Genomic DNA, 117416 nt, shown 5'->3' with positions numbered 1-117416 from the left:
TTTACTATCTAAACTATATCGTTATGGAATACGTGGTGTAGCTCTTAAATTTTTCACAAGTTATCTTAACAATCGATTACAATGTACCAAATATCAATCTTCTATTTCGGAGTTTAGAACAATAACATGCGGAATTCCACAGGGTAGCCTGCTTGGGCCATTGTTATTTATATTATATGTGAATGATATTTATAAATCTGCTAATGAATTGTCTTTTATACTGTATGCAGACGACACAAACATATTTCACAGAGATTCAAACTTGAAGTCTCTTATGGATGCAGTAAATGCAGGTCTTACATATATATGTGAATGGTTCAAATCTAATAAATTATCTATAAATGTAAAGAAATGTAATTATATGATTTTTCACAATGGAAAGAATGTAGATTTAAATGATTTCAATATTGTTCTTGATAATGTCATATTGCCAAGGGTAGATAAAGTCAAATTTCTTGGTGTTTATTTAGATAGTTCCTTGTCTTGGAAATACCATATTCACGAAGTTGAAAGTAAGGTGTCCAAAAACATTGGCATTATATCCAGACTCAAACATCTCTTGCCCAATCACATTCTACGTATGCTATATTGTGCTCTTATACTTCCATATTTTTCTTACTGTAATCTTGTTTGGGCGAATTCCTGCAAGTACAAAATACAAAAGCTTATACTATTGCAGAAGAAGATTATTCGTATAATATCCGGAATGCACTATCGTTCCCATACTGGTCCCATCTTTAAACAAATTATTTTCTTGAGATTCAGTGATATTAACTTGCACCAACAGGGTATTTTCATGTATAAAAGCATGAATAACATCTTCCCATCACAATTTAGTGATTTTATCAATTTTAAATGCAACTCGGAAACCCATACGTATAATACGAGAAGCGCTGCCAACATTCGTCTCCCTAAACATAGAACCCGAAGATTTCAATTTGACATTCGATACTCTGGGCCAAAATTTTGGAACACCTTACCATCTATTCTACACAAATCGCTCTCCTTGCAGACTTTTTCCCGTAAGGCAAAAATGTATTTAATTGCTCGATATTGATACCCTCTCTTGTATTTATGTGTGAAATGATCTTTTGTGGAATTTAATGACATGTTTGTATTAACGATTATTTATTTACTTTGATAACTTGTTGCTAGAACCATCTGTATATTCCCAGGACAATGCTGTCGGATAAAGCTGTTGTCTGTTTGATGATTTTGCTTGTTTGTAATGATATGTACCCGCTGTCTATTTTACAATTGTACTTCGTTATCTTTATGATGTAATCGCAGACACATGTACAGCCCAATTGATGTAACTTTCTCTTAATAAGTGAACATGCCTTCCTATACTTAATTCTCTCCTCTCTTCCTTTCACTATTTTTTTTCTTTCCTATCAACGTTCTATTATATACAATGTAATTTTCATAATAATATCTATAATGTTCTTTCGGTAACTGTGTTAATTTATTATGGGCGTTCCCAACTCAAGCTACGCTTTCCGGGTTTTCGCCTCCTTCCGTATCTGAATTAATTACTGTATACTCTATGTTGAAATAATTGTTACATATATCATGTATATATACATTGTGTTTTATATTGTGCTGTTGAGAAGGAAATAAATGTTAATAAATACAAAATACAATACAATACAAAATATATTTGATTATATTGCTTCTTTGTCAGTCACATTTGACCTAATTTTGAAACATTTCGGAATAAGCTGAATAAAGATATAAGATATGTACAAAGGAATATTATTTAAATAAGTTTCAGTCCGTGAGAGGCAATATCCAAAAGACTTGGGAAGTGTATTAATTAAATAATAAGGAGGAAACCCCATTGTGTCATTCCTGAATATATATTAAATTAAGATGACAACATTTATGACGATATAAGAATTACAGAGTTGTGCGATGACTATTTTGTTTCTATTGGAGCCTCACTAGGCAATCAATGTTCTTCTATAAATGTCTTCACTTGTGTTTTACTAGGTAATTATTGTAAATAATTTTTTGTCTCGCCTGCGTAGCAAAAAGCGAGACATAGGCGCCGCTTTATTTCCGGTGACGGCGGCGCGGCGGCGACGGCATCAACATCAAAGGTTAAGTTTTGGATTTTTGAAATAATTTTTATAGTGTAAGTTCTTATTCAACGGAACTTGGACTACAGGGTTATCAAGTGTCCCCAATCATGTGAGTATAATTTTAGGTCATAAAGTCAAGGTCAAAGGTCATTTCAGGTCAACAGACTTGGACTATGTTGTAGCATCATCATCGAAACTTAACCTAAGGTTGAATTTTTGATTTTTTGATATAAATTTTAAAGTGTAAGTTCTTCGTCAATGAAACTTGAACTATAGAGTTATCAAGTATCCCCAATCATGTGAGTAGAATTTCAGGTCACTAAGTTAAAGTCAAAGGTCATTTTAGGTCAACAAACCTTAGACTTTGTTGTGGCATTCACATCAAGATTTTGAAGTTTTAGCATATTTTCAAAATTGTTCAAATTCCATGAAACTTGTACCCAAGGGTTATCAAGTATCACAAATCATATGACACAAATTCCAGGTCACAAGGTCAAAGGTCAGGGTTGGGCGGTAAATACCGGTGGCGGTAATTACCGGCGGTAAATACCGTCTGGTAATCAGATGGGTGTCCGGTAAATATGTAAAAACGGGAAATTTTAATTCTCTCTTTATTAATAATTTTACTTGTTTTTAGCCTCAACGACTGAAAATATTAAACATGGTTTTTGCAGCACATGACATTTTGTTCATTTAATAATTGTTAGGTATTAATGAATATGTTAATTAGCAACTGACTTAATGAAGAACATCATATCTAGATTAGATGTATATTTGGGATCTTTTTCCTGTATTATTTTCCAGCATTTCATAATAACAGACATAGACAAACACACGCGCAAACACGCACACACACGCACACACACAAATAGTACACACCAGAGCAACCATACTCACCACCATTGTTATGTTAAAAATTGGACAATCCGTATGAACAAGTGAGTGGACAAATATATTTTCCGGTAAATACCGGTAACAAGCGGTAAATACCGTTAAATACCGCTTATTTCCCGGCGTCCGGGATATAAGCCGCCGAAGTGGGAAATATACCAACCCTGTCAAAGGTCATTTTAGGTCAGTAGACTTGGATTACGTTTTCACAACTTAATATGAGAATTAATAAATCATTTTTTAAAATTGATTTGTTCACATTTCATTCAAGTTATCGATCGTGGTACAATTAATAGTAAACAATTCTTCTGATGATTCTTAGTCAATATTCACTTCAAAATGCTGATTTATGGGATACTTGCTTGGGGCAACACGTAGCAAACTCTACTAAATAGATTATTATTACAAAAAGAAGTCTCTCCGTATCATTTACAATTCTGCTATACTCTCACACACAGACCCGTTATTTGTTAATAGGAGACTATTAAAAACAAATGACCTGTATCTATTTCACTGAGGAAAATGTATGTATAAGTACAGTAGATTACCCAACTAGACGGTCAAACGAGTTTCACCTACCACTCTTCAGAACTTTATTAGCGAAGAGGTCTTTTATGTATGGTGGTCCTAGATTTTGAAATTTTCTAAGTGATGGTATTTAAAATAGTCCATACCTTAATTAATTCAAGAAAAAACTTTAAAACAATTTGCTGAAATCTTATAGTAATATACAAGAATAATCTGACAACAGTTGGTTATCATCTTAATTTTTTATTTATGTCTGCTCGATTAATTTAATATTTATTTGGTCGTATGATCTTACCTTCCAAGAATCAGTAAATACCTTTTCTTCGATCATGATTCGTCCTGCTTTTTCCTTCTTCCCCCTTTTCCCCCGTTCCTTCTTCTTTTATCTGTTTTACTTCTCCTTGTTGTTTCGTGGTTGTTTGTTGTTTTGTAATATTGTCTTGTGGTTTCCAAGTCTTCGTAGGCAAAATTTGAAACAATTTTTTTTTTTTTTTTGGGGGGGGGGGGGATCCACAAACTACAAGCACTGCTTTTTTTTGGATCCCCCGATTTCCTCAGAAATTAGGAATTTGTTGTAATAACTTTTATTATGTGCAAAGTGTATTTGTATAGTTTCCAAGAAAAAATGAATTATGTATGAAAAAATGTAATACCTCTGTTTATCTTTCTGTTGGAAATGAAATAAATATGAATTGCATTGAATTGAATTATGAATAGCGACCCTTTTCTCTTATTATGATGATAGTGACCCTCTTCGCCTATTATGAATAGCGACCATTTTCTATTATTATGAATAGGGACCCTTATCAATAACGACCCCGATTGTATATTATGAATAGCGACCCTCTTCTCATATTATGAATACCGACCCTCTTCTCTGATTATGAATAGCGATCCTTATGATTAATGACCCTTTTTCAAATTATGAAAAGCGGACCTTAAGAATAGTGGTTCTTAAAAATAGCAGACCTTATGACTAGCGGTTTTTATAAATAGCGGTCCTTATGAATAGCGACATTGACCCATCCTTATCACCTGAAGACACGGTACACGGTAGAACTGCTATCATTTTGAAAATCAAATCGATCATGATTTATTTTCCACTTAAAAAACATGTTAAAATTATTATTTTTCCACAAATCAATGTAGTGCACGTAATAATAGTGATGGAATAATGCATGCATCAATCTCAAATTGAGATTTGCTAAAAATTACTCCTTTGCAGTGAATGCTACATGTATTATGAACAATGATATAGTTGAATTCAATTCAATTTCATTAAATTCCAGAGATTCACAAAAAGACAATATAGATTACAATCAAATATAAAAACATTAAAACAACAGATGAACCTGCAGAGGGGGTGATCAAAAACCACAGAGGTTTATCGGGGATCATCCCCTGCCACAAACTACAATATCAAAGTGCAATATATATTTTTCAAATGATACAATAAACACATACAATATATATATATATATATATATATTGCAAGCAAATATATGTATGGTACCAATAAATACAATATAGGGGGAATGAATGATAATTGAAAAGAAAATAGTGAGAAACATGATACATACTATATCTTAAAGAGTTGGATACATAATAAAATATTGTTTCAACTTTGACTTCAAAGAATGAAGTGATGAGCAAATGACATTATCTTTAGGAAGCAGATTCCATAGTGATGGTCTACTAAAATAAATGTTCCTTTGGAGAAAAGTTGTTTTAACAGAGGGCAAATGAAACTAATTTGCACTTCTTGTTTCATAAGAATGAATTTCAGCATTAACAAAGAACATCTAATTAAAAATACATGGCAGCCTTTTCTTCTTGAAAAGAAACATAAATTGTGCAAGTTGCATATAATATAGAGACTTCACATTTTTAGTATTCACGCGTTTATACAAAGGTGCAGTATGGGCAAGATCTGGTGAATTTGTTTTTTTGCACGAACTGTCTTTTTCTGTAAAACCTGCAAACGGTTTGTTAAAGTAATTGAACATCCACCCCAAGCTAAGATGGCATATGAAAAGTGTGGCAAGATTAGGGTACTGTATAAATTCCTTTTTTTGTTTTTTAGGGGGAGTGGGAGCAGTTAGTTTACATTATAAATAACTCCAGTACACTGGCAATTTATAAAGATATGGAACTGACATGACTTCTCCAAGAAAGGGACTCATCTATATTTAGTCCTAGACATTTAGTTAAGCAACACATCACATTTTACATTCAATTCATTAAAGTCATCTCCAAGATTTCTTCTCCTGAATACCACTATGATTAGTTTTTTCTTCATATTAACAACAAGTAGTTAGCTGTGAACCATTTTGCAAACTCGGTTCTTGGTTTAAAACCTCATTTAAATATTGCACAGTTTGCCCTAATAATATATTTGTGACATCAAATAAAACAAATTTAGCTGACCGGAAACAAAGTGTAGATCTCTTATAAACAACAAAAGCAATACCGGAGCAAGCACACTGCCTTGGGGGTACTTCAGTTGAGAGGATCTGTGATTGAGAATGAACACTATTACATTTAACTATTTCCCATTCAAATGGTAATTTTTTAACCATTTAAGAGATTTACCCCATATGACATAAAAAGATAGCTTTTGTAACAGTATAGAATGGTTTAATACAGTCAAACGATTTAGATAAATCAAGGAATATACCAACGGGAATTAGCTTATTTTCCAAAGCCCGAGTTACAAGATTTAAAAATTCAATTAGAGCCATAGATGTTGAGTGTTTTTTACGGTTTCCTCCTAATCATTTAATCAATACACTTCCCAGTGTCTTGGATATTGCCTCTTACAGACTGAAACTTATTTAAATAATATTCCTCTTCACATATCTTATATCTTTATTCAGCTAATTCCGAAATATTTTAAAATTACGTCAAATGTGACTGACAGAGAAGATATATAATCAAATGTATTTCGAAATTCTTCCTTAATAAGCTACGACAATTAAAATGTATAAATGATAACATACAACATAAAACATGATTTACACATAACAACATGTCATTAAAGACAAGAGATATAGATAGATAGAGAGACAGACAGACAGACGGAGAGAGAAAGAGAGAGAGAGAGAGAGAATTCGATGAAATATCAACAAGAATGTAATCTCTCAATTTGAACTTCATTTTCCGAAAGAGCATCAAAAATAATGTCCAAATGACGAAAACCAATTGAATATGTTAGGTATTGGCTGATATATGACCATCTGAATAAATATATTTTCTATAGGAACTCTGTTATTTTGCTCTGGTTTACAATTTAGTTTGCGACATTTGGACATTGTTTTTTTTTTCTTCCAAAAACTGAAGTTTAAATTGAGAAATTTAAAAAAAAATATTTAAAAAAAATTGATGACGTCACACTTCACTAGTCAATAGGGTAATGAAATTGCCCTTGAGTTGATTTACAGGTTATTCTTGAAAATTGGAGTATATTATGATAGATACATCTAAATACAAGAATAATAATTTGACACTTTTGATGTGCGCCATTTGAAGGGAAATTGTTTGATGACATAGGCCTACTATAATGCACCAGTGCCAATACTAATTTAACCTTGCTTATATAGGTCTCATTGTCAACTAACTGCTGAAGCTACATGTAAATAGCCCAGGAGGATTTCATAAATAATAGGCACCATTAACTTTTGAATGAAATTCATTGGCTTTAAGCCAATATCTAATTCCAAGGGAAAGCGTGATTAATTTCATATAAACTCTGAATCTTTAATGAATTTCATTCAACTAAATCCTTACAACTATTTTGTTATAAATTTTTTCTTCAATTTTCAATTCAGTTTATTTCACATCTCTTCAAAAATAAAGAATACCAATCAAATGTAAAGCAATATGAATTTGAAGTAAATATACAAAGTGACATTTAAAAAAAAGATTTATACATACATACATAGATGATATGACAAATATGATAAAGTGCAGTGGAGGTGAGGTACTAGCGAAGGCAATCGACCTGTCAAGGGCTAATCCCATTTTCTTACACTTAAAATGAAATTAAAATAACAAACAGTGAGTAAATTATATATTACAATTGAAGGTGAGAGTAGAAAATATGACATGAGAGAAAAAAGACACATTACTAACATTAAACAAAATGTCTTAAATGAATCAAAACATCTGTGGAATTGTAAATAATTGTTATAACACACTCACCCACACACGCATTATAACAAACTCACCCACACACGCACTATAACACACTCACCCTCACACGCACGTACATTCCAACACACATAATGCAGCATGTAGCCTCATTTCAGGGTATTTAGCCAAATTCTTGTCTTTCATGATAAAGGTATTCAAGTCTGTGATAATGTACAAAAAAGGGTTTACTACAAATTCCCCATGATGTGTTGATAATCAAACTATGAGGCCTACATTTGGCTTCATCTCATACATCATGATGGCGTTAAAATTCTTTCTTGTTCGCGAGATTTAGAAAGTCGAAAGTATTCAAACAATAAACGTTTAATGGCTCATTAAAACATTCCGCCCATAATTACACCTATACCGATGTTTTCAAATACGATTAAAACGTACTCTAAGCTAAGTTCCCATGATACTGTTGAGGAGGAAAAAGAAGACAAAAAATAAGCATAATTATTACTATGCTTTCTCTCTTTTACGAACTCTGCCCAATATATAAAAACCACCATTTTGTATTGACGCAAACTTGAATATGATTTAAGTTTGCGCTCCAATGGCTTGGATTCTCATCAAATATAATTTGAGACCGAAACCAATTAGAGAATATAAAGTATATTTACATTATTTCATATTATTTCAGGGTAAACACAAGGCATCAAAATGGCGAGTGGCAATTACGTGTTTATTCTTTCAATCTTTTCCACTTTTACATGCACCTTTTTCTTCTTTAATTGATTTTCATGATATTATATCATTTCCACACCATCTGGTTGTACTTCGTCACGAACAGGAACGATAGCGGGTTGGATAACCCTTTTCAGCCTCTGAAATGGAGAAAAACAAAATGTACAAATGTTAAACATGTTGAAAGTTGAACAAATTTCACAATTTTAAATTTTGAAACGCAGCAATGTAAGGAATGAAAAGGAATTATACACTTGGGTATTATTCGTTAGAAAAAGAAGAAAAACGATTACCACGACAATTTTCCTTTGTTTCAGAGGCAGCTGGTTTGGGGGACACACTTGGTCAGAACTAGTTGGAGAAGGAGCAAGTTTTTACTTGCACAAGGGGCACTTTTTACTACATGTACTCAGTTACGTAACCTTTTAGAACCTTTGTTGAGGCTTACACAATATGCATCATGTCACACTAGTTCATAGCACTGCACAAAAGTACAAAAATACTCTACTCAGAGGACTGGACTGTCAGTAGAAGATGAAGAGTGTTTTACAGGTGCACCCCGCCCCCAACCCATTTTTCCTTCCGAAAAATAAATAGGAAAAAAGCTAAAAGATATTCACATAAACGTTCAGTTTACGCATTCAGAAATGCCTCAGAATGTATCATAGAGCATCTTAAGGATCACATAAGTAAGGTTTCGCGTTCGCAATTTCGTACATTTTACGCCTCCCTTCTTCTTCTTCCAGTTAAGTGCCGCTTCATGGTGATGAAGATAATCGCACTGGTTTTGTGTGTATATGTGGAGACTTTCACATGTCCTGTTATTCCACAGCAGGTGCATATATACATGTGTAAGTAAAAACATTCCCGGTCTTGTAGACATTACATCTGCATCCCACTCAAGAAGACCTTGAAGGCATCAAGAGAGGGGTATTGGACTGGGTCCTGTGGAAGGTTGTTCCAGTCCTTGCAGGTTCTTGGGAAGAAGGAAGAAGCATGGGTCTGGCTACTGCAGTTTTCCCTTTTGGAAAATCCTTAATCCGCTTCTACTCTTTTGGGAGTGAATTGCACTATTCATATTTCGGCATTGAGTGCATTTCCTTTCCGAATGGAGTGATTTCTTATATGACCCCCCTCCCCCCAAAAAAATTCAATTGGAAGATTTAAAATTACAGGCCTATAATCTGTATTTACTAAGCATTTAGAAATCCCTTTTTTAGGGGGAGGGGGTGCATTTATTTACACCTTTGTTTTAGGGGGCGGCAGGAGCGTCCCCATGGCTCTCTGTTTCCATCCCTGTAGGCACAAGGATGTCAAACAAACAACAATAACAACAACAAAAAAGAAGAAAAAAAGAAGATGCATTACTTTTGTCCTACTCGGCGCCCGGCCCCTCCACTTTTGAAAACACCCCCTAAGTCCGCTGTGTAAAGTCTTTTTTGTGTATGTACAAGCCGGATTTTGGTGCGTGAAAAGTACCCCTTTACCGGACATTTTGGTATCCCTGGGGGGGGGGGGGGGGAGGGACCCGGCGCACCCGTTACTCAAAGGGAAGCCGTATTCCCTTTGAGGATCAGCAATTATAAGCCCTAAAATCCTGTTCATAATCTTACCGTCATAGTAGGCCCTTCACCTTTGATCAACTGGTAGACGACGGCGTAGACCATTCCTGCGGGAATGCACACCATGGATGAGAGGGTCATACAGACGCCAAGGGGCTCCCCTGAGAAAAAGGTAGGCCATTTCCACATGTGGCCAATCCAAACGAGCTGAGAATAGAATGTATTTTACACGATTATTTGACTCGTAAATCAGGAACACGTCCTAGGGCAAAACAATGGTGTTTGATTCGTTCCATGTGTCTTAATTATATATTTACATTATTTGCTTGTTGGTTATTCATTATTTTGTACAATAAATTAATGGACACGATTGCGAAGACTTTCAAGAAATCAGCTGTATAGGCCAGTTCCAATACCCAAGTAATGTATTGCCTATAGAAATCATGCTCAGAATATGTATCATAGCGTTGCCATCTTCTTTCATGTGCTGATATGCTATTGAAATTCTTGCGATCACCAATATTTTTAAAATACCTGTATGTTAAGTTCAGGCCCAATTTTAAATGCACTCTGGGATAGTTTGATGACCAAGTCGTGAGCAGTCTAGTTTGCGCACCTGCGCTATGCATGTCGGCGTTGATTGTGTGGGTATGCGTACTTTCAGACAGTAATCACATTGAGATATCACGATTTTCAAGAGTGGATCATTGCGGAGGATAATTTTCTAAAGGACTTTGGGATCGTGTTATAGATTTTATAGAATAAGAATTTCTGTAACAATGACAGCTTAATAATCAATAAATTCAATTCAGCTCAATTCAAATTAAATCAATTTCATCACATTCAATTGTGAATACTGATGTTTACAGGGTAAGTTCATAGTAAGTATGGGTTTATAAAAAAAGTAAGATCGAAATTTAGGGGCGGAAACAGCAATCTTTAACTACAGGCGGGGCATTTTGAAGGAAAAAAGGAAGAAGATTCTGACAAGCAAGCAAGCAAAAGAAAATAGAAGTCGTCCCATTTTGAAATGCCTTTCAGTTCTAAAACTAATTACTTCTAAAACTTGAAAGTGATTGGGGCACAAGAATGGAAGAAAAAATGATGGGGCACGTTTGTTTGGGCGCAGGAGCCGGGAGGGGGGGGGGCATGGACCCGTTGTGCCCCCTAAATCAGCCACTAATGGAAATGACCCAAAGCATTGTAGCTTATAATGATCGACACTGGCATTGTTCTTAACAAAGTGGCCTATTTTAATGTAGGCTTGTTTGCGATCTCTAATGCGGGCATAATTTTGATCATGACTGTCAACTGAACCTGTAATAAATTGTCTGATTTTAAAGAAGAGAGAAGAGAAAGTTGAGTTCTGCTTAAGTCGATGTTTAAAAATTTCTTGTGAGGTCTCTCATTTTCTATCAGTTTAAAAGAATAGCAAATGATGTAATGTCCCCTGAATAGGATTGCTCCTCAGATGACCCCATGTCTGAAATAATCTAAAACGGTTCACAAGGGTGTTATTTTCTTCTTCACACCTCCCCCACCCCTCCATATACGGAACCCAAATCAGACTTGGGTTCCGTGCGCACCTTATTCTACTGCAAGCACACACAACGTGCCGACTAGCTAGTTTACTCACTCGGATTGCCGCTTTTGTGTCTAGTGAGAGAGTATTTGAACTCGCAATATCTCTTTATAATATTATTTGAAGCTTGAATATTGATTGCAGTATAGCGACTTGGAATCCTTAGCACACAAAGCAAAATATTTCCTGTTGATTTCTACACGTAAAACAAATGTCATTAGAATACGGGCCACCTATATCTTCAGAAAGATAATTACCAGAGCAATAATAGGAACAGTGGCTGGCCAGCATTTCATGTACCATTCAATCCTTCGCCATCTTACCATCTCGGCAATGTTGAGGGAGAACTTTCTAACTCCTTTACAAAAAGAGGTAAGAATGGAAGATGAAAAAGTTACACGTTTCTTTCAATGTTTTGATAATCTTTGATGATCTTATTATTGCCCTGAGAAGTCTAAAGTTTAGACTTAAAGGTAAAGACCAGTATTGGAAACGCCCCAATTTTAAAAAATGAAATGGAAGCTCTCATTACCAATCATGTGAAAGAATATGTTTTGACTAATACATGATGATAAAAAATTTGCCGGGAAACCGCCTACTAATTCATATATTTGGTAAATTTGTTTCTCTCATGGTCTGTGAGAGATATAGGGTAGTCCCATATACATCTTTCTGTGTATAGTGCTTGTAACTTTACGAAGAATGGGCCAAATTTCTTATCATTTTGATGATTCCAGAACCTTGCAGATGCTAGATGCTAGATGATCAACCTTTTCTGATCGATTCCACAACGTTTCTTTCACAATGCAATCGCATGACCATAACTGGTCTTTACCTTTAAAACAAGTTTTTCTACGTTGTGACAGTGACTGGCCAGCATAATGATGTACCATAAACTGTCTCCATCTGAGCATCTCGACAATGTTGAATGAAAATCGTCTCACTACTTTAGATACACACAAAAAATGTAAATACATATATACAAATTGAAGAATGGCCAAAGAGATACATGCAACATTTGTCTCTCTATTGCTATGCTACGCAGGTTTTAAATATAAAAACCACTCCACCATTGTCTGTCTTGAGCAATTCCTTCATCTTTCAGTATGTATCATGAGCTTCGATACTATCCAACATCATAATTATTTTCCTTCCCTCGGTCTTCTTCCTCCCAACCCTCCCTCAATGATATATCTTGATCAGGAGTCTGTAATACCGTAGAATATGCCCAATCCATTTCTTCTGTCTCTACTTCCAATTCGTTACAGGCTTTTGCTCCTCCCCCACTCTTTTGTGAGACTTGATTCATTTTGTTATCGACCCAACCCATTTTTGCCGTGCCATGCATTTCCCCCCGCAGCCACATTTCAGAACTCTCCAACAAAACCAGCTTACACTTGTTTTAATATTTTGATAGTCCTAATATTGAACTAAATGTATGTACATAAAAGTAGTTGGTTTAATCTTTACTTAATATGATGGGAAAAAAAGGTAAGTGAATATTTGTTAGGTAATATTTAATGCATGTACCAAAGTTGATGACAATTTACCCAATGTTGGGTAAAATTATACCAAACAAACATATACATGTATGTTCCCTTTTTACCCAACACAGGTAAAATTTCAGCCAACTCTTTTCAGAATGTTCTCTTCAATTTCAACAGTTGATGGAAAATGTCCTATAATGGTTTTTTTTCTCCCTAGAATAGAAATAACGAAACATGCAACTATTTTTCATCATTATTTTCAAACTTCCCAACAACCGCCCCTGGTCTGACGGTGCCCTAGAAATGTTAATGATTCATCGTAGAGGGATCCAGACTAACTCGGTATCAGGAACGGTTAGACCGACCCGATGGAAGAGAAAGTTTTACCATAAAACCATCCGATGGCGATGCTCTCGAAGAAACATATCCAAATGAGAGGAAAGATACCAGACCCATAGCCCTCAAAGAGCCCCCAGACGTAGTCATCATTATCCTGAAAGTTAATCAATAATAGTAATAAAAGATATTGATCATCATAATCATAGTTATAATGATGATAATAATGATAATAGTAACAATAATTATATAATTATGATAATAATAAAAATAATAAAAACAACAATAATGATAATAATATTGATAACATTACTTCTACTACTTCTACTATACTAATAATGATAATAATATTAGTGACTATAGTAACAATCAAAATAAAAATATTGATAATAATTATAATACTCGTTTCATTCATAGCACTATATCGAATCGATGATCATAACATCAAAACTCTTTAAAACTAGATGGATCTTCGACTGTGCGCAGTCGAAAATGATGCCTCCGCCATAGAGAGACTTTACAAACCAAAACAGAAGCAATTTTAAAAATTCAAGTCTAATTGAGTGTAATCCATTAACAGGTTCTCAGAATATCGTGATTACCAGCCATTTTTCATATACATGGCTCTGCAAAATACATACATGTCCTGAGTTTGATAGTAATCCATCTGTCGGTTCTATAATGATAATGCATTCACGAGCTATTTTGCACACATGAGCCCCATGACATTTGACCTTTGACCTTATGACCCTAAAATCTTATCAGTTCATTGGCTCTGCGAGATACATACATGGCTTAAGTTTGGCGGGAATTCATCAATTGGTTCACGAGAACGGGACGGGCAGACGTACGGACGGACGGACAACCCGAAAGCATAATGCCTCCGGCTACTTTGTTGCGGAGGCATACAAATACAATGTAAACATTAAACAGTCAACTACAATAATATTTATAGTCATGTAAATATGTTTCAAGATACTTCTTGAACGATTTAACAGAGGAACGGGAACTGTGTCAAATCCGATTTCAAGTTGGAAATGAGAGAGACAGATTAATGAACGTCTGACGAAAATCTGACACCCACCCCCCCCCCCCCCAAGAAGGAAGTTATATATTTTATACGTTGTCATCAATTGAAAGCAAATTGGCAAATCCGTAACATACCTTTTGAGGACCTTTCCCATTTGCTCTGTACTACTAACAGATACTAATGTAACGTCTGCTCAGAGCCAGATTGCCGTTTAATCTGTTTTAAAGTTCACGAATTAACTTCTTCAGTCTGTGGATCCCATGGTGCGCAGTCCTAGTGCTCCAGCGGTACTAAAGTCCTTTACAAGACATTAATCTATTACCTGGTATGCCACTTTCCATCTAGGTGCTAAATAGTAACTGGTCGGAATTAGGAGCTCCTTGACCTTAAATACTGTGCGCATCAAAATCGGTAGCCCTCCCACAACTGTTTTTTTTACACAACTGTTTAGCCATTTTCGCGAAAAAAATCCAAGAAGTGCTCTGGTGAAAGAGTCTAAGTCGTCAGCGCACTATGTGCAAGCACATACACCCAGTGAAGGGAAAATGATAGCAAGGGGAAAACAAGGATAGTGGAGAGGATATGGAGAAGGAAAAACAAGGAAATACATAAGGAAAGAGAAGAGGATAAGTCAAAGGAAGAGCATAGAAATACATAATTGAAGAGCCAAGAGGATCACCATCTAGACTAAGGCAAAACAGGGAAATACATAATGAAGGATTAATTAGGGATCATCTATCAAATTAAAACAAATAAATAGATGAAGAAGGGGAAAAGGATAGATTGAGGGAGAAACAAAGAATACATAAAACAAAAGAGAAGAGGTTACAATGAAGAAGAACAAAAGAATGACATAACGAAGGAGAACTGGGGGATAGATTGTGGAAAAACAAAGAAATGTATAACGAAGGAGAAAAAGGATAGATTGAAGGGGAAAAAAAGAAATACATGACAAAAGAGAAGAGGATAGATTGAAGGAGAACGCAGAAATACATAATGAAAGAGAAGAGAGGATAGATTTAACCCGAAACAGAGTATGTACACATGTACATGTGCAGCTCCAGCAACACTGCTAAGGGTAATGCTAGACTCTGTCTCTAGTCGTTTGCACAGTATATTTGACTGAAGTGGCTAAACAGTTGTGTAAAAAAAATATGCGCAGTCGGGGTAATGTTAAGGCGCCTTGAGCGCCGTGCATGGTGGATATGTGCCCTATGAAATTATCCAATAAAGTTTATCATTGGTAGTATTATGTTTCCATTAACTCATTTACTAGACCCCGAAATGTTTCATTTAATTTAATTTCAACTACACATGACGACAGTCTTACCTTAGTTACCATACTAAGGCCAATCAGGAAGTTGACCACGCAGACTCCAAATAAGAATATCTCTTTATGATACCCTATCCGCAGCCAGGGAGGGAAAAGATCCAAGACAGACGTGATGAACGCCTTCACCATGACGAGCTAACGTAGAAAACGGAGGATAACAATACAAACAAATTAGTGCATGAAATGGGGAGTTGTTGGTTGTGTGTTTAGGGAGAAATGATAAGCTAAGCTTTATCATCCACCGTCTTTTGCCGACATTATCAAAGTATCAAAATATTACTTGATTTGAGCGCAAGTTGTAATGTTTTTTTTTTCTCCAAACAAGTTTTAAAGTTTTCAAACGTTGAAAGGAATGACAAGGCTGATAGGTTTGAAAAATGGTTGAAAAGGTTGTGAAGGTGGAAAAGCAGATGGAAAGTTTAAAAACGGTTTAAAGGTTCAAAGAGTTGAGAAAAGGTGAACAGATTAAAAGGGTTGAAAAAGGTCTAACAGAATTGAAAATGTTGTAGAAGTGTAAAGAAGCTGAGAAAAGAGTTGACCTTTCTAGCCAGTACAGACTTTACAAGGTTTACACTGTTGTAAAGGTTGAAAAACGTTATAAAAGAAGTTATAAAGTTCTAAAAGGCGGAATGGGAAATTAATCTAGGTCTAACTACTAAGATTAAGATTGCATGTAAATCAATTGCAATCTACATATACAGATTTTGGATCATGTCAGTTAACACTAATTAAGACATAGAATTCCATTTTGGTTCAACTCAATAATGCTAAAAGCTGCTAATGGTGCAAATGATTTATTTAAAAAAAAAAAATTAAAAACATCGAACAATTAAGGAATGGGTATGATAATCCACTATGTCAGTAATGTAACCCTTTCGTAGATACTTACTGATCCAAAGGGGTCAATGCGGTCCAGACCCCTCATTCTTTTTCTTGTCAGAGATTTTAAACTTAAAGGGATCGTTTAACAATGTTAAATCTGAGATACACGGCCCTACGTGTTATCAGTGTCTGTGATATGGTGTAATATTGAAGCCCTAAAAAAATTGCGCTTCAAAATGATCAAGAAGTGCCTCAAAAAAGTAAAAATCTTTGAGTGACCGGTTTTACCATACTCGTTTTCCCCAATAGACTGTAGTGTTATGAAAACCGTCAGGCGAACGGTTTTCAAAATTTGTAATTTCAATCATAAATATGTTGATAATCAGACAGGCGATCGGCTTGTAGAAGTCATGGGGTTCCTGACTGACCTAAAGGTTTATAATTATCATTGCATCATGAGCTAAATCCAGAATTTTATTTCAGAATCTGAGACAAAGTTACCGGATCCCTTTACCGTTTGTTACACATCCTTATAGACAATTATGTCATGATTTTTATTCATTGCTTGTCTCTTGACACTCTTGGTAAGAATAAAAAGGGCACTTAAGACAATCTGCTGATTTTGATGCCTCTATCCCACTTTCTCAAAGTCCTTTATCCTTCCCCGATTACCTGGAAGTTTAGTCCAATCTGTAGGACCGCTAGGAAAAAGAAAATAGACCAGACCCTTGGTACAGGCAATGCAGCAAAAGCACGCGTAAAGATGTCGAAAAATAGACCAGGACCTAAAGTAATCAAACAAAATGAGATGGAAGAAAATGAATGATTTGACTAAATAAGTTTTAACAAGGGTGGCGATACGAAATGTTAAGTACGCAGGTTCTTGTATGGTTTGTTTCATTGAAACGCTCTTATTAAAAAGTAGAACAATTATGAACATTTCCTTGTGTTATAAGAAACCTCCTCATGAGCAAATATAAATTTGATGTTTTTTGGGGTACCCCAAGAGTGAATGGTGGCTGGTTGAATTAAGGCCTTCGTTAAATACTTTTTGATGTAAGATTTAATATATCACATTCTCAATAAACGTAAATCAAGACAAATCTATTTTTCACATACTTATACAATTCAAAAACTTGGTAACAGTATGAATAATTTAGTTATTAACTGCATACACCCAATAAGCCGGTAGCTGATTTATACAACCTTTCTGATAAACACTGATGGATGGGGGTTGGAAGGGGGGGGGAGTAAATCAAAGTAAGTACCCAAAAGTCGAGGAATGATAGTGTTAGGGGTAAGGGTAGAGGATAGGAGGAGGTGTAGCCTGCAACCCCAATTTCCCCACCAGTAGTCCAGTGGTGATAGGGTAAGGGGTTAAGGTTAGAGGACGGGAGGGGTGTATAGCCCTCAACCCCTCGAGCAACCGCACCAGTAGGACAGCGATAGGGTTCTGTTTAAGGTCAGAGGGTGGGAAGAGTGTAGCCCTTAAGGGTGGTGCTGGGGAAGGAGTTAAGGTTAGAGGGTGAGAATTGTGTAGCCATCAACCCCTCCCACCAACCAGTAGGCCATTGGTGGAAGGTTTAAGGTTATGGTTAGAGGATGGGAGGGGTGTAGCTTTCAACCCCTTCTTCCCACCAGTAGTCCAGTGGTGCTAGGGTAAGGGTTAGGGTTACAGGATTGGAGGGGTGTATAGCCCTCAACCCTCCATCAACCCCACCAGTAGGACAGTGGTCCTCGGGTTAGGGGTAAGGGGTGGGAGGAATGTAGCCTGCAATCCCTTTTGCCCTCTAGAAGGCCATTGGGGATAGTGTTAGGGTTAAGGTTAGAGGATGGGAGGGGTGTAGCCTGAAACCCCTTCTTCCCACCAGTAGTCCAGTGGTGCTAGGGTAATGCTAGAGGATGGAAGGGTGTAGCTCTCAACCCTTCTCTCCACCAGAAGGCCCTTGGTGCTAAGGAAGGGGTTTGGTCAGAGGGTGGAGGGGTGAAGGCAGCCCTTAACCCCTATTCCTCACCAGTGGTACTAGGGTTAGGGTTAGTGTCAAAGAGTGCGTGTAGCCCCCCCCCCCCCCATGACCTAGTACTAGTGGTTCTAATACTACTCTTAGTCTTACCGAAACCTTCTCTCATTATCTCATTAATGGAAATTCTCTCAGTGTACGCTACGTAGCCGACGAATGAAAAGACGATGATGCCACTGTAGATACTCGTAACCACATTTAAAAAGGCTATGATCATGCTATCCCTAGAGACAATCAAAACAAAAAGGAAAAAAATAGCCTTAAACATAAGATGAGTAATGGTCATACAAGTTCATTGTGAAAGAAACAATCTACATGTAGAAGCATCTGGGAAAGGGTGATTATGGAGTATATGAGAATAGATGTTTATAATAAACATACTTAGATGCTTCGTTATAAACACAATCTGTAGCAGATCTAGGGTTGGACGGAGGTGGGGGGGGGGGGGGTTGAGTCCCCATTTCTTCATGGCTCCCCCCCCCCCCAAAAAAAAAAAAAAAAAAAAAAAATCGAAATTAATTAGGTGTAAAAATAAACACATGCTGAATAAATAGTCCGGAGAGGCGAAGACTCATACAATTCAGTTTAAAATTATATATACATATCAGAATATAAGAAATCAGTACTTTTAGCAATCTTCATATCAATTACTTATTATAATTAACTAAACAACTAATATCAAATAAGCGTAAAATAAAACATGTTGTAATTATTCAGTTATCACATTTAGTTAACTATGCTGTCACCATTTTCTAAATGTCATATTCATACACTTTCAAATTAATAAGTAATCATTTTGTAACCTGGTTCACATTTTGTGTAGGAACATATTTCTATATGGGTGATTATTTCAAGAAATATAATACAAAATAATAAAAGTATGATAAATTAAAGAGTAGTCCGATCAGTATACTATGAGATCTGGTTAAATCTAGTTAATACACCAGTTTACGGTTACAACGTTACAATTACAGTGCGCACGCGCGGACATGGGCGTCATTTTGATTTACGAGTAAACAAACCATTGACCTCTAGAGGTCAGTGGTTTACGCGTAATTAAGATAGCGCCGATGCAAATATGAAGTGAGCGCATAATCGGTATTTTCACGATGACTGGTAATTCCGGGTAAAAATAGTGAAGTTTAAGTGAAGAATAACATGTTTAAAACTAATGGTCGTTTAAAGAGGTAAAGTGCTTGCCATTCAATTAAACTCTTGAAAACGTATCGTTGATCGAGTGTTTCCAAGTTTGCCATAGTGCCCGTTTTTCTTTTCTTACGACGAGAAGAGAATATTACACGCAAGTGTTTATGTACCAACCTATAGGAATTGTAGTGGAATTTGTTGTAGCTTCCAAGGGCTGTGAAAGCACCTAGTCCAATCGAGAAGGAATAGAAAACTTCTGTTCCAGCGGCTATCCACACCTTTACGGACCAATCAAAGAAAACAAAAGTTTATACAACGTGAAATGCCTGTCCAAAGTGGACGGAAACCAAAACACAAGAACGAAGACTAAAAACAACAAGAACAACAAAACAAACAAAAAACAATAACAAAACAATAAAAACAGACAAAATAAGCAACAACACAAATATCATATCCTTCAATTAAATGATATAATTATTTTGCCTTGTAAATTCAGACATTTCACAGTGTTACTTGTGTTAAACTTAACAAATATTGGACTGACTAGTTTGACGACCAAGAAAAATATACAGTTTACAAGATTATATCCACACAAAAAGAAAAAGCAATGTGTATGCGAAATGTTGTGGCTTTTATGCACATTAACCATTTCCCAGAGGGTTTAGTAGATTCATAATTGCTCAAGAATCACCTTATATAATTTAAAGAGCATGATCTCTCGCATTTATCCCGATGTAAACAATTCATCTATCTATGTGTGTGTGAGTGTGTGCGTGTTTGCGTGTGAGTGATATTCATGTATATAAGTAAAAAAAACAAACAAGATATATGCCTCCGCCCTAAATTCAGTATAGGAATGGATGACATTATATTATTCATATAGTAATACTGTCACCATGTTTAGATACTGCGATATCAAGGCTAAAAACCTTTAAGTTAAGAAAGTGACCTCTGTGGCCTTTGACCTACCTACCTTAAATCTAATGAGATTGTCTTCCTATATGATGATACATACTATCACTCAGTTCGAACTCCATATCTCTAGTGGTTCTTGAAATATCGCAATAGCAAGGCTAAATCTGTATTTTCAGAAATTAACCTGTGACTTTTGACCTTTGACCTATGTTTCCGATATCTAATCAGACCATCGTCCTATGTTGATACATGCTATCATCAAGTTTGAGCCTCATTATCTCTAGTGGTTCTTGAGATATCTCGATAATGAAAAAGCGGGACGTACGGACCACCATCGGTGGGCGGAGGCATTAAAAATGAAACCTAGATAAGACAACTTAAAAGATGACAATTTTAACCCTTGTTAAATAATTACATGACATAGAGGGGGGGGGGGGGGGTGTTTCACAAAGCCTAAGATCGACTTTAAGTTGGACCTAACTATGGCAGGCCGTTCATACCATTGGTTACTCTCACCATTGGTCTCTCAATTATGAACTTTGGATAATATTTTTTCAAAAAAGGTAAATTCTGTAGATTTGTGACCATGATTTGTAAGGCCCTTGAGAGACTAATGCCAGTAAATGGTGAGAGCAAACAGTAGAATGAACGGCCTGCCATAGTTAAGTCCAACTTAAAGTCGATCTTAGTCTTTGAGTCTTAAGGAATACGGGGACCCATTTCACAAAGCCTTTTTGCAATGACAAATTACAAAAATCAGTGACATATCTGCTGATAACCAATCAGAAGCAAGGATTTCATTAGCTTATACAAAAAACAAAAAACCGTCATGTGTCACTGATGACAAGTTTTGTGAAACGGGGCCCGGGTCCTTGTATTATTATAGAGACAACACGATAGGAAATACTTTCGCGAAATCAACAGATGCAATGTATTATACAATATTTGTAGACCGTATACCTCTGCACTTTTAATTTCAGATAAGTCGGGTTTGAGATAAAAAATCAAACCATCATATGCTCCTGGTAAAGTAATCCCACGTATCATAAGCACGGTGAATACAAGGTGTATGAAGGGAACAGTGAAATAAGCCAACTGCAAAGTAAATTTATATAATGAGAATAATTAAACAGTTTAAATTAGTTTAGTTGGGTTTATTACAAAAATAGACAATGTAGCAAAGATTAACTGTTCACTGTTTCAATGTAAATGGTGTCATAAAGTGGGAACATCTATTAACAAAATTTAAAAAAGATAAGATGGAGGAAAATTTAATTTCGAATCTAAATCACACGTTAAAGAATGATCATCGGAAATAAAATTAGAAAAACAGAACAAATAGAAATCATATACAAAATATTCCTCGGATTTATTGGTTGAATTATGAATCGAGTGCACCTTGTAAAATTAATGTAGTGTTTTTAATCTATTTACAGTAGTTTAATCACAATTAGCCTAGCTTAAATGTTTATGATCACAGCCGAAAACAAAACGGAAATGCTAAATCATGATAAGTGAATGAAGCAAATGGATGCGTAGAGCGGGGTGTCTACTGTCTAGCTCATAGTTTGACAGACATATTCGCTGTATAAGAACTCACTGTGATTGTTGTAGAAGTTGTTGTTATTATTATTGTTGTTTTTATTATCATTACTAATAAATTTATTGTCATCTTCATCATCATTCTCACTATTTTTATTATGATTATTATTATTGCTATTATTATTATGTTTATCATTATTGCTATAATCATTATTAGCACATTCACAATCAACATCATCATCATTATTACAATTACAAGGACTGGATTTCCTAAGGCTGTATACAAATCATTGCAATTTCATAATTTTGGGAGGTGGCTGTGTCGTCATAAAAAATATAAACCAATAAACAAACAAACAAAAAGATTTGAATTACCTTGCCGCTCCATTTAACTCCCTTCCATAGGCCAAAGTATACGAGCGTCCATGTGAGAAACAGGGTTAGGGCAAGATGCCCGACAATACCTCTTTCGCCCGTCCCTGTTTGGCCTAACACCTTGATTCTAGGAAATGAAAATGACAACTGATAAAACTAGAGTCCATTTTTCATTTCATTTCTTCTTCATCCACCATAAAAAAAAGGCACATCTAGAAGACACAAAATTGACTGGCCGGAATGCTCCTCAGGGAGTGGAGAATGTGCATACATTGTGTGCGTTAAGCTCGAAGCCGATGACTGGGGTAATAATATATATGTAAAGCGCTTAGAGACATCATCGATCTATCAAGCGCTATATACGTGCGGAATATTATTTGTATTATTATTATTATTATATACAAGAAACAAAAATGATAAATAAAGAATATACAGAAACAAATGTGGTTTAAAAAGCACACATACGAATACTCAGAGCAATGATCAACAAATATTATAGTATTATACTAATTATTATACATACAAGAAAGGCAAAGTGTAAAAAGTAGTGGGTTAAAATCAGAGTGAAAATCATAATATTCACTTATTTCCTGACACTCCTATATTTACTATAAGAACTACGGTTTTGTCCTCAGAGCACACTAATTGACAGAACACGGAACATAATAAAGAATTATCCTGTAAGTGAGAGAGAGAGAGAGAGAGAGAGACAAAGAGAGATAGACAAAGAGACACAAATATAAATAGAGACAGCAAGATAGATATAGGGGTATATAGAGATATATATACACATGTATGGTAAACAAAAAGAGAGTGTCGAGATGGGAAAAGTTAACAATTACTACATTAGTTTGTGGTACCAATGAGGCTGTATGGTGACATATAGTTCAATTTCCCATATTTTTCTGCTACAGCCTGCAACAGACTACCCAGCCATAGAACCGCATGTGGCTTTAGAAAAATAAGTTGACTTGATTCATTTTTAAATTTAGTTTTAACTTTCTGTATTTAATTTCAAATGAGGGACAGTAGCGGTTCAAGAGAGGGGCTAAGGGGACCCGTCTTTCCTCCAAGCCCCCCCCCCCTCCCCCCAAAAAAATAATTATCGATTATAAATGAATTTAAGCAAGGCACATGTAAAAATTGAATGCAAAAACTCCAAGCTCCCTCCCTCTTATTCTTCTAGAGCCTCGCCTGATGAGGGATATACAGTGCGACCCAGAAAAAATGAAACCGAGAATTATCGATGTTTTATCATAACTTAATCACGATTATAATTGATAAATGACACATATTTGTAAGGCTTAGATCCTCCTCTTTCATTCGATGCCATTCATATGATGCATATTTCACGCATGAGTGATTGAAAGCAATTTGAAGGAAGGAAACCAAAAATCATTGGCGGGCGGTTTCTGAATTTCGAAGAAAAATTCAGATTTCTAAAAGGTTGAGTTTCTGCCCTTTCATATGACACCTCAGTCAGGAAAAATGAGCTAGGAATAACAAAGTTCTGTTCGTTTAAAGTAGTGCTTGCATTTCCATAATTTTATTAAACGAATTCGTTTTCACTGGCTGCCTGCCGTAGCAACAAACGGAATCAACAAAAATCTTAACTCCGTTTCGTTGACAATCAACCGTAGACGAAAGACTTCATGCATGGCTGATTGTCAACGAAATGGAGTTAAGTCTTTTGTCAATTCCGTTTGTTGCTACGGCAGGCAACCAGTGAAAACGAATTCGTTTGATAAAATTATGGAAATACAAGCACTACTTTAAACAAACAGAACTTTGTCATTCTTTGCTCATTTTTCCTGATTGAGGTGTCATATGAAATATGAATATAATTATTGATGGCTCTATTGATTCGTACTATGAGTTTTAAAATCATCATTATTATCATCATCATCATCATCATCATTATCATTATCATCATCATCATCATCATTATTATCATCATCATTATCATCATCATTATTAACATTATCATGAAACTTACTTCCAGAACTCCTTCGCCGGCTTGGTTGTTAATGGGTAATTACCACATTGGTCAGAGTCATCTAAGGGCACTGCTTCATTCCAACTGTTCCAAAATGTGGCTGGTGATTCCTCCGGTGGAGTAGGCCTATCCCACTTATCGAAGGGAATATAGGTTCCGTTAATGCACACCCATTCAGACTGGAATTAAAAGTTGATGATACTATTATTATTATTATCAGTATTATTACTATTAACATTATTATCAATTTATCATCATTATCGTGATCGCAACTAATTTAGAGAAAACAACCTAGGACAATTTCAATGGCCTTGTACATCGTCTTTTAAAGGGATAGTTGAGTTCTGTTGCAGAGGGCGACGCACAAGGTGAGATAATGAAAAACTAAGTGTCGAGTTTGGAAGAATGATACAATTTAAATGACAAAATCATCCCTGTTTGATCAAAATCGGTTCAGAGACGGCTGAAATATCCATAAATATAACGATTTCAAATACTTGTGTACTACCACAAATATTCGATAATTTGACAAAACCGTTCAGGAGAAAACAAAGTAGCGCCTTTTACGTCATATTTCAGCCAATGCCGATGTTGGCTTTTTTGTTGGCTTTTCGTATTGCTTATATTACGTACAACCAGCTGACCCACATTGTTATTTTTTAATTAATTTATTAATTAACGGTCACCGTATTTTGTTGGAAGTGGGGCTGAGTTGGTATGATCGTATTGGCTAAATTTTACACATTTTGGGGTCTAAAATTACCTTCATAGCAATTTTAGGTTCTAAAAGGCACTAGACATATCATAGATAAGAATATAAGCAATAAGCGTGATATACCACAGGGTACTGAAATAGACAATTTTCATTATGTAATTGTATTTGATGCACAAAATCTTTGTTAAGTGCCTCGTTACGAATTGTTTCATTAATCTGCTACAAATAATTCTTTTTCAATAGTCAGAATGCAAATTGCATACATTAATTGTTGATAAGTAGGACAAACATTATGACTTGTCCTACCTAAAAAAAGAAAAAAAAACACGTCATCGACCCCCCCCCCCCGATCATGCACCACTGAGAAAGATTGATATAGGGGGAGGGGGAGGTAAACAGAGTCCAGACTTACGTAGCTATCAAGGCATGTCGCTGTGTTCCATCCATGATTGCATCTCACCCAGGGGAGCTCATTACCAATGCACGAACTGTACAGGTAGTACAGGGTCCAGGCCAAGATGACATGTTGGTACATGTAACGCCACCAAACAACGACAGTGGTGGCGACACCAATACCTACGATGATCAAATTAAAGATGTGTTCAGAATTGGCGCGGTAAACGGCCACAAAAGGAGCAGCCCCAGGTTTTGTTACGTGTAAAATGAATGGCAATATACGCGCAACAAAGGGCTTGCGCGTATTCACTGAGCTCTAAGATAGAGAAATGTGAAGTGCACGTACACTTAAAAATAAACTTGAGTTCAGGGCCCCGTCTTACAAAGAGTTACGATTGATCCGTATCAATCGCAAGTCCTCCAATCAATCGCAAGTTTGCAGTCTCCTATCTCTTATGTACATAGTTACGATCGATATCAATCGCAAATAAGTTGCGATTGATATCGACTCTTTGCAAGACGGGGCCCTGCCATGTGATTGCATAGTGAAACGTTGTGGAATAGATCAGAAAAGGTTGATCATCTAGCATATAATTATTGGTGTGTACTGCAAGGTTCTGGAATCATCAAAATGATGAGAAATTTGGCCCAGTCTTGGTTAAGATACAAGCACTGTACACAGAAAGATGTATATGGGACTACACTAACATGTGGCATAAAAATCTGTCCCGATTTTTATGATGGTACATGCCATATTCAGAATATTAAGGCTTTTGAAGAGCCATGCTTTTCAGGGAACAGTTCTTCCACACTTGCATAATACAATCATAACGCTCACAAATTATTTGTAATCTCTTCCCAGAACTCAACCTTTTCTTTAACGTCATCACTGAACGAAAAAAAACAAAACACACACACACACACACAAAAACCCTGCAGTTTTGCCGCGTCATATGTAAACAAGCCTTTAAAGAATGAGCATTTAATGAAAGCGTTCAACATTTATATTTTAAAACACACTGTGTACAGTATACGTAGTGTTAACATACATCGCATGTATTTTGACGCATCGGGAAACCACGTTTTTGCCATCTCGGCTTTTCGTGGTCTCCCATTACTATATTATTTGTTATAACATGTAGATATATGTTTTGCTAGTTGTTTCAGAAGTGGAAATAAAATTCATTACTATATGTTTACCTTGGAAAAGTGGGCATATTTTCCAGGCTCTGATGGGACCCGAGGAGGTGTATTGACCGAGTGCCGTCTCCAAGAACATGAGCGGAATCGCAAGAAACACGAAACATAGTAAATATGGGATGAGGAAGACAACTGTGGAATAAGAATACAAATAAAAGTGTCACGAAACTATACTACTACTCAGGGGCGGCGATCCCGGGGGATACGGGGGAGGGGGGGGGGGGGGACGTCCCCCAGAAAATTTGAAAAGGTGCACACAAAAAATGTATAATTAATACTGACTAAAGACTGCAACACACTTTTAGGCCTTGGGGGCCCAAGAGTGCCGCGTTTAGACTAATACAAATACACAAATCTTCTTATTCGGTCGCTATGCTCCCTCCCTCAAAATGAACAAGTAGTGGAGAAAATCTGTATTCCGTAGGTGTCACGTAAGCACAGTTTACACTGTATGTTTACAAGATTAAGAGTTATAAAAATAGATCAGTGCTACAAACATGAATATTCCGCTTGCTCCTTTAAGAATTCAGTTTCTGCCTACTTACTAAAATGAACCAACTAAATATTAAACAAAAAGTACTCTTCGGACTGCACACTTAATACCGGCAAAGTAAAGCGTTGGTCACAACCCACCCTGAGTGTTTTTAGTCCGTCCCCCCAGAAAATTTGAAAAGGTGCACACAAAAAATGTATAATTAATACTGACTAAAGACTGCAACACACTTTTAGGCCTTGGGGGCCCAAGAGTGCCGCGTTTAGACTAATACAAATACACAAATCTTCTTATTCGGTCGCTATGCTCCCTCCCTCAAAATGAACAAGTAGTGGAGAAAATCTGTATTCCGTAGGTGTCACGTAAGCACAGTTTACACTGTATGTTTACAAGATTAAGAGTTATAAAAATAGATCAGTGCTACAAACATGAATATTCCGCTTGCTCCTTTAAGAATTCAGTTTCTGCCTACTTACTAAAATGAACCAACTAAATATTAAACAAAAAGTACTCTTCGGACTGCACACTTAATACCGGCAAAGTAAAGCGTTGGTCACAACCCACCCTGAGTGTTTTTAGTCCGTACGGTTTTTGGGGAGGACACGGCCGCCACGGTTTCTGAAAACGTAGGGAGGGAGTGGCAAAGGCAGGGAGGGCGTACTGGCAACGCACGTGGCCCGCACGCCACGCCTAGCCGTGAGCGGTTGAGTACATAGTACGTTGCGCACGTGGTAAGTGGGTATGTACGTGCTTACAACGTGCTTACAACGTACGGTCTCCATGCGGTTGCCACGTTATCGTACGGAGGCCGTACTTACACGTGCTGCTCACGTACAGTGTCCTTACTCACTCACACGTTGTAAGTGCGTGCACATGCGATAAACTCGGTGAGTTTTTCCGCCCGATGACGGGGTATATATATTGGACGACATTCCGATGTTCTCCAGAAGTCCCAGCTTTTGCTGCCTCAAGATGCCGCCCATTCCACCGTAGAGACTATCATATAACTCCTTTTAGTCTCATTTCACAACGCCCCCTATTCGCCAGAGTCCAGCGGCATAACATGTACGTTAGCCTATGGACTTTTACACACAAAAATCGTTAAAAATTCATTTTTTGTTTAAACGAAAAGCACATCCATCCCGACGTACGTTATACTAGCTCTTTCATTGGAACCCTCATGTCCCATTGACTATTGAAAGTTTACCCACCGTAATTTGATCAAAATAGGTCGCAAGCTTGCCATTGCCAATATAACACATGTACAACAAGTCGAACTTTGGACTCAATTTACCACGCGATTATAAGGTTATAAGTCAAGCACACGAAGGATAAGAAGCATGCATTATCATTGATCAGTTCTGATTTGTTCATTATGTCCATTTCGTCCAACCCCCTACCGTAATTTTTCCATTTAGTATAGGCAAGCATTTTGCCGAGGTAAGCAAAAACACTTATATTCATGACCACCATGGACTATTCGATTATTAACGGAGGGGTGCAATTGTACACCACATCAAACTCCCGTACTTTCAGTCAAGTATTTCATTGTATTATGTAGTTTGGTAGCTTTATCTTACTAACTGTTTAATTATCAGATATCAATGATAGTTTAAAGATATGGAAAAGATTCTTGTATTTTATATTTAGCAAAGCAATCTCACATACAAAATCACTATCAAATGTCGTCTAATCCGCCGAATGCAGTCTGCTATATACGCGAACTAGCCTACGATTGTGCTGGCGAAAATGAGACAACCGTAGCAATATGTATGATTTTGTTCATTATTTCATCATCCAAGCTGATTTATTCTTGTTAAAATCTGTAGTAGATATGGACTCACTTGGCTTATCCATGTCAGCCGTTTATTAAATTGTATTATGCCTGTTAAAATTCTAATAATGTCAGCTACCATTCTATAGAATAAGTTGCCGTAAAGTACATTGATGATGAGTGGTATATTGCATCAAGGTTACTACCAGGATAAATTTGATTTTACTATTTGAATCTTAGGGGAGAAAATTGGCAAAAAAACTAGCAAGGTAGATATAATTTTATGAGAAGGTCTTTTCCTGGTTACCAGGTCGGTTTCTTCTACCAGCATAACAAAGATCAAGAGAATAGAGAGATATCTGAGAGTATCGATTGCAAGGTTGCTTAAAGCCCCAGTCCCATATAAAGCCGGACCAGCACGGACGAGCACGGACCACTCCGGACCATCCCGGACCATGGTCTGGGGTGATCCGGGATGGTCCGGGATGTTTTGTTCAAAAAAGTGTGATGCTTTAAAAGCTACAGTCCCATATACGTCCCGGACCGTTCCGGACCATCCCGGACCCCATCCGGGGTGATCCGGGATTCGGTCCGTGTTGACACCGTGTTGGCACCGGGGTGGTCCTGGATGGTCCTGGATGGTCCTGGATGGTCCTGGATGGTCCTGGGCGGTCAATAACTCACTCCCGGACTGCCACGGATCAACACGGACCGCCCCGGCGCCACTACGGATGACCCCGGACCCAGCACGGTGGCTACACGGATCACCCCGGATCAAACTATTGTCCCGGACCGTCCCGGACCACCCCGGCAGTTTTTGACCGTCAAAAACATCCGGGGTCGACTCCCGGACCGCCCAGGACCATCCAGGACCATCCAGGACCATCCAGGACCACCCCGGTGCCAACACGGTGTCAACACGGACCGAATCCCGGATCACCCCGGATGGGGTCCGGGATGGTCCGGGACGGTCCGGGACGTATATGGGACTGTAGCTTTACCCTCAAGTAGGTATTATTTCATGATGTTCGACAACTTGACTTGTAATTCTAAACGCGTGTGTATCGTGAAATTATCACTAGAACATAATGGAAACATGTCAACGCAAAGCGTAGCGTCCCTTCGGCGGGTGCAAATGGCCTATATACGTCAGAACAAGTTACCTCCATTATTTAGACTCGTGATTGTCCCTACTTACGCGTATATCCGCGTACATCTATGTGAATTAGTAACATGATCGTTTAACTTATGAAAAAACATCATTGTAATTTACATTGGTCGCTAAACATGCACCAATAATTACCGGGGCGCCGCGGTTTTAATTGTTGGCGCGCCGGAGCCAGGGTATTCGCTAAGGGGAGGGGGGGGGGGGGGGGAGGGGCGAAACAGTTGACAGGGGGGGGGGGGGTCCTCAGCTAAAATCATGGGACAAGGGCGAACTTGTGAATAATAAATAAATAAATAAATCCTCCCATTCATTTTTTTTGGGGGGGGGGGGGAGCAAGAGGGCGATTGCGTTTTTCTATTGTCTTTTATTGTTTGTTTGGGGGCCTGATCCATGCATAGTCTGATAATCATTTAATGGTAAAAAATAATAACCATGAAATGATTATTAGGCTTAATCAGTACACGGACTCCTTGAACAACAGCCGTTTACGGTTGAGGTTTTAGCTTTAGCCTAGGCTGTAAAGCGAGATTACCGTGATTAAATAAATAAATGAAAATTTTGAAATGAAGAAAAAATATGAAATCGATCCACACCCTTGGAGGGGCCTAATCAAATGTTAGTTTTATTTATGGGAACCTTTAAGCTACAAGCTGAGCTTTTTATTAGGTTCCTCGAATTTCACCCTGTTTAACCTTCTATTCAATACAGTTCATTTCGACGTATCTTCAAAGAATTAATTATATAATGTGACACTTAATTATATAATGTGACACTTTTAGTATATTTCATATTATGTTGTAATTGTGTCAATTGTCTGAATTCTTTTTTTGTCAAATGTGAAACAAACAAACTTGAAACTTGAATCTAGAGCGACTCTCCTGATGTACATTCCAGATGAAAACAGTGAGGAAATAATCTAAATGAAATTTCATCTACTCAATTACTTACCCCCACCGTGAAAGTAGCAGAGAAAAGCGAAGCGCCATAAATTATCAAACAGGCTACGAAGCCGATGTTCGTCGCTAAAAAATCGAATCGCCAGCTCCACCGTTCCTTATCCATCGCTGCCTGGTTCGACAGTTTATAAGTTGTAGTTGTATAGTTCAGTACGATAGATCTAGCTGGCACACATGAGGTCTATATCCTACCCCTAGTCAAGATCTATTTCAAGCTATGAATCATGATCGCCGATTTTTTTTTTTTTTGTCATTGTTTCTAGTTATGTATTATAGCCACTTCCGCGCTCAACAACAACGCTGAAGTTAATAAATTAAGCTTCCAAACTGTGAAGTTAAACCGCCTCTTTCTCGTGCAGCCCAGTGTTGTTCAACCGGGATGCCGCCTGCACATAATTTATGAGATGTCTTGCCGCACCCCATGCGCGCGCATCAGTAAGACATCTGTAGGCTAGGGGTGCCGCGAGAGAAATTAAAGGTCGGGTGACATCCAAATTTAAGTTGATTCCTGTTGATGTGTAGGGCTACATAGTGCATACAACTCACATTTTGCTATGCAAACATCTAAATATATTTCATAGATGTTTTAATATTTTGTCAATCATTTTCTGAGACCTGATAAGAACCACCCTAAAAAAATGTCCCAGATCTCATTCATATTGTGACAATTTTCATCTGTCAATCATTAGTGAGCTAACAAAAGACAGTGGGATGTAACTTCCCCAAGCTCAGCACATGCTCACTAAAGAATTGCATTCTTTTTATGTTGGTATCGTATGGTCTATTGTAAATGAGTGGTCAGCTCTAGTGAAGCTACATTCCACTGTCTCTCGTTAGCTCACTAATGATTGACAGATGATGTCACAAGATAAATGAGATCTGGAGCTTTTTTTTTTAGGGTGGAGCTTATAGCAGGTCTGAGAAAATTATTTCAAAAAATGTTTAAAAATCTATGAAATATATTTAGATGTTGGAATAACAAAATTTGAGTTGTATGCAGCCCTGCACATCAACAGGAATCAACCTATATTTGGATGTCACCCAACCTTAAGTTGCATCAAAAAATTGTTTTGGAATGACGTGGATTTCGTGACCTGACCTGACCTGCCAGTGTCACAAATAAGGTATAGAATTATGCTCATCTGACGATAATTTAATGTAGACAACCCCTGAGCTTCTTGGGACTCCGCCCCCTGGACCCAACACCAATTTGTGTCCTGCCAGTGTCACAAATAGATATAAAATTATGCTCATCTGACGATAATTTAATGTAGACAACCCTGAGCTTCTTGGGACTCCGCCCCCCCGGACCCAACACCAATTTGTGTCCTGCCAGTGTCACAAATAGATATAAAACTATGCTCATCTGACCGTTATTTATTGCCAAAAACCCCTGAGCTTCCGGGGGCTCCGCCCCCTGGACCCCACGCCGATTCGTGACCTGCCAGTGTCACAAATAAGGTATAAAGTATGCTCATTTGACGATAATTTAACGTATAAAACCATGAGCTTCTTGGGGCTCAGCCCCCTGGACGGCTGGACCCAACACCAAATTGTGTCCTGCCAGTGTCACAAATAAGGTATAAAAATATGCTCATCTGACCGTTATTTATTGCCCAAGACCCATGAGCTTCCGGGGTCTCCGGCCCCTGGACCCCATGCCATAAATTACCGTCAGATGATCATATTTTTATACCTTATTTGTGATACAGGCAGGACACAATTTGGCGTGGGGTCCTGGGGCGGAGCGCCGGAGCCCCCGAAAGCTCAGAGGTTCTGAGCATATTTTGATACCTTATTTGTGACACTGGCAGGACACTAATTGGCGTGGGATCCAAGGGCGATACCCCCAGAAGCTCAGGGTTTTGAGGCATTAAATTACCGTCGATTGAGAATCTAGGGGGCCGCCTGAGGGACGTAGGTGGGGTCCAGAGCCCCGCGAAGCTCAGGGGTTTTAGGCATTTGATTACGGTCAGATGAGCATATATACCTTATTTGTGACACTCGCAGGTCACTAATTGGAGTGGGGTACAGTGGGCGGAGCCCCAGGAAGTTCAGGGGTTTTAGGTAATAAATTACGGTCAGATGGGCATCTAGGGGACCACCCTAGAGCCTTTTGTTGTCTCCAGGGCGCAGAGCCCCCGGAAGCTCAGGGGTCTTAGGCGTTTAATTACGGTCAGATGAGCCAGCATATTTGTATACGTTTTTTATGACACTGGCAGGACACCAATATTGATGTGGGGTCTAGGGGACGGAGCCCTCAGAAGTTCAGCGATTTTAAATCATTTTATAACGGTCAGATAAGCATTCAGGGGCCCGCCTTAGAGCCCCCGGAAGCTCAGGGGTTTTAGGCATTTGATTACGGTCAGATTAGCATCAAGGGTTCTGCCTTAGGGCCCTATAGGTGGGGTCCAGAGCCACTGGAAGTTTAGGGCTTTCAGGCATTTAATTACGTTCAGATAAGCATATTTTGATACCTTATTTGTTTGTTTTCACCTTGTATTTTCCATTTTTATAAATTCCTAAGCAAGTTTAGCAAAATTCTATACATAAATCATAAAAAAAAAATCATTGTGGTAATATTTACCTCTCAGCCAGCGCGTGACCTTGTCTGTCCATTTCTAGGAATTCGTATAGCAAACTGAAATTATTACAGGGCAAGTCCACTCCAAAAAATAAGTTACTTTCAATAGAAGCAGAAAAATCAGACAAACCAATCAAAAAAAGTTTGAGCAAAATTCGTTCACCAATAAGAAAGGTATGAATTTTTAATGTCACGAAAAACTTTGAAAATCCCAAGACAAATTGGCATCTCACTCATGAGTCTGTGACGTCATGACCTCACTATCCACTAATTATTTGTTAATCAATCAATTCAATTTTATTTTATTCAGTTAAAAAGACAACATTTCATATAATAACCAGCTATATAACATAAAATACACATTAAGAACATATTTGACAATGGAATAAAATAAACTGAATTGGTTGCAACTTGAAAGGAAAAACATAATCCTTATATAACGGTTGACCCTTTTTTATAATAAAAAAATGAAATATATCGCTTACTAAACTATATCCTATACACAAATCAATACAACAAACAAACATACAAACAAACAAATAAAATATGTCTTGAATTTAAATGATTATTGCAATTTATCTAAAAGAAATTTCTTATACCTACGTTTAAAAACATTTACACTAACAGAATTATGAATAATATTTATATATATATATATATATAAATATAAATATATAATATAAATTTCCTATTTCCCCCCTTAGATTCTTATTTCTTCACACCAGCATCCGAGTTAGATTGATAGTAATATGTTTTATGTGTGGATGCACAAAATAATATAGAGTAATTTTTCCCAGTTAAATCATGAAAAATGTGAATTTTGATAAACTATTTAAATACAAATCAATAATTATGAATATACAATATTCAGAAATAGTATCAATTCTTCAAAGTTCATAAAAGGTTTTGCGAAATGTCATGCACGCAAAATGATACAAATCATATAACCTGGACAAAGGCATGGGAAATCGATTTTTTTTTTGGGGGGGGGGGATAAAAAGGGAAATTAATGGGATCAAACTATATAAAGCAATTGACAAATAGTGAGGACATGGAATTTACTTGTAATTCAATATTTTTAACATGTTTCTTTAGTATTTCTCACTTTTCCTTTCTTTTTCTTCCTTTTCCTTTCTTCTTTCTCTTGCGCTTAGAAACATTGCATTAAGGGCATTATAAATGTAATGTATCATTAGTTTTTATTAAGGCATGAGAGTGACTAGAGCAAATCCTTCACCTGTGTCGTATAGGCGAGAAGCCTACATACAGCAAGTTCATATATATTTCCATTTCCATCAAATAAACGTTATTCAACTTTTGTTTATATTCATATCTGTTTTTAATAATAATAATATAATAATATTTAATTTTTATATAGCGCTATAGCGCTATAGCTCTAAGCGCTTTACAAATATATTATTACCCCGGTCATTGGATTCAGTGCTTACCCGCACACGATGTGTGCACAATCTCCACTCCCTGGGGAGCATTCCAGCCTGGCGTTACATGACGCTCAAAAACTGTTTGACCAACAATGACGGTCGCATCCTACCGGGTAACCATTTAACACCTGGGTGGAGAGTAGCAAGTGCAGGTTAATATCTTGCCAAAGGTTATTAGGGCCGTGTCGGGATTCGAACCCTCGACCTTCGCATCTCCAAGTCAAGCGCCTTAAACCACTCGAACACGACACTCCCACTTTTTATTGTAAGTGAACAGCATATAATACAAATACAAAAATAAGAGCATTCTTTGATTTTGAAGCAAATGAAGCCGGCTTTTGAAACCAATAGGGCATGAAATATATCATTTTAACAAGTCACTAAAAGTTTATTAATAAAAACAACTACGCACATCGTATGAATTCATCCACAATCCATCATATCAACTTGATGTTGATGTGACATTTTCGTCAAGTTTGTTTTTCATAAACCAAAGTTTCAAGCAACACATAATTACTTTCATTTGTTTTAATACATTGATTTATTCTGTCAAGAAGACGTTAAATTGATTTTGAGTTGGCGTGATCCTTTTTACATTCACATGTTAATGTGATTTAAACAATTAGCAAGCAATTCACCAATCACAGAATCTAATAAAATGTGTTTACACGACAACCTAACAAAAAATCCAGAACAAAAAATAGTACTAGATGTATATACAATTAGTCCATGGGCCAAGACCAGAAATTTGGGTTATTGGTACCACTCAAGGTGGCAAGATCTACTTATGCATTTTGAAATGCCCTATATCTATACATAATATTTTGATATGATAGCATTTCCAGACTGGCTGCTTAGTCATATAATCAGCAGTTTCCATGGCAACACTACATTAAAACCGGTATTATTCAAAGAATCACCTAAAGTCATTTAAAAATTATAAAAACACTGTTGAATATGTAAAAATGTACATTTTAGAATACCTCACCATGAAGGAAAGTAATGAAATGCAATTTACATCACCATTTGTAACGGTTGCCATGGTAACGACCCCAGAATAGCCTAAAATCAAGGATTTTGGAGTAATTTCAGTAATATATTACACAATATACTCATTCAAGACAAGTTAAAGTCCCCTTTCCAAAATAATGACACAACTATATGACTAATACATCATATAAGCCAAGAATATGTTATATAGTACCTTGTCATTGTAACCATGGCAACATGAATTAGAGTTAGCAAGATGCCATGTACGGTACTATATGCCATATTTTGGCTATATCTTGGGATTGGAGGGCTGTTGAAAGTTCATTTTGGTGTCTATACCCAGGTTTTCAGGCCTACAGAGTAAATGTTTAGAATACCTTACCATGAAGAAAAGTAATGAAATGCAAATTATATTACCATTTATAACGGTTGCCATAGCAACGACACCAGAATAGCCTAAAATCAAGGATATTGGCGTATTTTCAGTTAACATATTAGACAATTTGCTCATTCAAGACAAGTTAAAGTCCCCTTTCCAAATTATTGAAAAACTATATGACTAATCTATCATATAAGCCAAGAATACCTCACCATGAAGAAAAGTAATGAAATGCAAATTATATTACCATTTATAACGGTTGCCATAGCAACGACACCAGAATAACCTAAAATCAAGGATATTGGCGTATTTTCAGTAACATATTAGACAATTTGCTCATTCAAGACAAGTTAAAGTCCCCTTTCCAAAGTATTAAAAAACTATATGACTAATCTATCATATAAGCCAAGAATATAGTACATTCCCATTATTACCATGGCAACATGAATTAGAGTTTACAAGATGCCCTGTACGGTACTATATGCCATATTTTAGCTAATCTTGGGATTGGAGAGGTGTTGAAAGTTCATTTTGGTGTCTATACCCAGGTTTTCAGGCACAGGGAACACAGCTAAAGCATTATTTTGGACAATAACACATCACTGCTATTTTTCATACATGTACATTTGCATAAAATCAGAGCAAAATGACCATAAAAGTATTCTGCCACTGCATATTACAAGCTGTTTAGGGTTTAGAAAGATATAACATTGTCATGACTACATTAGATGCTAGAAAACTTTATTTGAGTGTATGCAATGTTGGAACCAGCACAGGTTCATCACAATAATGACCATTTGCTTGCTCAAAACTGTCCCGAAGAATACTACGAGCAAAATGAGAATAAATGAGTCAAAGGTAAATTTGAATGCCAGAAAATTTGTGTCTGTTTGGGCAGAAATATTACAGGCGGTTTGCACGAAGTCTCAGAAACTGTTTTGTCACACCCTCTCTTTCCTACTTTTTGTTTATTGTCTTTGAAAGAAAGGTGTGATTGAATTTAAGTAGTTCATTTGGACACAAATTAATTCACATTCTCAACGCCAGAAAAAAACATGTATATGCCTTTGAAACTTAACATTGATTATTCGGAATGATGTAACTGATAAAATATATCTAGTACATCTTCGAGTTTAACCTACAAATGTCCTCTCCATGTGATCTGGAATTTTAAGCCTACCCTAAGTTGTCACCATGACTTTGATAATGGCAGCTCACTTGTCAATTAGATACTGGTGACTTGTGGTAAATAGATCACACACAATCACAGGTCACCGACTCTTCTTTTGTCTGCAACACCTCTCTTTGTTTTCATCCTGAATTGACAAGAGAGAAGAAAGCAACATCTACTACATGTATTTTCATCCTCACTTCGGCAAACTTTCTCAAAGTTACTCCTGCAGTCAACATGTTAATTAGGGAACGCCGTCATCTTACTATTTAAAATTTGTTTCCTACATTTCTCTTGAAACAAAATACATTCATCTCACTTTAATTTATCGTGAGTCTGTGTCTGAATCGTCTACCTTGACTTTTGCCACTTCTTTATCTTCATCGTCATGGTTTGTGAAGGTCTTTAATTTGCACATGTTAGTGCATTTCAGTTGGTTCACGAGGCAGGAAGTTTGCAGGCACGGGCACAGTACACTTGCAGGACATCAATTGCAACGTACACAGATTCCGGTGCTGTGCTATCTATTCTATGGACAGATTGCCGTTGCCATCTGTGTTCCACCCACAGGTCGTTGGATCTTTGACTACGGGTTAACTCACAAGGCAGCGTCGCCATATTGCAGCCTGGTACATGTAGTTCACCCGAAGAACATGCATGCGCAAAGAGTCTTTGCATGGAGGTAGCTGGCTGGATTCTACCTCTCCTCCTTTTGCAAAGAAGAGGTGGTAGCGGAGTTCATTGATCCGGTCTCATCAGATTGTGGATGTGAATGCATACATTTCGACACACAAACTCTTGTATCTTGTCTATTAGGGTTGTTGAAACATCCCATTCTTCCCAAAGATGCTTAAAGGGGCATGTTCCCCGTGTTCCAGAGGGTGTTCAAAATACGTACCCGCTGGCGGATGGTGCTAGCTACCTATTGACACCAACATAATACGGCCCTTACGCAGATGGCATTTTCCGAATGCCCGCACAATGCTGATTATCGCATACATGTGCCGAAGTCATACCAATCGCAGTTCGGCTCTAAGATTCGGCTGCTGTTTCCACCCACTTTCATGACGTCACTATCGGCAGCGATCAGCTGGCTTGGCGAAGGCAAGCAGGGCCGCGCGTACTTTGATTGACAGCTGTATGCAAATTAGAAGTCGATCTTCGGAACCAAGATGGCGATGACTAGAGCAGCGATAACTATACTGGCGGGAACGTGCCCGTTTAAAGTCAGGAGCTTAAGTGCACCCAGCTTTCCACGTCCTGCAAACGCACGTCGCAGCCAGTAAAGGCAGGCGTTAGAGCTTGGCAGACATCTTTACCCAAAAAGCTTGCAAGTTTGCAAACATAAATGTATCCGATGCGGTTCTTTATCCAGCCAGACTTCTCAGAAAGCAGGTCAGCTTCTTGCTAAAGTAGCTGTCCCATTGCGCCAGCTAAGCCTACCGTGTGCCACCGTGTGGTAAATTTTGTGTGGTCGGTGGAAAACGATGAGGGCACACGGCGGGGCGTTGAGTGATCGATGAACATGCACGGTAAGGGCCTGCAGTGGCCAAATAGACCAGCCGAGACCCGGCAAAAGTTGTGGGCATGCCCAGAACTTTCGCCGTGTGGGCACAAGCGGAGGCACACAGTGAGAACCCTGTATGAGGACTATCGGAATACGGTGTAAGGACGGTGGGCTGGTACGAGGCCATCATGGACCCGTTCGTGGGGCAATGAAAACGGTGACGTGACGATGTGTCATATTTTGTCCAACGGGCTGTTACTGTATACCAGGCTCATTACGGGTTTTCGCCGGGCTCTCCCCGTTCCCTCATTGTTGACCCACCACCTCATACCGCCCCCCTCCCACCGATCATTATCGGTCAACCGCTCTCTTAAAGTGACTCTCACACTCTGCCGTGTAGGCCTACCGTGTGCCACCGTGCGCGAAAATGTCTGCGGACGGTGGAGAACGGCGAGGGCACACGGTAGTTCGTTATCAAAGCGGGCAAAACGTTAATAGGGCGTTGGCGCTTATTTACACCGGTGGGACCCGCCGAAAGTTTTGGGCATGTTCAAAACTTTGGCCGGCTGGCACCGGCCGCAAGTAAGCGGCAAGAGGACGGTGTTTAACGGTATAAGGAAGGTATGAATACGTTATGAAAACGGTCACACTGTATGAACACGTTCACAACACGTTCATAACCCGTTACAGAACGGTGATGAAAAATGGAGAGCGGACTGACCGTTGCCGTTCAAATCGGGGTATTTATGGCAGTCGTGTCATGACGTCAGCAGTCCGGGGACTCGCTCACAGGACGCTCCGAGCGGTGAGGGGACGCTAAGTGACTGGTAGGTGACTGCACACGTTCGAGACCCGGTATGGGCCCGGTATGGAAACGGCCAAAATTTTCAACAAAAGTCAATCTGGGCGGTGAAGACGGTAGAAGCACGTTCAACACCCGGTATGCGCCCAGTGAGAACGGCCAGAAGATGGCTACGAAACGGTGAAAAAATTAATTATATGAATTTTTTTTTGCGGCCGGGGACAAGTTCGCTCAAAACCCAACATTCTGGACTCTGTTGTTTTTTTAATAGCCCGGCAGGTAGACGGTAGGCCTACACGGCAGAGTGTGAGAGCTCCAAAACGACCTAATAACGTCATCTTACCATTCCAGCGTCCTCGTAACGTCTCCATACCGGCCTAGCTGTTGCCGTGTTTTACATTGTGCCCGTTCAGAAACCGTGCCAGACACCGCCCTTACAAAAAAAAATCCATGGTGTTCCTATGGTGCGGCTCTATGGTGAATGGCATTTCTATAATAAATTATATGGTAGAATATATTTCTATGGTATACCACACAATTGCTGAATGGTGGAGTTCTATGGTCAATGGTATATCATTAAAGCCGTCCTGTGGTGTATGGTATTTCTATGATATATTATATGGTAGACTATATTTCTATGGTATTTCTGTTGAATGGTATCCCTATGGTGGAGGATATTTCAGTGGTAGCTCTATGGTGGGTGATGAGTTTATGATATATTAATGGTGGTTAGTGACTCCATATTTTACTGTATAAAAAATGCTTCCTCTGTTGTTTCCTGCGGATCGAGCTTCCTATAGCTTGACCCCTCCCCCTGCTTTCCCTCCATGTAGAGGCGCCGCTCTGGTGTGTGTGTGTGTGTGTGTGGGGGGGGGGGGGTGCTGGTGTGCACACCCCCTCCCCAGTGTAGAAGTACCCCAGAAGTGCCCCTTCGTACATAGGAAAATTGCCCCTTTTACGTTGACAAGTGCACCTATTACTTTATTAAAGTGCCTCTTTGTAGGTGCCCTTTTTGTTGCCCCCCTATAATTTGTTAGTCGCCCTACCACCCCTGCTACCATGTGTAGGCATTATGAAGAATTATGAAGATTTATGATTAATTGTTGAGAAGAACAATGAGGACGTACATCCGTGAACTCGCGAACTGAAGTGTGACCGGTAGCTAAGGTGAGTGTCTTTCATATACCGTGTGTTACGTCTTCAAGGCCAAGCGAATGTTCTGCGAATGACCCTTTTATGGTTGCGTTCCGGGTGGTAAGCAGCAGGTACCCACCCGGTAGGGCTCTGGTGAGACCCGGCGAGGGAAAGGCCAACACGGTGACACTAGCTAGCAACACCATGAGACAGCACGATAATACAGACAAAGATTACCAGCACATCTGTGTCTTCGGCTGTGGTTACTATGGATCTGTATCCATCCTCCGCAGCATTCCATGCATGAAGAAGCATTCGTGTGTCAGCTTCCTCTTGTGTTGTCTTTAGAGTTATGATTTCTTCATAGTGCTTCTCCACTTGCCACATAAAGTGACTTATCATGAAGCTTCTCCCTCTCTGCAGGCTGCTTCCACTGATCGACCAAAAATTGAATCTAGGCTTATTTTGTTTTCAGGGTTTCTTCAGAATATTTTCCACTGCAAAATGTTGTGACAAGGTGCAATGTTCTTCCACTGTGTTTCAGCAGTGGAACCTCTGTTGTATTTCTCAGCATTCTTGATGGACTCTGTAGACATCGAAAACGACACCAGTCCTGGCACTATCAGTGCCTTCGTGCAGAGCTAGCGTCAGTGCAGCATCTGCTAGATGTGCAAATGACTTGTCACCCCCTTTTAGTCTATGGACAAGGCTCATTCCCTCCAGATCAGCTGGTGACACAATTTTCTCCAGCTCTGTTTGTCTTGCGCAGAGAGCAATGCTGTTGCCAGTGACCACGGTATTGGTCCGAGTGGGCGTGCTAGAACATCTCTAATAGATAGCGCTCTGCTGTGAGCAATGATGATCATGCAAGCGCCCGAAGAGGTTTCGGTCTGCCTTCACGATTACCTGATTCCCTTTAGCTTTGTAACCAGCCTGCTTTTTATTGATGTTGAGGAAGGTCTTCAGGCTATATTTTAAAATCTTGTTATGAAAGCTTACCATGGGTTGCTCTTTTCCAAACGATCTTCTCGGTATTTGTCAATATCTGGTGGGGCCAGGATACAGTAGACAAGTTGACCAACTCTGTTTCATCATGGCTCAGCTGTTCTCGATTAGTTCCACAAATGAACAAACATCGGTGTCATCTTTTCTTATCCGACTTAGTTGCAGGTCCGGATGATTGAAGTGCTGTAACTGTTTCTGCTGACCATGTCTCTCAACTCCCTCAAAATAATATGAGCTTCTGACCTTCTGTACTCAGATGTCAGCTCCTGGTTTTAGGTTGAACCTTTTGTCCCCCACCCCAGTGGTCTGTGTGTCCTTGTTGATGGTTTCTTCAATGTTCTGGTCGACTGGGATTCTGCCAAAGAGGTCCTACCAAGCTGTACAGAAAATCTCTGGCCCTGCATAAATTGTTCATGCACATCTGGGTGATCAATTGGCCATCCGAGACATTTGTACATAATAACTATAGTAGGGAAGAAAGCGTGCTTAGTTCAGTTTGTCGTCGGCGAAGCACCAGGGAATCATTGCATGAATGAAAGCGAGGTGCAGCACCCATGCAGACACTCTCTCTAGATGCCCGAATCAGACCTAGCATAACCTCGACGATGTCCACATCCAGAAGGCCCCAGAGGGTCCCATTCTCCTGTATCAGGTAATCAAGGTAGACATCAAACAGCTTGAAGATGGGCTCAAGGGACTGATTCTCAATCATCTCACAACCAGCAGCTTGAGAAACATCTTCACTTAGGCTGTTCATGACTCTAAGGCTTTCTTCCAGGTGAACCTGGTCATCAGTGTGGTTAGTTTCTAGACAGGGTAGGAAGCCTTTCCACGCCTGTCGCATAAATTATGCCTCGTACAGCAACTTGACTGCACGGTTGTACTTGCAGCAATCCATCACTCCAGCTACAGAGTCAATATCAGTGACATCTGACTCTACACATATGTCCCTCAGTCCAGCATCTTGAAACATCTTCTCAATGGGTGACCACAGTGTGCATATGCCAAGAGATATACATCCCAGGGACTTCACAGTTTTTATACAACAACAAACAAATGGTCATTAATGTGATGAATCTGTGCTGGTTCCAACATTCCATACAATCAAATGAAGTTTTCTAGCATCTAATGCAGTCATCACAATGTTATATTTTTCTAAACCCTAAGAAACAGCTCGTAATATGCAGTGGCAGAATACTTTTATGGTCATTTTGCTCTGATTTTATGCAAATGTATGAAAGATAGCAGTGATGTCCTATGTTAATGTCCAAAATAATGCATTAGCTCTGTTCCCTGTGCCTGAAAACCCGGGTATAGACACCAAAATGAACTTTCAACACCTCTCCAATCCCAAGATATAGCCAAAATATGGCATATAGTACCGTACAGGGCATCTTGTAAACTCTAATTCATGTTGCCATGGTAATAATGGGAATGTACTATATAACATATTCTTGGCTGATATGATAGATTAGTCATATAGTTTTTCAATAATTTGGAAAGGGGACTTTAACTTGTTTTGAATGAGAATATTGTCTAATACACCTGTATGTTACTGAAATTACTCCAAAATCCTTGATTTTAGGCTATTCTGGGGTCGTTACTATGGCAACCGTTATAAATGGTTATATAATTTGCATTTCATTACTTTTCTTCATGGTGAGGTATTCTTAACTTTTATTCTGTGGGCCTTGAAACCTGGGTATAGACATCAAAATGAACTTTCAACAGCACTCCAATGCCAAAATATAGCCAAAATATGGCATATAGTACCATATAGGGCATATTGTTAACTCTAATTCATGTTGCCATGGTAACAATGGGAAGGTACTAAATAGCATATTCTTGGCTTATGTGATTTATTAGTCATAAAGTTGTTTCATTAAATTAGAAAGGGGACTTTAACTTGTCTTGAAAGGGCATACTGTATTGTCTAATATGCTACTAAAAATACGCCAAAATCCTTGATTTTAGGCCATTCTGAGGTCGTTACTATGGCAACTGTTATAAATGGTAATGTAAATTGCATTTCATTACTTTTCTTTATGGTGAGGTATTCTAAACTTTTATTCTGTGGGCCTGAAAACCTGGGTATAGACCAGGGCTCAAATTATTTTTTTGTCCACGGGGGCTCTTTCAAAATAAAAAGCGCCCCCGTAAGCCTTCTCACGGGGGCTCTTTTAGTACAGACGGGGGCTCTTTTTCCATTGAATTGGTGGTATCCATGAAACTCCTAAATTATTTTGCTATTTCATCATTATCATTAATAGTCGGCATTATTTCTCTTACAACTTTACAAGTTATAACATGAAGCTAATGGTCAGATCTCTTCCCTTTGTACGAAGTTTCTGGTCCAAGCCCGTATACATACGTATTACTCAATCTGTATAGTGGATATGATCGTCGCAATGTAGTATAGTCAAATTGAAGTTTCCTTTGTTCGTTAGGACTAGTTATCTTAAACATATACAAGTATTATATCATTTTATGAACACTTGTGAATGCCAGAGGGAAAGACCGTTGCAATCGACTGAACTTTAGCCTATTTTGTTATTTTTTTTGTCGCGCCCATATCGCCTTTGTAGTTGATTAAAAGCTGAAATAAGGAAGTACTTGAGCTCGAAAATATATATCTTCACTGTTCTCACGCGGGGGTGATGTCGAAATAGAAACTTGGCCACAAAACACAACTACACTTCAGAAAAGTAGAGACCTAGACCAGACCCCCTGATTTCGCGGAAGAAGAAAAAAATGGTTTTAATGGTAATGGTCGACATAAAAACTCTGAGCTCATCCTGTTTTCTATTTAATTATGAATCGAAAGAGAAAATTAGCGCCACCCTCGTAGTTAGTTTCGAAAGATGGATGATGTATATACTGGGCTGTTATCTTATTCTTATTTTGTCCTCGTTGCACGTGCGTGCTTCTATTATTTTTTCAAGTCATGTCGTTTAGTGGAAGCACCCGTAGACATGTCGATTGTACCTTACTATATTTAATTTTGACTACATATTATTTATTGGGATTTAAATATGAATCTGAAAGTTTATTCCTCGAATAACCTTATCTGGATTAACATGACTTTGACATAATATAGTTGTCCTCGCGGTGCACTAAAAGTATAGCACGTAAACAGATTTCGACCTTCCCCTCTTTCCATATTTTTTTTTCTCGCTTCCGGAAACGCATTTGTTTTGCTTGATCCAAACACAGAGATATATTAATTTATGGAACTATTTTTTATAGACTGTAAATGCTTAACATAGTTATTTATAGATGATTCTGCGAACTGTATTTAATAACATAATATTAATGAACAATCTCAGATTTACATGTGTGTGCACTGCAAATTCGTTGTGTAACGACTTTACACAACATTGAATCAATGGTTCACTCCTTAAACACGGGTTGTGTTAAGTCGTGTAATAAAACATTTCACAACTTTACACCCTGCAACATCTTTGGTGATCTTCTTCTCAATATTGATTTACTGGTCGAGTTACATTATTTGTTGGCCTTTTAGAATAACCAGATTTCAGAGGATTCACACTTTTCACAACAAAAAACTTCCCCATGTTTCAGTCCTTGCGCCATCTAAGTTCCCTTTCATTGGTTTAAGGTTTGAAAATTGATACTTAATATTGTGTTAAAGTTATATCAGAAAAGATCATCTTTATTTTATAATTCCACGGGGGCAATTTTTAATTTTTCAATCGCCCCCGTGAGCAACCTGACGGGGGCGATTATGGAGCTCACGGGGGCGAATCGCCCATCGCCCCCGTGTATTTTGAGCGCTAGTATAGACACCAAAATGAACTTTCAACAGCCTCCAATGCCAAAATATAGTCAAAATATGGCATATAGTATCATACAGGGCATCTTGTTAACTCTAATTTATGTTGCCATGGTAACAAAAGGAAGGTACTAAATAGCATATTCTTGGCTTATATGATGTATTAGTTATATAGTTGTTTCATTAAATCGGATAGGGGACTTTAACTTGTCTTGACAGGGCATATTGTCTAATATGTTACTGAAAATACGCCAAAATCCTTAATTTTAGGCCATTCTGGGGTCGTTACTATGGCAACCGTTATAAATGGTAATGTAATTTGCATTTCATTACTTTCCTTTATGGTGAGGTATTCTAAAATGTACATTTTTACGCATTCAAAAGTGTTTTTATAATTTTTAAATGACTTTAACTGATTCTTTGAATAATACCGGTTTTAGTGTAGTGTTGCCATGGAAACTGCTGATTATATGACTAAGCTGTACATTCGGAAATGCTATCACAACTTTTTACACGTATATATGCCCAACAAACAAAAAAAGTATAAAGGTTTTGCCACCTCTGATGGTACCAATATCTGGTCTGGCCCATGGACTAAATGTACAGAAGAGTCAGAAAGTATCAGGTGACATCATAATTGTATAACATACCTGTAATATTACCTAATTAACTAATATCACTCTTTTTGAGAGAAAAGTATCACAAGGTGTTGGCTTTTATTGGTTAGGCGCATATCACAAACGGACAACACTTTATTACTAGATGTATATACAATGTATAGAAGAGTCAGAAAGTATCACGTGACATCATAATTGAATAACATACCTGTAATATTATCTAATTAACTAATATCACTTTTTTTTAGAGAGAGAAATGTATCACCAGGTGTTGGCTTTTATTAGTTAGGCCCATACCACAAACAGAATCCTGAATAACATACCTGTAATGTTACCAAACAATTCATTATCAGAACGTCAGTCTTTATTTAGACCACTTCATTCCACAACCACAATGTCTCACAGAAATGACTGATTACCTTCTTGATGATACGAATTCGGGTCAGATTACTGGAACATTATTTTACGATCTTAGGAAAGCGTTTGACGTTATTCCACATAAAATAATACATGATAAATTTATTTTCTATAGCATGAGTAATGAGGTCTATAAATGGTTTAAATCTTACTTAATTGGTAGACAACATTGTGTTACTATAAATAATAATTGTAGCGAATATTTAACTGTTAAATCTGGGGTGCCGCAAGGGTCAATTCTGGGCCCCTTGATTTTTTGTTTGTATATTTAATGATATTAATAATTCAAAATATAATAATAATTCCAAAATATCACTTTATGCTGACGATACTGTCTTTTTCGTGGAAACTGCTCAAAGAAAAATTTATCGTGGCTGCAAAAGTTACAAATTATATTGCGAGATTGATTTTAACTAGGATAACGACGCACCACAATGTACGCCGTTCTTACAAATTGAAATTGGTAAACGGTCAAACAAAGATGAAAATAATTATCACTACTGTGAGTTAGTTTTTAAAATTATAAATGTCATGGCCCAACTTATTTAAAATTATTTATCAATTATCGCACCTTAACTACTGTACCTGCTATTCATCGGATTCTCTTCTTGACATCCCATATCCCAAAACCAAATTAAAAAATACCATTCTCGTATAAAGCAAGCATCCTGGTTAACAAACGTCCTTTCTCAATGCAATCAACCAAATCAATTAAAACATTTAAGCGCGGATGCCAAGTGGCCAGATATCTATCATAGTAGATTCTCCGTTTTCCCTTTACTGGTATGATTAATTATTTTTCTTATGATTTATATGTTTGTACTCTATATTATGTCAAATATGTCAATGTTTAATTTTTTACTTGACTTACTTGACTTAAGCCGTCCACATCATCACTGGGATGGGATGTATGATGGATTTTGTTTCACAACGGCTTGCCACATCTTCCTGTCTTCTGTTAGCCTAGTGGCTTTAGTCAGGGAGTCAACTTGTCTGTTTTTGCAGTCCGCCTTGATGCAGTCTGTTCATCTCTTAGCTGGTCTTCCCCTTGGGCGTTTGTCATGTACATTTCCATTGAGAAGGAGTGTTATCTTTTCATGTGTTCATTGTACTGTTGTATATCACATGTTTGTTATGTCGTCCTAGAGGGCGTACTTGTAGAGCAGTGTCTTTACTGAATGTACCTATTCTCTATTTAGATACAACTTGACATTATATAGTAAATAAATAATTAAATAAATAAAACATGCATGATAACCTTTCGTTCATAGCTGACTTTTTAAAAAGATGACAATTTTCTGAGTGTAAACTTTTTGGGGGGATTTAGTCACGGTATAGGCTATTTAACATGAAAATGGCAAACGGACTGTCTCATAATGTTACATAATTAGGCTATATAAAGTGAAATTGGCAATTGGGGGGGGGGGGGGGGGGTGAGAGGACATTATTTTGTTGTGTGTGTCCCAAAATTTGAAAAAAAATTGAAGGGGGGGGGGGGTCCTCAAAAACACACATATACACAAAGTTTTAGGGGGTTGAACCCCCACCCCCCCCCCCCCCCCCCGTACGCGTCTGCCTATGTAACATTATAAGTCAGCCGTGTTGCCATTTTCATTACATAGCAATATGGGACAGTCGTGTTGCGATTTTCATGTTATTTTGCTAGCCAATAAAACAGTATGACATAGGCTGCGTTCATGCTTAAATTTTGAAGGCAGAATGAGCGATCTGAAACGCTCATCGTAAACGCTCATCGTGATCGCAGTTCCACGATGTAGTGTTCATGCTTACTTCTCTGGCTCCCCCAGGCAATTCTCAGTGTGTGGCCTTAATTGGTCTTCCAGCTGGATTCGCAAACCTTCACTGTGCATGCTACGTAGACCCACTAGAGGTCAGTGCGTTGACCCCATTTAAAGTTTTAAACGCGTTTACAAATTGTAAACGCATCTTTTTGTGAGTTTACGATCGGCGATCGTGATCGCCGTTTTTCGGTGATTCTACAAAAGTGAGCTAAGACGCAACCGTGTTTTAAACTAAACGCGTAACAGATGCCTGATTCTGGCCGTCAAAATCAAGCATGAACGCGCCCTTAGTCGTGTTGCCATTTTACGACTTATAGCCCCGCATACAGCCTAAGTTTGTAACATTATATGAGAGAGCCGTGTTGCCATTTTCATTATACATGTATGGCACTATGAGACGGTCGTGTTTCCATTTTCATGTTTTATACATTTACCCAATAGAACGTTATGGGACAGCCGTGTTGCCATTTTCATGACAATGGCCAATATAACGTTTATGATCGAGACAGCCTAAATTGTTGCCAATTTCATGACATAATATAGCCTTTATAACAGTACGAGGCAGCCGTGTTGTCAACATATTTATATCCCATATAAATCCCATATAACCATATCAGATAGTTGATTGCCAATTTGTAATTACATAACAGTATAAAACAGCTGTGTTGCTATTGTCAAGACATAATACAGTTAATAATTCATTGGTAGACGTTACCTTAATAATAATAATAGGAGTGTAAACTTATAAAGCGCACACACCGTCCAAGGACGCTCTAACCCAACAGTTCTCTTTAATACAAGTACAAATAAAGTAAATGTTATCAATATCAGTTGCAAGTAGAAAGTTTTCATTGATATGAAGGTCTAAGCTAAATATATACACCCCAAATCTCACTATACGTTGGCTATCTTGTGTAAATCGTACATTTAAACTTACGTGAATCTTAATTTACTCAAAGAGACTGGCTCGTGGGTCGATAGCTGCATATTATACACACACACACACAAACCTTTTTTTTATAGGAAAATTGCCCCCTTTACAAGTGCCACTATTAATTTATAAAATTGGCCCTTCTCCTTATCACCTCTGATGAGTCCCCCTTTTATTTTGACAAGTGCCCCTTTTCCTTCGACAAGTTCCGATTTTCCTTTGCAATAAGTGTCCATTTTCCATTCTCTGATAATTTGCCCCATTCAAATCTGAGAGGTGCTTCTTTTACTCTGTGAGTGCCCATTTTCCTGTGTAACAAGTGCCCCTTTCTCTTTTTAACGCAGATAAGCGCACCTTATATTTTCGCATGTGCCCCTTTTCCTTTATAATAAGTGCCCCTTTCCCTAATGATAAGTGCCCCCATTACAAAAAAGCCTCTTCCCCTTCTCATAAATGCCCGTTTTTATCTCTGTAAATGTCCATTTTCAGGTACGAGAAGATACCCCTTTTCACTTCAGATAAGTGCCTCCTTCATTTCCATAAGTGGCCGTTTTCATATTTGGTCATTGCCCCTTTTCGGGTGTCATACGTGCCCCTTGTCCTGTCTAATAAGGGACATATCCCCTTTTCATAAATGCCCCTTTTCACCTCTTATAAATACCCCTATCAACATCTGATGGGGCCCTTTTCCGTCAACAAATGCCCATTTCCTATTTTCATAAGTGCCTTATCTCATCCCTGGTAAGTGCCTTTTTTGAAGGTGTAAGAAGTGCCCAATTTTCACCTCTGATAATTACTCTTTGTACTTTTGACAGGTGCTCCTTTTCTTTCTGACAAGTGTTCCCTTTTCCTCTCATCATTAAAGCGATATTTGTACACCGCAAATTCCAATTTGCTTCTAAGCGGTTTAGAAGAAAATAGTTGATAAGTGCTCATAACCCCCCCCCCCCCCCCCCCCCACCACCAGCGGCCGGCGCGATTTTCGAATTTTCGGGACCAAAACAAAACAAATATAAACCTTTTACCCCCCCCCCCCTTATTCAGCGGCCCGTTGAGTCGTTGCGAAATGCAAAAGCTCTTTTTGGGGGAAGGGGTACATTTTTTGAGGGGGGGGGGGGGGGTTAGGGCAGGGGGGGGGGTGGTGGTTAGAACACTTTTTTTTGCCCCGGAAATTGGAAAATGACGTCGTCAGATATTGGCACTTGCCAATGTCTAACCAGGGATATGTGAGTTTAAACTCACATATCCCTGGTCTAACAAAATATATATTTTTAGCTTTGACATTTCCCTTTGAAGGTGCCCTTTTTTCTTGGTGCCCCCCCCCCCCACTTTGCCTTTGGAAATCGCTCGGCCGCCCGCCCCTGAATAAGTTAACCATTGCCATGCAATCCCAACAGTTTTTAATCATTCGTGTAACATTAAATTTTATGAATTGTGGAGCGAGCTAGCTGATGGGCTGAAGTTTAGATGGCGATGTATTTGTAAAGGCTTCGGGACGACTTCAAATGCTAGGTTTCGCAATCTAACGACGACGATTTTGATACGAAGGAACTCGAGCTCGAGGTTTGATGTAAGTTTCATTTTGAAAGCTGTCTATTAATTTGTATGTAACCGTGTAAGGTGTGAGTTTCATTACTATTTACTATTTACTCAGACTTATTTTCTGAAGTTTAAATTAATGCTACAAGTAAGAGTGAATGTGTTGTTGCTAGTTGCTACAAATTACACAGTGCTAGTTGTGTGTTGTGACAAGCGAGATCTGAGCCGAGCTGAGCGTGAGCGCAATACCAATGCAGTGCAAATAAGGCGGCGCTACTCGCTAGTCTACTTTCGTCTCCATATTTCTGACCATTAAATCCTGCGTGGAGCTAGCTAGACAGAAATAACCGTCTGGTATCGGTCATTCTTTAATAAAATTGACATTTGTCAACATTCCCCATACACAGATGGTAACCCGTACGTCTCACACAACGGAGAGATTGAGCCAATTTTGTACCACTTTTGGTCAAAAAAAATTCTCCCCCGATTTTCTTTAGATTTAGAGTAAAGGAGCCCGTTTTCGGCCACTTAAGACAAAATCCTATTTTTAGGACCCTTTACTTCCTATTTATTATCATTTTTTGTTCAAATCATGAAGCAAATATTATTATTATTTAAACAAAAAAAGAATCCCAGAAAAAAATCACGAATTGCCATGACAATATTCATTTCAATTTTCACTGTTTTGGAGCCAGTTATCGGCTGAGCGTTTCAGTTTATGGCCGCATGTACAAAGTCAATAGGAAGCGCTCGCGCGCGCCGTGCGTTTCCGCGCTGATGTACAGCACAAGCGGGCGGAGCAGGTATCCCACGCCGGAGCTCCCTGGTGCTCGCCTGGCCGAAGACAGGCACAGCGGTGATCAGAAGTTGGAATCTGAATTAGACAGACATATCGTGTGTGCGTGGCAGGGTCCGGCTGCATTGATTTAATACATGCGATGAGATACTTTTGAGCTTGCGACTAACACAAAATCGGGCTCTAAATCTGAAAAATACTTGAAATAAAGCTGATTTTATGGTACCCATACTTCTTACATACACGCGTAAGAATAAGACACTCGATTTTTCAGATTCAGGTAGCGGGACCGCCGATTACATCGCTAAAATGTGATATTTTAGGATATATTTTTCATTGCAAATGTGGTTCTTCAGTGACACTGGCATGGTATGGTATGAGTGGGATATGTGTTATGCTATTATGCGATGTATTTTAGAGTGATTTTACCTTGCATCCAACCAATCGGCCGAAAACTGGAGCTGGCCGATTACCGGCTCCTTTACTCTAGATCTAGATCTTCGCGTGCAAGCGTACGCGGTACCCTAGTTGTTTAGCTGCATGCGCTACTAGAGCGCGATCGCAACCAATACTAGGGTGTCTGATCGCGCACTAACTCCAGGAAGCTCCGACGCCGATCCAGAAAGCGTCGGGAGCTTAAGCCTGGTACATCGAAAAACATTCAAACAGCGGTTGGGCGACATTACCTCAAAATATGCAAAGGGAGTAATTACAATTTTGACTTACCAGGTTGCTTGACTCCTCTGGGCATGTATCTGGCAACTTGAAATTATGATTTGAAGAAGTCTTCGATGGGAAAAAGGGGGTGATTTTTCGTCCTACCCGATGATTCTTCCATGTTGTATCGTCGATTCAACCGGCGAAGAGAAAGTACGCACTACCGTGCATGCGTACTTTCTCTTTGCCGTGTTGAGTCGACGATACAACATGGAAAATGCCTCCGTAATAGGCCTGTTTACTAATGTATTCACGGACCTTTAAATTTGCACACGGTTGTAAGCTCTGGCAAACAAACCGAGCGCAGTGTCTGCTACGGCCCTGCTACACACACTTTGTATACGGCGATGTGGGGAATGCGAGGAAAAAAAGGCTGATCATCGTCCTAATAAACTTCGTTTAAAACTGTTTGTTTTCCAACCTTAGGGTATATAATTAAAATAAATATAGTTTTTCTCAGTTGTACATGACAAATCTTCGATTTTATTTTCCGAAATCCGACGAAATATCGCAAAAATGGGAGGTAAGCATTGCTGTTACGGCACGTGTAACAGCGATTCACGGTACGCAGACAGACCCCATATGAATGGTGTGTTTTTCATCCCGTTCCCCAAACCAAAGACGAACCTGGAGAAGTGTAAAATATGGATTAAGAATAGACGATAGTCCTCAAACGATTTATATGCTTTGAGTTTCTTTCTGTCGTAGTCAGTTCTATTTACTATCAGGTAGTTGAAAATGTCGTATAATCCGAAATCTGGTATACTTTCAAAGTTCTCGGTGTAGCCGGTGATTTTCATTGGGTCGTCGAACGAGCACCCCGCACGCTCCAACTTCTCCCGCAGCGACCGTGCGGAGTCGAAGCTCGCAAGGTCCGGGTCTTGGGGCAAAGCGATATCGGCCACAGCAGTCGCAAGTTGAACTAGTTTCTGTTTGTTGTACCCTGATGTCGTAACTCCTCTCTTTCTTAAATAATCGGTGAGCTCCTTCACTGTCCACTGCGAAAACGGCTTGCTGGAACTACAACTCGATGTCGAAGGCGATGCCATTGTAGAAATTAGGGTGAAAAAACGTCGCGGTCGCTAGCAATGGCTTTGTATGTGTATAGCGTAGCGGGCATGGAAAAACAATGTGGCGACCGTGCCGCACCACGCAAAGCTTGCCCTACGTAGTAACAATCGCTAGGGTGCGAGGGATTATGACGTCACTCGCATATCATTAGTAAACAGGCCTATTAGCTGATCCAACAAATAGGTGGAAGGGTATTTTTAAACTGTTGGGAGTGTAGGGGAGAGTGATCTCTTGGGGCTAGCAAAAAAATAAGTGCATACATGTAGATATTGTCCTTACTGTACATCTAGCTGGACATAAGCCCGGGGGGTGCGCTTCAGGAAAGTGGCAAATTTTGAGCTAGGATGCAAACAACATTTCAATCACTGTTTTGACCAAGATATTTTTGGAATTTTGAGGTGCGCCCCCTTGGGGAATATGGAGAAAAACCTACTGTTTCATATGACACTTCATTTATTGAGTTTCACCTTCAGGATCACAAGAAATAAAGGTTTGAATTTCAATTTATTCATAAAATCATTGACCAATTTTGCATGGTCGCAAATATTGAAATAGTGTACATTGAAATTGAAACATATTTTGGGGGTAAAATTCACACTTTTGCAACACCAACCTGAACGGCTTAAACCTTACTCTAACTCTAACTTACATGTAGCTTACCTGATTGGCATTAAGCAATGTGATTGGTGCAGCAGGTCCATGATTCATACAGCATGCAAAATGCAGCGCTATGCCGAAAGATCAAGCCAGAAAGGCTGTACGTAATCTGGCTTACCAATTTATTTTCATTTTTTTATATCATTATTGTTGTTTTTTAGATTTGTATTAATTACTTTTGTTATGGCTGTATGTTCTTTATTGTATAACTAAATTGAAATTTTCTCTTCTGAATCTGATGTTTTACAGCCGCATATATACACATCAAAATCGTTGATCAAAATGGACGAGCTAGAACGTCTAGAACACCTGTCCCTTGTATCTAAAGTGTGTACAGAACTGGACAACCATCTTGGACTAAATGACAAAGATCTCGGTAAGTTAATCTACATTTGCCACACTCTAGCCAGGTGAGATAAATGTAAACAGGTACATGTACCTGGTAGGATTATTCCTTGAAATGCACTGCGCTGATAAAAGCTGTTGGAGCTTAAAGGTAATACAAAGTTTTGGTATGGGGTCATGAATTTGATTCAAATTAATATATTGGAAGCATATGCGATCCTACAATGTTCAGTGATCGTTGTCGCAGTCGAAATCGAGTCTAAAGTTTTGAAATTGTAAATAATAAACTTTTTATGTTGTATAGCTCCCTCTCAAGGTCAAAATATTAAATAAGCTATAAAACAATGTTTCTCGACTAAAATTGACCGTTTAGCTATTCCCGTTCGGAAATTATATATCACAACTACATATTCTGAGATTTTCATGGCCGCAGCTAGCATTGCATGGCCGTAGGCGCTATTTGAAATTTATCAAAATTTACCGGGAGCACCGGTAAATCTTTATATTCAATTTTTCTCGAAAACAGAAGTGTTTTAGGGGCTAAATTTTCTAGTGCTTTGAATACTTCCACATGGGCATCCAAATATATCGAAATCGTAAAGAATCGCTATCCACCCATTTTTCAAAATTTCCCAAAACTTTGTATTACCTTTAAGCTAGGATGATAATTTGCAAAGCTCTTTGGAAGTGCATAGGGACATTATATCATGAAAATATGAGAATCAGTTTTTGTAACAAGAATTAAGGAATGTCAGGAAGGCATATGGGCATGACCGTTGGTAATAAAACAAAATGACACTTTTATTGTGAATTATTTGATAGATAATACTTGCTAGGCACAGATGGGCCTGTAGATACATGTATACCTGTGAATTCTCATTCTTTTAGTGTTTTTCAATTAATTAGGAGACTTTACATGAAATTACTTATGGGCCTGATAAGAAAGTGCACAAACTTCAATTTTTGTTAGTTTTTCTTATTATACCGCTTACTCTTTATTAACCATTTCAAAATCAGAAAACTATTTTTGAGGGAAACAAAAAATGTGCTTGTTGTAGGCAGGTGGTCACTAAAGCAGGTTTGACAGTATATTATTTCATGTATAATGTGCAAATAAAAAATGTCATCCTTGCAGCTGAATTCATCATCAGTCTTGCTGACAAGCATGACACCCTGGAAGACTTCAAGTCCGTTCTGGTGGAAAACGGGGCCGACTTCCCGGAGTCATTCACCGGCAACCTGCTGCGTCTCATCCAGCACATGAAGCCCAAGAAGGTGCGGAGAGACGGGGAGGATGAAGCAAGGCCAAACGACAAGAAGGACGAGAAGAGGCAGGCCTTCCCCGGGCTATGTATTCCTGATAAACCAGCAGTCAGGGTAGGTAACCTGCTATAAACCAATAGCAATTGATCGGTTTTACCATCCTCAAATTGGCCAAGAATAATCTTATTTTCAACCCCTGTTAGAGTTTGAAGAATAAAAAATGTTTATTAAATGAACAAATGTTATAGAAAATTCAAAATATCACTGAAACATTGCCCATTCGTACCCCAAAATATTGATTTTATATTTTTACACCGTGGTGCCAATTTAGAGACTTTAATGATTAGTTACAATTATATCGCTCTTATTTAAGAACGGCACAACGTACTGCATTGGAAATAGAATCAAAGTTTCTGTGATTTTTGCCAATTTAGAGACTTTAATGATTAGTTACAATTAAATCGCTTTTATTTATGGAAGTGAACCGACCCGTGCCATGATTTCATGATTAGTTATAATTAAATCGCTCTTATTCAAGAACGGAGCAACGTACTGGATTGGAAATAGACTCAAAGTTTCTGTGATTTATGCCAATTTAGAGACTTTAGTGATTAGTTACAATTAAATTGCTTTTATTTAAGAATGGCACAACGTACTACATTGGAAATAGACTCAAAGTTTCTGTGATTTTTGCCAATTTCGAGACTTTAATGATTAGTTACAATTAAATCACTTTTATGATTAGTTACAATTATATCGCTCTTATTTAAGAACGGCACAACGTACTGCATTGGAAAAAAACTCAAGGTTTCTGTGATTTTTGCCAATGATTAGTTACAATTAAATCACTTTTATTTATGGAAGCGAACCGTACCGACCCGTGCCACTACGTACCGTGCCAAGTCGTTCATAATAGTTCAGTCGTTTATGAAAATGTGGAGTGCATTCAGATATCAAAAGATCATACTGATTAAAAGTGCGGAGTATGCATGCAGTGTAGATAAATGGATATGATACACCTCTGGTTACTTTTTTGATCTGTACAGGAAATGTTGGAGGGAGACAAGCAAGTTGCAATGGATGCAATGGACGAGTTAGAAGCTCTCATGCCTAGAAATTTAGCAGCACAAATGTGAGTACCGGTATTATTATTATTATTATTATTTTATTTGGCAAATCAAGTCACATAATACAACAATATAACAAACATGAATTGAGATTAAAAAATCAATAGAAAGCATATATAAATATTGCAATAGCAGGTGCATCCGGTCGAGCTGCCCGGGTATGGAAAAAGTTAACCAAATAACTGTGATCCGCAGACCTTCCTCCCCACACCCGACTAGATGCACCTGATATTGGTTAAAATAAAGCTTTAAAAAGAAAAGATAGATGAGAAGAAAAATGGAGGAAAAAGGGAGAAAAACGAAGGAAAAAGAAAAAGAAAAAAAAGAAAAGAAAGAGAAAAAAAAGAAAAAAAAGAAAGAAAGAAAAAAAAAAAAAAAAAAAAAAACATTGCATGACAATTTTTTTTTAAATTGTGAATTCATGACAGGTATAGTAACATATTGTTACTGTTAATCATTAACACCATCATCACGTTGTAAAAAAAATATACAATATCATTATCATTATCGTTATTAACATTATTACTACTACCGTTACTATCATTATTATTATGATTATTATAATTTATATCATTGACATCAATATTTATATTAAAACATCAACAAAAAAATTAATTTTCATTGAAAATACAATTTCAACAACAACCAGTCTCGAAGCTATTGCACGATCATAATATGTACAGATGAATGTAAGCCCTATATCATGATTATGAAAATATTAAAATTCAGTAATACAATTTTGGAATGGTTTGGAATGGTAAAAATGGACTGTGTATTATTTCAAGTACATATCATTATTGTTTCATATTATATAATGAGAAATGGAACAAAAATTATACGGTATACATCTCAGGTGGTTATTATGTGAAGTCTTATTTATAGAATTGAAGAATTATTTATATTCTATAAATGACTATAAACAGCAGCAATTAAACAACTAGCAATAAGAAAGCATAAACAGCATTAAAAAATCACACTGTTACAAATATGTATAAGCATATTCGTCATTATTATCAACATCATTTATATTATTGTTATTGCAATCATTATTATTGCTACGATTATAACATAATAGTTACAATCATTATTAATATTATTAAGAAATATAATGTATAATACAACATGAATAAATACGGAATCATATATACAGATTTACAAGCCAGAGTTCAGCACCTTCAAGTGGGAGCACCAAGTGCCAATTTGAGTCAATAGTACATCGTTACGAATATGTTGAGGAAGTGTGTCCCACAATCTGGGAAATGAGTTAATGGCTGACGAACGCAGTCTTTCAGTTCGAGCGAACAAATGTTTGAACTTCAGGTCGGTACTATACCTTGGGTTTACATTTATGGCGCTGTTTACACTATCGCAGGATACATACATACATGTAAACAAACATTTGATAATGAATGTGATCAAAGTATACTTCCGACGAGACTCAAGAGATGACCAGCGGAGGCGTCGCAACCTTTCCTCGTATGACATTTCCATTCTTCTTTGTTTAAGGATAATTCGGGTTGCTCTACGTTGAATACCTTCAACCTTACCGATTAAATTTTTCGTATACGGGGTCCAAACCGGTAGACCATACTCGAGTATGGGTAGAATAAGAGCTTTGTACAGACAAAGTGTAGCGTGGGAAGAGAGACCAGATGAAACATTAGAAAGCAGCCCAAGGAGCCGGTTGGCTCGTGAGACAATGTAGTTGACGTGACTATCCCAAGATAAGCGGTTATTTATCATGACACCTAAATATTTGGTCTCAGTTACTACATCAAGAAGAACGCTATTGATGCTGTACTCGGGAATACCTGGATTCTTAGCGCATGATATCCTCATGACTTTAGATTTTGAAGCGTTGAGACACATCTTGTTGTCTTGGCACCACTGATGAATGCTATCGATGTCATTTTGGAGGTATTGGTGATCGACGGGAGCATACATGGGGCGAGAGATGACAGTGTCATCCGCGAATAATGCACATGAGGAGTCAATGTAGCGGGGCAGGTCATTGATGAACAAGTTAAATAGACAAGGACCTAATACGCTGCCCTGTGGGATACCGGATGTTGGTGAACTCCGTGGAGAGAAATATCCTTTATACTGAACACGCTGTTGACGTCCAGACAGGAAAGACCGAATCCAGTACCATACGTCACCAGTAACATTATATAATGAAGACAATTTGTGCAATAGAACATCGTGAGGCATGCGGTCGAAGGCTTTTGAAAAGTCGAAAAAGACTGCGTCAATACGGGGCGGGCGACGTTGATCTAAGATAGACATCCACTGGTGAGTAATGGTCAGAAGTTGGGTCACACATGATTTTTTAGATACAAAACCATGCTGGACTTGTGATGAAAGGCAATTCGATTCCATGTGATTGCAGATTGCCCTAGAAATGAACGATTCCATCAATTTACTAACAATGGACGTTAGTGCTACTGGACGATAATTTGTTACAAGCGACCGATTACCAGCTTTGAAAACAGGTGAGATATTAGCCTGTTTCCACGAAGATGGTAGAGATTGATGTCGAAGAAATAAGGCGAATAGGCGCTGAAGAATTGGTGAGATAACTTTTACAGATTTCTTAAGCATCGTTGGCGTGATAGAATCAGGACCTGGACTTTTCTTATCTTGTAGAAGCATTATAGCCTTTGCTATATCACTAGTAGATATCTCTACGGAACAAAGTGGAGGAATCGGATGAACACACGCGTCAGGAACATTTGGTAAGTTACTAGGAGGAGGGTAAATAGACTGGAAGTAAGTTGCAAACCTTTCTGCAATGTCGTTTGGTTTATTGATGACGTTGTTGTTATCAACGAGGACCGGAGGGGCCAAGCTAGTCTTTCTTGACCTAACATAGGCAAAGAAACGTTTTCGGTTATCATTCAATGTAAACAGGTGGTTGACATACAACCAGTATGAACTGTTAATCATGCTCTTCGTTTTATTCCGGACTTCTTTGAACTTCATCCAGTCACCTGAACTATTAGAGCATTTAGCAATTGTGAAGAGCCTATGTTTCTTCCTAATGAGGCCCTTGATTTCTCGAGTGATCCACGCTTTTGTCTTCTTGGATCCGGATAACTTATGTGGTATGGCATCACGGGAAGCTGCCAACAACAAATCAAGGAATCCTTCCCAAGTGGCATCAACATCATTAAGGTCAAAATACAGGTCCCAGGGAGCTAACTCCAACAATTGATTGAAATGGTCAAAGTCGGCTTTTTTGTAGAGGAGAAATTCGCGTAATGTACCCTTTCCAACGAATGGCTTGAGCAGTCTGAATCTAAAATAGATGGCGAGATGATCACTCGAAACCGGGTTAGGCTGAACATTAATAGAATCAAATAGATCTGGACGGTTAGTGTAGAAGTGGTCAATCGTCGAACCAATTGTGGGGTTACGTGTTGACTGGCGTGTGACAGACTTCACTTCCTGAGACAGATCAGCTGCTTCCAACATGGACAACAGCCTAACAGCATCAGGTGCATCAGAATCCTTCACATCGATGTTAAAATCACCAGTCAGTATGATACCTCTGTGATTCAATGAGGACACCTGGATCTGGTCGATGTGGTCTTGAAGTCGATCCCAGAAGTCCGATAGGTTGCTTGGAGGTCTGTATAGTGCAGATACAATCCATTTTGAACCGTTTATGGATATCTCCGCTGATATATTTTCTAACTGTTGGTGGTCGAGATTTTCCAACCGTCTAGGGTTTAGACATGCTTTCAAGCACAAAAGAACACCACCACCGTGACGTACATCATTAACAGTTTCACGATCTCGTCGAAATATGACATAGTCATCAGGGATCGAAAGTTCACTATCAGTACATGATGAATCCAGCCAGGTTTCCGTAATACAGATAATGTCAGGTCGAGTGCATTCTATGAAAGTTAACAAATCTATGCACTTGTGCCGTATACTTCGGGCATTGAATGATATTCCAGACAAGCAACGGTGCGTTGACAATCTGGTTTCCGTGGTAGAGGGTCCTGGATTGACTTCTATATCTCCACTACATATTATCGAGAGTTGAAATGTGATATATGAATTAGCGTAGTAGGGAATACGGGCTCCGTGGTACCCTCTGTGTAGACTACTTTGACACCGTACAGGTTCAAAGCGATGAGCATATTCAGTTACAGGCGCTTGCCTGGGGCAAGTACTTAAGAGAAGGATTAGTAGTACGCTTAACTTGTGTATCTCCATCGGAGCGTATTGGCCAGTACCCCTTGCTTTTGAATGATGTTACCCTTCTATTGTCTGAGGGGGACACTTCTATTGTTCTCTTGTCCCCTTCTCAACATACACGGCAAAGTGACTACACGAACATGGCTTCAGTACATACCCAGTACAGCATAAATCAAGAAGTGTTTTCCAGGAAATATCACAACTGGAAGCGTAAAATTCAATTCCAAACTTGTCCTGGTGCTTCCCAGATATACACTTTCTCTAGTAGTTAACAGTAAAAACACGACGTTTGACGAAACAACGATCACAAAGTTAAAAATCCGGGAGCTAAAACTGAGCTGACTGCCTGTTAGGCTGTACTTTCTGAGTGAGCACTCTGAACATGACGGACAAAGAAAGCGGACAAAATATACAGTTCCTCAATCTACCCTCAACAATTGCTATGGTAGACAAAGGAACATTCCTTCACTGCTATTATGTAAAAATCTGTAGAACAGGTGAATATGCATGTGACACCTGTTCTACAGATTTTTAAATAATAGCAGTGAAGGGATGTTCCTTTGTCTACCATAGCAATTGTTGAGGGTAGAATGAGGCACTGTATATTTTGTCCGCTTTCTTCGTCCGTCATGTTCATAGTGATACATGTAGGTAGCTTGGTAAAGTGTAGCAGCACAGAAAGATGCGTCCGGAAGGGAAAATGTATAGTTTGTGGTTTTGATGTCCTTTTTTGGGCACTCTGAATGAAAGTTTTGCTAACTCTAAGCCTCATCAAGATGGTATATGCATTTACCAGTTTGATATGCTAGCGATGTGGGTCTACCTCTGTGTGATAAAATTATGATTTTCAAGAATTGTGCAGTTTGCATTACGGACACGTCTTTCCTTGCCACTACATTTCACTAAACTACCGTAGAAAATATTAAATCAATACTTATTATTTTCAATTACTTAAAGCCCCACTGTCCTATTTGTAGCTACTTACTCCCTCTATATAGAAAACTTCCCCAATCAGTGCCTGTTGGTCCCCCATGATCCTCTTTTTCTTATGTTAGTTGAGAGCTGAGTTGATGAGATAGCCACCTGTCAGTGACCTGGCTGGGTGGTCTAATCCCTTCTGGCCCAGTAGTATTGACAGTCATTCAAAGAAACTTTCTGGGCATCATATTAAAGCTCAAATCCATTTTTAATTTCAGAAAACAAGAAGCTGGAGATGAACCAGAGTCGAGGAAGTCTGGCAAGGATGACAGCAGAGCTAGGAGTAGGAGCAGAAGCCCTGACCATGACAAACCCCGCAAGCACAAAACTAAGCACAAAGATAGAGATAGGGACAGAGAAAGAGACAGAGATATGGACAGAGATAGAGATAGAGATAGAGACAGAGACAGAGACAGAGATAGAAAGAAGAGACGCTCTCGATCCCGTAGCCGTGATCGCGACAGGAGGCGTAGCAGGAGCCGCGATCGCAGTCGCAGGCATAGGAGCAGGAGCAGGAGCAGAGAGCGCAGCGACAAGCGGAAATACCGTGATCGGGACGATGGTGGTAAAGAAGCGGAAGGCGGCGACTCCAGGAAGGAGAAGTACAATGATAAATTTGTGGACAGACCGCCCTCGCTTGAGCCGGAGGTGGGGGAGGTTTACGAAGGGAAGGTTACGAGTGTGATGCAGTATGGTTGCTTTGTACAGCTCTCTCTCAGGAGAAGGTGTGAGGGCTTGGTGCATATATCCGAGGTAAATCTTTATTTTGGAACTTCTCCTATAGATTTTTTAAAGGTAATACAAAGTTTTGGGAAATTTTGAAAATTGGGTGGATAGTGATTCTTTATAATTTTGATATATTTGGATGCCCCTGTAGATTTATTATAAGCACTAGAAAATGAAGCCCCTAAAACACTTCTACTTTCGAGAAAAATGGAATATAAATATTTACCGGTGCTTACAGTAAATTTTAATTCATTTCAAATAGCGCCTACAGCCGTACGCTGGTAGCTGCGACCATGTAAATTTCAGAATATGTAGTTGTGATATATAGTTTTCAAACGGAAATAGCTAATCGGTCGATTTTAGTTAAGCAACATTGTTTTAAAGAGTTTATTATTTACAATTTCGATTTCAACCGCGACAATGATTACCGACTATTGTAGGATCGCATATGCTTCCAATATGTTCATTGCAGTGCAGTTTAGAACTCAATTAAGTGTTATAATGATATAAACGATGTATTTTTTTTTTATTGAATTATAAAAAAAATGGGATGGTATGGGGTTATATTGCACTTTATTTATGAAACATTCCCTTCTCTGAAATCAAGTCTATATCTGTTATACCAATGGACATTAATGATGTTAACTTGCTGAACATATAATTGTTTACAAATTTAATAACTAATGAGAAGTATCTCTATATGTAATGCTCCCTTGGTTGCCTCGCAGACAATAATCTTTTGCCCCAATAAGCCAGTTCACGGTTGCAGTCTGAGCATGAGCAGACAAAGGTCATTGCAGAACAAATTTTGAAATACATGGAGATGAAATACTGGATACATGCTCATGCAAGTTATGTAATCATTATTCATTCATGCACAAGCAGTGCACTCAATGATACACAGGTGGAAGTATTCTTTGAAATAGGGGAAAACAAAGGCTATTTATATAGCACCTCCATCAACGAAGAGTGATTATTTCAAAATGTACAAAGTGGGACCTCTTCATGTTTTGAAGAATTGTGGATATTCAGGGTCATTTGCTAACCGTGAACTGGTCTAGTACTGACTGATTTTGATAGTACCACTTGAAATTATACATATTACATTTAATGATGTTTATTTTGAATTCTCTCTTCAATTTTTCAACTTTTGTGTTATATAGCTGAGGAAAGAAGGAAGGGTCGCTGAAGTCACTGATGTCGTGTCAAAAGGTCAACAGGTCAAGGTCAAGGTACTCTCCATCGCAGGAACCAAGATTAGACTTTCCATGAAAGATGTTGATCAGAATTCAGGAGAGGACTTGAACCCAGCCAAAGCAAAGGTTTGTATAATAATAATAATAATATTTAATTTTTATATAGTGCTTAATACAAATATCTCTATTAAAGCGCTTTACAAATATATTATTACCCCAGTCATTGGATTCAGTGCTGGCCCGCACACACTGTGGGCACAATCTCTACTCCCTGGGGAGCATTCCAGCCAGGCTAGTGGTTTTTGGTCGAGACCCAGGTCCTGGAAAATCTTTGGGGACTCTAAAAGCAGTCTGCCATGATATATATCAGCTTGTCATGCTTTTTGAAATGGAAATATTTTTGAATCGTGACTCTGTGTATCATTTTAAGAGACGACTATCTGAGGAATATAAGATTATTTACATCTTTAGGCTGACCTATATGGCTTTTTACCCTTCACTTTCTGTAAGAAAAGAACAGGGTTCAAACCTGCGTCACTTTCTTAGGCATTTCAGAGAGAGACATTTTCGAAATCAACCCACTTAAATTGGCCTGATAATTACCCGAATTAAATCAGTTTCCCGATTTTTTCCTGATCTTTATTGTTCCCAACGTTTTTTCTTCTTCTCGATGTTATCCCTATTTTCCAGATTTTTCTTGATTTTTCCTGATTTTTTCCAAATTTTCTTACTCAAAAGGTGGAATGTTGTTAGATGCCATTTTTTCCCCTCGAATCCTCTTTTTTTTTTTTTAGTGCTCACTATCATCCCTGTAAAATTAAATTTGCCTCTATTTTTGCAGAATGCCCCCGAGACGAACGAGGAAGAGGGCATGAACCCGTGCCGACCTGCCGACCTGCCGCTGATCAACCCTCCGGACTCTGATGATGTGGCCATCAGGAAGAGGGTCCAGAGGGTCACTTCTCCTGAGAAGTGGGAACTCAAACAGGTATGCTTGCAATTAACGGGTGACCCATCACCAAAGTGTATTTTGCTCTCAATGTTGTAGGTTTCTTAATTGCCAGGCGTACTGTATTAAATATATCGGCTTAAAATCGGTCATGTCGCACCAGTTCAGTGATAATTATATTGTGAGATCTTTATTGTTCACAGTGTGCTTGGAAAATTACAAGCCATTCCGCCCTGTTGTACTTTAGTCATTAATCTACTATTGTGCATTCTTTCAAACTCTGTTGACTTTTGACAGTTATTCCTGGCTTGTAACTTTCAGTTCAGTGTAAATTGATACAGATATTGCTAAATCTTTATTGTTGACAGTATGGTTGGAAAATTACTGGCCATTCTGCCTGTTGTACTTTACTCACTAATCTGCTATTGGGCATTCCTTTAAACTCTGTTGACTTTTGACATTTATTCCTGGCTTGTAACTTGCACTTCAGTGTAAAATAAAGCAGAATTTGTGAAATTTTATATTTCTGTCAGTCAGTCACACAAATTGTAATAAATCTTCACTAATAAGTTCACTGACATCCCATAAAAAAAAAATGTGTGTGCTTAGATTTATAACACATTTTTGTCATCAGGGTATCGGTGAACTGCATGACATTGTATGATTTATTATGGTTTGTGAGATGCTGCCCGGAACTCGAAATTCCTAATGACCTTGCATTCCACCTGTTGTACTTTGCTTTAGATGATGGCGGCAAGTTGCATAGACAAGGCCGACTTCCCCGACTTTGATGAGACAACCGGTATCCTTCCAAAGGATGAGGATAACTCAGATGAGGAGATTGAGATTGAGCTGAGGGAGGAGGACCCGCCCTTCCTGAGAGGTCATGGCAGACAGAGTGTTGACCTCAGTCCAGTCAGGATTGTTAAGGTAGGTTAATATTTAAAGGCCGTCTACACTAGTTTAGCCTGGAGGGATTACACCTCCCTGCAAGGTCACTGACATGTGGTTATCTCATCAAATCAGCTCTCAATTAAAATAAGAAAAAGGGAATCATGGGGGACCAATGGTCACCGATTAGATATCGTTTGCTATATAGAGGGCGCAAGTAGCTAGAAGTAGTGCAGTGAGGCTGTAAAAAACTGTTTTACTGGCATGATAGAAATAGTGCTGTGAAATTGTCTGATGAGCAATATTTGACATGAGATAAATGATATTTTCTGACAGATGAGGAACCCTCAGTATTGAGGGGTCGTTGAAGACAGATCATTGACCTCACTCCCGTCATGATCGTGAAGGTATTACCCAGCCCCTGAAGCTCTACCATTGTTTGGTTTTTTGTTTGGGGAGGGGGGGGGGGTGTATTTAAACTGTTGAAATTTGATTTTGTTACATGCTCTTGGATGTCAAACTTGAGGGAACTGGAACAAAAATGAGACTACACATTCATAGTATTTCATAGTGAAATGTTAAAAAATTACCCACAGACTTTTTCAGGCATAAAGATATTACCAATATCTGTCATAATTTGTCTTCAATTTAAAATCAAGTGGACTTTTTCAGATGCTCAATGGCTAATTGGTTGTCTTAATGTCTATTAATCTCTTTAGATTTCAGATTTGGCCATATATTTATTTAGTTATTTGTTGCTTGTTAGCAATTTGTCCCTTCCTGTCATTAAGCATGACATCCACTTCCTCTCAACCCAAGGCCTTAAATTTCAATATTTTTAGGGCAAGGCCACTTTTCTGTAGGGCACACTCCGATATTACAGCACAAATAGGAAGAATTGGAAAGGGCACCAAAAATCTCCAAGGCCAATGAGAGGGGCATTGAGGCCAATCAAAGAGGCATCCAAGGCCATGGCCTTGGTGGCCTTGGTGGCCTTGGATTAATTTAAGCCTTGCAACCCCCCCCCCCTCCCCCACACACACCATTCAAAACACTTTCTATGCCCTGGATTTCATTTATGCTTCTTGATGAAAATGATAATTCTGTAAATGCCCCAAAACTGTATTTTCCCTATTATTAGAATCCTGATGGAACCCTGTCCAAGGCTGCCATGATGCAGAGCGCCTTGGCCAAGGAGAGACGGGAGATGAAACAAGCGACGGAGAGAGCAGAGGCTGAGAACATCCCCACCGGAATGAACAAGAACTGGATTGATCCCATGCCTGAGAGTAAGTCCATACACTTATATTTAAAGGCATCGTTTAACAATGTTAAATCTGAGATGCACGGCTCTACGTGTTATCAGTGTCTGTGATATGGTGTAATATTGAAGCCCTAAACAAATTGCGCTTCAAAATGATCAAGAAGTGCCTAAAAAAAGTAGAAATCTTTGAGTGACTGGTTTTACCATACTTGTTTTCCCCAATATACAGTAGTTTTGTGAAAACAGTTTGGCAATCGCAAAATTTAGATTTGATGTCCAATCATAAATATCTTTATAATCAGACAGGCGATCGGCTTGTAACAGTCATTGGGTTCCTGACTGACCTAAATATTGCAGCTTGAGCTATATCCAGGATTTCGTTTCAGAATCTAGTACAAAGTTACCGGATCCACTTAACCCTATCTACCCCTTCACATTTTTCTCGATAATTTCTTAATGCAAAAAAATCTTGCGCTGAAATTTTGTGACTTTTTTTCTTTTGAGTCTTGCGCATCTTCTGAAAGAAATTTTCCGAAAATCAGACCTACCGGTACAAAGTCACCCAACTTTTGTCTTTGCATGTCAGCCCGAAAATCGCTAATTTTCGGGATTTGAAACAGACCCTTATTTCTTCTTCTTAACTTGTATCCTTAGGTGAACGAACTCTCGTTGCCAACATCCGTAAGACCGGTATGACCAGTCAGGAGTTGCCGGAGTGGAAGAAATCGGCCTTTGGTGGAAACAAGGCTTCCTACGGAAAGAAAACCAAGCTCTCCATCGTGGAGCAGAGGCAGAGTCTGCCTATTTATAGACTCAAGAAGGAACTGGTGCAGGTGAGAAGAGAGAAAAGTTTTTTCTTTTTTTACCCGCCCTTCTGATCGCTACTTTAAAAATGTAATTTCTTCATTTCTTGCCGCGGCACTAATGTCCTTTGGCAAGACATTGATCTACATTTGCCACTCTCCACCCAGGTGTTAAATGGGTACCGGTAGGAAGGAATTCCTTAAAATGCTGTGAGCGTCGAAATCGGCAGCCTAGCATAGCCGGGTAATGTTGGAGCGCCTTGAGGACCTTGCAAGGTCAATACGTGCGCTATTATTATTATTTGCTGCAGAAAAATGTTATTCAATGTCTTTTACAAATATGTTGCCTTCAAGATGCTATGTCCCTTTTGCAGCCAACATCAAATTCCATAGAACTTTGCAGGAATTATGGATATGTCATGTATGTCCTATCAGTGAAATTTAAACGTTAGCAGTGTCCTAGTATTCAAATTATGCAAGGAAACCCGTTTACCTTCTAGACTTCACTGTCAGACACTATTGAGTGACTGACTGACATCTTCTTTTTTCTTCGGTAATTACATACATAAAATGAGCTGTAACAGGTACATGATTATTTGTCGACATAAATAGCCCAATACTTTAAATGGTCAAAATTGAACTGATTAAATCTTTGTGCAGCAACATAAAACATGTTCCCTGAAAAGCATGGCTCTTCAAATGCTTTAATATTCTAAATATGTCATATAACATCATAAGGAACCTTGCAATACACATAAATACTTATATTCTAGATGATCAAGCTTTTCTGATTGATTCCACAACGTTTCTTTCACAATGCAATCGCTTGACCAGAACTCAACCTTCTCTTTAAGTATCCAGGATTGGGGGCCAAATTAAAGCCACTGTGCCCCATATCTTGATTCTACTTAATTTCATTCATTCATTTATTCATTTATTCATTCATTCATTCATTTCTAGGCTGTGGATGAGAATCAAATCCTCATCGTCATTGGAGAGACCGGCAGTGGAAAGACCACCCAGATTACCCAGTACATCGCAGAGGCTGGCTACACTATCCGGGGCAAGATCGGATGCACGCAGCCTCGTCGGGTGGCCGCCATGTCCGTTGCCAAGAGGGTGTCTGAAGAGTTTGGGTGCAGACTTGGACAAGAGGTGAGTGTGCCTTGGTACTTTGTGATCATTGAAAATTGTGTATTCGTCACAGGGAACAAGTGGAAAGAGAGCCGTTATATGCCAGTATTTAATTCATTTTGGAGACGATTAGAATACAGGTACAGTCAAACCTGCTTTAGTGATCACCTGTCTACAAAGACCACATTTATTTGTTTCCCTTGAAAGTGGTTTCTCATTGAAACATGTACTAAAAGAACCTGTCTACAAAGACCACCTGTCTACAAAGACCACATTTTTTGTTTCCCTTGTAAATGGTTTCTCATTGAAACATGTACTAAATGGACCTGTCTACAAAGACTACTTTTTGTGTCTTTTTGTGTTTCCCTTGGGCGGTCGCTATAGACAGGTTTGACTGTACATGTTAAGTCCAATGATGCACATATTCTACTAGAGGAAAAGGGTAATCGACACAATGCAGTTGACCTTCCTTTGGAGGTGGCATTGGTGCTATTTTTAACCATTTCTAACTACAATTCAACTATTTTGACCCCCAAAACCAACACCTAAACTTTTAACAAGACCAAATAACCAATGTTTTATCTCTTTTCAGGAAAAATGATATTTCCTTATGTTTTGTACACGAAATCACAAAAATGAGGGATTTTCGGGCTGACATGCAAAGACAAAAGGTCACGTGACTTTGTAACTGTACATCCGATTTTCAAAAAATATGGTTTTAAAAGATGCGTAAGACTCGAAAGAAAAAAGTCATGAAAGGAAAACTTTATATCTGCCGTAGTTCCAGAGGAGTCGCTAAATTACTACAGGGGGGAGGGGGTGGTCAAATTGACCCCCCCCCCCCCCCGTTAACATTTGTTTAAGTCCTTGAGAACTTGGAAGAATTATCAGAGGGATAACATGTCATAATATCTGCATGTTAAAGGTAAAGACCAGTAATGGTCATGCAATTGCATTGTGAAAGAAACGTTGTGGAATCGATCAGAAAAGGTCGATCATCTAGCATCTAGCATCTGCAAGGTTCTGGAATCATCAAAATGATAAGAAATTTGGCTCATTCTTCGTAAAGTTACAAGCACTATACACAGAAAGATGTATATGGGACTACCCTATCTCTCTCACCAGACCATGAGAGAAATAAATTTACCAAATATATGAATTAGTAGGCGGTTTCCTGGCAAATTTTTTATCATCATGTATTATTCAAAACATATTCTTTCACATGATTGGTAATGAGAGCTGCCATTTCATTTTTTGAAATTGGGGCGTTGCCAATACTGGTCTTTACCTTTAATGCTTTATCGTGTGTCACCACACAGGTTGGTTACACCATGCGTTTTGAAGACTGCACGTCACCGGAGACCAAAGTCAAGTACATGACGGACGGTATGCTGCTGAGGGAGTGTCTGATAGACCCAGACCTGACCCAGTACTCGGTCCTGATGTTGGACGAGGCCCACGAGAGGACCATCCATACCGACGTTCTCTTTGGACTACTGAAGAAGGCCGTCAAGAAGAGACCCGACGTCAAGCTAATCGTGACCTCGGCCACGCTCGATGCCGTCAAGTTCTCAGCGTATTTCTTCGAAGCTGTGAGTGCTCCAAACATGTTTTGTAACGATTATTATTTCTCTTCATTGAGCGCTCAACTTGGCAATTGATTTAATATTCTTGACATATTTCGATACTCTGCGTAGACTTTTTATTGATATTAACAACGTAATGAAACAATTTTGTAGGATATTGCAAAGGTTTTGGCATCGCAGAAATAAATATATCATGTTTTTAGTTTGTGTCACAGATATGTATATTCATGTACACATTTTGTACTGCAATGGTATGCATATCATGAAATGAAGTTCTAGATTTTCCTCTTTGATTGATATGTTTCAGTATATTTAAATGGTGTTATATCTATCACTTGCTGAATAATCTGATGATTAACATGTTCACAAATTAATATCCTTGTATCCAGCCCATTTTCACTATTCCTGGCCGCACATTCCCTGTGGAGATTCTCTACACCAAGGACCCTGAGACTGACTATCTGGATGCTTCCCTCATTACCGTCATGCAAATACATCTTACAGAACCTCCAGGTATGATGATCATGAGGATACTGATTGTGGTAGTGGTGGTGGTAGTGGTGGTGGTGGAAGTGTTAGGGGTGGTGGTGATTGAGGTGGTGGAAGTGTTAGGGGTGGTGGAGGTGGTGGTGGTGATGAGACTGACTATCTGGATGCTTCCCTCATCACCGTCATGCAAATACATCTTACAGAACCTCCAGGTATGATGATGAGGAGGATACTGATTGTGGTAGTGGTGATGGTGGAAGTGTTAGGGGTGGTGATGAGACTGACTATCTGGATGCTTCCCTCATCACCGTCATGCAAATACATCTTACAGAACCTCCAGGTATGATGATACTGATTGTGGTAGTGGTGGTGATGGTGATGGTGGTGGTGGTGGTGGATGTGTTAGGGGTGGTGATGTTGGTGGTGGTGATGAGACTGACTGTCTGGATGCTTCCCTCATCACCGTCATGCAAATACATCTTACAGAACCTCCAGGTATGATGATACTGATTGTGGTAGTGGTGGTGATGGTGATGGTGGTGGTGGTGGTGGATGTGTTAGGGGTGGTGATGTTGGTGGTGGTGATGAGACTGACTGTCTGGATGCTTCCCTCATCACCGTCATGCAAATACATCTTACAGAACCTCCAGGTATGATGATACTGATTGTGGTAGTGGTGGTGGTGGTGGTGGAGGTGGTGGTGGTGATGAGACTGACTATCTGGATGCTTCCCTTATCACCGTCATGCAAATACATCTTACAGAACCTCCAAGTGTGATGATGAGGATACTGATTGTGGTAGTGGTGGTGGTGGAGGTGGTGGTGGAGGTGGTGGAAGTATTAGGGGTGGTGGGGTTGGTGGTGGGGTTGGTAATAGTGGTGATTTTAAGAGTGGAGATGGCGATGGTGGTGTCGGTGGTGGTGATAGTATTGGTAGTGGCTGTGGTGATGATGGTGGTGGAGGTGTGAGGGGTGGTGGTGTTGGTGGTGGTGATGGTAGTGGTGATGGTAATAGTGGTGATTTTAATAGTGGAGATGGTGGTGTTGATGTTATTGGTGGTGGTGATGGTGATGGTATTGGCTGTGGTGATGATGGTGATGATGATGAGGAGGATGATGATGCTGATGATGATGATGAGGATGATGGTGGTGGTAATGATGATGGTAATGATAATGATGATGGTAATGATAATGAAGATGATGATTAAGATTGAATTGTCAATGCTAGTTATTTTAGTAGTCATGATGAAGTGGCTTTTGATATTAAAGAGGATAATTATGATAATGCAATAGAATCAATGGTGCTGATGACAACAAATCATGGTTACGTTTGTACCAAAGTCGCACTAAATATCTTTACTGTCACAACACCATTTTGTGTAAATTCTCTACCTATTTAAGTACAGTTCTTACCTGGACAAAAGCCTTCTAGTATTGCAAATTAAATAGCAAGCCAAGTTCTATGTATACAATGAGTGATTTCAAGTTCGGTGTTGAAAGCTGGTGTTGGTGTTGTGAGAACACCAACACCAACTACAACACTGAACTTGAAGTCATGCTGGTGTTGAGGTTGACCTCGGAAAATGTATCGACCTTCTAAACTGACCGTCGGTGTTAGAGCTCGGTTCAGTAGCCTTTCCGTGCTCTCCACACCAACACCAAAACTAACACCGTACTTGAAATCACTCAATACCTAACATTAAAATGTTTTGTCTTCATCACCAGGTGACATTCTTCTCTTCTTGACCGGTCAGGAGGAGATCGACACGGCCTGTGAGATCCTTTTTGAGAGGATGAAATCACTTGGTCCAGAGGTACCTGATCTACTTATTCTACCCGTCTACTCCGCCCTTCCCAGCGAGATGCAGACAAGGATCTTTGATCCAGCCCCTCCTGGTAGTAGGAAGGTAAGAATAAAAGAAAGAAGAAAGTGAAAATATGAAGAGAAAGAATGATAGATGAATAGATAGATACCGTAGATAGACAGATAGATAGATAAAAGATGAAATCCCTTGGTCCGGGGGTACCAGAATTCTACCTTTCTAATGCGCCCTTCCCCGCGAGATGCGACCAGGATCTTTGAACTTAAAATTTTGCCAGTCTATTTCACTCTGTAAGAGAGAAATCAGGATGTACATTAGAGAGAGATTGATTGATTAAAGCCACACTGTCTTACTTGTAGCTACTTGCTCCCTCTATATAGAAAACAATGACTAATCAGTGACCATTGGCCTCACATGATCCTCTTTTTCTTATGTTAATTGAGAGCTGAGTTGATGAGATAACCACCTGTCAAGTGACCTTGCAGGGTGGTTTAATCCCTCCTATAAACTAATACAGATAAGCTTTAATGAATCTTAATGATTTTCTCAACATCTACACCTAGGTCGTGATTGCCACTAACATTGCTGAAACCTCCCTGACCATCGACGGTATCTACTACGTGGTGGACCCTGGTTTTGTCAAGCAGAAGGTGTACAACTCCAAGACGGGCATGGACCAGCTGGTCGTAACCCCCATCTCCCAGGCTCAGGCCAAGCAGAGGGCAGGGAGGGCCGGCAGGACCGGTCCTGGCAAGACCTACCGCCTCTACACCGAGCGTGCCTATCGAGACGAGATGCTCCCCACGGCGGTGCCGGAGATCCAGCGCACCAACCTGGCTAGTACCCTTCTGTCACTGAAAGCCATGGGCATCAACGACCTTCTGGCGTTTGACTTCATGGATGCCCCGCCCACGGAGACGTTGATCACTGCCATGGAGCAGCTCCATTCGCTGAGTGCGTTGGACGATGAAGGACTGCTCACCAAACTGGGAAGAAGGGTAAGGAACTAAGGAGGAGGAGGATGGTGGTGGTGGTGGTGGTGGTTATGGTGGTGGTGGTGGTGGTGGTGGTGGTGGTGGTGATGATGATGGTGATGAAGATGATGATGATGATGATGATGATGATGATGATGATGATGATGATGATGATGATGATGATGATGATAATGAGGATGATGATGATTATATTGAGGGTGATGATGATGATGATGATTATGGATGATGATGATATTGCAGGCGGTGAAGAGGAAGAAGGTGATGATACTGATAGTGATGCTGATGATGTTGATGATGGTGGTGGTGGTGGGGGTGGTGGTGGGGGTGGTGATGATGATGATGATGATGATGATGATCATGATGATAGTGATGATGATGATGGTGATGATGATGATGGTGGTGGTGGTGATGGTGGTGATGATAGTGATGATGATGATGATGATGATGATGATGATGATAATAATATTGCGGGTGGTGAAGAAGAAGAAGGTGAAGATGCTGATAGTGATGAGGATGAGGATTATATGAGTGTAAGTGGTGATACGATAATGATTACGGTGATGGTGATGGCAGCTTGGAACAAATACTACACATCCTATTTCAATGAGTTTGCTGAATCTTGCTGTCTCTCTCTCTCTCTCTCAATCTAATTGCGATGAGATTCAAGTTTTTGAGACGGACAACACTTCTGCAGCAACACTGCCCAGCAAAATGGGGTTTGGGTCATCTTGACATTTCATCAAGTAGCCTGCAGATGTTTGCAATGTCGAGAAGGCACTGAAACAAATCACAGTGCATGAAATGAAAGGCACAAACTCTTGAGACTGGCCCACAAAATAACCTTCCATGATGCACATCTCTTTCATCTCCTAGATGGCCGAGTTTCCTCTAGAGCCCATGCTGTCCAAGGTTCTCATCATGTCCGTTCATCTGGGTTGCAGCGAAGAGACCCTCACTGTGGTATCCATGCTCTCTGTGCAGAACGTCTTCTATAGACCAAAGGTGAGTGAGACCTTGTTACCTTCACTAGTTAATGTGTTTTCTTCCTTTTGATCTTACATGAAATTGAATGTGTGGGACTTCATTTTTTGTTCATATTTGAGGTATAGCTCTTCTTCTCAACTTGTATGGAATAGATTTAAGCCTCGGGTCTGTTAATTATAATAAAATGCATATATCCCGCAGTTGATGTGTGAAAAGAACAATTATACATAGTATGATAAAAGCCAGATACAGTCAAACCTGCTAATAAGTGACCACCTGTGTAGAAAGACCGCCTGTCTACAAAGACCACATTTTTTGTTTCCAGAACCTTGCAGTACACACCAATACTTATATGCTAGATGATCAACCATTTCTAAATTGATTCCACAACGTTTCTTTCACAATGCAATCGCATGACCAGAACTGGTCTATACTTTTAAAGACAGGTTTCACTGTATAACCTTCTGAGCTCTTGTAAAATTGTTCTTAAGATGACTTCTTCCACTCCTCACTTTCCTCTTCAGGACAAGCAAGGTCTAGCAGACCAACGCAAGGCCAAGTTCCACCAGCCAGAGGGAGATCATCTGACCCTGCTGGCCGTCTATAACTCCTGGAAGAACAACAAGTTCTCCAACCCTTGGTGCTTTGAGAACTTTGTCCAGGCTCGTACCCTGCGCAGGGCTCAGGATGTCCGCAAACAGCTCCTGGGAATTATGGACAGGTACGGGGAGATTTGTCATGAAATAAAAGAATTGTGATTTTAAAGAGGAGCTTCATATATAGCTTTAGGGCTTGAAGATAATGTGTCCATCCCTTTTGAAATTCAAGATTTGTTTAAATATGTTAAGTTGGTGCTTTGAGAACTTTGTCCCAAGCGCGTACCCTACGCATGGCTCAGGATGTCCGCATACAGCTTCTGGGAATTATGGACAGGTATGAATAGATTGTCTGGGCATTACCTGTTGCATACACGTTGCATACACTATGACTATCGAAGAATTTTACCTTTTCTCCATTTCTTAAAAGTTGTTTATGTTCTAAATTCTACTTTTCCTGTAATATTACCCCCAACATTTCTGTGAATTAAACGGCATGTTTTCACAAAAAGTCAGGTAACGCGACCACCCGACACGACCCGATGAATCAAAGTAAGCCGTATTTGTGTGTGTGATGATACTTATGTTTTTATTTTAATATTTTAATTTTTAAATGACAGGCACAAGTTAGATGTGGTGACTTGTGGAAAGAACACAGCTAGGGTTCAGAAGGCTATCTGCAGCGGTTTCTTCAGGAATGCTGCTAAGAAGGTAAGGCTCAGAATATATACATAAGTGAGTAAAACAATAACTAAAGTTGAATAATCGAATGCTACTTTTTTTTCTTTCTTTTAAAGAGATTTACAGTGATTCATAAATGTTTCAATAAAGTGATGATAATGTTAATTATACCAACAATAGTATTGATAATGATAAATGGTAATGATATTAAAGGTATTACAAAGTTTTGGTATGGGGTCATGAATTTGGTTCAAATGAACATATTAGAATCCTATGCGATTTTACAATATTCAATGATTGTTGTCGCGATTGAAATCGAGTCTAAAGTAATGAAATTATAAATAATAAACTCTTTATGTTGTATAGTGCCCTCTCAAGACTGATATTACTCTAGCTCTAAAACAATGTTTCTTGACTATAATCGACCAATTTGCTATTCCTGTTTAAAAATTATATATCAGAACTGCATATTCTGAGATTTTCATGTTGCAGCTACCATTGAATGGTCTTAGGCGCTATTTGAAATATTTAAAATTAACTGGGAGCACCGGTAATTTTTTTATTATTCAATTTCTCGAAAGCAGAAGTGTTTTCATATCCCAGCCCGGCACTAACGACCAATGGTCACCGATTAGGCATTGTTTGTTATATAGAGGGTGCAAGCATCTACAAGTAGTGCAGTGTGGCTTTAAGCGCTATAGAAAAGTGAAAAATCATATTATTTTGAATGACAAATGATTAATTGATTGATATCAATGCTTGTTTTGTTTTGTAGGATCCTCAAGAGGGATATAGGACTCTTGTTGACGGTCAGGTCGTCTATGTCCATCCTTCAAGTGCTCTCTTCAACAGACAACCAGATTGGTAAGTCTTTCCTATACGTGCAGTCAAGGTGAACGGCACCGTTAATGATCTTTTTCATTTTCCAGGGGGGTTGGGGGGGGGGGGGGGTGTTTCACAAAGACAGACCTCATAATTACCTGATTTAATTTTTTTTTTTGCTTCCCGATTTAACCTCTATTATCCTGATTTTTCCCAGATTTTCCAGATTTTCCCCCAATTTCTTACTCAAAGGGGTGGGGGGGGGGGGGGGGGGGGGGGAGGGGAATGTAAGATATGTTTTTCCTTTTTCCTAAATCCATTATTTTTTTTGTATTTTGTATTTTTAAAATTTTTTTTTGGGGGGGGGGTTTCTCACTTTTTAGTGCTCACTTCTTTATCAGCCGTTGTCAATCCACTGCAGGATGAAGGCCTCAGCATGATGTTTCCAAATGCTTCTGTTTAGCGCCTGTTGGTGCCAATTTGTCTGTCCCCAGAACTGTTGCAGCTCGTCTCGCCATCTTTTTCTTTGACGTCCTCTGTTTCGCTTTCCCCCATATGGTGTCCAGTGAGTGATTGCTGAGCTCCAGCGATTGTCATTCCTACGGCTGATGTGGCCCTCCCAATTCCATTTCCTTCTTTTCACTGTTTCAAGGATGTCCTGGACTTTTGTCTGTTCCCTGATCCATTTGTTCGTTTTTCTGTCTTTGTATGTGATGCTTAGAATACTTCTTTCCATGTTGTGTTGCGAGGCTGCTAGCTTTCTTTCCATTTTGAAGTTAGCGTCCATGTTTCTGCAGCGTATGAGATTGCTGGTATGATGCACTGGTTATATACTTTCTTTTTCAGGCATAATGGAAGTTTACCTTTCATGATGGTGCTGTATCTGCCAAAGGCCCGCCATCCAGCTTTGATTCTTCTTCTTATTTCGTTGTCTTGATTTTTGTCTTGGAGGGAGAAACGTTGCCCTAAGTAGATATACTCCTCTACTTGCTCCATTTTGGTACCGTTCACTTGGATTTGTTTTGGATCTTTGGCTGATCCTGCCATGACTTTAGTCTTCTTCATGTTCATTTTGAGGCCTGTTAGTTGGCTTGCATCGTCCAGTTCTTGCAGCATTGTTTCAAGGTCGTTTAAATTGTGAGATATGATGACAATATCGTCTGCAAATCTTAGGTGATTCATGTTTTCCCCGTTTATGTTGATTCCCTTTGATGACCAGTCTAATGTTTTGAAGATGCTCTCTAGGCAAGCAGTGAAGAATTTTGGTCACTATCACCCCTGCAAAGATCCTAAAAGTTGAACTTATCTCTAAGTTGGACTTGGAAAGCCGTTGGCATCTTTATTTATTTATTTATTTATTCATTCATACATAGATGTATTTATACAAGTACACAAGATCAGAAGTAAATCTGTTTTGCATCTTGGACCTGGCATTAAAAACATCATATAAAAAGTAGTAAAATAAAATCTATGAAAATATTTTTTAAAAGTTATTTTGAAAGCATAAAATGTTGATTCAAATTTTCTATATTTTCTATTACCAATGGGGATTTCATGACTTGATGTGGAATTTGTAAAAAGTCTAAAATGCTTCAATTTTCACTTTTTAATATATTTCATTTTAAGGCTACATATGGCTCTCCATAATATTTAAGTCTAACTTAGAGTCAAGTTCAACTTAGGATCTTTGTGAATCACCCCCCGGGAGTCCCAATTGCTACAATTGCATGCTTTTCATGCTTGCAGATTGGCAGAATCAATGATAGGAACCAGGTAAATTATTTAAAAAAAGAAGAACAAATTTGCACTCTGCATTACTAATGCCATGCATAGTTAACCACTTTTGTATCTTGGTAGGCCCCATGATATCCTCTTTATCACTTGTATGTTTATTCATCGGTGTCTCCTTAGATCAAGATTAATTTAAAGTTCCTAAATTATGTTTTTCCATGTGGTAAATCTATATTGGAAGTTGTTAATTGAAATTGAAAGACAGTAAAAAACAGTATCCTATGAGGAAGTTAATGTGGCACAAAGACATTATTTGAGGGGTACATAAAGAAAATATGTATGGACTCATGCAGTGAAGTCTCCTAACGGTAGAAAACGTAGTCCATCAAAATTATAGTTAAATCAAACAAATTACCTGAAGGACCCCAGTTTTAAATTTTCTGAATACAAGCAAACATGGACAAAAGATTTTGGTTTTCAATCAACTTGAAATTGAATTTTGATACCTAATATTTATACAATGCGTCCCAGAAGAAAAAATCTGTTTCGTTGACGATCAGCCATGCCCAAAGAAGACGAAAGACTTGATGCATGGCTGATCGTCAACAAAACGGAGTTGAGTCTTTTATCAACTCTGGTTGTTGCCACAGCAGGCAACCAGTGAAAACGAATTTGTTTAATCAAATTATGGAAATACAAGCTTAACTTTAAACAAATATAACTTTGTTATTCCTGGCTCATTTTTCCTGATTGAGGTGTCATATGAAAGGGCAGAAAACGAATTTACTAGAAATGGGATTTTCTCTTTGAAGTTCAGATACCGCCCACCAAATATGCATCATATGAGTTGCATCAAATGAAAGAGGAGGATCTAAGCTTTCCAAATATGTGTCATTTATCAATTATAATTATGGTGATTAAGTTATGATAAAACATCGATAATTCTTGGTTTTCTTTTTTTTTCTGGGATGCACTGTATAGAAATATTTTCTTGAAATTGCATGTTCCTCCAAGAATACTTCCAGACAATAAACACTCAAATAATTTTTCTGTTTTTGTTTAATTCAGGGTGATATATCATGAGCTTGTGCTGACAACCAAGGAATACATGAGGGAATGCACCACGGTCGATCCGAAGTGGTTTGTGGAACTCGCCGCTTCCTTCTTCCGCTTCTCCGACCCGACCCGTCTGAGCAAGGCCAAGAAGCAGCAGCGTCTTGAGCCCCTCTACAACAAGTACGAGGAGCCCAACGCATGGAGAATCTCCAGGCAGAGATTGCGCAGAAACTGAGCAGGGTAGTGTGTTACCTGCCTTGGGGGTCTGGCCATTGTCGGTCAAGAACTTGCATGAAAATGTACAGGTGGGACTGAGGTAATCTGCCATCCGTTATTGGACTATAAAGAACCACATCTAAAACCTCTAAATAACAGATATGAGGTGCATTAGGGCCTCAGTGTCTGGGCCTCTCTACAACAATCTTAGAAACTGCACATGGTAGTTTGTCTGTGAATAAGAGTGTGGTTTGCCTTCGGGATATGGCAGATATTCATCATGGACTCTCTTAAAAATGAATACCGGTAGGTGGAATTGAAGTTATCCACAAGCAGTCCTTAAAGGACACAGAACGTGTCTTGGAGTCCATGCAGGGAGAGTATCCGGGCAAAGAAACAGAGCAGGGTAGTGTGTTGCTCGCCTTAGGGATATGGCTTCTATTGGTCATGAACTTTCATGAAAATGAACAGATGGGACTGAGCAATCTTGAAGCATTCTTCAAACTGCCGACCCCCCCCAAAAAAAAAAAAAAAAAAAAAAAAACAACAAACAAACAAACAGTATTGTAACTTTAAAACTAGGAAAGCAACTTGTCATTATTACTCAACTTTAATACAAAATATGTGGTTTAAATTTACTGGAAAAGAGAACATTTACATTAAAATTAAAAAAAATTAAAAAATTCTCTTTGCTGGCGTATCAGGGAAGACATTTCCTCAGGTTTAGAAAGTTAAATTAAATTAATTGTTTTTGATTAAACATGGGACCTCATGCCATCTGCTTATTAAAGGAAGATGGTAGTCAGTTTTCATGTGCAGAAGGTCATAATTCGCCGACACAAATCCCCCTAGTCTCTTTTAGAGAGTTTCAGGCGAGGGAAATGTAGAATAACGACTTTACCATATGGGGGTCGGGGGGGGGGGGGATGGGTGGAATTGCAGAGCATTACATTAAGTGCCTGTTGGTCATAAAACTGAAGGCTAATTCTGGTGATTGGCAACTCCTGTCATTGAATGAAGGATGTCCAATTCCCTATCAGGGCCCACAACTATGCGTCTTTCAGCCTTTTCACACACAGCTAAAATTCATTGTATCTAGAGATGATCAGTTTAAACGTGTTTAACTCAACGTTTATACAATGTTTGGATAGATATGAATTCGCGATTCATACGCCCTTTAAAGCAGGCTGCAGGACAAAGTTTGTATCTAGAGAGCTTGACATTTTGTGTGTGAACGGTTAAACGTATTTAAACTGGATAGAGCGTGTGCTTTGTCTGATATGACATGACCTTTAATGCGCAATGGCACTACTGCGCATTTTAGGAGCAGTAGTTAATCACGAAACGATCAATGATCGCACCGAAATTTCTGTGTGTGAATGATTTTGTATGTACAGCTGATTAGTTTAAAGCCCTTTAAACTAATCATGTTTATAGAATTTTAGCTGTGTGTGAAAAGGCTATTTAAATCCAGAGACACCTACTGGTATGTCTTTAAGAAAGTCAAGTGACTCTTCTTAATCACTCCTCTTTTCACTTGATCTCTCGTAGTGTAGCACACTTGAGGAACTTATTGTAAAACAGGGATGCCAGGTTCTAGGCAAAAGACTGAATTCAAGCTCTGGCGATTTATTTTCAGACCATATAGTTTAGGCTTTTTTTGTGTACAAAATCGTCCCTATTTTCACGAAGTGACGGTAGTGAGGAGAATCGCATACAATTTGTGTCACTTCGTGAAAATAGGGACAGAATAGCTCATTCTCTGTGATTGTTAGGCCCTCTGATCGATCCTAACTGGCATCCCTGTGTAAAAGAAGAGTAACTGGAAGTGCCGGTACTGCACCAGTTTTTAAACATATATTTTGTTTATAACTTTTTAATATTTCAGTTTTAATTTCACATTCAAATGCTGTGTGTATTAGAGTGGATGAAAACGACAAAACATTCAAGAGGGATTTGTATGTGGTGTAGGCCTTTGCTCTCCTCATTTCTCACCATGCCTGACCCCATTTCACAAAACTTGTCATCACTGACAAATGACAGTTTTTGTTATAAGCTACTGAAATCCTTGCTTCTGATTGGTTATCAGCTGATTTGTCACTGATTTTTGTCATTGAAAAAGGGTTTTGTGAAACGGGTCCCAGGGGGGTGTTTCACAAAACTTGTCATCACTGACAAATGACAGTTTTTGTTATAAGCTACTGAAATCCTTGCTTCTGATTGGTTATCAGCTGATTTGTCACTGATTTTTGTCATTGAAAAAGGGCTTTGTGAAATGGGTCCCAGGGGGGTGTTTCACAAAACTTGTCATCACTGACAAATGACAGTTTTTGTTACAAGCTAGTGAAATCCTTGGTTATCAGCCGATATGTCACTGATTTTTGTCATTTGTCATTGAAAAAGGGCTACATGAAACAGGTCCTTTGTCTTCCTTTTCTCACTTTCTCTTACCTAGTATTTTCTCCTCACTTTCTCACCCTCCTCTGTATCTTTACTTTCCCAATTTTCATTCTTGCACCCATATGACAATAGGCCTACTTTGAAGCATACAGAACAGATAATTTATTTTAGCACTGATCATAATTTATTCAATAATATATTCTTCCTTTGAATTTGCTTAAGTCATATCACAAAACCTTTATTTTTTCCACATCCATTACCCACTTCCATTATCCCACCATCAATATTCTTTGATCTAAGGTGTACCTACTGTTTTGTAATGAATGTACTACTTTTAATGACTTTTTAATACTATTGTATTTTGTGCAGTATCCTTGTGTTATTACTTATGAAAATTGCACTCAATTCAGCCGCTAGGCTGCCATGTACAAAGTTTTTTAATACCGCAATGAATGAATAAATATATTGCTGTTTGTTAGGGGTTGGGTTCAGGTCGGGAAGGTTTCAAAATCTATTTTTTGTATATGACAAGAACATAAACTATGAAATCTTGGGAGTCATCAACAAAGAAAGTCCCATATGTAAATTTGTAAAATAGCATTTAGTATGACAAATAATATGTGAAGATGTAATTAAAACTGATATGAAAACTCTGAAAGCTAATATTCTTGCATAGTTTGTTTTGTCCTGTTGCACACATTATGATTGATTTGAAGTCATTGTAATAATCACACTATGAACATGACGGACAAAGAAAGAGGACAAAATATACAGTTCCTCATTCTACCCTCAACAAATTGCTATGGTAGACAAAGTAACATCCCTTCACTGTTCTTATGTAAAAATGTGTAGAACAGGTGTCACATGCATATTCACCTCTTCTACACATTTTTACATAATAACAGTGAAGGGATGTTCCTTTGTCTACTACAGCAATTGTTGAGATTAGAATGAGGAACTGTATATTTCGTCCTCTTTCTTTGTCCGTCATGTTCATAGTGTCAAGTCTTATCAAACCTTATTTTGTTTGTGGGAGAGGGTGGGGAGGGGCTTCAGAGCTTGCCACATATGGCAATACATGTAACAGGAGTTATTATATTTTAGCAAATTATTATATGTGTAATTTCATCTTTATTGGTCCATGGTAATACACAGAAATTCTGTTTCCATTAGCCTTGTAAGTTGTTACAAGGTACAATAACTTTACGATGCACATAGAACATAAAACGATATATTTCTTTTGGATTGTAGGATTGATTTCTGAAAATTACTCTTTCTATATGAAATATAGTACGATTACATGGTGATACCCTTGTCAACGCCCCAGCACATGAACTAATCGCTGAGGAAACTGTTGTTTAATAGCTGGTCTCGGGTACCACCTTCTTGCTCATTTCTAACAGTGTGAAAACTGACAAACCATACCTATTCTCCTTTAAACAAATCAAATAGACTAAATAAAAGTAAACAATGCAAAATGAAACGTAATGTAACACCCCCTCTAGCGACGCCTCTGCATATGTGAATTCGGGCCATTAAGGCCGGGCTATTTGAGGTCTTAGTATGGCCGGGGGGCGAATTTTTTTTCCGTACTCGAGAGGGCAAATATCCCATGTGCGCATGCGCGTGGACTTGTGATTTCTCTGCTACTTCCCATACGAAATGTACATGTATTCGCATCTACTGTGCACGATTCGCGTTCTACGAGTAAACGATGGCATAATAGTCTTCAAACACAGACTCTGATTTGCCAGTTTGACAAAACAATTACGCATATATCGTGCGTAGCAATAGTACTAGTATTCAAGTCTGAGTAGTTGTATGATTCAGACATTTTAGTGCTTACAGAAATGCATCCCAAATTGAATAGCATGGTATAGTAGTCTGCAAGCACAGACGCTAATCGGACAGTTTGACAAAATAGTGTTATTCAAGTCTGAGTAGTTTTATGATTCAGACCCTACTGGTGCGTGTATTGGAAATGCACCTCAACTTATAGAGTGGCATAGTAGTATGCAAGCACAGACTCTCCTTTGACAGTTTGACAGAATAATATAGGCCTATTGTGTATTGAGTAGTGCTTTTATTCAAGTTTTCGTAGTTTTCTGTGTTGTGCCACTGCTCTCTCACTCTCTCTCTCTCTCTCTCTCTCTTTCTCTCTCTCTAGCTCTCCCTCCAGTATGCTCGCACTCTCTGTATTACTTTTATTTATAATCATGGTCTGCTGAGAGCCAGAAGGATGTTAACTCTTAACACAACGAATGCCCTTCTGGCTCTGAACAAACTACTATACCATTCTATACAAGTTGGCGACTTGAATAAAGTACTTCTCAGCACACTACTAGTATGTTGTCAAACTGTCAGATTAGCGTCTGTGCTTGCAGACTACTATACCATTCTATACAAGTTGCAATGTATTTCCATATGCACTACTGGGTCTGAATCATACAACTACACAGACTTGAATAAGCACATCGCGACACATACGCATATTGATTTGTCAAACTGGCAAATCAGAGTCTGTGTTTGAAGACTACTATGCCATCGTTTACTCGTAGAACGCGAATCGTGCACAGTACATGCGAATACATGTACATTTCGTATGGGAAGTAGCAGAGAAATCATAAGTCCACGCGCATGCGCACATGGGATTTTTGCTCTCTCGAGTACGGAAAAAAAATTCGCGGCCGGGGGGGGCATTATGGCCTCCCTTAAGATCTCGGCCGCGAAGCGGCCGATCGCCGCGAAAATTTGCACGCATGTCAAGTGAAGTGTATAGAATAATATGATAATTTCAATTTTTTGAAAAATTTACTCATTTGCATATTTATGGTAATTTATGCAAATAAAGTCATAAAACTCACATTTTTACCCATAAATCATATATTATTCATAATTAGGCATTCTTTTTCACTACATATATTCATTAGACCATTCTGAATAATAATACAACAAAAAATTTGGAAGAGCCAGCTTATTCCTTATGTTATCACTTGTTTTGATAATTTCTTATGTATTTCATTGTTTTTTTAACTTATGTATTTCATTGTTTTTGTTGTTTTATTTCATTTCTTACTACATTTCAACTATTTTGACAACCAAAACAACCACCTAAACTTTAAAAAAGACCCAATAACCCATGTTTGATCTGTTTTTAGGAAAAATTACTTTTCCATATGTTTTGTACACAAATCATGAAAATGAGTGATTTTCGGGGTGACACGCAAAGACAAAAGGTCACGTGACCTTGTATCCGTAGGTCCGATTTTCAAAAAAAATCTTTTAAAAGTTGCGCAAGACTCGAAAGAAAAAAGTCAGCGAGTGGCGGGGCGCCATCCATATGCGTTCTCGAGCAATCAGAAAAATCGTGGAGGGGGGGGGGCATAATGGCCCCCGGCCTTATTAGGGTTAACAAACATGTGTCTAAACAATCAACAAAGCGATATAGTTCCTTCTTTGTTTATTTAATTATCCAAACACAAATACAGCTCTATTTATCAAAATCAATCATGAGTAACATACATTCTAAATCAATGGAATTAACCATGGTTTATTGTAGAGGTGTTTGTGGTCCAGCGGACAATTCACTGGACAGTAAACCATGAGGTGTAGGGTTCAAATCCTTGCTGTGCGTAGCACTTATGTTGCAAGACGTTAATCTACATTTAAACTAGGTGTTGTAAGTTGGTACCAGTCCTGGTAGGATATATTCCCTGAATGCATCACAATTTTGATTTGATGTGATGTGATTTCTGCATGTTTACAAATACAATAAATGAATAAGAGAGAATAAATAAACATAAGGTATAATTAAAAATATACAAACAATATATCTTCATGTGACAATGTTATTTACATAATATATATAAATATAATAATAACAAACTCGATATTTTCATAACATATTATAAATTCAAAGCGTTATCCGAACTATCTGTGGAAAAGTGCAGATCTCCCATACTTTAAGTTCTAAATACTGATCGCATTAGGAATCTCCTTTGGGTTAAGGTATGTGTATTTCTGCTCCCTTGTCTTGTTCATTTCATCAATGATGGCGCCAACTTTCAGGCAATCTGCTTTGAACCTGAAAGAGAGAAAAGAATTCATAATTATTAGAAATTTTTGATGTTCTCGAAGCGAACATTAGGTTTCAAGTTTATTTTTTATTTTCTTGTGAATTATACTTTTTTCTTCATTCTGCCCCCCCCCCCCCGCCAAAAAAAAAAGGGGGATTTTGCTCAATACTCTACTGCTTGTTGATATTATTAGATCGTACATCATTCTGTTAAACAAATATTGTTAGACGAACACAACGATTGAACAGACTCATGAGTATTTTGACGAGATAGCGCCTGGAAAATGTATCATGAATTACAGGTGCCAAAATAGTGCAATCCCCCCCCCCCCCACCCCCCATTTTTTTGCCGAGCTAGCTAATGGTTCGACGAAGTACTCAACTGGAACTCGAGTGTGTGTCTAACTAGGGTGTTGGCCAGAGTGCATGTCTTATTCAGCACTCAACTTGAGTGTTGGTCAAACTCGGCACTCATCTAATGTATGTCAAACTTTGCACTGAGCACTCGAGTGTGTGTCCATGCAACTCGGCAACACATCTGAATGTATTTCCAACTTGAAACTGAGCTCGAGTGTGTGTACAACTCTGCACTCAACTTGAGTGTGTCCAATTTGGTACTCCACTCGAGTGTGTGCTCATGTCAGCACTCATCTTGAGTGTGCCTAAGTATCGTACTCGGCACTCAGCTCGAGTGTTGGTCAAACTCGGCACTCATCTCTAATGTATGTCAAACTTTGCACTGAGCTCGTGTGTGTGTCCAACTCGGCAACACATCTGAATGTATTTCCAACTTGAAACTGAGCACGAGTGTGTGTATAGGTCGGCACTCAACTTGAGTGTGTCCAATTTGGCACTCGCGATCCACTCGAGTGTGTGCTCATGTCAGCACTCATCTTGAGTGTGCCTAAGTGTCGTAATCGGCACTCAACTCAAGTGTGAATCCATCTTGACAGTGAGCCCGAGTGTGTCCAACTCGGCATGTACTCAACCCAAGTGTGAATTCGGCACTAAACTCGAGTGTGTGTTTCCAACTCGGCATTCAACTCGGGTATGTGTTTCAATTCGGCACTTAATTGCATGTCACCAACTCGAGTGTTTCAAGCGCGGTACGGCACTCAACCGATTGACTATTTGAACCGGGTGGCATTAAGCCAATCGAAATGAGAGAATTAATTAATTAACTGATTAAATTGAGTATACATTATGTCCAAGTCGACTCTCAACTTGAGTGTGTCCCATACCGATTCTAAGTCGGCAATCTCTCAAAGATGGTTACAGGTGTTAAAAATGAGAGGGTGTTCTTACTGTTTCAATGCGTTTAGGCTCACAGGATCATGCAGGTACTGCACTTCGAAGTCCCCTAGTCCATTGGTGCCCCGATCACTGAGTAGCTTGGTGACCAACATGATGCTCAAGGTCATATCCTTAGAGGGCATCTGGGCCAGGATATCCTCCTCTGTCCGCTCAGTCTGATGGAAGAGATGGAGAGAACAGGGATAAATGGATATCAAACACTGATCGGGTATACATACATGGATAGCGATAGAAAAACATCAATAGGTTAACAAAATAGAGAGAGAAAGAGAGAGAGAGAGAGTTAGGGACTGGAATATGGAGGGTATTAAGATAGTTTGTTGTTTCATAGAAAGAGAGTGTGTGAGAGGGAGAGAGAGGGCGAGAGATAGAGAAAGAAAGAGAGAGAGAGAGAGAGAGAGAGTTAAGGACTGGATATGGAGGATAAGATATGTTTTCTTTTTGTCTACATAGAAAGAGAGTGTGAGAGGGAGAGAGAGAGAGAGAGAGAGAGAGAGGGAGAGAAAGAGCGGGAGGGAGAAAGTGAAAGGGAGAGAGGAAGAGAGGGAGAGAGGAAGAGAGGGAGAGGGAGAGATGTATATATAGATAGAGAGAGATATATATATATAGAGAGAGAGAGAGAGAGAGAGAGAGAGAGAGAGAGAGGAGAGAGGGGGGGGGGCGAAGGGAGGAGGCAGAGGAAGCAAGATATGAGGAGAAAGAGAGATGTGGAAACGTGTATGAATTATATATTTTTTTAAAGACACTCGAAGGAAGAAGGGGCGGACCGAGATAGAAGAAAAATACAGGGAAGAAAGGGGAGGGGAGAAAAATTGCAAAAGCGTTCGAGAAAGACAATAAACAAGTTTGTGAGGAAGATGCAGTCAAAGGTTAATTTTAATAAAGTTACTCCAATATGATTATGATGTACATTTTTAAAAAAAGTGAAGGGCGGATGATAAAGTTAATTATCATGCCGTGCTGAGCTGTGCAATGTTATATATCTTTTTTCAGTTTGGGGAGTGATATACCTTATCTCTAGGGGGTTCGCCGAAAAGGAATGAGGGGTAATTTGGCGGGAAACCATACTCGTCGTACTGCGAGAAATTGGATGCCGCATGCCCGACGCTGCCGATGAAGATGAAGTTCGTAATGATCTCCGTAACCTCGTCTGCCGTCGAGAACTCACCGCCGTTCGGAACGCCCTGGAACGAAACAATAACAATATGATTTTGGCATACAACATTTATTACTTATTGCTCCATTTCCTTCACGAAGATTTACATTGGAGTACGTGCCAAACAGGATTTAGTTGTTCCTTCAATCTCAACCATAACTCCGTCTCAATGAGTAACGTAATTTCGGATATTAAATTATTGCACAGAAGACTGAAAACGCATTTCATTTATACCTTCATACCGCATTCCGTACTTAGTGTCTTGCCCCAATGCCGAATCTCAAAGTCTGACGTCACTCGCTCATCCGTATCTATCCAAACAGGCAAAGAGATACAAAAATATCATGAGTATAAATTACTTTCGTAAGCATTTGGGAGTAATCCGTTATTGATGAAAAATGAGCCCGTGGTGGAGTTAAATCGAGGCTAATGTTTTTTCAATTTTTTTTCTTCAAATCTTAAATTTAAGCATATGTACAAAATGATGGATACATACGTTTGACAAAGAAAGGTACAATGAGAAACAAGATTCTGGTATGTAAGTAAGTTGGACGGGTCTCCATCTATCGAAAAACAACATGAACCTATCTTTATGCGCACGGACTTTTTGTTCAACTTTATAATTTCATTTTATTTTATTTTGGAAAGAGGTAAATAATAAAGATCTCTTCAAACGTCTAGTTGTAAATATTCAATACTTATAAGTTTCTAATGCTTCGATATCTGATAGCAAATTTGGGGGCTGGTACTAATCAGATCCTTGCGTACCTTTGCCTCAGCTAATAATGTAATACAACTAACTATCAGTGCATTTCTGTCACCAGTTATGTTTAGAATTTGATACCTGGTAACGTTTAATTCATATTTTAATCATCAAAAGTTTGATGTCCGGATGTGAAAAGAATAACAGATTTGGTTGACCTTTCATAGAAGAAGTAAGCCATCGTAGAACTACAAACCAATGACATGTATTTATATATGAGCCTGGACAGCATTGACAATTTAATATCTACACTATAATAAATACATTTCTCACCATAGTGGTGATCGACTATAGTTTTCACGTAATCGTATATTGCCCTCCGCACGAGCCGAGCATCGTCCCGGTAGTGATAGTTGGGAAGTACTTCCGGGTCGTCGACTCCCCTGTCGGCAAGGTCTTTCTCGAGGGATCCTTGCTTCTCCAGGGACCAGCGATCCCAGGATCGGCGGATGATTTCAAACATACCGATCCGACCGATGGCCATGCATTGATCAACCCATCCTCCTTCGGAAACTAATTTGGCAAGAGCTCGCCTGCGGGTGAATATAAAAACAGAGCATTCACGAATTATTAATGCCGGCCAGGGGCGGAAATTGAATTTTGCAAGGGGGAGGGGGTGTCACGAAAAAATGCCTTAAAAATTGTGGCGTCAATAACGCAAGTTGTGTCGACAACAACAAATAGTCCTAAGATCTCAAATTTACCAACGTTAAAAATATATACATTTATCCTAAAAAAACGGACAAACCTCCACACCTACCATCTAAAGAATGAGTTTATGGCATAAAACAACACCAATTTACAAATTTGCCAACGCAAAATTGTAATTGTCGATTATCAATTAGGTACGCCAAGTATAGGCGTACATTTTCCTTACACTCATTTAACAGTTAAGAATACTATTTATACTTTGACGTCATTCGTCTCCGTAACACTCTTATTTTATCTAATTATTATCTTCCTTATTCCCCCTGATAAAATAATCCGACTATTAAAAGGATGTCTTGCTAGGCTGCGAACTGTACTATTTAGCATAGAGAACTAGTAGAAACCCGGTGACTCAACCACGGATAGGTTGTGAACATGTTTCATTTTACTCGTACTGACACTAGAAGTAGGCCTACTTCGAACGTGCTCAAAATGTAAACGATTCAGTACGAATTGTTACGAGTTATGCCGACTTATGCCGATTGTATCCCGATTTCTCTAAGAGTCAACTCACGTGTTGATCGCTATAAGGAAGATAAAATGCGGAGCGAGGAGACGGAATATCGGATGAGACTGGGAGAGACAACGATGCGTTGCTACGGCAACCGATTCAATGATGAGATGGGTGTATCCTAGATGGGTGGAAGACTGGTGGAAAGATGCATCCGCGTTATTGAACCACATCTTGGCCATCAGCCAGACATATTCAGGATCGGTCGGTAAAAAGATCTGAAAGAGGAAAACAATAATAATAATATTCAGCTTATATATAGCGCTTAATACATCTCGGATATCTCTAAGCAGTCAGTCGGCAAGTCTGTATGCAAATGAGCAATATCGCTGATTTCGTCGAAGTCGTCTCGCGGCCAAATTCCCGATCTCGAATGGTCTCGTGATATGCGAGAAATATAGTCATGCAGTATAATGATGGCTTGACGTTTGTAATGCGGTGTGTTATGGTTTATGTAAGCGCTTTAGATATATACTATTACCCCGGTCAATGGATTCAGTGCTTGTCCGCTCTGTGCACAATCTGTACTCCCTGGAGAGCATTCCAGCCAGTCGTTACTTGACGCTCAAAAACTCTTTGACCAACAATGAAACACCCAAATCCTTCATTGGATAGAATTCACAGACAAGCCCCCCCCCCCCCCCCCCCCCCCCCAATAAGTTCACATTCAGAATACCGCCCCAGGCTGAGATGGATGGGAGTTTTATGATGATGATAACGATAGCATTTATATGGCTCCATATTCATATTTAAAACGCATACAGCAGGCGGCTCATGTATGTTTTCAGAGTGGGCTGGGCGGGGGGGGGGGGGGGGTGGATACACATTAGTAGGAAGTGTCGCTTCACAGGACAGCCTGTTGAATTAACAAGTTTTTAAATGAACGATTCTCTGCCCCCCCCCCCCTCCCTCTTGTCACTGTGTCATTTCTTTTTATAAACTCACCGGTTATTTTCTGAAGGATCTTGAAAGAGTTGAATTGCAAGGGGCATCAGGTTCCTATTCTTGTTGACGACAAATAAGCACATGGGCGCGCAGATCTACAAGGTGTTGGAAAATGAAAAGGGAGAAATAAAAAACGATACATGATTACATGGCTTGGCAGGGTGAGCATACAATATTATCTTGCAATTCTGTTCTGTATAATCTCAATCTTTTCATATCTCTCTTTCTCTCTCTCTCTTTCTCTTTCTCTCTCTCTCTCTTTCTCTCTCTCTCTCTCTCTCTCTTTCTCTCTCTCTCTCTCTCTCTCTCTTTCTCTCTCTCTCTCTCTCTTTCTCATTCACGCACCCTTTCCTCTTCTTGCCCTTTCTTCTCATCCTCCCCTCTCTCCCTCTCTCTCCCCCTCTTCTCTCTATTCCTCTCACATTTCTCCTCACACACTCTATCTCTCTCCCCTCTCTCCCCCTCTCTCACTTGTTTAATTATTTGAATACATGACACGAATTAATTGGATGAGATATATCTATTCATTTTCTACGAAATAAGAGGCAGTTTTGAAATCCTGCAACAGTTAAATCATACACTTTCTGAATGTATCGAGGTATACAAATATACATCCCGGGTTCCGATTTGGCGGGTTTCAAATTGCAATATACCTTTCTGCCTTTGGTGCAAGGAAGATCGTGGAGAATCTCGTAGTCTAAGATAAACAGTCGTTTCTTTGATAATGCATCAGCTATAGTCATGCCTTCTAATAGGGGTTCTAACATTGCGTCTGTCACCGGAAATCTAGGCACAGAACAAGGAAGGAAAAAAAGAGACCATGATATTCCATACTTATGATAAAGGTGTTATTAGACATATCTTTTTTACAAAGATTTTTTTCGAAAGACTGAAAATACTAATCATAAAAAATTGGCAAGAAAATTTGTTCTTTTTCGCAACCACCTAATGTTGAATCACTCATCCTTTTGAGATATGATGAAATAAATTAGAGTAAAATTGATCCTATCTCTATTTTTATCGGCATCTTTTAAAAAAAATTGAACTGTAGTTACCAATAACTCTGATTCAGAGATTCTTACATTTTCCCATGGTATTATGCTACGTTTACATTATGTTCCCGGCGGCCACGGCAACCACGTTTCAGGCCACCGTGGACGAAACGGGATTGACGTGACACAACGCGGGGGACCGTATGGGCAAACTTGACAGGCCGTGATTGCCGTGGATACTGTGTCAGATTTTTAAACTGTCAAAAAAATTGCCACGGCAGTCACGGTGCGGATGAGAAACCTAGTAGGCCGTAATAAACCGGGGTGAACGTAACAAAACGTGACAGTCCGTGATAGGCCGTAACAAAACTTGGGGGTGGTCCGTAGTGGAACGGTTTAAGCGCCCGGCACGCTACGGCGCGTTGCGTTCTACTACGGTCTGACACAACGCGAGGTCTCAGGATACCATGATTGCTATTGCTCGGGAGACCTTCTTTTTATACCGCCGGCACAAACGTGCTCCAAAGCTGCCCTGCGTCCACGTTTCATCCGTACAAAGCCTTGACAGAACGTGAAAAACGTGCCAGACCTTGATTAGAACGTGGGAAACGTGAGGGACCCCATCAGAACTTGACGGGCCGGGAGGGAACGTTCTGGCATCCGTGGTAGAACGCGGGCCAAACCGTAGTGCGCCTTGGAGCCTCCGGGACTCAGCATCCCCTTCCCCCCACGGCCTGTCACGGATACCGTGGCGGACCGTGAGAAAACTTGGCAAGACGTAACAAAACTTGAATCCAGAGATAAAATTGGTCTTAATCCCACGGCGCACTACGTTTCGGGCTAACGGGGCTGCCGTGGCCGCCGGGAACATAGTGTAAACGTAGCATTATCGGTCGATCAACCGGGAAAAAAGTTCACTTACTTTGCGGGAATTTCAGTGCATAGTCGGATATTTGTCGCATTACATCCGGTCAGCCGCTGGTAACCGAACTCTTTATCCGATTGCCAATTGTTCATGCCCTGTATAGTTCAATGAAGAAGGAAAGGGACAATCAGAGGGTATTCAATATATAGACAGGGAGATGTGGGTTAAATACAGCGAAAATAAATCACACTTTTAAAGGCCCACTGCACTACTTGTAGCTACTTGCGCCCTCTATATAACAAACAATGATCAATCAGTGACCATTGGTCCCCCATGATCCTCTTTTTCTGATGTTAACTGAGAGCTGAGTTGATGAGATAACCACCTGTCCAGTGACCTTGCAGGGCTGTCTAATCCCTCCCGTAAATTACGGCAGATAAGCTTTAAACGATGGAGTTCCTGAAGCCATTGAAAAAAAAAACACAAATGGGGTGGAATGACTTTTAAGGGAGGGTGGGAAATTTAATTACGCTATGGAAGTTAACCAATTTTAGAGAGATGGTCCGGATATATCTATAAACATAACATAAACATTTTTAAAGGGTGGTGCAGTATTTTTTCCTTCAAAGAAATACTTTCTGTATTTGATCAAACACAAATAAAAGCAACTCAACTAGTTTCAAACAAATATGACATAATGGTTAAAGCAAACATGGTTACAGCACCCGTACGTGTGTCAAATGTTTTGCTTATAAAATGATATTATTAGAGCTACATTGTTTGCCATCTGCGAAACTAAACAAAATTGATTAAAAAAAAACAATTCAAATGCACTTCATTGTTTAGGAGAGAGATTTCGGAAGTTATTGATGCGTAAAAGGGCAGTTTCAAAATAAAAGTGAAATAATTTCAACATGGATTATTAAAAGCTAAGTCTACTCCAAAAATAATTTGCTTTAAATAGATGCTGAAAAATAGGGGGAAACAGAGCAACAAGTTATTAATTTGTGAAAAAGTATGAAAAAGTATGAAAAAGTATGGAACTTAGAAAATCACTACACAAATTGCCAAGTTGGTTATCAGATTGCGACGTCATTGCCTTATCAATTGCTTTACATATTTTTATCCCATTAATTTCCCTTTTTATCCCCCAAAACTTGATGTCCCTACGCCTTTGCCCAGGTTATATGATTTGTATCATATTGCGTGCATGACGTTTCATAAAATCATATATGAACTTTGAAGAATTTATACTTTTTTCTGCATATTGTATATTCATAATCATTGATTTTTATATAAATAGTTTATCAAAATTAGCATTTTTCATGATTTAACTGAAAAATATTACTCTTTATTATAAGAATTTATGAGAATTGGATGCTTGTGTGAGGAAATAATATTTTTATGGCGAAAATTGGAAATTTATATTATCAATATAAAGAAAACAATTAGTGGATAGCGAGGCATTGACGTCATAGACTCAAGAGTGAGTTGCCAATTTGTCTTATGATTTTCAAAGATTTTCATGCATTAAAAATTCATAACTTTCTTATTAGTTATCCGATTTTGCTCAAACTTTTTCGATTGATTTTTCTGCTTCTATTGAAAGTAAGTTATTTTTGGAGTGGACTTGCCCTTTAAGCAAAACGTACAAAAGGGAGGGGTACTTACATAAGGTATTGGCAGAATCCCGGTGTACAGCTCCCCAATGTCATCCAGCTTTTCCCAGGATTTGCTGGTCATTTTGATGGTTGCTGTTTGAAGCATCAGTTTAGCTTTAAGTGTTACGATGTCCCACTGAGAAAGAAGAGAAGATGGAGAAAGAAATTTATTAGAATATGCGCAGTGCAATCGCACTTCTAGAATTCCATATAAATAATACATTTTTGAATAAGCAATCAATATTTTTCAACCGCCACCCTAGTAATTTTAGCAGTGAGTATGCGTTTTGCCATAGGGTTTGTCTTACACGAATTTTTAACGAAAAAAAACAAGTCCATAATAAAAAAAAAACTTAAGTAAAATTCAATTTTATCGAAAAAATGACCAACTCCAAAATGAAAAATCTCTATCTAAATTCAAAAAGTCAAGACCCCATCAAAACCCGATAGACACTCGTGTTATAAGTCCGTTTTTCACAAAAATAGACTATGTCAGAACTGTTGTACATGAGTCAATTAGAAATAGTATAAGTACGAAAAAATTCGTGTACAAACCCTTTAGCAATACCCATACTCACTGCTATAACTACTCATCCTAAAATGCACAAAAATACGACTAAGCAAAACAGTACGACAATAAAAGATCTAGTTATGAGGAATGGTTAAGTCCAGTACTACAATTCAAACAGTGCGGTGGCGCATACACTTTGGAAAAATAATCCCCACACAATGAAGATTTCACAATATCTCCTTTCATACAAAATCTGATGATTTTTTGCTTATTATCATGGGCTAGTTTACTGTATGAAACCGAATTTTGATAATACAGTCAAACCTGCTTTAGTGACCACCTGTCTACAAAGACCACCTGTCCATAAAGGCCACATTTGTTGTTTCCCTTGAAAATGGTTTCTCATTGAATCATGTACTAAAGGAACCTGCCTACAAAGACCACCTGTCTACAAAGGCCACTTTTTGTGTTTCCCTTGGGTGGTCACTATAGACAGGTTTGACTGTATTATATTCTTGCATATTAACTACTTTAGAAATAATGTAGAGATGACTTCCAAAAAATAAATCGGATTAATGAACTCATTTTGCGATATCCCGGTTGAGAAATATAATTTTCATGGAAAAAACTTTATTATACACTGTCGCTCGCTCATATAGGTGGAATATTTTTGTTTTACCCCAATTTATGGAATTATTTTAAAAATAATTTAAAAATAATAGATCTAGATAAAAGTATACATTCTCAGATTTTATTGAATAATAATTTGCACATGTGTGTTTTGCGTGACTGCTAAAGCATGTGTATGCTTCTATACTTATCAAATAGGGGACCTACGCCCTTAAGTCATAAAAGACAGTAATGAGGATTAATGCCCCACAAAAGGGCACTGATATAGCATATCGACACGGTTTTGATCCTGGGGCCTCACAGTTACGAGGCCATTGCTTTGTCACTGAACCATGACTGTACGCAGCGGGGGCTAGGGTAGGGGGCAGTTTCCATAAATAAAATTAAAAAAAGAAAATGCAATAAATTTGAATACACACCTGGTAATCATTTGAGAATGATTCGTCCATCGGAAACGTTTTGATCTAAACGAAACAGAAATAATTTGTTGTTCAATCAAGTTACAAGTTTCAGGTTTAGTTTTAAATTTATTTGTTTCACATTACACAAACGGATTCTCATGAATGACAAAATTATAACAAAAATTAAATATACTCAAAGTATGACGTTATTTTATGAAATCTTTGTAAAGACGTCGAAATTAATTGTTTTTAATTCAATTCAATTCAATTCGTTTTATTAAACCATTTAAAAAACAATATACAAATCTTGCATGTATGAACATTATACAGTGTAAATGGTCAGGGTGTCCCTAAAAGCCAAGGCTTGATTAATTGGGCACCCAATAAATGAATAAATATACATAGAATAAACGTGAGATACAAAACAAACTTAGTTGAAACATTAAGCACTAAACATATAGGTAAAAGGAAATAGGAAAAGGTGAAATAAGAAAACTTAGGAGGAGAGATGAAATTACATGTTTATTTGGCAAAGGTACTATTATTGAACGTTTGAGTTTGGTTTCGAATGAAGTAACATTAGTGCTGGAAGTTACATCAGAAGGGAGGGAATTCCATATTCGAGGACCAGCAGATTTAAATGCAATAAGAGTTAACTGACTGAGTTAACTGTCCAAGTAAAGTTATCATATTAGATAAAGGGAAGTAATAAAGAATTATAATAAAGCATTAACAGGTGCTTTTCTGTAAGGGTACTTCGTTATTTAGATAATATACCTATGTTCTTTGACATCTTATTTATAAAGAAACGGTGTTCCTTAAATGATAGATTATCATCAAGTATAAATCCTAGTAATTTGATAGAGTTAACCAAATTTAAAGTAACATCTTTCATTCTCATATGAAAATCTAAAGAATTTTGTGATACATGAGGTTTTTTAAAATACATAACATTACTTTTTTCATAATTAACAATCAGTTTGTTAGCATTAAACCAATCGGCTATTTTACAAAATTCATTATTGGGTATTTTTTCTAACAAAAAATGAAGCTACTAAGTGTTGAACTGATAGTTGTATCGTCATAGAATAAGACTTTATCAAACAATGAAGATGCTGTACATACATCATTAATATAAATTAGAAAGAGGAGCGGGCCCATTATGGAGCCTTGGGTGACCACATACTGGGCTGTCGAGTATTGGGAATTACAATTATTAAATGACGTAAAGTTACGTCGATCAAGTAAGTAGCTCTGAAACCAGTCTCACACTGCTCCTATTATACCATAATAGATAATCTATATAAAGGTATGTTATGGTCTATGAGGTCGAAGGCTTTTGACAAGTCTAGAAATATACCAAATGAGTGATAATTATTATTAATATAAGTTCAAAGAGTGTTATTTAAATCAATTGATGCATGTCCACAAGAATGTCCTGCCCTGAAGTCATACTGAAAATTATTTGAAATAAGAAATAATTCTTTTGGTGTCAATGGGTGTATCCATGTTTCACTGAATCCATTATTGAAAAATTTGTATTTATATGTTTCGTAATAAAATCATGTATATTATCAACATTTTTGTTTAGGCTTCTTGCGTTAAAATGGAGTAAATCACTATCAAAGTTCATTTCAGTACTAAATTCAGCTGATAGCCAGTATCCATTTGGATTACAGGACAGGACAGTTAACAACAGGGTCAATATCTGATAAATTATCTTCTTCAGTCGGGTTCATATTCGTACCATACATGTTGTTTTTGTTACTATAATCAAACTCATTTTGCGTATCTTGGAAAAAGAAGTCAAATTCTAAGGTGGATAGGTTACTATATGGGAAAGGGGAGTCACAAACTACCATTTAACTACGCATACAGGCAAAAACAAAGCAAAAATAAAGTAAGGTAAAAAGGGATAACGATAAAACGTGTAAAAGTTATTTTACATGCAAGGGTGCAATTGAAGTAAGAAATATTTAGAACATTAACCACAAGGATATTTCTTAACCATGAAGGGGGGGGGGTACTCATAAGATTAATAAAAGAAAGCAAAATATCATTCAGTCACTATCCAATGATAAGTCAGAATCGGAGTTCAACGACCAGTATGTGCAATAACGCCCTGTAGCGTTCGATCACTTTCGTCTGACATAGGTGAATGATCCTATAGCTTTCCCTGAACTATAATATGGGTGCTTTCTTTATTTGATCATTTACAGAAACAAAACTCTAGGCCACGATCGAAGCGTGACCAGAATCAAAGTATGCTTAAATGGGGGCATTGATGTATGTAGAAAAAACAGGATTAAGATCCCGAAATGTAAAAGAAGAATAAGAAAAAAACAAAGTTGAGATTCGACCTTTATGTCTAGACGTTGCATTATGCATTTCGTATTGATCTTCCATCTCTGAGTGTGATATACGTTATTAATCTGGATAATAATAATTAAGCTGTCTGGTTCTTGGAGGATAATGCTTCAAAACAAATCGACCGAGCTGTTTTTTCTTTATTCGAAGGCTATTTATACTGTTTATTCTACTTTCATTGCCGACCCTCGAAAACGAATTTATTATGCATTTTATGGAGGAAAGTTTACATAGGAGAACTATATATATTTATATACATGAATTATTTAGTAGGCTTATTTTGCTTTCTGATGGATCCGTACAATATGGCAGCTAGAGCTTGAGAGGCATGACAGAGCCCCTGTCGGGGGTTCCGGGGTGGAGCCCCAGGAAGCTTTCGAGTTTATTTGACTTTCAAGAGAGAATTCGTTTTAAGAAAGAAAGAGAGCTAATTTCTGAAATGAAATGAAAGGAATCATAAAAGTCAAATAGCCCTTTCATTTAATTTAGGAATAAACTCTAATCCATCTCTTGATATTTAAATTGCAATGCTCCTATTGTGTCCTCTTTTTAACACACGCTCTGATCTATATAAAGGTGCTTTCTTTATTTCATCATCAACAGAAACAATAATTTGGCGACGAACTTTTCGAAGCATGACGAGATTCAAAGTATATGCTTAAATGGGGGCATTAGTGATGTTTGTAGGAGAACAAACAGGATTGAGACCCCATGCAACGCTTCGAAATGTAAAAGAAGAATAAGAAAAATAAAGTTGAGATTCGACCTTTTGATGGACCGAAGCGTATACGTTGTTCTTGTCCAGCCAATGTCTCTTTATAATGAATGATAATGATAATAAATTTATATAGCGCAGCTTTTATACTAAAATATATTCAGCTGCACTGGTTCAGAGCTCCTTTTTTTTAAACTAAATTTTACAAAATAGAATCTCTTAATTGAACAAATATGTTTTTATCATGGATTTGAAGACATTAAGATATGGAGTGCTTCGTATTTCTATTGGCAAGCTAAAATCCATAGTTTGGGGCAGAAATAACAAAAGCACGGTCCCCGCCTGAGAGTTACTTTACTTTTGCCATGGGGAATCTTTAGATCATTTTGGGCGCCATTTTTGTAGTTTGAATAAGGTCTAATGTGTAGCATCTGAAACACATTATGTGGATTTTGACCAGTCTTCGTGCAATGATGAGCTGGATGCCCCTATCTCGGTTGATGAAGTTGTACAGATTGGTGTAGATTTGGTAAGAAATAAGTTTTTGAAAAATTGTTCAGCAGCTGTCACTAGTTGTATTACTGGTTATTTTAATGTATTACTGGAGAGTGGTCTAGTACCAAGAGACTGGTGTCTAGGTAGTATAGTCCCTATTTTCAAAAAAGAGGGTAGGATACAGATCCAGATAACTATCGTAGGATAAAACTTTTAAGCTGTTTGAGCACCAGGGGGAGGGGGCCCGTGTTTAAAGTAAAATCAACGTGTTTTACCTACCCTTGTATATAATTTTTCTTCTTCCAGTATAGCCAAAGTACAGACCGCCATTTGCGTATAAAATTGTACCTTGGCTTGTCAAATGCCGAGTGTACAGCAAGTAAAAAGGTTCTACAAGAATTCTATGTGCAGCTAAAACCAGTCTGAAGGTCAACAGATCAAATATATTGAATACATTTATTGAATATTGAATAAATTTTCATTGGAAAGAAAAAAAAAAAAAAAAACTACCACCAACCATAATAATAGTTATAATAATACTTGTCATTATTATTGTCTTACTGCTGCTAATACTACTCCTACTACATAGAAGAAGGTTGGGAGGAGGAAGAATCTTATTTGTTTATTTTCTGTATTATCGAGTCATACAAATGCACATGGAGGTAAGAGAGGGAAAAGTAAGGACATACAGAGGGAGAGAGGGAGAGAGAGAGAGAACGAGAGGGGGTAGCCTATGGCCCGGGTTCAAATTTGGTTCTCTTTTATTTATTAGACCCAGTACTGATGATCATAATTTTATCTACCATGTGATTGCCATGTGTACGCCACATCGAATAGCACCTCATTTTTGTTTATTGTTGTAAAGAACTCGAGTTTGATTTTGTTATTGAAAACAAGATCAATCGCATCATCATAATCTATATACAGAGTGCAACCAAAATTTTCTTAACAACAATTGAATTGAATTGAACTGAATTGGGCAAAAAGAAATTCCGTTTCGGTTCAATAAAATTTGGAGTGGACTATTAGGCTATTATTATTATTATTATTATTATTATTACATGTAGGAGACGATGAACAAATAAGAATAATAACACAACGTCGTTAAGCGTGAGATCGTTCACTTCCATCTCTCCCCTCCAAATAATCCGAACAAAAGAATCAACCGAGGGTAAGCAACTGTTAAACGAATTTATCATGAGTCCTTGAAAATTAATTAATACTGCTTGTCAAGTATTATTGCAGAGCAGCAAAGGCGAACGCGATTGTCGCTACAATTCAGAAATCGTTGTTTGGATTGCTTTTCTCTCAAAATTACCATAAGATATCAAGCTACATAAGACTATGATCGACAACAAAGATATTGTCTTGAACACAGTCAGAAACATTAGTAATTGAATGAATAAAACATAATGCAAACGAATAAGACTAGAATGAATAGGACACAAGTTCATTTTTACCATTTAAATCATCCAGTACCAAACACCTAACAAAATTCGAACCAGATGCATATAATGGTAAGCGTAAAGACAATGATCCATGACAATTGTCAATTGCCCCCCCCCCCCCACCCAATAACACCTTGTTGGTGGGAAATATCGCAACTGATCTCCCCTACCTTTCTTCTTACGTCGTCAGATATTTCGTTCAGTGGCCGGGGGGGGGGGGTGGAACACTTTTAATTTTTTGTGCTTTCTTTAGCACCCCAAAAATAATATATATAAAATCTTTCCCTCTTTTTTATCCTTCCCTTTTTCCCTTCTTTTTTTTTTGCCGGGGGGGGCGGCCCCCCCCCCCCCCATGGATCCGCCACTGGTGTTAATGTACGTTTTGCCTGAAAAGTTCCGAAGAGGTGCCATATTTAAGATAATGTTGAGTTCTTGTCATGCGATTGCTTGTAAATGAAACGATGTGGAATCGATCAGAAAAGGTTGATCATCTAGCATATAAATATTGGTGTGTACTGCAAGGTTCTGTAATCATCAAAATGATAAGAAATTTGGCCCAGTCTTGGTAAAGGTACTAGCACTGTACACAAACATATGGATATGGGATTACACAAACATGTGGCGTAAAAGTCCGTCCCGATTTGTATGCTGTTACATAATGCCATATTTAGAATATAAAGGCATTTAAAGAGCCATGCTTTTCAGGAAACATGTTTTATCTGATGTTCTTCTACACTTGCATAATAACAATGATAATGCTCACAAATTAGTGTTCACCTCTTCCAAGAACTCAACCTTCTTTTTAAACGCTATAAATTGCTATGTTAACTATTAATGATACTAATAATACATGTTCTATATCATGAGAAGATTTGATATGAATGAGAAAAAGGGTAGGCCTATAACGAAGTATTATAGTTACCTGCGGTATCAAGCCGTCTGATTTACATTCAAACTCATACAGGCTCCTTTTCTTGAGCAGCTCAAACTGCCTCTGCTCCTGTTTGAGATCGTCCTGTGGAAGACTGATGTCGTTTTCATTGATGAACAACTTCATGACATCCCTTACCCATCGATGTAGAGGAAAGATATACCTCTCCTTCGACCGAACATGGTCTACGGTCACAGAATCAACGTACCAGTCATCATTCAGGCCAGCATCATCCCGCCATAGTTCAATCATCGAGATCCGCCCGAAATTCGGAAGGTTGGAGACCGGGTACGTGTCGACCTTGCCACGCTCGAAGTCGTCCTTGAACTTGCAATCGAGCTGGATGTCGCGTGAACGCTTCCCCTGGTCGTTGTGGAGGGCGATGTAGACGTTGGCATCGGTGCCAGCGCCTTTGCGGTCGCCAGTCTTGACATGGATATTGTAGTCTTTTGTCTTGCTGAACCCGGATGATTTAGAAGATCCCGTCCCCATTTTCACCTTAAATTGTGAAATTAATTCTAGTCGATAATGCCACGGAGACAGCAACAGAGATGGCTCATCAACACTTGAAACAGTATAGATATTGTGGTATGCTAATATGTATACCACGTCCAGTTATCCCCAAACCAGTCAATAAAACTCTTCATCCATTCATTTGGTACCGTCCGGGCATTGTTTACAGCTTAGGGTTTCCACGGCCACAAAGCCTATTGATGAATCAAGGGCTTTTATGTTTGATCGTTGAACGGTATCAATACAACTAACTATATGTATTGGCTGAGGAAAGGTGAAAGTGATTTTTCAAAATGTGTCTGAGAATTACCCTATTTACATAACTGCAGAATAGACCAGTTCACGGTTAGCACATTACTGCAATGGCCCCGAATATCCACAGATCTTCAAAACATCAAAAGGTCCCACTTTGTACATTTTGAAATAATCACTCCTACAGCGATGGAGGGGCTATATAAATAGCATTTGTTTCCTCTTTTCAAAGAATACTTCCACCTGTGTATCATAAAGTGCACTGAATGTGCATGAATGCATAATGTTACATAACTTTCATGAGCACGTATCCAGAATATCGCCTCCGTGTATTTCAAAATTTGTTCTGCAATGACCTTTATCTGCTCATGCTCAGACTGCAACCGTGAACTCGCTTATACCCCGCACATTGGAGCTGAGCATGCGCACATAATCCGGTAGCGGGTTCGTGATAGGGTATATTAATATGCAGGATATCCTGCAATTGTTCCCCCCAAAACGAAATGAATTCCTGCCTTTTACAAGAGATATATAAATGCAGATTTCTTGGCATGATGTAATGCCTTTTAGCATGACATGGGCGTAGCCATTTCCTTGAAAATGGGACGTACCAGGCGAAAAATATGCACAGATGGGCTGTACATGTATCATGCACCAATCTTTAGTTGGAAAGACTTTTTAATTAAAAAACAAAACGTTTATTTTTCAATGAGGGAAAATCATAGCCAAGAAGGTAAAAATTAAATTTGGTGAAAAATTTATAATATGGCAACAAATGTAACTCATTTATTTGAATAAAGCGGTTGAAAAATCTATTTCATTTATGCGAAACCTTCGCCCAAGAACAGTACCAACTTAGTTACACAATTTGCGTTCTGGCAATTGGAGTACAAAGACTAATAATATAGCAGGTGAATGAAATGCATCAACACCACAAACACCTGTCAGGTGGTGAGAAGGAAGCACTATGAACATGACTGACAAAGAAAGCGGACAAAATCTACAGTTCCTCAGGTAGACAAAGGAACATCCCTTCACTGCTATTATGTAAACATGTGTAGAACAGGTGTCACATGCATATTCACCTTTTTACATAATAGCAGTGAAGGGATGTTCCTTTGTCTACCTGAGGAACTGTATATTTTGTCCGCTGTCTTTGTCTGTCATATTCATAGTAAAGCATCCATCTACTTGAATACATTTAGTTGATAAACTACTCCGGATATTACGTCATGCAATCAAGAAAATGGCGATGCCCGTCTCTTGCTGAGGAACTGTACCTTATTCTTGCTGGCTGTATGCCTTTCTGATACACTAAATTGGTGGGGAATCTTGTAGATTGATGGGCAAGAGTGCAATAAATCTCTCACAACAAATAAAGTTATCTTTGGGGTTGGTTCTCCTTTAATGAGGAAGGAAAAAGAAATAACAGATAAAAACTAAAAGTGGCAGAAAAAGTCGTAAACACTTTTGGAGGTCTTAGACATGCATGGTTGCGATTGTTTTTTTATACATCACTTTATTGTTCAAACTTGCACAACAAAGTAAAATATACAATAGCCCAGGACACTTCCATTTTACTGGAAAATGCAGGGCATTGAAAGTACATAAAGTTATATAATACAATGTTAATTCGTAAAGATGGGGACAGCGAGGCGGCAAGCGGGCGAGCCAACCAAAACATTAATTACATCCAAACCTCTTTAGACGGGGCCATGTCATGATCTTCATTGCATTGATACAGTGATGAAGGATAAATGGGACAGGGAGAGAAATAACAATTATTTCAAGAGAGAGAGAGAGAGAGAGAGAGAGAGAGAGAGAGAGAGAGGGAGAGAGAGAGAGGGGGGGATATACAGTTAGATGGAGATAGATAGATATAGAGTTATATAGGGAGGGAGAGAGAGAGAGAGATTCGGGAGGGGGTTGTGTAGATAGATCAAGATAGCGATCGAGAGAGAGGGGGGGGGGTATATAGTTAGATGGAGATAGATAGATATGGAGGGAGAGAGAGAGAGAGATTTGGGAGGGGGTATGTGCAGATATATCAAAATAGCGATATATAATAGATAGAGAGAGAGAGAGAGAGAGAGAGAGAGAGAGAGAGAGACAGAGACAGATGATGATGATGATGATGATTCACAGCATTTCTATGGCGCCATATATCTATTTAAAAAAACATTAACTCGCGCGAGCTCCTCCAATAAAGTTAGCATTTAAATGTCTGAAGGAAGACGTGAGTTTTGAGTGAAGAGAGGGAGGGAAGGGAAGGGGGGGGGGCTGCTGAGTGGGCTGTTAGAAAGCCTCACCTCAGACTTAGAGGCGAAACATTTACGTTACTTTAATCAAAAATAGAGGTGACCCTTGTCCTCAAATTATGAAATCTGCTTATCAACTGTTTAGTTTCGTTTGGTTACCTTAATTGATACGAAACCAAATTAAAATTCTATTTCGATCGTAACGGACTGATTCATCCATAGGGTTATCCAGGCGCGTACGCATGATTTTTTTTCGAGGGGGGGGGGGGGGTTAAAATTTAAAAATCACGCCGAAAAATTGGCAACGACTCAGCCAGCCGCTGAATAAGCGGGGGGGGGGGGGGGAGGGGTTTAAGAGCACATTTCGTCGCTGTTTTCACGAAGTGACGGTAGTGGATTTTCCTCACTACCGTCACTTCGTGAAAACAAGGACGATTTTTGTTGTGTGTCTCAAAATTTGGCCGATCGATATTTCGTTTCGTTGGGGGTGGGGAGGGGGGGGGGGGGGGTAAGGTCAATCAATAGGGCAATCAGTGTTATCATTCGAGATATTAAAACAAAACTGAGTCAACAAGGAAAGTCAATGGAGAGACAAGTGTCCAATTACGAGCCCCTTCACGCTCTGCTTACGCTCTGCTTACGATGTCGAAAAGGCGCTATTATTAATGGGTGAAGGACGTAGCGACGGTATTGAAAAAGGTATGAAAACTAAACAATATAGACATTGAATAGGCAATGACGTTAGTCTATGAATACCGATGAATATGCATGGAAGGGGTGGGGGTGGGAGACGAAAGATATTAAATGAGTGAATGACGTAGTGACGGTATATATTTGAAAAAAATATTTCTGTAAAAACTGAACAATACCCAAATATAACAAGGGGAATAAACTGTTTGGATTACCTAAATCCACGTTCAATTTTTTTTGTTTTTCGATTTCATATCAAATCGGAATAGACTAAAACAACTGCATCGATCCATACGGTTTAAAGTAAGACCAGTTTTGGAAAAGCTCCCCTCTCAAAAATGAAATGGAAGCTCTTATTACCAATCATGTGAAAGAATATGTTTTGACTAAAACGTAATGATACAAATTTTGCCGAGAAACCGCCTACAAATTGATATATTTAGTAAATTATTATATCTATTTGGACCTGATATATATTGCGCACGTGTCGCGCACCTGGCGCGAAGTCATATACATCTTTTTGTGTACAGTGCTTGTAACTTTACCTACACTGGGCCAAATTTCTTATCAATTTGATGATTCCAGAACCTTGCAGTACACACCAATATATATATATATGCTAGATGATCAACCTTTTCTGATCGATTCCACAACGTTTCTTTTACAATGTAATCGCATGACCATAACTGGTCTTTATACTTCACTTCTCTCCTCTCGATGAGAGACCGAAAGAGCCCACGATGTACCTAATCCATTTATATGATAATCCCTTCACTAAACACCTTGACCTACCGTCCGTCAGTCAACTCTCAGTCTAAGAATGAAGAACAAAGAAAAGTCAATTACTACGTTCACTCTCCTGCCTTAAACCTACGAACTGTCAATACCCTATGCCAGTGGTCAATAGCGCATTCTTTGAGATACCTTGACCCTGTTATTGTTGTTATATAGGCCTATATATATATATCATTCTTTAGTATACCGGCATACAAAGAACAATAAAACCAGAAAGGTCAATAACTAATTTCACTCTCTGGCCAAATAAAAAAACAAACCATATGGGTTCTCAATACCAGCGGTCAATAGTGCATTGTAAAACCCTTCTCAGTGAAACCTCGACTCTCTACATCTACCTCTACCTCAACGACTCTGCGCATTTGCGTCTCTGTCACGTATCAAATTAACCTTCGTTTCGTGCGGATAACTCTCTAATTTTTTTCATAGTCACTTAAAACGATGAAATAATCTGCATCAAGAAAACTTCAATTGAACGAATGCACGGGTCAGTGCCAGTGGCGTTGCAGCAAGGGACATGGGGTATATAGGTGCCTCCCAATCGAGAGTTATATATATATATATAACCAACAAAAGGGAAGGGAGGAAGGGAATAGGCAGAGAAAATATGGAGCCTTGACAAACTCCCGTAGGCTACACCCCAACACCCCTCATCCGTAGCCTTTAAATTCGCATGTAGTAGTTGTAGTGGTTGTATAGCGGTGGTTATTCACCTGACTGCTAAGAAAGCACAAATGCTTGTTAGTAAGCAACCAGAGGACCGACGTCTTAAGGTCCTCTCCGAGAGACCTGGTAATGAGGATTAATGCCTTACCAAAGGGCAGTAAGCGCATCGCCTTGGTTTCGAACCCGAATGTCATTTTGCGAGTAAGAAATTATTATAAATGGTTTGTTTTATTGAAAATCATCTCGCAGCCCGAAGGCTGAATTGTGTGACTTTTTACAAATTGATAAACAAATTACATTACAATAAATACATGTGAAATCAGACATTACAAGATATAAATTCAAAATTCGTTCAAGTTCATAGTAAAAATATATAATATAAAGATATATATAAATATGAACATGCAATAATATTTCCTCTCCGATATTCATTGATTTTAAACGGGTCGTGTCTGTTTGTAACCAGACAGGTTTATGAAATAGTTGCAATAGATTTAAAAAGTGAATAATTGCGTGATTTTAACAGATAAAATTTAACAGATTAAATCAAATATGCCCCAAACGTTCCACTGCATGCCCCCCCCCCCCCTGATGGGCAAACTCGGGCTACGCCACAGGTGGAAATACTTTGTCCGCTCGGATGACTGAACAACATCTCTATAATAAATTATTTTGTCTATCCTCAATCTCCTGATGGCGTCGTTGTTTTTAGCCAAATTAATTGGCAAGAATTCCTTTTGGTCAAGCTTCCTGGGGGGGGGGGGGGGCGTTTCACAGAACTTGTCATCATTGTCAAATGACAGTTTTTGTTATAAGCTACTGAAATCCTTGCTTCTGATTGGTTATCAGCTGATTTGTCACTGATTTTTGTTATTTGTCATTGAAAAAATGTCTTTGTGAAACGGGCCCCAGGTCTAACCATAATATAGTGAGGCTTTACTCCATTTCATTTTCCCTCTCACACAACCTCTAAGTTTGGATAGAGCTTCTCAAATATTTTTTATTGTGACGAACTCTCATCAGGCTTTTCTCCTAATGGTACAAAGAACAGGCCATCATCAGGTGTAATCTCGTTTTTAGGCAACAGTTTGGGGAGTAATATGGTGAGTTATTAATTTAATTTTAATTCAGTTCAATTTAATTTGAGTCCGTTCCAATTCATCATGTCAGATCCGGTAGATTAAAGTTCATTTGAAAGGTTCAATCATATTCAAATTATTCTAGTTTTTTGCATTAAAGTTAATTCAATTCATTCCAGTGTGACATTAATCTCAATTTGCCACACTCGACCCAGGTGATGTAAGTATGTACCTGGCAGGAATTAATTCCTTGAAATACTACAGTGTCATAATGACGGCAATGCTAAAGCTGGGGTAATAATGTTGAGCAACAGGAGTGTCGAGTCCGACAGACATGAGCGCTGTACAAGAACTCACTATTATTATTATTATTATTATTATTTATACAAGTCAACTCAATTCGGTTGTACAACACAATGCTCCGGTGAAAACAAAAATCATTCCGCGGTCAATATAATATAGCAACATAATTCCGGACTTCTAATCTAGCTTTACCCCCGGCCCCCCCACTCAGGTTTCAAAATGACCGCATGCGTGTTGCCAAAATGTCCTTTTCGTAACAAAAGAAAAAGGTCGAGCCGTATTGACTTTACACACCGGACTTTTGCTGAAAAGGGGGGGTCGGTTGGAACACGCATATGCGTACCCTAAATAACACTGAGTGGGGGGCCGGGGCTTTACCCTCTTTACCTATAATAACCCAAAGCCTAACCCTAATCCTTATCGAAACCAAATAAACCTAACCTTATTCTTTTGATGAAACAAAGCACGGAGCAATAGACCAGTTCACGGTTAGCACATCACTGCAATGACCCCGAATATCCACAGATCTTCAAAACATGAAGACGTCCCACTTTGTACATTTTGAAATAATCACTCCTACAGCGATATATAGATAACCTTTGTTTCCCCTTTTCAAAGAATACTTCCACCTGTGTATCATGGAGTTCATTGAATGTGCATGAATGAATAATGATAACGTAACTTTCATGAGCACGCATCCAGTATAACGTCTCAGTGTATTTCAAAATTTGTTCTGCAATGACCTTTATCTGCTCATGCTCAGACTGCAACCGTGAACTGGCTTATTGTTGCAGGGGCAAGTATCGGAGCAATTGCCCCTGGCTCTCTTTCGTCAAAAATGAAAGGTTAGAGTTGGTGTTGCACTTAGGTATTAGATTAGGTTTGGGATTTACCAACTTTTCCTAAGTATATCACATACATATAACACGATCCCTAATTTTTTCGTGAAAAAAACTCATCTCAGGGCAATTTCGATACACTTTTGTATATAAGGGAGTTTACAGATAGCACATGGTACAAATGACCCCAAATATCCACAGATCTTTTACACATGGAGAAGTTCCACTTTGAACATCAAAGGCTGCGTTTATGCTTGATTTTTGAAGGTAGAATGAGCGATCTGAAACGCTCATCGTAATCGCAGTTCCACGGTGTACTGTTTATGCTCACTTCTCTGGCTCCTCCAGGCAATTCTCCCTGTGTGGCCTTAATTGGCCTTGCAGCTGGATTCGCAACCTGCACTGTGCATGCTACGTAGACCCACTAGAGGTCAGTGCGTTGACCCCATTTAAATGCGTTTACAAATACGATCGGCGATCGTGATCGCCGTTTTTCGGTGATTCTACAAAAGTGAGCATGGACGCAACCGTGTTTTAAACTACCCGCGTAACAGATGCCTGATTCTGGCCAGAAAAAGTTAAGCATAAACACGCCCTTAGAATAATAACTGCCAAAGTCCTAGATGTGATTCATGAATACCTTTTGTTTGACCTCTTGAAAAGAATACTTCCACCTGCGTATCATAGAATGTACCGTTGGTGCATACATGAATAATGTTACATAACTTTCATGAGCGCATATCCAGTATTCATCTCAGGGTGGGTTTTACCATTTTGGTACAAATGGCCTTTATCTGCCCATGCGCAGATTATATCTGTAAACTCCCTTATTCCAAAGAAATCATGTTCGGATTACGTAATACGTCATTGTCATGCTCACATATTTTAAGAGGTAATTCACAAGGCCATTAAAACTGCCCCATAGGTTGATTTATCGAAAGTAGTTGCTATCGAGTTACATATATCTGGGGGGGGGGGGGGTGTTTCTTTCTATCTATCTGAGTATCTTCTCCCGGTTCGGAGGTTGATTGCAACATCTCTCCATTTCACTCTATCTTCTGCCACTCTGGTGCACTCTTGCAGTTTTAGTCCACTCCAGTTCTTGACATTCTCTTCCATGTCTACTTTCTTCCACTTTTCCTTCCAATACATTCTTTAAGAGGCTTTGGTGCCTTTTAACATGACCAAAGTATTTGATTTTCTCTCCTTAACTAATCCTACTAGTGCAATTTGTTTACGCCCTGCTATGTGCAATATCTCTTTGTTGGTTTTCATTCGTTTCGAGGATATTTTCATCATTCTTCTGTAGATCCACATTTCAAAAGATGTTATTCTATTTTCCATGGCCAAATTTTTCAAAATATCTAATACATGTATTTGTGGTGGTACACAAGTATTGGAAATCGTCATATTTCAGCCGTCTCTGAACCGATTTTGATCAAATAAAGATGATTTTGTCATCTAGATATTATGTTCTTTCAAATTTGACACTCAGTTTTTCATTATCTTACAACAACAAAAAAAATTGTGTAGCGCCCTCTGCAACAGAAATCAACTATCCCTTTAAAGTAGATATTCATTGATTTTAAAAACTGACTTTATTTTCATTATTGCAAAGTTGAAACTTTGATTCGACAAGGTTATCAAAATTCAATGCTTGGAAACATTCGAAGTAACGATTATTATAAATTACAAAACGCTCAAATACGGCCCCGGCATAGCACCTGAAGAGCTCTCCAAACGCTGCTGAGATATGTGAGATCACAGTATGGACATGATTTGCACAAGCAGACGATGTCCCATGACATCTCACACATTTTCAGTGCCTGTGTTTTCATCTTCTCTTGAGTTCTTTCTCTTATTCACTACCGTCAGGCTAAATGTATAATCTATTGCCTCACTCTAAACCCGCGCATGGTTTTATTTTGATGACAAATGCAGCGATACAAAATAAAGGAATTTGTCGCTTTTAAACAAAATAAGACGCCATTGTATATTCAGCTGCACATATTGAGGTATGTTCGGCGTATCAAGAGAGACCAAAACCGTCCTTTATATCATTCCGGGGGTTTTCAATTTGAAAGTCTGGTTTCTTTGATTGATAATTAACCTCTATCCTGTGTATTTACAAGCAAACGATTTTAGTTATCAGAATCGGGTCATAACCCCTTTTGAATGGTTTGACATGCCATTACATTTATATACACTAAACTCATTATAACTTGACAAATAAGAGCTTTGCAATTATGTTCATTCTTTATGGGATGTCGGCTGCTTGGGCAGTATTGGTCCATATTATATAGTGACGTCATTAAAATAACGTAAGTTTCCGGCGAATCTCTCGTATATCCCAGCTGCTATGGAGGTGGTTGTATTTGTATTTTTATAAACCACCCGATATGTAGTTGACCTAAAACTTGAACGATGGCCATCTGTTAGCTTACCAGTTTCTAGTGATACATTAGTTGACATAATTTGTGATTTTCTTTAAATTTCACTTTTAACTACATTATTCATACCCCTTTTGAATTTAATGTTTTTTTGTGTGTGTTTTACGTAACTCAAGAATGAGAGAGATATGTCGCCAATTCTTTTACGAGGCCGCCATCCATTTCCAGCCTAACCGCTCACGATGGTGGTCTCCTGCGTTCCAAATTACCTCTCTAATTTATTGAAAATATTTCATATTTCTTATGTTATTGTATGCTTCGTACATGTTTATCGAATGATATAATTGTACATGATTTTTCATTTAATTACTTTTGTAAACATTGTATTCATTGTATTTGTTATTGTTCGAAATTTTGTACTTTGACTTTGAATTTGTATATTTTTGAACGCAGAAATAAAATCAATCAAACAAAAAAACAAAAGAGGTGAACGGGTTGAATTAGGGCATTTGTTGAATACCTTTGAATGTAAGCTTTAATATATTACATTATCAAACAACATGAATCGGGACAAATCAATTTCTCATCATACTTCACAAAAATACAAAACTTGCAGGCGGGTAAGGGTATAATTGACTTAGTAGTTAATTATATATCACTGACTGACATTGGACTGATTTTCTCACTTTCTCATCCTTAGGCAACCGATGGAAATAGAACTCATTTCTTTATCATCGCCGTGCTAGCTTTATCATTTAGAGGTATGTTATTATTACAGAGATAAGACAGCTGATAACTTATTAAATGTTCTTATAGACGAGAAGATCGCTTATAATTTCAACTAGAAAAAAGGGATGTTGGGCAGCGGTTTGATCCCGGACTCGGGATCTACGCCTCGTCATATTACGAAGAAAATATGTTTTATCATGAAAAATTAATGAATTTTGCCTCCAATATATTATTTTAACATCCTTATTATACTACGTTCATGAGCACATTCACAATATTGGCAGATATGTGTATACAACATAATAACAGCTCGATCAAGTCTGTACCGTGTATTGTAATTAATGTTATGTTTATTTTAAAGATCCTTTAATATGAATGTTTATTAGAAATTAATTATTATCACAATAATAATTATCATTTCAATCCCATTGAGAATATTTTAAAAGTCTGCCCGGCATTATCTTCCTCTCCACCACCAATAAACAAATTAAATCCTCTATAAGAAGATCACTGAAACAACACGTTTATTTTTTGTTTTCAGCATGCCGTTGTCATGGTAATCTGAGTTGCTACGGGTCATTCCCAAAATGCCCATCGCTGGTGCTGGCCAATGGAGTTTCAGTTGATCTGGTTCAAAAGGTCGTAAACTCCTCTGGATATCTTGGGGTTTCGACAAACCTTCCAGGATTGGCGAGTATATGTAGACTTCCTGGTAATTAACACGAATTTTAACAATTGATTTGATCTGTGGTTTTGTATTTGTGTTTGTTTTACAAGGAACAATGGAAGAAGTATACCAAAGTACTCATCTTGGATACGTTTTTCTATAACTCCTGTGTTTCATGGCATTGAGATAAATTTTACAAGCGATAGAGACAGAGGACAGAGAGAGAGAGACACCCATACATAAATACACACACATTCTAAATATAAATATCAATATCATATAATGTTGAAATGTTGTCATAGGGTGAATCATCAAAGTACTGGCAGTATTCGATTGCATATAGTTTGAAGAAATGAATGTTATGTGAACTTTGTAATTCTCCAAATTTTCGAACCCCCCCCCCCCCCCCCTTTCTGAACGTACATTTTTCCGAAGGTTCATGATTCCGAACAATGAAATAGGGTTTGTTACTTCAAAGGTTCGTGATTCCGAGAAAAGATAAGTCATTTTCGGAAATATGAACGTTCGGACTTATAAACGAACCTTTTTAGAATTATGAAAGATGGTATGTAACTACTTGTTCGATTTTTGGTATTTTTTAGATTGTATCAGCAACCCTTGCGTGCACGGTGATTGCATGGAGACCGACTCTGACTACTTATGTCGTTGTCCGAGCAATTACAGAGGCAAAAACTGCGACCAACCGACAGGTAAGGTTTTGCAGGCTAGTGGAAGATTTTTTTATTAAAAAAATAATAATTTATTGTCATTATTATTATTGTTGTTATAATTTTTTTTTATTTGTTATTATTATTATTATTTTTTTTGGGGGGGCAGGGGGGTGGGGGGGGGGGGGAGAACCGGCCTTTGCTACCTGAAACCTAATAGACATACCTTAGGTAAAAACAGACAAAGAACATTGGCCCATCAATGTGGAATTTTCCAAGAATCTACCATCTTGGACAATTTTGTGACTGAGTGATAAGATGACGAAATTATGCTTATCATGGCTATGGAGAAAGAGAGAGAGAGAACCCTTTTCTTATTCGTAACATAAATTTCTATAACCCTCTAATCAGGGGCGAGATCCTCCCCGAGATACTGTCCGTGAACATGTTGTGTGTGGGCACGGGGATAAAGACATATATGTTATAGACTTAGATCAAAGTTTGATGCCCTAAAACTTTTTTTTGTTGTTATAAACCCAGTGTTTCATTCAATTTATTTTTAATTTACAGAGAGCTATCGTGAATGTTACAATTTTCATCAGGTGCAATGTAGTGTCAAATCATCATTTCACTAATAGATCAGTTTGTGGCGTATACATTCTCTGTGTGTTTCTATAGGAGAACCGGTCATGTTTGTTACAGATGCAGACAGGATTTTCGTGTCAGCTCTCCCAGACCTCAATTTCACCGCATTCATGAGTCTGGAGATTAAACTAAAGAATTTCGTTTTTGATTACCCAACACAAACACTGTACTGGACCGACAATAATGGCACTGATATTTGGCGAACAGACCTCATCCGAAAAACGCCAGAAGCTGTTCCGAATGTACCCAAAGGCCCAGGTAAACAGGTAGCTTACTTATAATATTGCAGGGGCGAATTTCACCGGTAACACAAGATGGGGGATCTTTGGATAAAAGTAAAATGATATCGAATTTGCAGAAACTGGTTGAGCAGTTGTTTTGTTCTAGACGCATTTTCATGCATCAAATTTGGAGACACCAACATTGCAGAACAGATACAAATAATTTTTATGACATCCTACTTGCATTTCTCTTATATATCAGGTGCTTTTAATGACTCGTTAAACACAAACATGAAATTATACGAATTGTCTCAAATGCAGTGCCAGTGATACCGGAAGAATTTGAACTATATCTTTTGAACGTATTATTCTTTCTTGAAAATGTATGGAAATTGGACATCTGATCTGGACACCGAGGAGGTGTGAGTTGGTCTCGTTTCTATGGTACGGTCAGCTCTCTTTTTTCGCCTACAAAATGATTCTGATCGGACCGAGATTCGAAGCTCACTCAAGTAAATATATATATAATCATTTTGATTGATAGACGTCTGTAACTCGCCTCATCCCCCCCCCCCCCCCATTATACTCATACACAACATGGAAGGATAATGCCGGGGTATCCAAGTCTTCATCATTTATAAATATTATCACATCTAGTTACAACTACAAGCTTGAGCGAACCACCCCTGCCACCACTACCTCCCCCTGCCACCACTACCTCCTAGGAAAATGTTCAATATCTTTTTGACCAGAAACACAGGTATGACTATTTTTCCCTTTGATTTGTTGTTGTTGCGCCTGTCTGAGAATTTTTGTGGGGGTGCAAACTGTCCCCCATCCTACGACATATATTAGGGGCCTCTGTAATAACAAATTCCTGGATATGGCCTTTGCGGGAGGGAACCCCCTTTAAATAGATTGTACACCCTTGGTATTACACTTACATGTAGATCTGTAATCATGCACAGGAATCATATTGGATGTGTACATCCCAGAACTGTCCCGGATGCTCTTCGTTACCTACTTCAGCTCGACAGGTAAAATCGGCGCCCTGTCTCTCGATGACGATCGCGTAGGAAATTACACAGATTTCGCCCTGGATATAGCTTTCTGCAAAGCCATGGTTGCTGATGATGCCAACAAGTAAGCTTTAAATTCGTTTGCATGATATTAATTCCTTTAACTTAATACAGTCAGACCTGACCGCCTAAGAGAAACACGAAAAGTGGTCTTTGTAGACAGGTTCCTTTAGTAGGTGTTTCAAAGAAAACCATTCTCAAGGGGAAAACATGTGGTCCGCTTTGTAGACATGTAGTTTTTCTAGACAGGTGGTCACTAAAGCAGGTTTGGCTGTAACTTCATTTG

At 38.6% G+C, this 117416-nt stretch overlaps 3 protein-coding genes across 3 annotated transcripts; 1 reads left to right on the top strand and 2 right to left on the bottom strand.

Moving 5' to 3' along the window:
• Nucleotides 1–17187: 17187 nt before the first annotated feature.
• On the bottom strand, nt 17188–25690 carry LOC105438131 (sodium- and chloride-dependent betaine transporter-like). The gene is made up of 6 exons (XM_030989794.1): nt 25656–25690; nt 22533–22659; nt 21576–21710; nt 19875–19978; nt 18648–18778; nt 17188–17318 (listed from the first exon to the last, which is right to left on the bottom strand). Exons 1-6 carry the CDS (start codon nt 25688–25690, stop codon nt 17188–17190), a joined length of 663 nt encoding a protein of 220 aa, XP_030845654.1.
• Nucleotides 25691–51312: 25622 nt separating this feature from the next.
• LOC115918780 (ATP-dependent RNA helicase DHX8-like) lies at nt 51313–80990 on the top strand. Its single transcript, XM_030990364.1, has 20 exons — nt 51313–51374; nt 54834–54960; nt 56065–56306; nt 57239–57324; nt 62725–63259; nt 64396–64554; nt 65270–65416; nt 66122–66307; nt 67410–67557; nt 68187–68365; nt 69296–69490; nt 70789–71061; nt 71445–71568; nt 73270–73451; nt 73931–74365; nt 75236–75364; nt 75871–76067; nt 76563–76653; nt 77399–77487; nt 80245–80990. The coding sequence occupies exons 2-20, from the start codon at nt 54867–54869 to the stop codon at nt 80465–80467; spliced, it is 3714 nt and encodes a 1237-aa protein (XP_030846224.1). The 5' UTR covers nt 51313–51374; nt 54834–54866; the 3' UTR covers nt 80468–80990.
• Nucleotides 80991–86266: 5276 nt separating this feature from the next.
• LOC584481 (allene oxide synthase-lipoxygenase protein) lies at nt 86267–103976 on the bottom strand. The gene is given in 12 exon segments (XM_030990363.1): nt 86267–86932; nt 88229–88392; nt 89248–89421; nt 89628–89704; nt 90430–90689; nt 91379–91593; nt 92317–92415; nt 92974–93106; nt 94235–94332; nt 95849–95974; nt 97399–97443; nt 103328–103976. Coding segments are annotated over 12 exon segments (2007 nt in total). The 5' UTR covers nt 103829–103976; the 3' UTR covers nt 86267–86817.
• Between the last annotated feature and the right edge of the window lie 13440 nt (nt 103977–117416).

This window comes from Strongylocentrotus purpuratus, unplaced genomic scaffold, assembly GCF_000002235.5.
Source record: "Strongylocentrotus purpuratus isolate Spur 01 unplaced genomic scaffold, Spur_5.0 spur5_scaffold_19, whole genome shotgun sequence".
Lineage (NCBI taxonomy): Eukaryota > Metazoa > Echinodermata > Echinoidea > Camarodonta > Strongylocentrotidae > Strongylocentrotus > Strongylocentrotus purpuratus.
Note: the sequence above shows the minus strand (reverse complement) of the source record. Positions and strands in the feature narration are given on the sequence as shown.

Coding starts and splice junctions, on each gene's coding strand:
- LOC105438131 (XM_030989794.1), bottom strand. CDS start 25,690: ATGGATGGAACACAGCGACATGCCTTGATAGCTAC. Junction 22,660..25,655: donor CGACATGCCTTGATAGCTAC/GTAAGTCTGGAC, acceptor TTCATTTCCTAG/AATCAAGGTGTTAGGCCAAA. Junction 21,711..22,532: donor GAGTTAAATGGAGCGGCAAG/GTAATTCAAATC, acceptor TTTACTTTGCAG/TTGGCTTATTTCACTGTTCC.
- LOC115918780 (XM_030990364.1), top strand. CDS start 54,867: ATGGACGAGCTAGAACGTCTAGAACACCTGTCCCTTGTATCTAAAGTG. Junction 65,417..66,121: donor AGAAGTGGGAACTCAAACAG/GTATGCTTGCAA, acceptor ACTTTGCTTTAG/ATGATGGCGGCAAGTTGCAT. Junction 68,366..69,295: donor TCAAGAAGGAACTGGTGCAG/GTGAGAAGAGAG, acceptor ATTCATTTCTAG/GCTGTGGATGAGAATCAAAT.